Source organism: Dreissena polymorpha, chromosome 12, assembly GCF_020536995.1.
Source record: "Dreissena polymorpha isolate Duluth1 chromosome 12, UMN_Dpol_1.0, whole genome shotgun sequence".
Taxonomy (NCBI): domain Eukaryota; kingdom Metazoa; phylum Mollusca; class Bivalvia; order Myida; family Dreissenidae; genus Dreissena; species Dreissena polymorpha.
Genome location: NC_068366.1, coordinates 47,521,328 through 47,665,506, shown reverse-complemented (window position 1 = coordinate 47,665,506; position 144,179 = coordinate 47,521,328). Strand labels below are relative to the sequence as shown.

The 144,179-nt window shown below is 33.3% G+C and overlaps 2 protein-coding genes and 1 long non-coding RNA gene across 4 annotated transcripts; all 3 read left to right on the top strand.

The window, feature by feature from the left end:
• The first annotated feature begins 27,292 nt into the window (after positions 1 to 27,292).
• On the top strand, positions 27,293 to 142,716 carry LOC127854014 (uncharacterized). Of its 2 annotated transcripts, none has more exons than XM_052388921.1 (5): positions 27,293 to 27,362; positions 27,616 to 27,813; positions 29,592 to 29,804; positions 30,893 to 31,043; positions 142,342 to 142,716. In XM_052388921.1, exons 2-5 carry the CDS (start codon positions 27,673 to 27,675, stop codon positions 142,545 to 142,547), a joined length of 711 nt encoding a protein of 236 aa, XP_052244881.1. In that variant the 5' UTR covers positions 27,293 to 27,362; positions 27,616 to 27,672; the 3' UTR covers positions 142,548 to 142,716. The 2 variants fall into 2 exon arrangements, with proteins under 2 accessions (XP_052244881.1, XP_052244880.1); XM_052388920.1 differs by lacking the exon at positions 142,342 to 142,716 and adding an exon at positions 31,464 to 31,909.
• On the top strand, positions 42,506 to 43,854 carry LOC127854016 (uncharacterized). Its single transcript, XR_008036873.1, has 3 exons — positions 42,506 to 42,555; positions 43,276 to 43,373; positions 43,745 to 43,854. It is a non-coding gene; the product is annotated as an uncharacterized LOC127854016 (long non-coding RNA).
• Positions 63,506 to 65,878, top strand: LOC127854015 (uncharacterized). The gene is made up of 3 exons (XM_052388923.1): positions 63,506 to 63,880; positions 64,413 to 64,556; positions 64,811 to 65,878. The coding sequence occupies exons 1-3, from the start codon at positions 63,818 to 63,820 to the stop codon at positions 64,847 to 64,849; spliced, it is 246 nt and encodes an 81-aa protein (XP_052244883.1). The 5' UTR covers positions 63,506 to 63,817; the 3' UTR covers positions 64,850 to 65,878.
• Positions 142,717 to 144,179: the final 1,463 nt, after the last annotated feature.

Genomic DNA, 144,179 nt, shown 5'->3' with positions numbered 1-144,179 from the left:
GAATTTTTAGAACGTGTATGATATAAACCGTTTTTATAATCTTAATATTGTTAAAGGATTGATGGAGCAACATATGTTTTTGATTGTATTTACTAAACGGAAACAAATCAAGTTTTTGTCATATTTATACCATTTCTTATTCAAAACCTCTAACCAAAATAAATAATTCACAAACGATGTTCTTGATATGGATCGGATAAGTCAGACAGCATAAAGTTCCAAATCCGATGACCACGCACGTCCATGCATTGCTCGCTCCGGAAACCAAGTATTGGATTTACCATAAATCAAGCGTAATGTTGGTATACTTTCTACTAAACAATATAAAAGCCATTAATGCGAAGCATTAAAATCCTGTAACATAAAACAGTTTTAATTGCGGCGCAAGTAAGACAATGTAAGGCGTGACTATTGCCTCTCGGTATACGAAATTTCGTAGTTCTCATTTTTCAAGTATTACTCAAAATACTGAATTAATTGCAAGCTTACAGAAAGACAAAACTAGTGGAGGCAAAATAAACGTAGGTTGAAACAATGCTGAATTTAAGATTAAAATACATAAACCTTACTTGAGTGTTGGATGGATGTATCAAGAAACAAATATTCTGTTTTTGCGTCATTTACAGCGACGCAATGATAAAGAAAAAAAAACTATCAAACAATTCGAGTCCTAACTATGTTCCAAACAAAGATTAACAACAACACTGCTGAGCGATTTGAGAGACTCTGAGACGCATACACTGTGACAACATGTGCACAGAGCTCAAGACAAACATTGCATTTACTAAAGCGAGTACAAAACTTCAAATCTATACTAACAAGTATAATTGATGCGCATTTTGTGTCGGTTTCACTTTTGGAAATGGTGTAAACCGAGTCAATATGTGACCGGTTTTTACTTTCCTCCTATTAGTGTTGTTCTCAATCTTATTGATGCGACTGGAACCAACCAAATCTTTTTATAAGTGTCTGTTAAGCAAACGAAGAATTATAAAAGAAAACTCAACGGCATACGCATCACAGAATGACAATAAAAGTATTATGTTAAATATTTAGTGTTTTAAATTCAAAATCGTTAAAAATACATGAATGTAACAAAAATTACTTCTACCAAAGACACATTGAAAATCTTATATCACATACACCGCATCCCTTTTCAATACAAACATTATTATTGAAGGATGATACGCCATGCCAGCTGCTTATTGAAAATTGCTTGTAGCATAATTTTAGTTTCTCATTTCCAGGTACTCAATGCCAGATGCTTACTTTTGTAAGTATTGTCCTTCATGCACATTGCTTTTTTGTCAGTTTTCATAATACACGTTTATGTACCTTCAATAAGCACTATACAAACTTCAGCTGCATCAGCTGCAATCACATTATTAGAATAATAATATTGATGACAAATAAAGTAAAAGAGTTAAGGAATTTCGTTAATAAGTTAGCTTTTTTGCGAACCCAATTCCTGGACGGATTAAATTTATCATGGTGTGCGATAACAACGAGTTTCAAATCTTTTCTATCGCATGCTTTTGAATAAGCTATGCAAATTTAACAATAGACGTAAAGGAAAAGTAGTTAACGTGGCGTTACGTCATTGGCGTTCTTTTCAACAAAAACTATTACGCCAATGGTCATTTGAACCTTAAGCAGCAAATGAAAACGCTCAAAACCCTACATCGTTTATGATTAAAATAAAAATATTCTTAACGGCTAAAATACATAGAAAGAACTCAGATAAAATAACACTTATCATGTGAGTTGGATTAATATTCTAGAATATACATTTGTCAAAATAAATATGTGAAAATATAAAAATATAACCGGATAATAGTTTCTGTTAAATCATTATTTTAACAATTCAGTTGTTAAAAACATTTGATGTTTGTCTTCCATTTATCTTCTATTATTATTATTTTAAATACATGTATTTCATCAAATCTTTTTTTTAATAAATGAATCTTTAAAGCTGAAGGTATTGCTTATAAAGGTATAAAGTTAGTTAAAAATAACGGGACGTTTAATTGAGAATCAATGGCATTGCCACAAAATATCAAATGTTGAATGGTTTAATGCTTTTCCTTAAATGACGCCGAATACTTTTAACGCATAAATGACAGGTGAAACTTAAATTACAACAATGAAACATAAAGGAAATTTAAGACATATGTAGGCATGGCTTTTATATTGTGTTAATTTCATTCGTGTCTGTAATGTTCTTTTATGCACACGATTTCCTTAATTTCATATACCTAAGCAGAATAGAAAGCTTATTATAGCACAGGGTCCTTCATATATGGAAAAATACCTTCTGTCAAACAGTACGATACAACAACAAAAAACTAACGCAAAACAATAACACACAACAAGCATATACTCAAGTTAAAACTACAAATTAAGACAATGAGTTAAGTTCTTGTAATTAAGGTCTGTCGGAGAATGTTAACGAACTCGACATTTATGAACCGTTTATTAAGTTGAAGCATGTTTGAAATGCAGACATTTCGTTAGCGTTTGCTGTTGCTGTCATCAAAAGCATTCTTAAGTGATATGTTTGCATAAATAAGTCAATACTTATGTGATTCTTTCTCTGCAAACACATTTTATGTCACATAGTATATGATGAGTATAAACGAATTGGTAAATGATCAACTAGAGTAGATACATTATAGCGGATAATTAGACGTTCTGTACATACGGGTTTGTCTATAAATGTGCTTGTTCGAATACGGAACACATCTGCATTTACTTATGCAATAGTGGGTAAGGATTTAAAGTATATAAATCTAAAAAAATTTGTTTGAATGACTGAATCGAACTTCAAAATAGAGTTATTTATACACGTAGAAATTTTATAATATGGTGTATACTTCCACTTGAAAAAGTTCCTTCAAAGAGATGTATCGGTTTAACTGGAAGCTTCGCCAAACTAGCAGTTGTATCGTTCCTCTTTGTAATACTTAACACCTACGCAGCAAAAAATACTGATATCTGACTCATAAGGGCTTCCCGAATTGATGTTTATATCCCATCCTTTATCATTGTGGATCTATATGGTAACGCCCATATGACTGAGCACATATTTAGCCCATGAGAGACCAACATGGACAATAGCGCACAGACAAGCTGCGATAGTGCCTTCCGAAGCTTATATAACATCAAAGCTAGAAAAAAAATACGAAAATGAAATATATTACTTATTTTTTTATAATCGCATTTTGAATGCGTTTATTTGTGAGAACATGAGTTTAGAAGTTGCAATTACATCATAATACGAGTAAATAAAACTAACAGAACATTTAATGTGGGGCTCATATAGGACACATATTTGATCCATTTAAGCGTTTTATTAGTCGTTTTAAGTCGGAAACTTTAGCTGTTATCAATTTTCAATTTGCCTTTAAGTCTAAACTACTGATACAATAAAAAATATGCAAACATCGTTCCTATTGTATATATGACCGACTAAAATACAAAACATAAACATGCAAATCGGATTAATGAGGAGTATTACTCGTACTTTTTATTTTATTATATAGCGTGTTATACTTTGAGACAAAGCGATAGAGTACGAAGCGGTCGGTAAGGTGTGCGTTCATTGCCTATCAACAGCTTTCGCATGTAAATATATTTAAATGTTGTTGTTTTTTAAACGGAATATGCATGATTTAATCTTCAATATTTTCCTTCTTAGGAACTGACGCGGAATCAGCATGGCTTGTAAATGAAAGGCTAGCGGATATTAAAAGGAATTTGTTACAGGATAATTGTTGTTTTCCTTAAGTATAAAACGAAATGAAATCATGGATTGATTACCACATGGAATAATATGTTTTACTTGTTAAGTTGGTTGTGATTGAAGTAATGATTTTGATAAACCATTTATTCTCGCTGACGATGTTGGTTTAATTCATTTTACGCGATCACACAAAATCAGCTGCTATGGTTCGAAATGTGAATAATGCGTTTGTGTAGGTGGTATATTAATAACAAAACAAAAAAGGAAATGAAATATGATAACTATGTCCCGGTATATCGCATCGCAAACGACGATTATTTGACATCGCATTCTTTTCTTGGCCTGTGGACTCTTGAAACACAATTTAAAATTCCACAAACACACACACCTAACACAAAAACACACACACATACACACACATGAATATTAATTAAGTGTTTGCTGTTACCTATGTGTATATAACATACGAAATTAAAAAAAAAACATTACACACTAACATTTCGTAAACAAATTGCCACTGACAAAAAAAGGAACCGTGCAACAAATATGATACTGCACAACACTTAACAGGCAGCATATTATTTTTTAATTGCGAAAGCATATACCCCAACACTTATATGTATGGAACGTTTAAGATTGTTCATTACTTCCTTCCAACAACGCAAACTTTTGCGAATCCACTTTATTCAATAACACAAATAATATCATTTTTGTATAGTCGTTTACATTTCTTTCAAGCGTAAAACAAATATTGTTATTGGTTATTACTATTTTATCTCGAGAAGTGCGACACGATGGTTAGCTTTTTAAATTATTTTCTTGAATTGCCATTTAGTATGGAATATATTATCGGGAATCATCCAAGGCATTGTCAAAAAGTCTCGAAACTTGCCAAAACCAATAAGCATCCACAGGTGAGCATCCTGCAAATCAAAAGTTCGCACACGCCTAAGTTGTTCCGCATGGGGAAAGAGGATATTGCGCAGATTATATTTGCACTGTAAATCTCAGACCGAAAAATCTTTTCGAGCCTCCAATGCATTTAATGTTTTGTAAATGGTCGTTCGGACCAGTTTGCATACACAGCACATTATAAAGTCGAAGATTATTCACGCAGAATCATCACTACATGTCGGTAAGAAACGTAGTGAATGGTATGCATACTTATTATTTATTCTAGTACTGGCGTAATGCATGGATAAAACCATTACGTATATTTGCTTTTTGCTGATTCTAGTAGCTGAGCAGCAGGAAAAATTATAAAAAGGTCTATACAATACATGTGCCCATATATATTGATTTGCTAAGGCTGTTTTCCTTAAATCGATTAAAAAACATAAATTACACACATGTTACAATTACAATAAGGGCAGTGTTATTTATTTTAGTTTACTTTTGTAGACAAGGGCATATATTTCAGACTCCGCAAGAGGATTCCCTCGCATAATATAGAAATAGTTGGATAAGGAGGGAATTTCAGATACTTTTGTATACTCAGTATCATTAATATGTATTACTTTTGCTGTAAGCACAATTTCGACAATATCACACTTTTGTATCTTCTTATTCGTCGCGATTAATAGATGGAATCTCACGTAATACGCTTTGTTTTCATTAATTAACAGACGCCTTAAATGAATTTTACTTTCTTCTCACTAAAGAAGTCTCCACAAATGCTATAGGTTTACTTTTCAATAACGTTTTTAATTAAAACACGTCACTTCTATTGTGAAATGTCATGTATTCGCACTTGTTATTTAATGCAATACTGCTGTTGCAATTGGAGTTTCACTTCTTTATATTAAATTCAACAACAGTTCGATATGTGCTGCGTGGTTGCAGTAACTTGTATCCCCGTACACATCTTCAATATTGTTATAGTTTTAGCCTTTAGATGCTGGTAGCGGTATTGTTATTTTTATTATTTTTGGAAATATTGTTTGCGGTACTGTTTGGGCAATTGGTTACGTGTCATAAATAAAGGACCACGAACGTGTGTATACTAGGAATGCAATACCACTGGAGCAACTTGAGTTTCACTTCTTTATATAATTCCACACACAGAACCAACGAAAATTGGTTAAAGTGTCTTATTGAACAGTTGCAAATAAAACGAAAAAATAAATATTTGAAATCAAATTTCGTGTGTGTTTTTTAAACGCAGAGATGGGCATTGCAAAATCATAATCGTTTTGTAATTGTCAATTAGCATTTGATACACATTTACAAATCGGTACAGCATCGAAACATGTTGGCAATATACCTATGGCCAAGCGTTTCTTGTTTGGAGCATTTATTCTATGTGATAATAAATTCTACGAAACCGCTTTATTGGCGTCGCACTGAAGTGCGGCGACTAGTATGTAATACGGTTTGTTTTTTTCGCTTATGGGAGGAGAAGTTATTTTACGGATCAATGTATATATTTTTATTGTCACAAAATCTTGCATGGTGGTGATTTTTTGTGTAAATTAGTGTAAATAAGTTCTGCATTTGTGCCTATTGCATTTACTACAACATTTATTGCCAATAATGCAAAGCTAATTCTTTTAATAAATAACTGATCACATGGACTGGGCAATAATAAAAGATCACAGGGACTGGGCAAATACGGGAACCGGTGAAACTTTCTGGTTTTGTATCAAAACAAAACTTCTTTGTTTCACTATCCTAGCAACCACCTAGTTACTAATAAAGGCGCTATAGAGCGCGAAGCGCGACACGTATAATTAATTGTAATAATGAGTCTTGATAAAGGAAGCAGCCGCTTGTCAATGAGGAGCACCATTAAAGCACCCCAGTCTCATTACTATCAAGTCCTCCTACAGGTTTTTTTAAGAACCACATATAGAAGGCCGCAGGCCTGACCCGTATCTTGCCAGTGGTATGGACCCTTTGGTATGGACCTTTAACCCCGCTCACTCTCCAGCGTTTAAACTCCCGGGTTTACATTTAAACCAACTATTAATAGCTTATTAATATCTTAGTTAGAAGGTGATTTTTCAAGCGGTTCCGTAGTGTAATGGTTACACGCTCGCTTCACATGTGCGAGGCCCAAGGTTCGAGCCCCAGTAGAATCAAATTATTTTATTTGTGTTCTATGTTAACTTTTTGTTTTGATGTAGACATTTTAGTTTAAATAAATATGCTGTTTTATTGTAACCATTTTTAGCTCATCTATTTTTTGAAAATTGAGCTATTGTCATCAACTTGGCGTCGGCATCGGCGTCGGCGTCTGCGTCGGCGTCAGCGTCGGCGTAAGCGTCGGCGTTCGATTAAGTTTTGCGTTGAGGTCCACTTTTCTCATAAAGTATTAATGCTATTGCATTCAAACTTGGTACACTTACTTACTATCATGAAGGGACTGGGCAGGCAAAATTAGATAACTCTGGTGTGCATTTTGACAGAATTATGAGCCCTTTTTATACTTAGAAAATTGAAAATGTTGGTTAAGTTTTGTGTTTAGGTCCATTTTATTCCTTAAGTATCAAAGCTATTGCTTTCATACTTGCAACACTTACTAACAATCATAAGGGGACGGTGCATGCAAAGTTATGTAACTCTTACTGGCATTTTGACAGAATTATGTGCCCTTTTTATACTTAGAAAATCGAAAATTTTGGTTAAGTTTTGTGTTTAGGTCCATTTTATTCCTTAAGTATCAAAGCTATTGCTTTCATACTTGCAACATTTACTAACTATCATATGGGGACTGTGCAGGCAAAGTTATGTAACTCTGGCTGGCATTTTGACATAATTATGTGCCCTTTTTATACTTAGAAAATTGAAAATTTGGCTAAGTTTTGTGTTTGGTCCACTTTACCCCTAAAGTATCATAGATATTGCTTTCATACTTAGAACACTCGCAAACTATCATAATGGGACAGTAAAGGATGAGTTGCATAACTCGGGTTGTCATTTTTACGGAATTATGGCCCTTTTTGGACTTTAAATATATGGTTATTTTTTGTGTTTAGATCCACTTTACTTCTAAAGTATCAAGGCTATTGCTTTCAAACTTCAAATACTTTCATGAAATACTTTTCATGAGGGTACTGTACCTGGCAAGTTGAATTTTACCTTGAACTTTGAAAGACCTTGACTCTCAAGGTCAAATTATTAAATTTTGTTAAAATTGCCATAACTTCTTTATTTATGATTAGATTTGATTGATACTTTGACAAAACAACTCTTACCTGACATACCACAATAGGCTCCTCCCAAACCATCCCCCAAGCCCCCCCCCCCCCCAACCCCGAATTCCCCCCCCAAACAAAAGTTTGTTTTTTCTTAAAGATCATCTAATAAATGACCACCACACCCTTACACTATACCCCCCCCCCCCCAACCCAACCCCCCCCCCATTTTTTTTATATTTAAAACATGGTTAAAAAACATAAATATTGTTTGCATTATTTTATTTTTTAAATACTGTCCAACCATCCCACCTAAGAATCCCCCCCCCAAAAAAAAAAAATAATATTGCATTTTTTGCATTTATGGAAGAAAATGTAATAAATGACCACACCCCCACACTATACACCCCCCTCCAATCCACCCCTCCTTCTTTTGTGATTGAAATTGAGATAGGTCCCTTCACCTTTTAAAAGACAAATAGATGAGCGGTCTGCACCCGCAAGGCGGTGCTCTTGTTTGTTTTTATTATGCCCATGAAATATATGTGTGAGAGGGTGAGGGGGGGGGGGGGTTAGTAAACACATTAAAACTTTTACAGTTTTTTCATATTTATGAGTACTCAACCCATATCGTAAATGAGCAACGTAAGAATAATTTCAGAATCATCTCCCCTTGAAGTTGAGAAAAATATAAAATTACGCTTACACGATGAAGCAGATTTTTTAAAACCTACACAGTTCTGTTCCATTAATACTCACTGCACACGGATGCCAGTAAAAAAAGGAAACCAATGTAAATAAAATGTACTATGAAATATTTGGGGTTACAACACATAATCATAGATAATGGTTATTTGGGGGTTATAACACAACATCATAGGTAATGGTTATTTGGGAGTTATAACACAACATCATAGATAATGGTTATACCAGTATCTTTTTCTATTTTGTATAAAATAATCGGCCAATATATTAATATTTACAGTAGAAAAAAATCGTTCCATGTAACTTTATTGAGTGCCTTTCACACTGAAGTCCCCGACGCCCTTTGATGCTTTGCATCAATACTTACCTTGTATTTCTTCTCAAATACAAAAAACACAAGAGAACCGTAACATAGATTTGTATTGTTTGAGAAATAGAGGTGATATCGGTAACACGCGATTGGTGCGCCTAGTCTTGCAAACGGTTTGATTGTTTGTAGAATGTGTCAAATACCGATTCATGCTTAATAGTTGATCGTGTGTACATATGTTACGTCCTGTCCGATTGCTTTTGACAATTTGATTATATTTTGTATTTGCATGCTGCTGAACTAAAATTCGAATACAATTGTATATATTTAACAAAGATATATATTAACAGGTTATTTGTAAAATATCTTTGATTTAAATGTATCATTCGGATAACATTTGCAAAATATTTTTTACATTTTATTCAAATACAATAAACCATTTTGAATCACAATATTGTAAAATGTGATTGTTTCCATTATAATGAAGTCTAGATTTTGAGATTTATTTAACCTGAGCGCATACAGCCTTCTCTTCAGGAATGAACAAGTGTCAATCACATGTCGACATTAATGCTTGATAATGTCAGTCATTTGAGCAAATGGTATGCTCATTGTATTAAAAACACCACGCTATCTCTTTGATGTCTGCTTTGAAGAACACTGCCTGTAGCAAACCTCATCTTCAATAAATCGTCTCTATCGTTGATTCAGTTATCGTTGTTTTCCAACCAATATCGATACCGAATAGTGTTTTTTATTATGATGTCAATTGTGTACATTAAAGCGAAATTATATCATTTATATATTTTTTATATAGATTATATAAAATCCACAACCTCTTTCAAACTGCATTTACATTATATTCCGTCTTTATAAAAACAATTCAAACAATAAGTATTATTAATAGGGTCGACTATTTTGCAGTAATTTGGGCTTCTACAAATTTTCGGCCACATTTGAAAATCATTTGATGAACATGTTTACCTATACACGGAGAGCAGGAGACAAACGGCCTCAAAGACGATTAATTAGTATCTTAGTTACAATACAACTATTGCCTTATTAAGTTAAAAACAATTATACCAATGTTAGAATTGACAATGAAGTAGTTTACGCTAAATAAAATTCGTGAAAACATTTTTGATCGAATTATGTTTATATCAATGTTCACGCTTCTTATGAACATCTGCGCTAAATCAGTGTTCATTATTGATTGTCGACACTCTAATAATGTTGTTTTACTCGCCAACAGTATAATCTGTGGCGACCTAAAGTGAAGAGGTTACTTGTTTTATTTTACAATTACGCCTGGTAGGCTGCAAACACTTGATGTCACTAACACCTTATCTAATTGTACAAAAACTACCAGTTGTATTTTTTTAAAACGTTTAATTGGAACTATAAATTATTATTTCAGATACATATTCTTATGGTCAAACTAAATTCATTGCATAAAATACTTTAAAAGTTGTTCATATAGCTGCCGAAATGTTTTTTAAGAATATATGTGAGTGTATCATTTATAACATTTGTTTACATGTTGACAAACTGGCCGTTCTGAATATTTTCAGGGATTCAAAACATGATCCACTTTTATACATTACAGAGCTCAATTACACTTCATATAAGCATGTGGTATTTCACACTACATATAAGCATTTGGTATTTCACACTACATATAAGCATGTGGTATTTCACACTACATATAAACATATGGTATTTAACACTACATATAAGCATTTGGTATTCACACTACATATAAGCATATGGTATTTCACACTACATATAAGCATATGGTATTCCACACTACATATAAGCATATGGTATTTCACACTACATATAAGCATATGGTATTTAACACTACATATAAGCATTTGGTATTTCACACTACATATAAGCATTTGGTATTTCACACTACATATAAGCATTTGGTATTTCACACTACATATAAGCATTTGGTATTTCACACTACATATAAGCATATGGTATATCACACTACATATAAGCATTTGGTATTTCACACTACATATAAGCATTTGGTATTTCACACTACATATAAGCATTTGGTATTTCACACTACATATAAGCATATGGTATTTCACACTACATATAAGCATTTGGTATTTCTCTCTACATATAAGCATTTGGTTTTTTCACACTACATATAAGCATCTTGTATTTTACACTACATATAAGCATTTGGTATTTCACACTACATATAAGCATATGGTATTTCACACTACATATAAGCATATGGTATTTCACACAACATATAAGCATATGGTATTTCACACTACATATAAGCATTTGGTATTTCACACTGCATATAAGCATGTGGTATTTCACACTACATATAAGCATATGGCATTTCACACTACATATAAGCATATGGTATTTTACAGGATTAGACTAATCCTGGTTGCGTATACCTCTTTATTATGAGAGATTTATGAGTTTGTGCTACTTTTTTTCTCTATCCGGCATGATACTTTTTGTAATGTTATAGTACCTGAACAAGTAATTCTTTCTTGCTAAAATGTGCTAAGTAAGGACTCTTCATAAAAAACTTATAAACATAATCTCTTTGTACATTTCCCACAACGATTAAAACAGTAATATGTGAATAAAAATCATATGTACTACGCCTAGTATACTTCAGATATATGTACAACGCATCCAGCACTGTCATGTAACAAACAAATCATTGTTAAAAGTGTAGACTATCCTAAATATGCTGTATTGCAGACTTTCACAACTGAAATATTCTTTGACAAAATAGCATGTATACTGAACCAACGGGCCCCCATACGCACTTTGTAAACAATAAAAAGAAACAGCTGACCGTAATTGATACGAGTGTTAACGCCACTATTATTTATGATTGTAATCAGTAAACTTCCCTTGTACTGGGAAACTTTTGGAAAAATGTTTTCCAAAAGCAAAATAATAGTTGACCTTATAAGATTATGATGCATTTCGTTTTTATATGATTACAATATGAAACTTTGCCATATATTAAATATCATTACGTGCACTTTGGGTATGCATATTTTTGCGCTCTTTTATTGATGTTAACATCACACATAATGATAAAGGACAAATAACATTCCGTCGTAATTTTATTCAATTAATTAGCGGATAAGCAATTATCTTAATACATACTTTGGTAATTATGTTGTGTTAATAGTTAATACATCTAAAATGGTTGGCGTTTAAATGTTTTCCGCGGGATTTATTTCGTCTGATTGTTCGTGTGTTAATGCTACATTCCGTGGCTTCATACCATTAGATTTGATGTACTCTTTATATTGTGTAGCAGAGAAGCAGTATTCGCTCCTTATAAGTATACCAAACTGGTAATCAAGACTATTTGTTGCGTTAAAGGAGCCTTTTCACAGATGTTGGCATGTATTGAAGCTTGTCATTAAATGCGTTATGTTGATAAATTAAAACATTGGACCTAAAAAATCTCCAGTAAAAAAAACAAGAATACAATTTAAAAAATGGAAAAAAAAATTACCCGAAACTGGGCTCGAAACACTGACCCCTGGAGTCCTGGAGTGAAAGTCTCGCGCTTAGACCACTCGACCATCCGTGCTCAATTTATGAGCGGATGTATTTTTTACTTATATAAGCAATCTTCGTAGTTCCCCAAAATATAACGACAACAACAGAACTTTCCAAATTATTCAATCGTTTCGCGTTGCAACGCTTTATAATTTTCAGGTTTTCAAATCGTCAAACGATGTATATAATGGATATTTTAGAGATATCCATTGACTGACTGACTGACTGACTGACTGACTGACTGACTGACTGACTGACTGACTGACTGACTGACTGACTGACTGACTGACTGACTGACTGACTGACTGACTGACTGACTGACTGACTGACTGACTGACTGACTGACTGACGACTGACTGACTGACTGACTGACTGACTGACTGACTGACTGACTGACTGACTGACTGACTGACTGACTGACTGACTGACTTGACTGACTGACTGACTGACTGACTGACTGACTGACTGACTGACTGACTGACTGACTGACTGACTGACTGACTGACTGACTGACTGACTGACTGACTGACTGACTGACTGACTGACTGACTGACTGACTGACTGACTGACTGACTGACTGACTGACTGACTGACTGACTGACTGACTGACTGACTGACTGACTGACTGACTGACTGACTGACTGACTGACTGACTGACTGACTGACTGACTGACTGACTGACTGACTGACTGACTGACTGACTGACTGACTGACTGACTGACTGAAAGGGAGTCAGAAAGAGAAACAGAAAGAGAGACAGAAAGAGAGACCGACAGACAGACATTTTTGGTAATGATCAATCTCTGCAAATAATGCTATTTCACGATTTCAGCAGTGTCAAACGAATAAGTTTAAAACGCAAATAATCAATGTAAGCTTCTGAGAACGATCGGATATTATAATACAGTTTGTGCTAATGTTTTATAACATTAGAAAAACGTATGTAGCGTGTTTTATCGTAATTAAATACATAAATGATGATGAAAATAGCATTACACTTAGTATATTAAATAGCAAAATTCTCCCAATATAAAAATGTCGAAATACAACTTAATACGCTTATCTAAAATAAAGTCCCACTAAATATGATGAGGTCAACATTCTAAAGCTCCATGTATATGCCTTACACTACATTAATTCTGTGTTTATATAACCGGTCACGCACTGTTTTATATCAGACTATGAAATAGCCCATTCGCTTCAGTCGATAACTCTTTACGTATATTGAACAACGCGTTTGAAAAATTCAAAAAAATGTTTGTGACAACCGGGTTCTCACTGACTTCACTGATTATGTTTTCGGAAATAATTATGTCATGCATGTGGTAGTAAATCTTAATCATACTGTTTTGTATTTCAAATTGATTTTTAGAAAAAAAAATTAATATGCGTTTTTAAAATATGATATTTTTATTGATCAACAAGATAATTTTTTTTAAGAGTAACGAATGGTTATCTTTCAATTATCCCAGTGTGATCGTATGATCTCAAAACTTATGTATACATTGTTATTGTATCTAAGTAATATAATTGAAGACCAAATTTCAGAACGTTTATACATTGGTTCACGCAACACATGCTTTTATACTTCCCACGGTAGCAATAAAGGCATCAATACGCACATGCGTAAACGTACAAAAAGAGAACACGTTTCCCGCTCTCGCACCTCGAAAACGAAATCTTATTAAACAATACGAATCCAAACGATAATCATAGTACGTGACTTTAAGGCAAACTGCGGGGTTTACCAAATAAATCTGTTGTTGTTTGGAATAAACGTGTGTTGCACAAATCACATGTATTTATTTTTGGGAATCAACAGAAACATTAACCTACACATGTAAAATTTAACAAGGTGAGCTAATCCTTCTTGGTAAATATAATGTTAATTAAATAATACATATCGAGACGATAATTATGGTATGTAACTCTATGGCGAACTGCGGGCAGATTAACTAACTTTTGTTGCTGTTCATATTACATGTTTTTATATTTAGTGAAAGAGGTACTTGATGACCTGTCAGTCGAAAGATGTAGTAGATATGCAATTATAAATTTCATTGTTTTGTAATTTAATGTTTAATTATTTTTTGAATTTCGATAAGCAATACTGCTCATACATCGTTCACGTACAGTGTTATGCGTATTGTTAAAAGTAATATTAACTTAATATCACTTGGTTGTGAGTATTAAGCATACATGCACGTGCAGTACATGAATTTACAAAATGTTATGTTACGAAACACAACATACATTTGCTAACAAATAAAAAAATTGATTTAATTGAAACAGAACTACTTTTATTTAATTTCTTTGATTCAAAATGTTAATGTTTCATGTAACATCAATGGACTGTATAAACATGGTGTTCTCTATGATTGTTGTATCGAGTTGAGTACCATCGATTACATATGTGTTAATTTCGCATCAATTGACTGTATATGCATGGTGTTCTCTATGATTGTTTTACGGAGTTGAGTACCGTGCAATTACACATGTTTTGATTTCGCCACGTAAGCTAACAAATACGTTTACTTGCTTCATAACAAATGATATTTCGATACAACTCGCTATTGAGGTGGTACTGGCGTCTGTCTTTCATGATGAATAACAACGTGTTTTGATACGTTCATGCCTTAAGGTTACTGAGATATAATTAAACAACAGTTTGTAATGTCACAGTTTGTCGAAATGAAATGTCCCAAAATAGAAACAGTTGTAAACAGTTGCAAATGAAATTTTCTTATAATAGATGACAGAGTTAATATTAAAATATCTGTAATCATTATCACGTTTCCCTCAACCATGGTCATAACCTCGGGAAATTGGTGCTTGAATAACTTCTCTCGTGAACTATAATAGCGTGTTCAAACAAATATCAAGGCTATTAACGTTTTGTTTGTAATTTGGTCGGAGCAAACATAGAAGTACACGGAAAATGCGACTATGTTATCTGAAATACAATACTTAAGGAAAATATTTCTGAATAAATTTTTCATTTGAAACAGTACAGGTATCATTTTGGGCGTTTTCACACTTTTGAAACCATTTGAAAACATATGAGTGGTCTACATCAGAACATATAACTTTGTGTACAACACTTTGTTACCGAAACGTTGAACACAAGTTCTCCCACCATAGCGCGCCCATCTTTTCTTCCGCGTTGCAAATGGTATGATAATTTTCTGACAGCCACCTGAAATAAGGTCCACAACCACAAATTTAAAGTTTTATATTTGCAGTAGTTACATAGCATAAGAAAGTTAAAGCTGAAAATGTATTAATTTATATAAGAAATTTTACTATAAAAATAAATATTTTTTCATCATTGAATCAATTAACGTTGATGAATTAAATTAAGTTTCAAGCATGTATGTTACCTATACTAAAATCTGTATAGCACTGCTGTAGCAAATATATCTAGATATTTAAGTTTTCGAGTGGAAACACTTAAGATATTTTTTAGTTACAGTGACCATGGCCACTCTGGTTACAAATGCAATCCCAAACAAGATCAGCATGTCACCCACATACACATAATTTAAACCAAAACACAAAACAAAACAAAAACGAAACGAAATAGTACATGTAAATCAGTTAGAATGGAGACAAAAAACAATAGTGATTTATCGTTGGGCCGAAATCCAAGAGCGGTCAATTAAACTAAATGTCCTACAGCCTTACCTCACACGTTGCACAGAATAAATCACACGCAAAAACACGCGTAAAATAAACAGAATTGCAATTCTGAGGAATAATCCAATGGTATGAATTCAAGCTTACACGTGCCTTTGATAAATCTCTTCGGGTTGGCAATATTTAATAACCCGATATATTTCACTTCAGATAATTTTAATATAGAAGTATTGCAACTGGGCTGATGTCTTAAATGTTAGATTCCAGGATATATGATTCCGATTGGACCCAATTATAAAACATCAAAGTCCTAAAGTATTTTTCTTGCATGTCCTTTTATTTCTGGTAAAACTGATATCAAATCAGAAATAATATGAAAACGCAATATGCGGAAAATGATAATAAGTAGAATTTGATAAAATATTTATACCAATATTGCATCTGGAATCATAAAGGCTGCGACCAAACCTCTTTATCAGCAATGTTGGCTTAGTAATCTATACAGGCAGGTCGCCGGCGCCTAGATTCTATTTGTTTCACTTAATCGAAAGTATTGACGTACAACCAGTCGATAAGGGGAGAACATATATGTCTCATAATAAAATATCCCGACGGCCTCTGGTTCATGTATGTTTTGATGTGTTTGATTGTGTTTAATGTCAAGTTTGTAACAATGTTGCACCACTTGTTATTGCTTGCTGCAGACATTTGACCTTTGAACAAGGTCTCGATTGTCACATACAAAGAGGGTTATCATTTAAAAGCATTAAAAACGTTTTATGATTTTACCGAGTTGAAATTATTATTATCCGTTGATGAGCAAACATGTCAAACAGTGCCCTCAGCCAGGTACGTTATCGCTCTTTTTTTAAATGCAATGTATAAATCCGTGATCAATCTTCAACAACTATTTTGAAAATCTTCGTTTTACCAAAGTGTGAACAAGTTCCTTTAAATCAAAGACTAGCGGGCTTCATATATATATTTGCTGTTTTTTTTATACAATTTTCTGAAATTTACATATTAACGCGTGTTGTTTGTTTTCCCACACACGCAAAATTTGCTCGTTTAATCGTTTGTTTGTATGTCTGAAGTCAATCGGTTGTGCTTATTTTTTAGTATTCATATCGTATCGCAGTGTTGCGTATCGCAGATTGTGGGTAGCATCAAATGTATGTGGTCGAATGTATATCTATTGTATTCAACATTTAAATTCAATCACAACTTTTCAATTACGGTGTTGCTATTTCCTTTAAGGGATAAAATATTTACTTGTTAATGTGTAATTACATAAAAATCAAGACCTTACACTTGCTACATTGTGCTTGCTGGTTTAGTAATAGCATCTCAAAAACATGCAAGGAAGTGTCATTTTCCAAAATAAGTTATGCAATTTGACAGACTTTCATCATAAATGACCATCGACACTATTGCATAGTGCGCTAATCAACTGGTAAAATTAAATACTATTTAAGATGATTCGTTATAACTGAGACAATTCAAGTCAGCAATGCTTATAATACTAGAGCTTACAAAATCAGAACTTCTTGTACTATGTGCCAAGATATATTTAATTGTGTTTCCATTTACTGCTTTTCATCGTATTATTTTTGTAAGGATACACTTGCGTATACTTAAAATTCGTGGAAAGCGTATGGTAGTTGACATATTGTGAATACATGATAATTTATAAGGAATAAACACAGTCGTTTATGTTTACTTCAAATTTTTGTTGAAGATGCCATGCCAACATACCTGTATCTGGAAAAAAAACTTCATATAACATAAATTAATCACGAATGCGGTTCCTTAAGTACATACAAAATGTTAACAAATAATGTCATGCGAGAGTTGCACACAGCGGTAAGAGTAATGTATTAAATTAACATAAAATAAGACGTTAATTATTGGTACATCGATAAATCAATACATAGTATTACGCCGATATAGTAGAAGCCAATAATAATTATTTTTTTCAGGTCTAATGGTAGTCTTCTACTATTGTAGATCTTGAAAAGACCGACACATTCTTCTCTAAAGTTAACCTCATTTCAACCAAGGTCCATTAAATTCTTTTATTAGATTTGCATTATTTATCCGGTAATCACAGGTACAAATAACACAAAGCTTTACATTTACTTTTTACTAGGGATGCAAGAGGTTACAAAAATCATTAACCGGTTAACCTTTTCCCGTAACCGGTTATTAACCGGTTAACCGAAACGCCTTAAGTAGTGAAATGGATTTAGAGTACGTACAAAATTCCATACCGCTCGAACAGCTCTGTAGAAACAAAAGTTATTTCAAATTTGAAATCGCTTGCGTTGATAACATGCCAGTTTCGTAATAAAATGTAGTGTACAATTTATTTTAATAATTTTGTAAATGTATTCTATAAATTTTATTTAGTTTTCCTGCGTACATGCACAGGGGTAAAACATTTAAAAACTACACAATGTTCATTTTCACGTGTTATTAACTTATTTTTTGTTGGGCCGCTTATTTTACGTTCGCGTCGTATCGCTCACAAACATGATGTGTTCATTCTGTTTTAATTTTTGAAACTCAAATCTTAAATTGGCTTAATATAGAAACGTTTTTTCCCTTTCTATTTGACGTAAAGGGGGTCATGTGTGTCCAACGAATTCGCATCTCTTCTTATTCGATACTTACATATTTTGTTGTTTGCATTTTAGCGTTTGTAGCCGAAGTAGTGTCGTTTGATTTTCATTATACAATTAAAAAATGTGGGTAAAATAAAGAACACGAATGCAAATTAAATTAATTTTGCACGATATGTAAGTTGAATGTTTAATATAATCAGTACATTTATTTAATATCGAAGTAACTAAGTATAATGATCTCAAATACTGATAGTTACGTATGTTTGTTAACGTACCATAGCGAGAAAATTTTAAGCAATTAAACAAATACTAAATTCAACGGTTTTATTTTGTATCTATTTTTAATTGATGTTTAATTTTTTAATAAGTTAATAGTTTGCTTTCTTTCATAACACTTTCATCGGACGGTAATGGTGGAATCATTAGACGTAATATTATCATAATTATATTAATTTTTGATAAACAAAAGAACGTTAACTTTTCAAGATTTCAACTACGGATGCAATTCTTGATAAAAAAAATCTTATAAACACGGTATTTTTGCGAGCAATCAGTGTTGGGTATTGGTAAACAAAACATCAAAATAAGCCGTCTAATGTCCCAACTGTTTTTATCGCGAGTTCAATAAACGTGTCAATTACGTCTTCGCTAATAGCTCCCACTCACCGCAGTTCGCTAGTTAAATTTAGCGAGTCAAAAAAAACAATAGTGTCAGTAATCAAAACGTACCGCCTATTTTTTTTATCACAAAGGTATTGATTAATTGTTTTATTACTTTGATTGTTGACACGTTATTTATTACCGTCGATCGTGCGGCATGTTGTTCTAACTAGTCGCCAGCGCAATTTGGCAGTATGTCACGCGAAAACAGTAAAATCGTACGAATTATTCCATGAAAAAAAATAATCAAATATTTTTTTCCAGGTTAACCTTTGTCCGAAATTGTAACCGGTTAACTGGTCGTTTCGGTAGGTTAACCGGTTAACCGGTTAACCTCTTGCATCCCTACTTTTTACAAATAATAATCTTTTAGTTATGCGGACGGTGTCACTGCCTATTTGTCTGTGAATAATAATTATTGTTAATACATACATTCTGTGACAATTCTCAAAAGTAGGTCAATTCTTTCCAAGATATATCCTGATCTAGACTGAAAACCTGAGCCGTAGGATGCTAAAACATAAATCTTTAGTGTAAGCCAATTACAGCGAAATGTCTGTCGTTTTCAAGGGATAATTATCTTTAATACTCCGCCCGCCGATCTAAAAACAAGAGAATAATATTCTCATAGGAATAATTGTTCGAGGAATACAAAATAATCAAACATTTTGTTTGTCGCTGATGTATTGGATTCAACAGAGTATGCACCATGTAATTGTTGATTTCTAGCCTTGGCATCCCTTATAATATTCCAAGATAAGCCAACATTTCTACCAGTCGGGTACCAATTTTATAATGTGTTAACTTTACGTATAGTTGAACTATTTAGACGCTCGTGTGTGTTGGATTTTGCTACCGGACACATGCAATACTGTTTAACAGGCTATACAGTGCTTTATACATCAACATTTAAAAGGTTGAGTACAGTATAAAACTAATCGAGACAAATCAGAACAATTTTTTTAATTACATCAATTTAGTTATGAGCAAACTCCAGACAAAATCTGAAAATGTTTTATTGACTGAAATATGTCACCAGCTTGAGATCATGCACTACATATGTATAACTTTTATGTTACTTGACAAAACCGATTTTTACAATTAAAAGGTTAAACTTAATCGCAAGTATTATAGCATGTTGCAATGTGGAACCATTTAATGTGTAGAACTATATTTTTAAGAATGTTTAACTTTATACATCGTACATAGAAAAGTCATTATTTAACGAAATCTTTGGAACAACTAGTTTTTATGGGATAATATGTCCATCATTTTTCAAAAACTGACTGTATATATTTAGTTATAACCGGATGACAAATGTTGCCTGCATTTTGCTAAGCGACATTGGAGCATGTTCTGGTGTCCGTGTTGTTATGTTCTTGTTGTATTTTTTCCGTACAATTGGCTAATAATGGTATTATTTATTATCTGATATAGCTCCTTTCTCGAAACGTTAAGTGTTTTTATCACAACATAAATCATCATGCTAGTATTTACATAAAACATATGTATGGGTCAGAATTTCTTTATAAGTATTGGCAGTAAAGAGTCTGTCCCTTACACCCTAATTAGCAGCACTAGTAGCTCCTCCTGACCTCGGCGAGTGTAAACAAAAACTATTAATGTCTTCAACATGCGGTTTAAAAGCTTCTATAAACTGCTCACGCAAGTTTGTGTATGACATAGATTTGTTTTTCTTTCTTGGTATATGTCCAGTTTGTGTCTTAGATAAATTACAAAACAGAAAATCATCACCATTTTAACCAGTCCATTCAATATACTTTTGCAAATTCAAATATGGACATAATATAGTTCCGGATTTAGCAATCACTATCCCAGAACCATCTCTATATTTGTCTGCTTTACTGCATTCAATGAACACTTTCATATGTGTATTATCGAACATAATATCACACACTTTCAATTGTAACAATTCAGAACTGCGCATAAACCCCGCATAACCTAATAAACTGGCAATAATAATTCTTTGAGACATAACATCTTTTTCCTTATACAAACGATTGTACATCGATAATAATATGTCAACCGTAATAGGCTCTTTTTTAACTACTCGAGAAGATAAAATTCTATTTTCTGCTTCTAAAACGTTCATTACTATCTTAGAGTCTGTAGGACAATTTAATCCATGTAAGTCATGCATCCATTTAACTCCATAAAAAGCAGAAAAAGCAGGTGCTGGGGTTTAAGCGCTTTGCCTGATAGACACTAAATACAGCGCAACCGGAAATGCCTTCGCGGGCAGAATCTCACCACTCCCCAGCTGATTGCCCAAAGCCCAGTTCCTCCACCGCATGAATGCGTATTCATATTTTGAACATGTACTGTCTGCTCTGCTTTTTCGCAATATGTCCGGGAGTAGCTCCACTCTGTCCGCCAAGACCTCCGGTAGCGCCTGTATCTCATCCATGTGTATCTGAAAAAAACATATGTAAAAAGAAAAAAGAAAATTAAATACAAAAACTTGTTTACACAAATATAATGATCACAATTTTTTAAACATTTATACTTCACATATCAAATCTTCATCACATCAATTTTAATTGATCAAAGGTTTAGTTTCTCAAACGTTAATATTGAACAAGCGTTAATATTCAGACAAGCGTCTTATAAATGTCAATTATCTGACAAACATCTTTATGACCAAGATCGACAAGCGTCAATATTCCAGACAAGCGCCTTTACAATATCACATTTCTAACAATTATCTTTGCGACGAACATGGCCAAGCGTCAATATTCAGACAAGCGTCTAACAGTGTCAATTTTCTGGCAAACGTCGTCATAACCATGATTGACAAGCGTCAATATATACAGACATACATATGTTTTTTAATCTGCCATGTCTATGGTTATTTCTATCCAAAATCACAATTATTTGTCAAATCAAATCTTAAAATCCAAAAAACAAGCGAGCACGTCAAATTTTAAATATGCGTTACCGAACATATCCTTGCCACTTTTACATGGCGTATAAAAACGCTTTTCTCTTGGTAAACTTATTACCATCGAAATCTCAGACGTAAATTGTCCATGTGGGCATAGCAATGGCCAAAATACATGTACTGCTGACGTCCAATTTGGCAAAACCAAAACACCCCGTACAAAACCAAAACACCTCAGCTCTCATTTTATTCAGAACTCTTGGAATAATAGATATTGGCGGCACGAACAAGCCTATGTCAAATGACCAAGGGGTAGTAAAAGCATCTATACCTTCTGAACCGGGATTCTAATATCTTGAGTAGAATCTCTCCAATTTTCTGTTATGATGCGATGCGAACCAGTCAATTTTGAGCATGCCAAAATGTGCAACAATAAATGCAAACAATTCTTCAGATATACCCCAATCATCAAAATCTTCTATCCTGGACAAATAGTCAGCTCTCTCGTTATTATTCCTCGGTACCCACTCAATTTCTAACAAAATACTGTTGCTCAAACATGCATTGAAAATATCCATAGCTAAATGCTGAATTTCTTTTTCCTTGAACAGTTCTTAACAATAGCTACAACACCTTGATTATCCGTAAACCATTTTACCCTTTGATTGGCCAACAAATACTTGAGGGAACACAAAACCCTGAATACAGCAGTTAATTCCCTCCATGTTGGCGACATTTGTGCCTCTTCAACCGACCACATTCCATGTGAGATACCATTTATCGCGTCAACAACATAACCACCGTACGCTGCGTAGCTCGCATCGGAATAGACAACCTTAGTACATTTGTGAGAATCAAAAATGTCCCTCTTATTCAAATGTATCAGATTTTCATTCCAGAACATTATTTCCTCGACACTCTCATCGGAAATATTTATTTGAGAATCACAACTTTTTGCTGTGAGAATATCTAAATTCAAATATCTTGTCATAATTTGGGATATATTACCAATGACAATCGACATAGATATAATCTGATCGACAAAGCTAGCAATTTTCCTCACTGGAATGTACTTTTGTAATCTTAATTCCTCTAACAAAGAAGAGCAAGTTGCCATAGCTTTATCAGTCCTATGCGATGCTATTTGAATCACACCTTGTGACGAATCTAATATCGCACTTAAGAACTGCACAACCTGGATAGGCACCCAAATGCATTTATCTGTCTTAGGAATGAAGCCAGCACAAAGCAAATCCTGTTTAACCCGCGTACCTAATAGCAAAGTACTTTCATAAGTATCAGAACAACCAAACCCGTCGTCAAAAAACATGAGTACAGATTTACTTTCGCTACGCCACTTTTGACTAAGGGGCGACAAACCTTAGTTCAAATCCAACAAGCTGAAGATAACCCAAAGGGAAGAACCAGGAAACGGAAATATCGCTCTACGGTGTCCTTACCCTTCCATGCAAACCCTAGAAATTCACAGTGTGGATCAAAAATGTCAATAATGATAGGCACTAGTAATATCATATTTAACTATGAAAAAAACTTTTTTTCAAAAATGACAAAGCAACTTTCAAATCATCGAATCGTACACTTTGCTTATGCATATTTACAGCCCTCAAATATAAAATGAGTCTTTTTTTCCATTTCTTTTTTCTGATACGGTCAAAGGATGTATAACACGTCGTGGTACGTCACACACCTCAATCAGGTTACGGTCCAGCAAATGTGGAATAGCTTCAGAGACATTATCAGAATTAAAATAAGCAGATCTATTATTCTTCAATACCTGACTAGGGGGCATAGTATAAAATGGAATTTTATAGCCAAATCTAATAACATCAAGTATGTATTCATTAGCCCCAATGCTCTCCCAGAAATCAATGTTTTGTCTTAAACGTCCCCGTACAATAATGTCTTTTACACCTTGCTCATATTCACAATTCAAAATAATCTCTTGTAAATCTATCAAAAACATATCTATACTCATCTTTAATTGTATCTGATTTCTCGCTGTTGAAACTACTGCTTGATGCCGGAAACGGAACTGATTGTGTGGCTGGTGCCCGGATCTCTGGCGACGTAAGGAAATTCGCGCAGAGAGTGCAAAAACTCTCCGGTTGCGCTGGGAATGTAGCTCTCGCCACAATTGAAGCCCCTCGGTTAACACGAAAAAGACTTCCTCTAGAGCCCGCAAAAGTACAACGTGTAGAAGCGACAGAATAGGGCGCGAACCGCTTCTCCGATGACGTGGAATACGGATACTTCCTCTTATCCGCTGTCCTCTTTTTCTTCATGGCTTTATTGTCCGCCCTGGTTATTTTTGCATCGTCATCACTATGGATTCGTAAACATATACTGTGTCCCATCCTCCCTCTGACGTATCCGCGATACGTATCAATTTGTTCCTTTTCCTGATCTTTCCGCATGCCTCCGTAACTAATTCTCGACACTATTCGTCTTTCCCATGTTCTCTGCTCCATTCTATTTGTTTCAAAATGTCTGCAATATCTTCGTTGAATTCATGCTGTACCCTGTTGCCCTTGAACCGCCAAGTCATTTCCTTTTCCTTTTTCAAACGTTTCGCCTCCTCGTAGGCTGCCACAGCCGTGCCTTTCAGTTCATCTTTTAAGTTCTGAACCATAGACTTTTGTTCTCTCAGTTCATCGAACAACAAATTTAATTTCTGTTGCAAATCTCCGCCTTGGTTTTGCTCCGCCATGTTTATACACGCCGCTGACACTCAAAAATTAATGTGTAATAACCGGTCAGTATCGCCAAGCTGAATGACAATTCCTCGTGCGTTCACCCGCATATGCCTTTCTACAACGCCATCTGGCGGCGGCTTATCTTTTTCAAGGGAAAATAATTTTCCTCTTATTCACTTTGTTAAAACTAGGAAAATTATATATCCAAATTATGGGTTGCATAAACAAATATCAATATTTGCATATCGATTTTGAGTGATGCGATGGTAAGATATGTACAAACACATACAAAATGAAATAGCTTTAAGTTTACAAAGCACCTTGTGCATATTTGAGGATATCAATTTTAAATGGCTTAACATGTTTCTCTTATGTTTCTTAATAAATAGATTGATGTGAGAGATTGGCGTGGTTTTGTAAAGATGGCCATTTAAAATAACATATATTATATGTTTATCTTAATGTTTTTAGTTCGGTCACGTTCACAGAAAATGCTAATTGTCTTTTAGCATATGCTGATTGCAGTTAAATCACAATCTTTCTTATCTGCTTGAATAGCAATCTGTCTCGCTAAGTAGGTCTCGGATTGACGTTCTGAATATGCTTTTGAAATTTAAAATCATAAACACTATAAGAGATTGTTTTCAGTCGGAGATAGAATTTTGAACAGAATAATAATTATTCATATAATAATAATTTATGCAGCGTATTTATTTAACACATTTTCATCTCAAAATAATATGCCAGTCTACGTATTCTGATGAGAAAGAAGAAAAACCACCACAATTCAAGTACATGTACACATATTGTATTGTTATAATATTTATCAACCCATCGGTTCAAGTGTTTACAGCTATGCACTGTCACGGATTTGCAAAAAAATATATGCTGCTTATTAAACAAAATTTATTCTTCTGTGAACTATATCTTAACAAATAATCATTTCCCCTAAACTGGAATGTAGTTATGTTGTTATAAAGATTGAACAAAAGCAGGGAACTTCCACCTTTATATAATAAGGTACTTGTTGCTTTGCTTTTTTTCCTGAAATTCACCTGTTTTTAGGTTAAGACCTTTGTTTATTTGTTTGATTCTATGTTACAATGCGCATGCAAGTCAATAAATATTGCGACTGTGCAAAATTGCCAAAACTTTACCGCGATATAATATATGTTTTGAGTATATCGCAGTTTACTGATATACCAGTGTACGCATTCATACCCTAAACGCTATAAAAATTAATAACATATCGGCATTTTATTGGTTCAATATTTTCAAATTAAAGATTCATTGCCGATCAGTATTTTGTGCAGCTGTATTTTTAACATTTGCTGATATGCCTCTTTATTTCTTTTGTGTATTTACTATGATGCACAGTGACATGCAACGCATCAAAACCATATTTCAAATCACTTAAAATGAAAATAGAAGGACCTTCAGGCTAATAGGTACAACATTTTATTTCAATATTTTAGCACTTACACTTAAAAATAGGCTATATCATTAAATTACATTACATTTTCAAAAAATAGAATTGTATCGCGATTTTGTATTAAATGGTGAGTTTTTGGCGAACGAACTGTAATATTCACTTAAACGCGGCACCCCTAAAAATGGTCAACTCCAAACGCATTTTTATTTGTATTCAATGTTTTGCGTCATCCCAACTACTTATAACTTTATTTGGACACGACAACAGCGCACAATACGTATAAGAGCTAAATATTTGGTTTAAGTGGTTATGCCTTAGGCTCAAAGTCATTGTCCACACCCGCGACCACGCAAGTGTTGCTTGATGAACAAGTGGATAAAGTGTCAAACAAACAATATTCTATACTGGCGACCAACTAAATGCGAACATAATACAACTAAAATCAGTTTGTTTGCGCCAATATCTATAATAAATGTTGTAGTATTTTGAAAGGCTGTACACTCCATGGTCGCATAAGATATTGTCATTCAAATAACATCTCGGTATGCTATTACAAATTTGCCAAACCGATATCGTACGCTTCACCAAACAAAACTGTTCACGGTTGAATAGACAGACAAACGGTGGTTTAATGTATACAGTATAACCATATGATTATTTGCTTTAAATTACGTACTAAAATACGACGAGTGTGTATTAATAGTTATTGAGTTTGGATAACAAAATAAGACGATATATGTGGCGGTATAATCGCAGTAACAGCTTGTAACTATAAGATTACAATGTGTTCTCTTGCTAGCTAAGGTATAGGATCAGGCCATAAAGCTGTCGTATTTAAAAAAGGAATTGCCATTCAAATAAGATCAAACGTGAGTGTTGTATGTGTAGTTTATTGCGTTGAAAATGTACGTAGAATAACAATCGTGTTTTATAGGTAAAATTCATTCCTGTATTTACGATCATTGAATTATATTAATAAATATGGAGGATAAAATTGCAATTCTCCATTGGGCTCATATTAATTTAAATATTATAATCGGATATTAGTTTTTCGATTTCAAAAATCGGGATTGCTTGCAATAAAGCTAAAAATAATCGGATTATCATATTTTGCGTTTAAGTGTATGGAAAACGACTTGCGAGTGTTCGATTATTCACAAGTAAAAATGCGTATGTTTTATTTGTAGAAGAATTCGGACACGTTTCAACAATAAAAACAAGTGTGTTTTTACTTTCAATAAATCATGGCGACAAAGAAGAGTGATATCACCCCGGTATTTAACCACCGGAAATCGATCGCTCTAGTTGACACGGCTGAGAATCTGGTGGAAATTCTTGACAACCTGTCGGTGTGCTTAAGGCACATAGAAGAGAAATACGTGGAGGTAAGAGTGATACAATATTTGCACATATCATTGACATGTATGGTGTTTCATGGATGGATTTCCCTTGTCCATCTGTCCGCCCCCAGCGAAAATGCTCATATCGATCCGATCTAGTAGGCTGAAAGATTGCATAATGCTGAGGTTTTTGTTGATAAACGGAAGTTCTCGTTCCGCCTTCATATCGGCCGGATATAGGACCGACAGTACATTTGTTAATGTTCACTGTATCATTTACATTGAAGCGAAAGATAGACGCACGAGTTCATAGGCAAAATATTACACCACGGGGACCGGAAATGATCGTGTATTTAAAAAAGCAATACTGATAACTAATAGCCTGCGTCTGTGATAACATGTAGTTGCGTGGCGTTATGAGCATCTCCCGCAGATCTTTATTTTTGTTCTCTCGATCGTTATTAAAAACGTGTAATTTTGAGATTGATGCGACATGTTTTAAACAACATCCACAGCATGGAAACGTGTACACTATCATTATGTTTTAGTGAATATTACGAAATGATTGTTTTTAGCTGTGTGCTAATTATGTTCATATTATACGCTTTTATTACATATTATACGCTATTAAATGTTATTTTCAATAGGTTGCGTTTTTCACTGAAAGTGATAATTGTTGAATATTCCGCCCCTCTAACCCAAATATTCCGCAAACTCTACACCACAAATAAGAATCCGCGCCTCGTTGATTCTGTTGATTGTATTTGTAATCCAGTTTCAACAGGCAACGTGTAATTACCCATTACATACGTATAAACAATAATATTGAATTATCAGATCTAAAACTATGTTGGTATTGTGAGCAATACAGTTAATCATGAACGCATTGTAATCGTTAATCCTTTATGTATTTCAAATAGACCATAAAACATATATTTTTAAAATCAGATATGTGTATTTATCGAATATTACAGCAACTTGGAAAACCGTGTTTTGTGTTTAAGACATGATATGAACAGTGTAGCTTCACACGTTTTGTACTTGAAAGAAATATAACAGTTTGTTTTAAGATGAGGAATATCATGGGGAAATGTGTGGTGTGCGTGTTTGCTTCCTTGCATGCCTTTGTGTTTTGGGCATATTCCTTGTTAGAAAGTCCGAGTTGTATAGAAAGTTTTATTTAAATAACCATTTAACATCTAACAATTAAATTACGGGCAAAAAAAACATATTTTGCATTCACAAGATAAAACAAATCGGTACAAGTGAAATACATGTATGTGTTTTGTTTGATTGATTATTGGTGTAAAAGGGGAAATCGACACACTTATTTTATTAACAAAAACGCCATCCATTATACATCTGTATGAACAAATCCTCAAACAAAATTTCTCATATGCAAGTATGTAGGTTTGTTTAATTTAGGTACATGGTCATTCAGTATTAGATAAGAACAAAAAAAGGCATTTCATGTGTGTTTCCTGTACGGATATGGTCACCTTCTGAAAGTGATGGCAAGAGATGGTGTTTAGAACCCCAGTTTCAATAAATAAAGTAGACAAGGATGTTGATACATAAATTGCTGTTATTTAACTCTATTGAGGCTTTATATCAAGAACATTTAAATTGAAACACCAGTGTTGAGAATGATAGTTTCTAAAATGTTATAGAAGGATTGGACACTTTCAGCTTGGTTGGACTAGAAATACTGCCTTCAATAATTAAGATAATCAGTACATGTCAACGTTCTATTATCTGACTGGTCTGGCGGACTGTCTTACATTAAAAGCGGTTGCAATAATTGTGGTTAAAAACATTTACAGTCAGACGATGCTGGAACAAAATCATCAGGTACCACGGTATCAACTGCGAACAACGGAAGTTTGTTTGCAAAGCTGAAAGAAAATCTCGACGTTGCACGAGATCTGACCGACATCTTAAAGCGTGAAAAGTGGCGTCTTAACAGAAGACAAATTAGTGTGGAACTAAGAATGGGGGAACTTGAGGAATACAAGACGAATTTGAAAAGGGACATGGTAATCAAAAATCCTTTTCAGAAGTTATTTAGTAATTTAAATGTTGATTTTCCGAGTAGACTGTGGCAGTATCCCTTTCAAATATTTCATACATCTTATGTATCGATGTTTTAGTGTAGTACTCCTTATAAACATTGCATGTCATGATCCCAACGAATGAAATGTATTTGTCGCACCGTCCGTCCGTGGGTCGCTGGATAGGTGTTTGGGTGGATTTAGTTTGTAGATTGGATGAGTGGTTTCTTGGTGGATTCGTTCGCCCGCTTTTCACTTTTTCACTTTTTGAGTATTTCAATTTTACATAGAATTATTGTACACCATGAACATTAGACATGTTGCGTAAAGATCACATTATTTTGCGCGAAAGGTCGATGTAAAAGCGAAGTGCGAAAGGTCATGAACTTTCGTTTATGCATTTTATCCTATACATGAAAACATATTAAAACTCGTATCCTCATTGGTAAATGGAAAATTTAATGTTTCTGGTTCAGCGGTGTATTTTCGGTTTATGCGTATGTTACTTTACACGTTAAATCTATTTATTATCGTCATGATGTCCATTGATTTCGTCATGTAAATTGTGTTAGCTTCTGGGTGAAACATCATGGTGACAAGTCAATCAAAAATTGTATTTTCTTTTTTTTTTAATTTTTTATTGATTTAATATGTTCCTATTTTTTTATTTTCCGACACGTGCAATAGCAGTCTAACTTAATAAGTTGAAACACAAACATGTATTTGTCTCCGTTGTTTCATACAGTATCGGCTTCAGCTTTCAGGGACTAAATTAAGTCTTCAGGTGTGTTTAGCTTGTAGGCTATTATTTATAAATAGGCATGTTAAAATGTTTACTTTCGAAGTCGGGAAACTAGTTAAAGATTTATTGATAGTATATGCTACATGTATTTATAACAAGGAATTCGATATTGATTCAAGTGTCAACACATGTATAATTGTTTTGAGGCAAAATACAATTAAATTAATTATACAAATATTGCGTTAAAGATACATTTGATGATAACGCTGATCGTGATGCTAGTGATTATAAAAGCAATGAAAATGGGGCTGTGTTTATTAATGAATTTTAGACAGATATGAACCAAACGGTAGATGTGCTGAGCATGCGAATTGTGGAATTAGAGAACGCTCTCTGCGATGCCGAAGAAGTGCAGGAAACTTCGAATGCTGAAAATCAAGCCATCCAGAAAGAGCTCGGAGACGCACACAACGTTATTGCAGGTTTGTAAAGCAAAGAACGTTGGATAATCCTGCCATTAAAATGTTTATATTAATTGCTCAGTTTTTGTGTTCATTTGTCTATGTTATTCATTTCAATGAATATTTGCGAATGTTTATTATTAATGTATATTTAAAAATATATGTATTCGTGTATGTCATAATTTTACGTAAACAGTGTTTTATAGACACGATTAGGGATATATATTTGAAGTTTTAAAAAATTAATGCGCTGATTGATAATCTTGCATATTCTTGACCACTTTAAGATTAAGCGTGTTTTGATTTTAAAAAGAATCGTGTACAAATAATATGCATCCGTGTCATATTGCTTTGCTACGGCTGTCTTATAAACATTAATAAAACTAACCTTATTAAAGCAGTTTCCTTTTCGTTTAAACGCAATTGTCTCTTTGAACTTAGAACTACAACAGAAAGAGAGCGGGCTTCAGAAACAAGTGCATGAATTGAAAAGCCGAAGGACCGACGCCGCACTAAGACAACACTACCAAGAAATGAGTGACAAGATGGAAATTCTTCTCATTGAAAACCAGCGACTTAAGGAAATCATCCGCGAGAAGGACAGCTGTGAAATAAAGAACTCTACTTCCGATGACTGTCAGAGTAAAATGCATTCATTTAACATTAGCGACTGCGATGGTGACAAAAAGGTATCGACGTGAATGTGTTTGAATCTGACACAATCAGTGACTTTGGTAAGACGTGGGGGTAAACTAGATTTGAAGACAACAACTGTGCTCTGTATTTTGGGTGGATAAGAACTGATATATCAATCAAAGACACTGAGACCAGAATGAAATTGTTCATTTAGTTTTTTTTTTACTTATTTCTGTTTTATGCGACTGGAATTTACCTGTTTAGTTCAATTAAGAATTTAGGCAATTGGACTAGTGTGTATGTAAACGTTTATAGATATGAAACTCCATGCATTCAATTGAAGTAATTGGTTTAAACACACAATTTACGTTTACTTTTGCACAAATGATATTTTAATTGCAGTTAAAAGAACAGTCGTCAAAGAGAATATATGTGATGTGTATTTACCTTTTAAAACTTAAATTAATATATGAATATAACCGAAACAAAATTTTAAATACATTAGCTATCCTGAACTGATTCGGTTTATTGATTTTTTTTACTTCAATGAAATTGAAAACTATTAATACCAATACGTCTTTTCGTATTGGTTGTAGAGAAGTAAATGTTTATTAATGTGGTAAGAACAAATCTGTACTTCCCAAATGGGTATTACTCAAACGTGTATATGTTTTAGTAAACTTGCAAGTTTTCAACTTATCAGCAGGAAATTATCCGCAAAGGCGTAAAATATTTAATTCTGTGAGTTTCTTTTGAACTTTTAGTGAACTGATTCATTCATATTTTTTTTAAATATAATAATTTATAAGATCGTATGTACTGGCTTAAATAGTCACATGGTTTATCTTGCGTTTAAAAATAAAACACAATATTATTGAAGTTAATAGAAATCAAGCATTTCAAATTAAAACTGAAAGGACATATATCTTAACAATTCGTTAACCGCGGTTTTATAAAAAATTGATGAATCACGATACCCTTCACTATGTTAATTGCAAACATGCTACGGCATCTCCAACTTATCTTGCATGTATGTATGCTCATTTCTATCTACTTAACAAAAGTTTTGAATTCGCCACAAATTGTTCTTTCTTAAAGTTAATCTTGCTTCTTTCAGAGAACTATTGATTGGAAACGCGTAAAAGGCTTTTTTGAATCATTTGAAAAAGAAGTTCAATATCACAAAGAATGACAATTTAAGTGCATCTTGACTTTTGCTTATACATGAATATCAGTATTTTTATCATCGCATTGTCAATTATATTTTTTAATAGTATAAAGAAATGAATTTCAGATGCCTATTATCACTAACTTAAGGTTAAAATAAATCAAAAGTCAGTTTGAAGAATTTATACTTAAACTCATGATTGAGTTGTAAATGTAAACCAAGTTATTTAAACGTGTAGATTGCAATAAAGATGTGTTTTATGTTTTACGGTACATAACGTTTGGTAAGACGAACTACTTTCCTAAACAAATAAGAAACTAGAAATCACTTTAATTTAATATATTTGGAACGTTCAAGTGTTCAAACATACTTGAATTTATTATCAAGAAACAATGACTTTATTAATCAAATATTATATTGTTTGTTTTCCAAGCATATAAACTAAGAAATTATTTTGTTTTAGAACAAAACTGAAATTGTTATTATGTATATTTCAATTTTTGCATGCATCTTAAGCGTAAGATAATGTATTTTACAATTGTATAAATATCATGTATACATGCATACGTGCAGGGCTGTAGTCTATATAACAACCCGAGTAGTGATGTCTACCTACCTAAATTTTTATTTTAATTGCAATGCTATAATGTAATTTTCTGTATACAAGTTAATGTGTTGTAAATGACCCTTTCTCTTTTGTGTAATGTGATTCATACGTCGTGTGTCGTTTGTAGTATTGCGTCTCAGTGTTTTAAAATTGGTCGCTTTCCATATATAAAGGAAATAGGCTACCCTCGCGTCACTTTCTGTCTGGCCTTGCTGGAGTTATACACTGTGTATATGTGTCCATAGGGAATAGGCTACATTCAAGTCACTTTCTTTCTGGCCTTGCTGGAGTTATACACTTTGTATATGTGTCCATAGGGAATAGGCTACATTCAGGTCACTTTCTGTCTGGCCTTGCTGGAGTTATACACTGTGTATATGTGTCCATAGGGAATAGGCTACATTCAGGTCACTTTCTTTCTGGCCTTGCTGGAGTTCTACACTGTGTATATGTGTCCATATAAGAAGCCCGAAACATGACCATGTGATCATCTTCAACAACAAAAGTCATTCTAATTAAAATGCAATATTTGTTTTAGCAAAACACCAATTATGGGGCATTTATTAAGATTGATAAATGTGAAAGTTTAAAATGTTTTTCAAAAAGCATTGACAGAATTGACTCATCTGGTAGGTTCTGTGCTCAGATTTTGCTTGGCTTTACATGGGTCACCTTTAAATCTTCACTAAGCAAGCAATACAAAGTGAGAGTACAGTTAATCCATACTTGGGGTAAAAATGTATATACTAGGCTTTGGCTGTTTTATCATCACGAAATGGTATAACCCCTAGCCCTACATGTGTCATATTGCGCGTGGAATAATCATGAAATCGAATAAATAATTTGCGTAAATGAAAGAAGTGTTTAAGGACATTTCCGTCAACTTAATTGGATTTGAATCCATATGTAATTCCTATATAACCAAGTAACGCTGCGATGCGAGTCGTGAACGGTGAAGTTGTTTCGAATCATGCATATCCCTATTCATGGGTTCAAAGTACTTGATTTACGAGTACTAGATTGTTTTTTCAACAAGTTAGGTCAGACAAAGAGTGACAAAAAAATAATAAATTGCTTCGCAAAATGTATATTTGGTGAACTAACAATGAATACTATGCTCCAACTTATAACATCTCAAATATATATACACATATATTGCAGCTTTTTATGCAAAGTATAATAAATCTCGAAATAAAAATACTTCAATTGTGATTTTGTTATGCATTGTCCTTGACCATATTGAAAACCATACGTTAAAATGATCACAGATGATCAGAAGTTTGCAACATTTTAAGGTTGATCAAGTCACAAATTGTAAAATATAATTATTCACATTCATTTGTTAATATTATATATTGACATCCCTTGAAATATTGACAGAACACTTTTATAGAACATAATAAGTAATTGACATACGATGCTTTGAACTTTTTTTTGACACTTGCAGTTATTATTTTTGATTGTTTCGACACTTATAAAAGCATTCAAAACATTTCCTGAACAAGACTCATTAATAAGTTTTATTAATATGAGCCCGTTTTTTAACACAACCAACGTTCCATGCATTTTATCAAGGGTAATCGCACACCTAGGTCCGTATCCATAAAGCCACGTAGGTAAAAACCTAAAATAATTCTCTAGTATCTTATTTGTGTAGTAGTAGTAGAAATATTAGTAGTAGTAGTGGTAAAAGTTTTAGTAGCAGTAGTAGAAGTAGTAGTAGTAGTAGTAGTAGTAGTAGTTATAGAAGTAGTAGTAATAGTAGTAGTAGTAGTAGTAGTAGTAGTAGTAGTAGTAGTTGTAGTAGTAGTAGTAGTAGTAGTAGTAGTAGTAGTAGAAGTAGTAGTAGTAGTAGTAGTAGTAGTAGTAGTAGTAGTAGTAGTAGAAGTGGTAGTAGTAGTAGTAGTAGTAGTAGTAGTAGTAGTAGTAGTAGTAGTAGTAGTAGTAGTAGTAGTAGTAGTAGTAGTAGTAGTAGTAGTAGTAGTAGAATTAGTAGTAGTAATAGTAGTAGTAGTAGTAGTAGAAGTAGTAGTAGTAGTAGTAGTAGTAGTAGTAGTAGTAGTAGTAGTAGTAGTAGTAGAAGTAGTTGTAGTAGTCGCAGAAGTAGTAGTTGTTGCTGTAGTAGAAACAGGAGGAGGAGAAGTAGAAGTAGTAGTGGCAGTAGTAGTAGTAGCAGAAGTGGTGCTGGTGTTGGTGTTGGTGTTGGTGGTGGTGTTGGTGGTGGTGTTGGTGGTGGTGGTGGTGGTGGTGGTGGTGGTGGTGGTGGTGGTGGTGGTGGTGGTGGTGGTGGTGGTGGTGGTGGTGGTGGTGGTGGTGGTGGCGGTGGCGGTGGCGGTGGCGGTGGCGGTGGCGGCGGCGGTGGCGGTGGCGGAAGCGGCGGTGGCGGTGGCGGAAGCGGCGGTGGCGGAAGCGGCGGTGGCGGCGGCGGCGGTGGCATTGGCGGTGGCGGTGGTGATGGTGATGGTGGTGGTGGTGGTGGTGGTTGGAGTTTAAGTGGTTGTAGTTGTAGTCGGTAATGCTGACATTTTGTGATATTTTTTAATATCTTTGGTTCCTGTGTGTGTTAAATGTCACGCTGATTTAGTTGTGCAATACTGTGGAAAACTTGAGTAGAAATTACTGAATAAATCTGATAATATATTTTCAGCTTGCATTATTGTACATCATAAAGTAAAAATGTTATCTGTTTGTCATATCTCCGACATTAATCTTGTTGTTCATGATAATAGACCCTGTTAATAGATTTTTTAGATTTATTTTCTTTCAACATACTCACGAACACGTATCTTCGCTGGCCTTTGAACATGGATCATGTTAATTAACATCATGGTGTTCATACGTCGCGATTTTTACCATGAATGCTTTTGCATATCATAATTGAAAAACATGTATTGTTTATTACAAATTAATTCATATTTAAATTACAAATAAGAAAATAAAAAAAGTATATGTCGGAGAATGCATGTCTTGAAAAACAAACTACAATAATAATACAAGCATATTTATTTTAATGTAGTTTACATATTTTTACCTGCATTTGCAATTAACACAATACATTTAATATTTATTGTAAAATTTTAACATTTTTTGTCTCTCTTCTGTCAAGTAAGGAGTGTTGCTGACATGGGGTAAACAGCGAAACATTAACTACACTATAAAGATATGATAAATTTCAAACAGTATATAACATTAGCAGGTATGAGCATAAATAAAGGGGATGGAAAAAACACATATATAGAGGGAACCGAAAAATGAAGATATCAAACGTAGTAAGAAACAAATCCAAGCGCAATAGTTTGGAATAAGGACAGTTGCGAGACGGGACATCGTTAGCAAAACATGGTCTGTTCATGAAATGGAGTAACTTTATGGCTATATCGGATGAAAGACTGAGCATGCTTGAATAGCTTTTATTTTGTTCCATATGATCCATATTGAGCACCGAAGAGGAGTAGATGCAAAGTTATGGGATGGAAACTGGAAAGATTTTTGAATAGGATAACTTTTTATTAGTATAAAAAGCGCAAGTGGAAAAACAGTAATATTTGTCTTCAATCTCTCCACATTTACGGTGTGGCCTTTGTACGATGTTTTTCACGTAAATATATTCATTAAAGCTGCAACAATGCATTCACAACTTTGCATGTACATAATTAGACATCCACTCACCATCATACAGCAGCGGAGTTAATTTTCTATCTTTGTTTAGATTTGCTTTGAAAGCAGAGAGTGGAATAGCGGATCGTACAGATTCCGGTAGAGCGTTCCATAGGTTTACGTTGATGATAGGAAGGATCATGAAAAGAGTTGTGATTTAGAATGAATGCTGCGGATGTTGTCTGAATTACGAAACGAATAAGCTGTTAAGCTGTTGAGCTGTTCTTTCACCAACGCTAGAGAGGATCAGTGCAAACAAATATGGTGGCGATAGTGAATTATACATCTTGTAAAATAGGGTCAGTTTATGTTTTGTTTTCCTAATTTGTCATTGTTCGAGAGCCGCTTCATTATAAAGATTCTGCAATGATGTTCAACGTGTTCCTGCGCAAGTTATCATTGCTGCTTCCTGTTGGATCACGTTCTTTTTCATCACGACAATATGTATTATCACAGACAACATCGGGGTATTCAAGAAGTGGTCTAATAAATGACGTATATAAAGATAAAAGAGACTTACCATGTTAACTAAAAAGATCTTTATCGTTGAGAACTGCATATTTTGTACACATAAAAACAATTACTTATTTTCTTTATCGCGATTGAAAAGCATTTAAAATATTTTAAATATTGCATGTTGATTACGAACAGTCAACATATTGCCCTTAAGTAGAGTGGGCAATCATTTGAAATATTACCACGAGATAGGGGGATTGGCTATAATTTTAGAGTTGTTGACACATGGCTGCTAAAAATTTAACGTTGGAAGTTCCAAGACTTCACAAATAGAAATTCCATCATAAAAGGACGAACAAACGGTCAATTAGTTGTCGAAGTATTTGCCTGTTTCTGCGAATGAATTTAAATTCAACACTTATTTAAGAGTCACTGACCATATAAAATATCTGTCAGTTATGTTGTATTGCAAATGTATATTGTGATTCAATCTGGAATGTTGCTGTGTACTGAGCATAATTCCCAATATTATGAAAAATACTTACACCGTTTTGTCAACACAAAACATGTGTCTGACATTATTCTCGTATCTGTAAATGCCTATAACCGAATATAACACTTTAACCTGTCATAACTTTGTATGTACATATCTTTTTATGTACATTCATGTACCTAACTAAGTATGACTCTGGTCACAATTATACGCATTATGTGCATGAAAATCGCTTATTGTGCTTAGTCAGATAACCTTTCGGTTGATAACATTTACTTCAAGGTCTTATCTTTTAAACGTGTATTCGTGCAAGAAATAACCATTATAACGCATGTTTATTTACATAATGCCTTCCGTAATTATCCAATAATTGACTTGTATCGATATAAGATAAGCTATTTGCTATTAGAAAAAAAATACTGCAATGCTTTTTTTTGTTTCTACATAGGTGGGTTCGGGCGTTCTGTTATAACAAGCTATTGTGTATAGATTGGAAGTTTGAGACCAACTAACATCTTTAAAATAAAAGCTCATTATATAACAGGCCTTTGTAAAGCAATAATTGGGAATTATCAGAAATAATCTTCTAATGAGTGAATGCGTGATTTATACGGCCGTATGCCTCCTAGTGCTTGGATAATTTGTGTTAAGGTGTTAAACTAATTAATCAACTTATACAACTGATGTATGTTATTCTTCATGAGTAAACATAAAAACATATAGGAATCAAAGTGCAATATTTCTTTATGAAATTATTACGATTATTCTAAACTGTCCGGCTTTTTTTTTTGCAATATCGTGATGATATTGACTTTTGTTTTGATGTTTTATGAAAAAATAACGGCTTGTTTAAAATTTAAAGTACTATTGATATCATCGTTTGAATAGACAGTTGTTAAAGCTTGAAAATTGGATATTTTTTTTTCAAATTGTACAATGGTAACTGTTTCGTGATGCTAAAACGGTTCTTGATAGATCTCTATTTTATTTTTGACAAACATACGTTATATGTAAAAAGCTTTATACCCTGCACAAATTGCTTTCTGATCCAAAATAACTAGTGAGCGCATTCTTGGTTTTAATTGCTTAATACAGCGTCTGGTATTATATATGCCACATTTTCAATTCAATCCACTTGGAAGTTTTATGTTATTTTCCTACTAAAATCCTGGTCTCTAAACTGGACCGCTACCAAAATAAATTCGTGAAAACGATAGTTCAACTATTACCATTAACTTAGTTTTTAGGAGAAATCGATACGTCAGATAATTACATCTAGGAAGACGGGTTGTATCACTTACAACATTTCACTGTACATACAGAAATTTAAGGCATGTATGCATTAAATTTAGCCGAATGTGTTGTAACCGAATGTGTATTAATGACCATATCAGTTCGTGCACATGGTATAATGAAATTTTAAACGTAGGTAGTAAATCAATCTCTAAAACGGCACGAATGCGTTTCCAGTTACTATTTAAGTTTATGTACTTTAATTCCGCATTTGTCGATGTGAACAATATGCTCTTGATTGAGTATAATTCCGCCTTAAACAAGTTCTCTTTATTGTGTGAGCTGACACCTTACTTACTTCTTATACTTTAAACTTAGTTAAAACTCTATACAACATATTAACATAAAGCAACTCTGGAATAATCTTAAAATGAACCATCACATTTTTCGCAGTATTACATGTATATATGTATATATAAGAAAACAAAGCAGACAGGTGAGTGTATTCATGTTCTACACGTTATATACCTTTGCCAACATTTCATAATGGATTCACTCCTTCGGGTATACGTTTTCGTATAATTACACATAAACTGTAATGATTGACATTCATTAGTTTGCGCCAGGTGAATTCAGTTGGAACATTTTAAATGTGGTCGAACATTAGGTTTGTTTATTTCGAGTATCATGATTGTATTATTTATTTATTCAACGATCTACCATATTGAAAATGTTTTACACTTTCTTATAATATTGCGTATTTTGTGTCCGGATAAAAACATGTTAACTTCTGCGCCGAGACAGTAGTATATTAAAATAACAATTAAAATTCTCGCATATTGTTCGCAAATACTCAATGTCCTCACATGGAAATCTTGTACTTGCACAGCCTTACTAGTACAGACAGAGTGTGGTAATTATTCGTTTCCATTTCTGTTTAAGGCGTCTGTGACCTTGAGGCAATGGCTAATGAAGTTTTATTACAGCACATTTAATGCATATTTGTTTCAAAAAAGGCATTTACACAATAACCATGTACTAAATCGTACAAGTCTGCCTCCGAAATAAGATATTTGACCAGTTTTATATATTCTACAATCTGATATATATCGATGGATAAATCGACCGTTTTATCTTTATTTGTACGTTAAACGCGAAATAGCGTCAGCTATTGTAATGTAGAGTACCCTTTGAATGCATGCATTTCACGGAAAAAACAAAATGTAAAAAAACAAAAATTGCGTCAACAATTCCATTTAAAAAGTCATTTTTAATAAATCACAAGCGTACACCATGACTTTGATTTACTAAGCTACATCGGCTATTCCTAAAATTTTGAACATATTTTTAATATATGTAATTATAATAAAATTATGATAAATTAAACATTTTCAATGGACCTGTTAACGGTTTGATAAATTGTCAAATTGAGAAAAAGTATAAGATTTGCAAATTTTCATTGTACTAATGTTATCTGCGAGGAAAAAAATAATACTGAACATTCCCCATATTCAATGTTTTCAATCATATGCATCGTTTTACGATTAAAAAAGTTATATTTTGTGACCACAACCTGGATTGCTTTTAAAAAGTATAAAATCCACAAGAGCCTGTATCAGCAGGGATAGCCTAGTGGTTCGAGTCCAGGTGTAAATAAATTTGTTTTTCTTTCTTTCATATTATTTTTAAGCTATTTAGCTCCGATGTTTATATTTATTATTTAAATGCATATAATGCCAAATATCCCAACAAAGTCCCTTTATTAGTTAATTTGTTATTTGTTTAATTAATTAGTACACCGTATTGATTCCTTTCAAAACATTTTAATAAATTGGAAAACCTAATATATTTGTTTAAGAAATTTAGTAAAAAGGAGGCCATGTTGACTGCCCTGTCATAATTTAAAAAAAAATCCCATTTTAATGTACAAAAGAAAACGCATAAAAAGTTCATAATTTTGAACGATGTATTATGATGTAGCAATCGCCAAAGATTTATTACAAAGTACGTTAAGTTGAACGTTGTGCGTTTGTGCTCTTGTATATATCCAAGTTCGAGTTGACAAAACAACAATAATGAAAGATAGTCTTTACGATAATAAACATCCTATAGTGATGGAACGTTTTGCATTCATGTCATATTACCAAGTTGCAAACAAAATTCCAAAAGTATACCTGAAAATTGATAAATAAAGTGAAAAGTCTGTATATTATAAGTATAACGTGTTCACGAACGTTTAGTTAATTTTCACAAAAGCATAATATCAGATAGTTTATCATATTAAAATATATAATATATTCACTCTATATCGGCGGGGAACATGATAAAAAGGAGTTCAAGGTTATAATGATGTCTAATAATAACGACATATGCGCCTGTGCATAACATTGTCATACCTTGGATTGTAGTGATATTTTCAACTCAACAAATCACATACAAATCGGTCATTAGAACAAGTCGCTGCAAAATATATTCGTTCTTATTTGTCCCACGTAAAGTCAGACTAACAACCTTTTTCCCAATCATACTTTCCGGTGTAGAGTAACCATAGCATTAACATCGGACATCTACAGCTAATATTGCAAACCTCGTGCTCGGTCATTAACATCGGATATCCCCAGCTAATTTTGCAAACCTCGCGCTCGGTCATTAACATCGGACATCTACAGCTAATATTGCAAACCTCGTGCTCGGTCACTAACATCGGACATCTCCAGCTTATATTGCAAACCTCGCGCTCGGTCATTAACATCGGACATCTCCAGCTAATATTGCAAACCTCGTGTTTGGTTTACTTTAATGGAATATTGCGGCTATGAGCATTATCGAACACTTTAAAATACCATCATGGCTAAATGCGGCTTTATTGTCCGACAAACAAGGCATGGTTTCTTTGCAATGGTTATAATATAGGTTGCAATTCTGTACAGTCGGAAAACAGTTTTTCACAATCTTCAGGCGTAAGCTATTCTTTAAAAAAAAGTTATTTTGGACATTTTTACGGTGGCATAGAGGTGACATTCACTTTTCTTTTTTTAAATTGCTCTCCTCTTTTTTCTAGAAAAAGAGGAGTGCAAAACTAAATAAAAGCGGCGTGCAATTAAAAAAAGAGCGGTGCCTCTCTTGTTTTAAATTGCTCTCCTCTTTTTCTATCTCGTGGCCACGACTTAGCTATGTCGTGGCCACGAGATAGAAAAAAGAGAAGTGCAATCTGGATTACCTGCCCTTTGTATACAAAGAGTCAGCAGGTACAGACGAAGTTATAGCGGAGGCGATGGCAATAGTAAGTTAACTAGCAAATTTTAAAAGGTGGTTCGTTGTGCAAATTATTTATCTCTTGATCAGTATTATAATTAAGTAGTTCAATGGTATGACTCATTTTCACGGAACGATTGATTTTGTATGAGATTTTTCATTCTTCATAAGTTGAATAGTTTTCGGATAAATAAATGGAAAATGTTATTTCGGATAACATTAATTATATGGGTTCATAGTAACGTCAACGTCCTTATTTTTACCAATGATATATACATTTTTGGCTTACATAATACAATTTATTCTGTTTAAAAATCGATAATGTATTTGTACATCCATTTAATTTGATTCTTTAATCAAGGCTTATTTATAACAAACAACTATATAATAAATTTGACAAGCCACTGCTCATTCTAATAGAACTATTTACATTGTCCTATTGTATTTGCAATATTTGCTATGATAGCTGAGAGAGCTGAGTTAAAATAATTATTATTGTAAATAATCGGTATTTTTTTTTTAATCTTCAATTCAACTGCTAAGCAATTTACATAGTCAAAGTACACAAGAGAAAGAGATTATGACACATGTAGGACTATACCTTGTGATGACCATTATTCTAGCATGCCTACCAAGCGAGCTTAAATCCAGATGCTTGTAATTTTCCTTGGTGGGATGATAATCCTGTGTAACCAAGGTCTAATTATTTAAACTAGCCCTGACACTACACTGCTTTCTTCTTTTTCAGGTTATTAACAGCCAGTCAGTTACAGATGCATTGCGACAGAGACGTTGTTATCTACGTCTCTGATTGCGAACACAGAATTAAACAACATTGGTCATAATGTAAGCATAATTAAGCTCCAATATTAGATATAAAAATCAACAAAACTATTTGCAGTTTGAGCAATGAGCACAGAATTGAGCATTGAGCACAAACAAGATAATAGACAATGAAGTTTTGATCAGCTGATGCAAACAAACTGACTTGAGCTTATACAATTTTATTTTGTGCATTAAGTTCTAATCTGTGCTCTCAGCTCAAACATGACACAAATAATCCTATTTTTTCTGGAGCTGTTTATTACCTATTTACAAAGTTTTCCTAAAACTAGAAACAATTTTCCTAATATTTTTAGCAAAATGTACAATTGTAAACCAATGAATATCTTGAACATCTTCATATATATATATATATATATACATTATATTTGCAGCTTACATACAAGAGATCGGCAGAGCAGGAAGAAGCCATGTTGATGCCCTGGTCATTCTCTTCTTTTACAAATCATTCATTGCATCTGCACATATGACCAGAGAAATGAAGGACTATTGCGGAAACTCAACTGCCAAAGAACTTTAGTTACCAGTATTTTGGTTTTGAAACTAAGGAAGTCTAACAGTTTTCAATTTGTTGTGATTTGTGTACAAATGAACCTGTGATAGAATATGATTTTAGTAAACTGTCACCTAACTAAAAGCATACATATTATTATTACAAGATTCCTTGATTTATTGAATTTTCACATCTTTTTAGGAAAGTCTATCCTCGAATATTTCAAATATCTTAAACATATTTGATTGGATTGATTTATTTATCATTTATGTTTGATAAAAATGTATATTCTATGTTGAATAAATGCATATGTTAGTGTGAGTGTGCGTGTATGTTTGTGTGTTTCTGAGGATAGTGCGTATGGGTGAAAATGTGTGAGAATGGTACGGGAGTTGCGTGATTTATGTTTATAAATTAACATTTGTTTGTAACGATATACCATGTAGTATAAGTTACCTAATAAAGTTCTTTTTTGTTCTGTTCTTAATTATGCTGCTATGCTTATTTTGGTTGAAAAATGATCAAAAAGAACTTACTTATAAATAATTGACTTTTGACATATTTACAGAAAGTGTCAATAAATAATGGTATGTTTTTACTGTATGTGTTTTTAGATATTGTGAAATAATTAAAACATATAAAGATACATTTAAAATACATACATTGAATATTTTATAAAACAAACATTCATTCACAGCTGAGTTTGGCAACTCTTTAATGAAATTTTATCTTGAGTTACTCATAAAATGATTAAATATAAATTGCACACTTTACAATATTCCATTCTATACACAAGGTATTAAGTTCATATTTTGTGCATTTGGGTTTTAACATAACATTTGAAGAAAAAAAGAAACACAGTTTAAACAAAATGTAATTTTTGGCATGTTTGTTCATTAGCTAAAGTCATTGTGATTATCTTTTGAACTAACTAGTTGTAACGACAACTCCTGGTATCCTGTATTCATCAACATTCCAAACACAGTAGATATGACCAGTATTAGTCTCTGAACAGATTTTGTATTCCCTATCTTAGAGGTCGGTAGAGACACAGCCAAGAGAACATCAGCTAGCAGTGGCTGTTGCTCTAAAATTCATCAATGAGTTCATGCCATTTAAATTCAGCCAGAAATCCTTTTGGGCTAAAACACTGTCCTTGTAGCATTCTTTTGCTGCATATTCAATTTCATTTAAAAGTTCTACAACGATACCTCCTCTCAATGGAGAAGACAATATATGCCCTGCTACTTCTCTTGGAGAGCTGGAACCTGATTAAAGCAAAAAAGTAAAATATAAAAAAAAACAGAAATAATAATATATGATAATATTGCTTGATAAATCTTTTTTTTTTCTTTTAAAGAAATGACAATATAATGTTATTTTAGCAAACATTAATAATCTATGTTTCTATATCAAAGACTTCTTAAAAAGTGTTTTATACATTATTAGTAGTCATTTCAAAAAATTTATTTGTTTAAATTGACTAATAATTAGTTATATATTTTACAAAAACAAAATATCTGATTGATAGCCGTTTAAGATTTTTTATTTGATAAAATCACCCACCCCTGTATTACATTTATCATCTCCCACTGTTTCTGTTGTGTACATATGTACAGCTTATGACATATGGTAATGACTGTTTTCTAAATTCAATTTAATAAGCATGGTTCATATGACATTGTATCATACCTGAATATAAAATTGAGTGCTCTGCCAGCAAAATAAGGAAAATATACTAATGTTATCACTGTTTAAGAATCATTATGTACCTGTTCTGTTTTTTTCCACCAAACATGTTGTTCATTGCAATTGCACAGTTGTTCCAGAAACTGTTTTCTGACTCGCCATCTTTTCGAAATTTCTGACTGTATTCTTACAGAAAGGATTTCTCTTCGATGGACCATTTGTTGTGTCTGTTTTTTTTTCATCCTAGATCAGTGCTGAAACATGAAAATTTGAGTGTTTAATGGCAAAGCTTGAAAAAGGATTGATATATGAATTTCATTTTATATGAATGAAGAGTGGTTTATTTGATCTTTGAATTAAAATTTTAGCCTATATCCTAATGCAAAGAACTTAATATTAATGGCAAAAATATAATATACACACAACAAGACAGTGCTCTTTTAAGCAAGCCTATGTTTAACAAATATTAAATCCATAGTATATATACCAAATGTTGGTACTTAATAAGTGATATATACCAAATGTTGGTACTTAATAAGTGAGATATTGTGTTTTCAACAAATTTTACAATTGGTTGAAGAGATTTCACAATTATAAAATACAATTGAATTATTATAGAAAAGAAAGTAGTACTAGAAAGAGAAAAATAATCACCAGTTTAATCCTGTTATGTTCATGTTTAGGTGTTTTTCTTGTGGGAGTTGATATTGCCCTCTTGCTTCCTCGTTTATGAGAGGTACTTGAGTTTTTTGGGCATAGGCACTGTATGTGTGACCTGGGCCAGACTTACTCTCAATAACTTGGAACCAAGTATGATCCATCTGAAATATGATTTATGATTTGAATTATGAATTATGAATAACTTTGTCTTGAAAACCACGAACCATTTTTAATGGAGTTTAGAAAAGATATTTAGAAGCATTTTGCTAATCTAGGAAAAGCAGGTCTGAAATTCTGACTGTGGTGAACCTGGAAAAAGGCCTGAATACATAAAAATGCATTACTACTGTTAATCAAAGATAACCACACCGCAATGCTTTCATATTTGTCACACTACTCAAAAATACATCACAAATACAGTATGTTACAAATTTACTCAAACATCCGAAATTACACTATCTGTGTACTTGTCCGAAACATACTCAGGTTATGGAACATTAATTAGCTCTAATATGCGGAAGAACTCGAAAAAAAGAAAGAACGTTTACAGAATGAAATATATGCATTTCGATTGAAAAATGAATGATACCCCGACGAGCCACATTTGTAAATATTTGGTTAACTCACCATTATCATCGCGTCGACCATGATTCCGCCAATGCCAGGCATCTATTTGTTTACAGTGGAAGCTGGGAACCAGGCATACACATGTACAGAATGTTTACACATGTTAAGCACAATTTGATTGGCTGACTAACTCGTGGCCACGAGTTAGATATGTCGGGATCTTGAGATGACGAAAATGCTCTCCTCTTTTATTTAATGCACTCTGAATGTCACCTCTATGCCACCGTACATTTTAACCTTTGTTGCTGTTTTTTTTATATTTTATAGAATATACATTAATGTTTAAGATTATATTGTTACATTCAGTTCTAAAGATTATAAAGAATTCTATTTTCGTTTATTTCGATTAAGACCGGTTATAAATTTCCTTTAAGAATGGCAATCCAACGTCAGATGCTGGATTAAGTTGATGATAATATTGATCGAGTTAGAAAGTATAAAATGTTCGGTATATGGCGTTGTGTTTCTTTATCAAGTTTCAATACCTATACTGAAGGTGGTTAAACAGAATTTAGTTATTTAGACAAAAGAATAATTGTATATTTTAATTAAACTTGGCACAGCATCAAGTAACAAGGAAATTGATTTTTATATATCTAAAAATGCAATTCTCTTAAAGTTACAATTAAAAAATCAATCACATGTCATTTATTAAAATGATGTCTTCTGGCATTAAACACAAACTATTTGAAATTTGGCGGTTAGGTAATGTGATTACACCAATTGATTTTAGCTTGCGAAAGCTCGTTGAAGAGATCACGGATAACACTTTTAGGAAATTCGTAAACTTGTGTATGAGCGTAGTAATTATAGCGTGTATTTGCTATGTCACTTCTTCCATTTCGAAGCATGCACATAGCATTTGAGCGGTAACTAAAAGTATAAGCAAATGTAGTATGGAGTGCATTTTTGGAAAATATAGACGTTTTGAGTGTGGGGTTTGTGTTGTTTCTTTGCTGAAAGTTCGCTAATAATTTTAAACTGATAAATTTGATGTTCATTTTTAATAGATGATTTCTACACAATTCTGCCTTGCAATATATTTTAAGTCTGTATCGACTTAAGTCCAGCTTCATTTCAAATAACGGTTTTGATGGTAAATTATACATGGGATGTTATATTGAAAATCGGGAACGAATGCGTGTATACGAAATATAATTACAATCATTACGCATGATATTCTGCCAAATTGAAATTAAATAATAGTTATGAATATTATAGTACATGCACACGTGGATATACGCTTCGGATATGTGCTTTAATATTGCATTGCGTATGTGTCATTTTGGACAGTTATGTATTAATATTGTTTTTCTCAAGCATCATTGACTTGACAGATGGATATTATTGTCAGGCAAATGTAAGTTAATGGATACTTGAATCGCCACCCAATATACGTTCTTGACACATTAAATAAATTTATGTTTGTATAAAATAAATGTGTTTGACCAAATGCTTGACGCTAAGCGTTCTTCTGTACTTAAGTCGGACGTCAAACGAAAGTGCAAGCTTTGATTAGTTTTACTTGCTTGAAGTATTACAAAATGCGGAAATTTATTGTTCTGTAACAAATCAATTACATAAGATTCTTCGAATGTTTTTACAAAAACATATAAGTCACTAATGAAGAAGCAGTGGTGGAAGTAGTACTAGGTACTGTCAAGGTTGTTGAAATTTTGATAGATACTTGGGGGTTTTATTCCAGGTCCATTATCATTTTCAGTTCACGGAGTTTATAGCTACTTGCAAATATGGCACATACATGTATATATATTTTAGCACTCAACCAACGAATAACATAGATAACTGTTGTATAATTGACACAGTAAATGTGACAGCAAATGTGTTCTGCTGCAGTTATTGTTCATAAAAACGGTACAAAAATGTAATATGTATTGCCATATCTCCGACTTTCATCTTAATTGGCATAATACAATAACCTGTTACGGACACTATCTATATAAAAATCCAATAATGTGCGCGTAAAATAACTCCTGTTGAGGCCGATGCACGACACCACAAACACATATCTCTTACAATTTCAAAAAGCGTGCATATTTATTTACACCATTACTTTAAATATCATATTAATTGCGCACTTAAAATGCCCTTATATTATTGAATCCAAATTAAATAGAGCATCGTTTATTCTATACAATGAGCTATTTAAAAATATGATTTTATTTGATGGAAACAATTATTTTGACGTATACCGCTTAATTATAAATGTAAAGTCAACATTCGTTTGCATTCAGAGTGATTTTGTAAAATATTTTCGCAGTAAAGTACAAAAATAAACATGTTCACAAGCGCTTGCGCGAGTTAAAATCTGTTCAGTTTTTCACTCAACTGAGAGAATATTGAACTTGAAAACAATATTGTCAGGTAAACACATGTGCATGTTTGGCGTCGCTGTCTAACGCAGGTTTCAATATCCAATAGAATGTTAATGAAATTTCCGCTGCTAGACAGTTTAAATAAGTCCCTAGGTTAGGGTTGCTTTTTTAAAAGAAATTCCCCAAACCATTGGCCATATATCGTTTTTGAAATGAGTAGCGCGTAGTTGATTGGCATTCTTCTCTTTTTTGATTTTTATACTGTTAACTCTTAATTTCCATTCTACGCAATCTTTTTGAAAAAAACCCACATACCTAAATATTTTTTTGAAATATTGTATCGGTCGACAATAAAGAGTGTAACAAACGGACAATCGAACAGCATATTATACAAACCAATACTAACCGAAATAGCGTTACCTGTTTGTCGTTATATACATTAAGCGATGTATTATTGCGTGAATTTTTGTTTTCCTGGAACGTCGCATTTGTATTAAAGTAATACTTCCTTTTCTCAAAAGCTATTGTGTTCTTCTTGATTCGGATATCTTTAAACAATATGCCACTGTTATGCACTTAGAACCAGTCAGCTTACGTCGATTTAACGCCATGGTAAACCTTTTAATAAGGACTATATAACTGTCGATTTAAATAACGATTATTAATACATGAGTGCATTCAAACAATAACACGTTAACATCTTCGGTTCGTTGTTATGAGAATAAAGATATTACAGGAAAAAAATTGGCAAAGCACCTGCTTAAGAAAGTAAGCACGCCAAGTAATGTCAGAAATTTTGTCGATGGATACACTTGACTTTAGCATGTCTCTTAGAAATATAGTATTAAGTATTCGCAACATGACACATTTGCATTAAGTACATTTTGATACATTTAAGAGCCATCTTTATCAACTTTTGATAATTTTTCGTTTTTTGAAGATCTTTATAACCAGCTATAAGTACGCAGTCCGGGAGGAATGTGAAAGTTAAAATTAAAGGTCTTTGTCACAGAGGTTAAATATACAACTACTCAACTTATTTGTCAAAAACGTTCCCCTGTGTCTAAGCGATATGATTATATGTTATTCTCTGTCAGATACACTTTTTGTAAGATATGATTGTCAACATGAAAACAAGAAAACCTTATGACGTGTTGTTCAGTGGATGCAATATAATATTATCCCGTAAATATCTTCAATGTTGTCATATTTCGGTCTTTAGAGGCAGTAAGCAGTAGAGCTTGTTACTGCTATGAGGATGAAACGTATCTGCGATCTTTCCTTTACCTCGTTATTAGAAAAACTTTCTGGAGATTCATCGCTTACTTGCTTTGCATTGACCGTCTCAAGGCGGTGATCCGATATTTTTTTATCATTTTATGTTATGTTAATGATGGTGTTCTGTTGTTAACATGATGGATAATAAAAGGAATTTTGCACCTGATATAGTTTCTGAACGTAGATTGTTTGCTATATTGAGTAAGAGATTCAATTAAAATTAACGTATCTGCAACTCAAGATACATTTTGAACAACATATATAGTCATAACATACTTAGCGCAGCATGTAATAATAGTAATGTAAAAACAAATCAAGACAAAATATGTACAACATAATTCATCAGTTGTTTGATGCATGTTGAAGGATAAAATATGGTTATTTTACCTTTATATTTACGCAATTTTATGAAGACACAATAATTTAAAAAATGGTGTTCTAAACTTTTAACAATATAAAAGCATGCCAACAAAAAAGTCTATAGTATGTTTTATGAAGAATTTGTTAAAATTATTCCGATCAATAACAAATCAACTTTATGACAATAATTGTATCATTTGTTATTCCAAATGTCAAACACAAATAACAAATCACAATGCCTTTCATGATATTTCTGTCCGATAAGACAGAAAGCATCAATTTCCCTTTCATATGATCATGCGTGTCTCCCAAAAGCTCTCTCCGGAAGACACGTATTGGATTAACCATACATCATGCGGCTTAAGGGTTACCTGTCTGGTAAAGAGCATAAAGGAATACATATGACGTGAACAGCAATAGCCATTATGAGTCAATTATTTAAAGTGCAGATACTACGTTGATTTAAAGCATTGTGCTTCTACAGTCTAGTGTACACAAGTGTAGGATAAGATACCTCTGAGCATATCAATGGAAATCAGATTGTGTCCTCACTGTCATCCTTTCCAATCAGTATATTTTAATCATGTTCTTGTCACGAACATGCGTAATGCCATGCTATAAAATGGGTCGAGATTTGCAATAACAAATCTATAGGTTTTACAAGGATTGAAAATAAAATCTTTACCGATCATTTTAATTCGTTTGTGATAAAAAAACACAATTATAATCATACGAAAGTCAGTAATTTTGTACATAATTGTTCTAATGTTTCCTTGTATATTTTCAAACTCGTAACCACGCATGCGTTTTTATTAAATTGATTCTTTCATTAGAATTGTTAACACTTCAAAATAGGTGTTATATCGTATCAACTGATTACGCACATTTGAGTCAATAGTTACTCAATTGCGACCATTTGATTGGCGGTCATTTGGACGCCATCTTGTATTTCTGTGTTGCGTTATAGACTAACCTAATTTGTATTATCTTACTGTGATGTTTGCCACCCGAAACCTACGTATAGACACCCACATTATCTAATTAGAATGGAAAGTTACATAGTTATCCATGGTACTAGATTTGGGCTGCAATCTTGGACCCCATGTTGAAAAAAACAACTTGCCGGAAGTTTGATTGTGGTAAAAGTTTTATATGGTATAAAGTACAATTTACCCTACCAGTATCAGTTAAAATAGCTTTTAACAATTCTTTGGTGGTGTATATGGTATTTCTCAAATATATACCCGTCAAAGCAGACAAGGATACTTCTACTTCTACTTCGTACTTCCTACAGTCAATTGCTGACTATTACAGGAAGGCCTATTATAAGCAGATGTGGCCACTTTCAAATCCGTAGTATTAGATATCACAGACGTATTAAATAAATAAAAAGGACCTTTTACCATGCAACGGATTTAGCGAATGATTAAAGTACTACTTGTAACAACTGATGTTATTCGTTGACTAATACTTGAAAATATTTATTTGTAACTTTTGTTGCATTTCATTTATATTTTCGACTTGCGGGGCCTGAGAACTACACGCTTCCCCAAAGCATAGCATGCACATTCAATTTCAATGCTTACCAGATTCATTATAAAATATATGTTATGGATTTGCTTTTTCCTAGCAATAGCATTCCAAGTTTAGCCCGAACGAAGCACCAATATCCTACCCGTACTGAGCGTAATTATTTTCTCAGAAGAAAAGTAGTTTATTGTGACATACACATTTCTACGACAAGGTCGAATTAATGAAATAACACTGAAAATAGTTCTTCTCCATTTTAACGATATCAGAACGTTAATCGTGTCATTTTAATTATTGTTTACAGTCGGAGGGCGTAACTTAACTGTATTTCCGGGTGAACTTGTTGTACCGGTCAAAGGTAAAGGCTTACGGTACATTCAGCATAATTATATACTTTAATAAGAATTACATACGCATTGCAATATACCATGACATGCACCACCATTACTCAACTACTAATCATTTATAAAATATGCATAGATTATGTTTATTAAAATAAGTTCCATTGTGTTCTGTGTTAATTTAATTATTTTATTCAGTGCTATATGTATCATTTTTACAATTGGTGGAAAAACTGAGTCAAAAGCCTATTAACACTCAAAATCAACGAATATTTTGTTTAATATTTCGCAAAATAAAGTTAACTTATAAAAAATTAACAGTCCTTATCGCAATAGCAAAAATGTGAACGCTAGATTTGGTCTGGTAACATAGATTTAACAAGATACACAATGCTCTTTTTTATTGTTGTGGAACAATATTTTCAACACATGTTCATGTACCATGTTAGTGATCGTGTGTCGTATAAATAGAAATCGTTGCAGTAAATTAAAATGGAATAAAATGTGCCACACGAAATTAAAGCAAGCATTTTGCACATCCCGTTAAATCTATGTTAACATACTGCAGCTAGGAATGACATTTTGCCTATTGCTATAAGGAAAACTGATTTTTTTTAATGGTTAACCTATTATACGAAATATTTTGCGAACTATTCGTTGATTTTTAGCTCGGCTGTTTTCGGAGAAAACCCGAGGTATTGTCATAGCCAGCTCGTCGTGACGTGTCCCAAACTTTAACATTTTGTTTACCTTTTGAACATTGGCTCTCAAATCAAAGTGCTTCCACCTACAGCTTTGAAACTTCATATGTAGATGCACCTTGATTAGTTTTTCACATTACACCCATATTTGGGTCACTAGGTCAAAGGTCATGGTCACTGTGACTTGTAATAAAACTTTAATATAGGCTCTAATATCAAATTGCTTCCACCTACAACTTTGAAACTTCATATGAAGATGCACCTTGATGAGTTATACACGCAACACCCATTTTTGAGTCAGTAGGTCAAAGGTCAAGGTAACTGTTACCTTTAATGTAAAACTTTAACATAGGCTCTAAACTCAACGTGCTTCCACCTACAACTTTGAGACTTCATAATTATGTAGATGCACCTTGCTGAGTTCTACACGCCACACCCATTTTTGGGTCACTAGGTCAAAGGTGAAGGTCACTGTGACCTTAAAAAAATCTGACAAACTTTTATTTATTCAAAACTGCACCCGCAGCCGAGCGTTGGTACCCGTTATACGGTGCTCTTGCGAGTTTAAATGTTACTTAAAGAAATTATTTTAGTGTAATTAAACTGTCATTATGAAGGAAGGATTTACTGGTATTGACTTAACACGTGTATATGTGAAGTGTAGCAATTAAAGTTTTATTCTGTTGTAGACATTAATTTCAATTTCTGTACATTAAAATTTCAGTCGTGCATGCTTATATGCAATCCAAACCTTTTCGAAATTTGTTGTTTGTCAGTCTCTACCATTAACTTGTTTTCTTCGAGGAATTTAATGGCCAATCAGACAAGGGCTGTTTGTAAAACATGTATGGCCCCCTATATGGGCTATAAGTTGTAGTAGCAGCCATTGTGTGAATACGTTTTTTGTCACTGTTAACAGCGGTGGTGGTGGTGGTGGTGGTGGTGGTGGTGGTGGTGGTGGTGGTGGTGGTGGTGGTGGTGGTGGTGGTGGTGGTGGTGGTGGTGGTGGTGGTGGTGGTGGTGGTGGTGGTGGTGGTGGTGGTGGTGGTGGTGGTGGTGGTGGTGGTGGTGGTGGTGGTGGTGGTGGTGGTGGTGGTGGTGGTGGTGGTGGTGGTGGTGGTGGTGGTGGTGGTGGTGGTGGTGGTAGTGGTGGTGGTTATTGATGCAATGCATTACAAAAATGCAGTTAGCCTTACATTTGGTAAAATTTAAATATATTACAAGGGAGGCCTATGCTGTAACAAAAAGAACATGCATAAACGGTAGTTGTTTCCCTTGTTTGAACCATGCTAAATCCTTAAAATGCCTATTTCCAGTAACTGTGACCTTCACCTGTGACCTTGACCTTTGACCTAGTGACCTCAAAATCAATAGGAGTCATCTGCGAGTCATGATCAATGTACCTATGAAGTTTCATGATCCTAGGCCCAAGTTTGAACCATGCTAAATCCTTAAAATGCCTATTTCCAGTAACTGTGACATTCACCTGTGACCTTGACCTTTGACCTAGTGACCTCAAAATCAATAGGGGTCATCTGCGAGTCATGATCAATGTACCTATGACGTTTCATGATCCTAGGCCCAAGCGTTCTTTAGTTATCATCTGACAACCACCTGGTGGACGGACCGACAGACCGACCGACTGAAAGACCGACCGACATGAGCAAAGCAATATACCCCCTCTTCTTCGAAGGGGGACATAAACATTAAAATATAGCAAATCAAGGTTACTGAAATGTCTTCACACTTGAACTGCGAAGAACTCTACGTATGTAGGAATGTTAACCAATTTTCCGATTGTTCGGTCAAGCTTAACGACGCTTAAAGTGAATATTACAATAGCTCATATCACAATAAATATAATGTTCCCTTCTACAAATTACAGTTACATTTAAATAAGTCTGCGATCGAACTTGGACGCCACGTGTTGAGCGGTCTAAATCGTTTATGGTTTTGTTCATCATATTTAAAATCGCACGCGCTCAAGTTTGTGATTTTTGATGAATTGAAAATAACAAATATTTGAAGAGGAGTTTAATCTTTTATGGCGAAAGTTGAATTCGTCTTTATCAATAACATGTCACGATGCGGTTTAAATGTGTCTTGATTTTAACACCTACATCCATACTCGTCGATTTGAAAATAATAGTTATGTTCTTCATCATGATTCCGAATTACCTACAATCATATTAGATATTTTAGTATTTTATATGGCATTTTATATATTATATACAACTGCCAACCTTTAGAGTTTCTAATTAATACATATTAAACATATTAACAGACATCAATTCGTTTACGCCAGGTGTATTCAATTGCAAAATCGGATATATGGTCTAACGAGTGATTTCGTGTAGTTCTGTATTCTTGAAGTCATTATGTTCTGTAAGAAAAGTGTGACTTCACTCTGTGTGTGTTTTTTAATTAAGAAGGTCCTTCTGCGCCTGAGGCTGCATTATATATGTGTTGATTCGGCAGCATTCCTAGCTTATTCACTTACTAGACTCACGAAAGTTTCGACGATTTTTGTAGTATAGCTGCCATTTCCAGCTATTAAGTTGTTACTGAAAGATTTTCCATGTTTGGTTCGGTCTTGTGTTTTGCTGGGAAGCCGTAGTACCCGGAGGAAACAACAGCTGTCCGGTATGGTAACCACCAACTCAACTCAAATGCTTACGGGAACAGGGATCGAGACCAGGTCGCCTTGGGGAGAAAGTCCATTTACCAACCACTGCGCTAACCGGACAGTCTGTGTTTACTTTGATTGGCAATATTTTTTAAATTGTTAGCGTTTTAGCGATAGTAAATGCATTTAATATTAGAATACCTATATAATTCAACCCTTTTTGGTTACTTTCCCCATGATTTGAAGAAGTGCTCTTATTCAATTAGCGTCCTGCCATGATGCTTCCTATTATCAGCTGTCTAAAACGCTGCTGCGCTTACGTTTTGAATTGGATTTCCTATGTTAGAGACCTACTCCGAAATGAGCTAGATTTCGGAAACTTCCACTAGTATTTACAAATAAGGCTGACAAAAATTATCCTTTACAATTAAAATACCGCATCTACCGTGCCGTAATTACTCTAAGTTTTCAAACACTTAAAAATAAGTATTTTCCGTGTCCGAAAAATTAGAAACAAAAGTATTCACAAAAAACAAATTTCCGAAAATAAAGAGTAAAATGACAGGCATTAAAAAATTTAGGGACACTCTAAAATATTGCATTGATGATCGGACACGGGTATGCAATGTGTATAGCGTCAAATGTTACAACGAATAGCAAGTCTTTTTAAAATAACACGCCCTGTTGAAGAAATTACTTTGACCATATGTTACACTTTTAGCTGTTTGGTGAAACCATTGTCTATTACCGGTATACATAGATATTTACCCAAAATTAATTGTAATGGTCGGTTGCCGTATGGCATTTGTCTGCAAGGTTTTGTTACCTCAATCCGGTAGTAAAAACTGTTGGTCACTCGCTTATAAAGAAGACTTAAGGGTTACCATCTTTGGAAGTGGATACATTATGTACATTTAAAGAACTGGAAATTAAAACTCGTTTTCATGAATATTGGGTAGCCAACCAATAAAATGACACTTCGAATGTAGTCTGTGAAGCACTAATAATGAGATAGCATGTACGACGTTTGTATAGCCTTACATCCAACGGGAACATAAGTAATGTAGAACTTTCGAGTGAACGTGGTTGTTGTGTACGAGTATGTTAATTATTTTGAAATAAAATATTTATTTTAAATAAACATGACAGTATGACGTTCCAAAACTTAAGAAATCATCTGTTGATTCATTCATTTATTTGAAAATATATCTTAACATTATCGTGCACTAAAATATATCATATGTATTTGCACTTAATCATATACAAGTACGTGTCTACTTTAACATTGGGCCCACAGCAGTATGGTGCTTAAAGGATCTAATTCAGTATGAAAATAATTAAAACAACATACATCAGTAGCTTCAAAGTTGATGTATATAATGCAACGGCGGGTCAAAATTCAATGCAATGCTTATGTAAGTATATAAGAGATTAGGTATATTCACTCAGTAAGCATCATAAGTATGTACTATTTATTTTGACTTTTTGAGATGAGCGATAAAGGCATTTTACTTTATTTCCTTTCACGTATGGTGCCTTAATGTAAATCCTTAAGTAATTGCATTTTGTAATACATTTTCAAAACAAAAAGATAATCTCTTCAGCGGGTCAAAAGTATCCTTAAATCACCGAAGTAAGTACAAAGCCTTCATAATTCTGGTTATTACAAGTTCACATTTCTGTTAAAGGCTTATTTGTCATTTAAAAAAATGCTTAACACAGATATTGTGCCACCAATCAATGCAACTTAAGCGCCAAATTGTATTTCCGAATGTTATTTATCGTATCAGATTGCAAATGTGACCTGATATAAATTTCCTTTTTACTGTCATGATGGACATAACACTTGAAATATCAACAGTGTTACCCAACCCTTTCTCTTATACTTAAAACGAATACAATTTTGCCTGTAACAAAACATAATATTAGCTTTTTCCATAATAGTTTGCCGCAGTTTCTATAGTTATTGTTTACATTCGACTTCGTATCAAGCATGATAACGAAGTGTGTAAATGATATTCCTAGTATCATTTATTCCTTTGATTCATGATTCATATTCTAGTTATAATTATTCGAAAAGATTTTTAACGAGCAGTTTTATATTATGCTAAAGTAAACGACGAGTCGAACATAAGTACTTTATTTCAAATGCCGATGTAAGTCGAATTCGCATTGATGCGAAAAGAAATTGTTCGTTCAATGGCATGAATCTCCCCACAAATGGCCGAGAATGAGAAGCTCTGTCATGTAGGTAACTCATACATGAAGTAAAGTAGCCCTCTTTTGTTCGATCATAATTTCCGAAACAATGTGCTCATCACATCAATAAAGGACATCTCCAACTAAGTTTACAAAGCCTGTGGAAGACTGATTATAATGATTGGTCAGGGTCTTCCTCGGCAAATTGCACTTCTACAACAGTTTAGAATTACTGTAATTTCCATAATAAGACTTCGTTGTTAATCAAACACAGCAAGGGTCGTTTAGTTTAATTGTATTACACTTGGAAACCGGAATCATACAATTATCAAGTGTCAATTCTATCAATCATCGTAAGTGTATATGGACACCTCAATAAAATCGGAGCGAAAGAGGCATCTCAGCAAACGACAAATAAGTGGGGAACTTAATATATATGATTGATTCAGATATATAACAAATGTATAGGAACGTGGCTAATGTAGCACTTAGCACTGGATAATTTTTTCTATTCGTGTACAATAACTTCAGTTAAGACGGCCGTGAACGAATACAATGTATGTTTTCATTTGAACTAATGATGTTACATCGTACTCCCACCAAGGATTGTTGTTATTGATCATGATTCTGTTACCGATGTCCCTCAATGCGGATTACTCAAAAGCTCAATTTTTGTTTGGTTAAAATACAGCTCCAACTTACACATTCATACAGAGTATATTCACACTGAGGTCTGAAAGGAAATTATCGCTTCAAACGGTGAATTATCACATTTGGCTCGTCCGAGTCTCATTTCAGTGTTCTTTATGTCACATGTATCGCTATGTGTATGTGCTTGTGCATACTGAGTTGCGTGTCAACGATTTTAAGTATACGAATGCAAAAAGGCTTTTCGATGACACTTTGTTATATGACACCCCTTATATGAAACTTTTATATGCGACCAGCGAAGCTCCTGACGAGCCTGTGCATGACGCAGTTCATATGGGTATGCATATACAACATACTTCAACAATGCTTAGAGTCGCATTCATGGCATACCTAAATTGTAAATCACCGTCTCTTAATCAATAAACAACATAGTGTCATGCTTCTGCATACGAATATCTGTACAATGCCATTTATCCAACTATTCAGCGTAACCGATTGGAAAGCAGTAGATAATGTTAACTTTAAAAGACAAAGACAAAGTATGATTTGAAATTGTTACGATTCAATAAGCAGGTTTTATCCAATTATATGTAGAAACGAGATTATTTTTCATGAACTTCATTGTACACTATATTTTGAATGTGTTTTCTGTTTGGTTGAAAGAAGAAGCAATTTAAATTTGTAACAATAAATCATATATTCATATATTGAACACTAATAAATGTTATTTTTACTAAAATGCCATACAAAGTTAACTGTTGTAATCTTGGTCTTAACTAGTTTTCGTCACCTTATATACTATATATAGCTATTCGAAAGCCTATGTACTCGCCACAAGAAAGATCTGGTATTAAATAGTAGATGATGCTTGCAAATAATGGCCGAATGTTAAACATTCAGAACGTACATGTGAATGTGTATTATAGATAATTAAAAACTCCGACTTTCGTCTTCACAAATGCATAAAAAACATCACTGGTCTGAAATTAAAATAAGTTTATTTCTTCAGTGTTAATAAGTCACGGTGCCTAACCAATACGGATAATACTGAAAACATTTGTGCGTTTTCAGCTAATACCTGAAACAGCACCGGATCATATCAGTAAATATTGACTGTTTTACAGTAAGTGTGTTTTTTTATTTTCAATATTCTCTTTTTTAAGTTAACATTTTTCACCAAACCAATAGTCTAAGGAACAACTAAGACATTCATTCAGTAAATTGTATACTCGTGCTCAGTAAAAAAAAACGTCAATTTGCAGTGGGAACCTACATTGCCCAAAATTTAGGCACAAAACCTGTGGAAACGAAAGTAAAATGCAGATATTGGTTCATATCAACAATGAATTGTACACTTCTGAGCTAGTTTCCTGATAAAAAGGCCGCATAATTCTTGTGAATCATTGCCATGATGCGTGACGGTTTTGTTTGTAGAAAAACAAGTATTTTATATGTCGATTGCTGGCACCGGATAATGAATGAAGTAGACAACGGATAATAGCCAAGACTAATGAATTTAAGTACATTTATAGCACGTTTAAAGAATGTATTGGATTCTGCTGATATGGTAATCATTTAAAGAATTTCTTGATTTTATATTGTTAAATGAAATGGGTCTTAACGAATGAAAAATGTCTTGACCCTACACTGAAAAAGGTTATTAAAACTAGGCATTTAAGATTACACATGATACAGGTTCTTAAAAATTTTCATGTAGAATGCGTGCTATTGTTGAACAACCGATTCAGCGATAATATTTATAAGATATAAGAACCCGTTAATTGGTTAAATATAACATTTATATACACGATACAGTATAAGTTTGAAAAAGAAAGTTTTAAGACCAGTTCAGCAGTGTAAATTGTGAACTATGATTGTTGTCGTATTATTAGTCTTTTTCAACCATTTGTGTTACTTTTGTGTGATTATAATTAAAATTGATTATTATATTTAATATCAGGTGAAATAAGTTGTGTGTAACCTATGGTTTAGATTAAGAGATACTTGCCCAATCGTGATACTTCCCTTGTTTACAATTGCGCTCTTCAAATGCAAACATAGTAAGGTATTTGTCGTTTTTGGATTAATACATTATCAACATTTAGAGCTAGTATCTCTTTTATTTGTACACGATGTATGTTTAACATACAAACGTTTTAATTTCATAATTCACTCATTACTGTATTCTTTTTGTTTCAGACTTCATTGCCCTAACATCTGACTTTGAAGTTGGTGTTAGAATATGGTAAGTATAGTCTCAGTTGATAATTTAATTGACTTAGGGCTACTGTTTGATATTTCTTGGATTGAATATAGCAGTGGACTGAGTAATTGTACAATGTCTGAGTATCATTAACTTTAAAATTTATTCGAACAATTTATCCTGCTTTGGTTAACTGCTATGCCCATGGCATGTGTAAAGTCACCACGGAGGAAAAGTGTGCCAGTTGATAGGCTCAAACCCGCGACGTCGGAACACTAGCACATGTCAATTGCTATAACTATGATAATTTATTTCAGAATGTCACGACCGACCGATGTTTTTTCGGGTTTGGAACTGCAGAGACTGAAGAGAAGCAGGAGAGTTGTGTGTTTTTATCTGTAACTGTTCCCCCTAGTAATGCAGACAGATACAATGTTGAGTCTGGATTGGATAATTTATTGTTTTACGTGGACTGCAACAATCATGAAGATGAAAAAGCCACCGAGCAACCATTAGATAGCTGTTTACATTTAGAATGTTCAGTTGAAATTGTTGTCAACAATAATTATTATATGAGTGCAAAATATGTGACAACAAATATAGGACAAGAACTGGCTACAAACGATATTCACTAAGCCACATTAATATTTTTTAAGCTTGTAAAAACATTTTTTTGCATCAAAATTTAAGGTTTGTTGTAGATACCAAAAAATAATCATAAGCTTAGCGTGCTTTATGTTAATAAATATATTTTAGTTTGAAATTATACATGTAAATAATTATATGTTTATATTCATAGAATATAATTATAAGAAATTTAAAAACATATCGATTTAATTTTAAAGTGAACTTTTTAAACAAATTGTTAGAATCCTTTTAAGTATATACTTACACCCCAATAAGCTTTCTCGAAACACTGAACAAGCAGTAGTACATGTTGATGACATTTTGGTTTGCAGTTTTGAGTTAAACGTTTAATCTAAAATATTAGAGTTAATCAAATTCCCCAAGAAAGGCCAGTCAAACACATAACCTTATTTGGTTTTATTTTAATCGTTATTTGCATGCCAAGTCTGCCAAACACGTGTGACTCTTATTCGTGCATATTACAATATATTGTTTTATAATTTGTCTTTTCTCTTATAGTTATGTCACATAAATCACAGTTTGACCGTTCAGTTTAATATCAGTTTGTATCAAAATGCTTAAAAATGCACCATTAATTTGGACTGTACAACAGCTTTCCAATGTAGAGAAATATTTTTTGTTGTTGTTGTTGTTAGGTGTTGTTGTAAATTAGGTTTTTATAAATTGCTCAATTCAATTATACGTTTAACGTTTAAATTCGCACTGAACGTTTATAAAACTACTACTTAAACAAATAAAATAAAAATAGGCGTTAGTGGAAAAGTCAAAACTGTAGCCCCAGGTGGACGCGATGGCACTTAAACGGTTGTCTAACAGCGATTGAAGAAGGCAACACTTAAAAACGTTACCAACGACACCAATCCAAATATTGAACGTAATTACTATAATATGTATATGATTTAATAGTAACTTTTATTTATGAATATGTTTTATGTACACTGTCCGCTGAAATTACCTTGAATTTAACTTTATCATAATCAGTCCTTATTCACAGAAATCCCATATACATTAAACTACCGCGCTATAAAACCATAAAGTCATTTCAGCTATCAGTTGTTTATACATTGCTAAATTAACCAGCGAATACGCAACAGCCAAAGGGGCAAATAACACAAGTTTATCTTCTCACAATCAATCATATATTAATGACATTAAGTAGGACGGATTGTACTTCGTGTTCACAACATGCCACCAAGTGTATATATACTGCTCGTTGTTCAAATCATATTATTCTCATAAAGCATAAACTTTGACATTAAGCAGATGTTTAGTTTTAATTTAAACATTAAATAAGACAAAATAAATATGAACTATGTTACTGTTATTAAGATTTTTATATCATGTCAAAACAAGGCAATAGATCATTATTTGCCTACGTATTTTTTTTAATTATTTTTGAAACAATATACTCCTCTGTTCGTCATGATCGAAAGACCACTTTCGTCGACACGACTGTTTGAAAGGCTCTTTCGCTAGGTTTAAACATCTTGATATTACATTTGGGATTATTAAACCAGATGTGCATTCCCGTGTAAATGTGGTCTGTTGCTAGGAAATGAGATTATTGACATGAAACGTGTTTGTGAAAGCAGTCTTTGTAATGTGTGTCATAAGATATCAAAGTGTCTCATTTTACTTTAATTTTTGTACGGGTTTTCTTTTCAATTACGTCGACTGGAACGTGTGTAAGATAAAGTCAACTAGAGTTTCCTACAATGTTAATTTGTTTGATAACACACACATAAAAGCACATTTTATCAAAATATAAGACCGTGTGTTTGTTATTTGTTTTTTCAAGAATGGAATTGACACGTTCTATTACACCATTATAACATAGCATTCAGACGATGTAGTTAGTTCGTTCGGTCAATAAATATACAAGTACTATGGTATATATAACAGTTAAGATTGAAATTTGATATAATGTAAAATTTGTTATCGGACGTATTTCAAAAATCATAGTGCAACTGTTTCAGTCTTCATGTGTTGACTCTTCGTTCGAGAAAGTCGGAAGCTTGTATGAGAAATTAAAAGAAAATCTCGAGGTGGCGCGAAATCTCACCGATGTCTTAAAGCGGGAAAAGTGGCGTCTTAGCAGACGAGAAATGAGTATGGAACTCAGGATGGACGAACTCGAGGTTTACAAGTCCCACTTGAAAAGGGATATGGTAAACTTACATGTATAACGCCAATCACACGGTGTGGGTGTCTTTCAAAACAAGTCAACACGTTTAATATGTCTAGTTTTGATAAAAAACGCGTTTCATAAATTGACAGTTATGCTGATATTTATTTGCATTTTACAACGCCTTGATATATATATTGATATCTTATAGAAAACGTTTTGAAAACAAATAAACTATATAAAAAGTACGTATATTCGAAATATCATTAATCTCAATCCGGCCCACACGTAAAATAATGTTATTTAATTTGGAAAAAGAATATTGACATTTTATACAGAAAATTATAGTGTCAGTGAAAAAGAAAACAAATAAATTATATACTAAATATCATTGGTTCAGGGTTCCCGGGTTCAATCCCTTTCCTGGGAGTATTCTCAAGATCGGCTCCAAATACACCAACTTCCGGTTTAAACCAGAAAACGGACTTAAAGGGTTCAATAAGGTTTTTGATATTATCGAGCTAAAATTGTTGGTTTTGACATAATTATATGAGAACGTTAATTCTTATTTGCAGACGGACATGAACCAGACGGTTGATATTTTGAGCATGCGTATTGTGCAGTTAGAGAACGCGCTTTGCGAGGCAGAAGAAATGCAGGACACCAGGGATGCTGAGAAACAAGAAGTCGAAAACAAATTCATCGAAGCGAACGCTTTGGTATCAGGTTTATTCTAAACAATTTAAGTTTTGATAGTCTATGAGTGGCGATAATTTTATATTACAAGTAATTAACACAAAAGCGTTCGGATGAATATGCATATATTCACATTTTCAGTTTGGTATGGTACAACAATTTAATGCATGATATAACCTTAAGCTTCTTGTAATCTTTCTAGAACAATTTCATTCCCAAAATGTAAAGTGCTGTATGTTAGGATTACAATAACATAATGCATGAGGTCTTGTTGTAGAGTTACAGAAGAAAGAGGGGTGCCTTCAAAAACAAGTAGACGAAATGAAACAACAAAGGAAAGACGATGTTCTAAGACAACAACAACGCGAAATGAGTGACAAGATGGAAATTCTTCTGATTAAAATCCAACGACTGAAAGAAATCATCCGCGAGAAGGAAGACAGTGAAGCTAGCTTGCCTTCAAAAGGCTTTCACCCTAATGTGGATTCATTGAAAATAAGTGATTGTGATAACACGGAAAGAGAGAGAACGAGGTCTGCAAAATCGCATCAGACGCAATTGCTGCAACCCGCCGGAGACATAATCGATAGGCAAGACAGTGGCTGTTCGGGGGAGAACAACCCGACACCTCCAGTCGCTTATTTTATGGAAAAAACCGACGTTGAGTATGTTTAGCTCGGCGGTCGACAACAGTTATTATATGTGTGTATGGTACCCGTTTTCTACTAAGATAGCAAACATCCAAACAATATCGGACTATGTCGGACGGGATGGATTGCTTATATTAGTGCATTTTGACGAAAATGAGTGTATCTACAAATCATGAGAACTGTTTTTAACGCAAAATGACAAATATCGTAATATTTTACTTATATTGTAAATGAAATGAGCGAACTGATTGACTTAACTCCAAAAACATTTGCATGTGGAGTGAAATTTCGCACAATACATTAGTGTTTGGATTTCGGATATGTTACTTTTCCGTGATGTATGGTTTATGGAAATTCATTATGGTCACATACCGTAGAAGTAGCAAACAATGACATCCATTTAAAATTAAAAAGAATATGTATAATTAAATAACACCTATTTTTATAAGTGTGTATATACTTATGCTTATGGAATGAACCGATGACACAGCTGTATAAACGTATACCTGAATTAGCTTTAACCATTAGATTTATTATACAGCCACTAATATTATGCATACACAAATTTATAAACACATTAAACAAAGAACTGTATAAAGTATAGTTCAAGGAAAACAGTTGAATGCTAATGCGAGTGTAATTAATATGTGTGTTAACACATCAATAAATATAGTAAAGATATGTCGGTAATACTTTACATAGTTATTCTCACTCAGCAGCTATGTATCAATTATCAGTCGCACACCAACACAAGTTGTTAGTGTCTAGTCATCCTAGTTGCCATTTTTAGATTGTTAAAAATATTATAAATATTGTTTATAGCTCACTTTTGAACCCCATAAGTAATTTAAATTGTACTGATTGGGGTGATTCGTTCAACTAACATGGGGCAAGTTGTTATTGTACATGGAGTGAGCCATTGATGTGACGAAACCATGCATTACATTTAACAGTCCATAAAATCATTATACATTATATGTGGAGCGTACATTGTTCTGGAAAAACATTAATCAGGATTTGTGTCAAATGTCATCCATGTACTTGATTTTCAGCCATTTTTAGTGTAACAAAATTATTGAGCACGGCCCCTGCCATTTGTGAACCATATTTACACTTGTTTCCATATAGGAGAAGACGTTTTGATTGGGGGAATATGGCTGCCAAATTTTGGCTGCCAAATTTTAAGCTTATATCTCATAATTGCAAAATTTCTCGCTAAATAACTTTTTACTGCATGGGAAAAAGCGAGATATTTTTCTATCGATATCACGTGCGAGAAGTGTGTTTAAAAAGAAAATCGTTCACAATGTCCAAGTGTTCCTATCTATTATCAATCTGGTTGTATACAATGTGCCAAGCCCAAAACAAGTTAGAATATGAAAATAAAAAAGAACCTCTATCTTCTCAAATTATACCCAGTATACTTTTGTATACCTGATAAATGGGCTCTGAAGAAGTTTTCTTTAAAAAAACGATTTATCGGATCGGTTCAGCTGACAAATTGCATTGTTTTCCTATTGTTCGCCAGAATAATGATATGAATATATGAACTTCAAAAAGCCAGTTGTTGTACAAGGGTGCCTTTAAATTTCTCCAACAGTGTTTGTCCTGAATCTAAGTCAATAGATTGGATTATGTAAAACAATATAAGTTCACATGAAAAACCGTTGACATATATTTCATAATGAGCATTGACTCGTACGAGATGGTTTTCGATAACAGCGAATCTGATTGTGGTCAATATATGTTTATAGTTATTTTTTGTTTTGAAACTATATTTGTTCTTGAAATCAGTTTTTATCTTCCGGAAACACGAAAAGCATAGTTATGGACAATTTTGAACCAAAATAGGTAAACAGAAATCGAGAAATAGATAAGAATATACATAATTATTATCGAAGACAAAGGTAAATGGAAAAAAAAACACAAATGATGAATATAATAGGGCTTGCGCAAGCGGAACTAGGCGTCATGTGCATGTTTTTTTAATGCATTAACAACATTCTGTAAAGAATTGTTTACATGATAAATTCACAAGCCTGTTAGATACATAAAAACGTGAAATGTCACCATAATAAGATCTGCGGCAATGGAATAAATATGTTCGTTGACTACATATATTTGTTAAAACAAATACAGTCAAAATTGTTCTATTTGTAAGCGTGACGTCAACCAAACAGTTAAAACAAATATATTATTTGCTTTTTTGTAGAATACTGAATTGTATTGCTTAAAGCACTTTCGCAGCGAAAATACAAGGTTTTATATTTTCTCTTCATACAGAAAACCCGCATTAGTGTTAAATCCGTTACATCGTTCTACTGTTGTAATTAAATTTCCTGACAAATGAAAATGAGTGTAAAATATTAACGAACTTTTTTCCTATACATGTATTAAAATTTCAAGAAAACATCATTTAAGAATATAAAGACACATAGATTTAAAATGTGTCATAACATGAAAGTGAATGTTTGACCCATTAATGACGTAATTCAACCCCCATTCAGATGACTTCATAACAAACACAGGTCTGTCGTTTCAGCCCCCTGCGTATGAGTGTTAAGCTAATGGTACTTTAAATAAGGGAATATTCATTGCACTCAAATTATATAAAAAGTGTATTTTTACACGCGGCTACGCAATTTTTGACAATAATGTATTTCTTTTTAATTAATATCAAAAGAAAATAGATCACACACCGAAAAAAAAATCTGCTCTGAATATTTTCAAATACATACCGTAACAAAATCAAATTCATTGGATGTAATCGATTGATGATTGTCTCGTAAAGATGTTATTTTTAATTGTTTTGACACGTTATTTAGTTTGTGTGCTTAAATACAGTGAATACATTATATTTGAATGTATGATGCGGTTATTAATTGCCATGTTTTCAATATTAGTAGTTACACGCGTGGTGCACACTATAGCCATGTCCACCGGTTGAAGGGTAACGTCACAATTTAAGATCAATCGTAACATAAGAGAAATAAGTTGAGACCTAATCCAATTTTACCTAAGATTGTTAATTATTTCGGGTGAATCAATGTGACAGTGGTGCTCTCCTTTCAAAACTAAAACAAATTTCATTGAACTCTATTTTACAACTTTAATGTCAGAATATATTGAATGCTCAGTGCAGGTGGCTTGCCATTTACACACATGAGCACAATTTAATTTCATCTGAAATGCCTATTTTTGTGTGAAGCTATACTACAGAATGTCTTAAAGCATAAGAACTGTTTATTACATAATGTCAAGTATGCAAGAAAGAGTAGATTTGGTGGAATCATTTTCTTAATGAATAAGCAGTCGATAAAGGAACAATTGAAATGCATAATTTAAAACTGAAAAAATGTTATGTTAATTAAATATTTTTTACTATCACAGTATTCATGTAATCTGGTTTACACCTTCCAATAGCCATGGCGTAGTTGCCATGGTGTAGTTGCCATGGTGTCTGCTAAGCGATTTAAAGATCACGGGTTCCATTCACCGTGGGAGTTCTCCCCCATAGGCACCAAGTACTGGTTCTTAGTCCCAAGAAACAGAATCTAGAGCGTTTCAAGAAGCCTTAGGCTTTTGATGTAATCGAGCTAAAATAAATAGGTTTAAACTTAAGTCAGTGGGCATTGAACAAGGTAATGGCATACACAAGGCTTCATTTTTTTTATATTTTAGTTAGAACTCTACACATAATGAATTTAAGCATTAGGCCATTATTCAAAATCAAATTTCTATAAATACTCAATACATCCTTAGATTTAATGATTCAATTCTGTAATCTTTATCAGAGTATCTTAATACAAAATATCAATATATATGAATGCTTTTGAAAAATTAAATACTTATCATTATGACTAGCACACATATAAGACCTCGAAATAAAATTTTAATAAAGAAAAAATATTACCACGATTACAAAGACAATATTCGGGCTCATAAAGCAAATCCCTTTGGGACATACGTTGATACTTTTGAATGAGCCAATGATTTGGTCGAGGCGAGGAGTCAACAACCAAAACGTAAACGCCCAGTATCAAGATCAACTGTTTCCTTTATTTTCAGTCGTTTCATTATACACATCGTTAGTACTTTTACTCATTTCAACTTTTGATGTAGTGGAACTTTTATTTTAAATTTATTTATCATCATTTTGTCGAAAGTATTGTTTTGATACTATGAACTTCGATTTGGGATATTATACGTATGGTAATTATTTTGAAAATCAAGCAGCTGCTCGACACGAAACACAGAGATGAATCATAGAAACCTGTCATTATGGAAATATGGGAAGAGGAAAGAAGCAACGCATCATTTTAATAATATATCGCCATGCATTTCCGCCCAGTGCTGGCTCCGGAAATCGGGTGTTGTTTTCGACACAACTCCTTTGTTTTATGCGGTTATCAGTTTGTTTGCATGGAGAGAATTGCAAATTTCAAACATCCGCCAATATCATATGGACTATACCATCACGTCGTCCATCAATCTAAAGTGAACATTATTGGTCTCGTCATGCACGCATTTTATAGAGATTGAAAGGCTCTCATATCGGTGTCATCTTTATAATTCAAGTTCAATGTGCGTGCAAATCCAATACATACTGATGTCAACCACGTTTATTTGCAGAAAAATAATATTGCCTAATGTGGACGATATATGTACATATTTAAAGAAACTTTAAACTTTAAACCTTTTACGTAATAAACAAAGTTGGTAACTAGTGCATTAAAAAAGTGTTAAAGAGCAGATTTGTATTAAGCAAAACGTCTTTAATAACTATGTAGTGAAATTTTCATGATTTTTTTTATTATATACGAACTTAAATGAAAACATGACATCGATTATGTATACCACTGAAATGCCTGAATCACAACTGCATCAATGTTTTGTATTTGCTCAGGGAGTCTCAATGATGAACATTCAAGTAAAAGAGTTTACGGAAACATTACTTTAATGATTAAACACATTCTTTTCGTTAGCGAAAAAACATAATGTAACTTCTTTGTTCATTTCAGAACACAATTAAATAGTAAAAGTATCAGAATCATAGGTTTAGGTTAAGCAGGAGGTACGTTTTTGATGGCAAGTTTATGTCCATGTATTTCATACTCCATTATTTAAATATTAAACCCCGAGAAATAATTCAACATGAGACATGTTGAAAATGTCGAGTGTGAAACATTCAAATGGAACACGATTTAGTAATCAGCTCTCAGCGTCCGCAGAGCGAGCGAATGAGCCGCCGGAGAGAGAGAGCGAGAGAGCGCGTAGAGGAGAGCAGAGAGCGGAGAGAGAGAGCGCGAGAGAGAGAGAGAGAGCGCGAGAGCGAGGGAGAGAGAGAGAGAGAGAGAGAGCGATGAGAGGAGCGAGAGAGTCGAGAGAGAGAGAGATAGCGAGAGAGCGCGAGAGAGAGAGAGAGAGAGCGAGTGAGAGAGAGAGCGAGAGAGGAAGAGAGAGAGAGAGCGAGAGGGCGCTAGAGAGAGAGAGAGATTAGAGATTTAGAGAGAGAGAGATCGTAGAGAGAGAGAGAGATAGAGCGAGAGAGAGAGAGTAGAGATAGAGAGAGAGAGAGGAGAGAGAGAGAGAGAGAGAGAGAGAGAGAGAGAGGAGAGAGAAGAGAGCGGAGAGGAGAGGGAGAGAGAGCGAGAGAGAGAGAGAGAGAGAGAGAGAGTAGAGAGCGATGATAGAGCGAGCGCGAGAGAGAGGAAGAGAGCGAGATAGAGAGAGAGAGAGCTAGAGAGATCGAGAGAGCGGCTATATCTCTCTCTCTCTCTCTCTCTCTCCTCTCTCTCTTCTCTCGTCTTCTCTCTCTCTTCTCTCTCTCTCTCCTCTCTCTCTCTCTCTCGCTCTCTCTCTCTCTCTCTCTCTCTCTCTCTCTTCTAACAGAAAACACATGTTCTCTCTTCTCCACCAATATTATAATGTCTACTTTTCTCTATCATTAGGCTATGAGACGAACTCCTTAACATGGCTAGAGCTTTTCTAAACTTAGCAACGTCTACAACATCAATGTATAATTCCCTAGAAAATACTTGTTTCAATCCATATAATAGGTTAGTTCGGCGTTGTTAGCAACATTGCCCCTCCAAGTTTGAGTATACTGGTCTTTTAATCTATTTAAAAACTTACACAAAAAGTGTTTAAAAAATGTCAAAATGTCTTTGCAGGTAAGTATGGAAATTCACCAAAAGAATTAAATAAATGAGCCAAAACCCTTTGAGCTTTAGCACACATATTTTCTGCCATTTTATATAGCGAGAGTCGATTTTTGAAAAAGACATACCAGAATCCATGGATAACTTCTAGATTATTGCCATTATAAAACCACTTTTCCCTTCTTGAAAGCGGACCACCCTTTTTAAAAACTATAACTTTTGTCTTTATTGTGTTAACAGCTAATTTATTGTTTTGGCAAAAAGTATGTAGCACATTCAGTTGCTTCTGTTAACCTGCTACTGTATCTGCGATACAAGCAATATCATCAGCAAACATCAACATACATATTTCTATAATTTCTGGAAATAACTGGATTCCTCTTATTTCATTTGCAACCTTGACATCATGCAGTTCATTTATAAACATCGCAAATAAAATGGGACTTAAACTACAACCTTGTCTTAGTCCTATCGGGCATTCGAAAGACTCTGTATACGTGGACTGTGATCGAACGACTGCTTTGACAGAAGAATATATAGCTTGTATAGCCTTTAATAAGTTGCCTCGTATATTGTTCTTTCTTAAGACTTCAATCAATATACCCATATTTACTGAGTCAAGTACCTTTTTGAAGTCAATAAAAGCCACGTATACTGGTCTGCGTTTTCTACTTAAATATTTAGTCACGATAGAGTATAAAACAAAAGCATTATCTGTTGTCGAATATCCAGCACGAAAGCCAGACTGTGCTTCAGATAGTTTAAACAAAGCATCGGAATAAAATGTAAGCCTTTTTGTCAGTATTGAGATATATATCTTGCTAAAAATGTCTAGCAGAGCAATACCCCTATAATTATCTGGTGAATTAATGCTTCCTTTTTATGAATTGGAATTAGTATCGATTTTGACCAGGCCTCGGGAAACTCATTACTTGTAAACAAGCGATTGAATAACTTGCGTATAGGTATGGTAAAGTGCTGACATTGCATTTTAGTACTTGTTAGAGTTTTAGGGTGGGTGGGTGGGTGGGTGGTTGGGTGGGTGGGTGGGTGGGTGGGTGGGTGGGTGGGTGGGTGGGTGGGTGGGTGGATGGATGGATGGATGGATGGATGGATGGATGGATGGATGGATGGATGGATGGATGGATGGATGGATGGATGGATGGATGGATGGATGGATGGATGGATGGATGGATGGATGGATGGATGGATGGATTTGTAGAACAATGTCTAACAAAGTCAAAACTAGAATAACACAACCAATAACTATATATATTGTTTGCGCATGAACATGTCGGACTAAGGTACTTGTCCCGCATATCGTGAATTGTGCTAATGTAGCGAATTGTGCTTATACAGCAGTAAACTTACAGCTTAGTATAATTTTTTAAATGTCATAATGCAACATTTTTATACAGTAGAATACCCTAATTCCTGAACTTTGGTCATTGAAACTCTCCAGAATAGTCGTAAAGTATATATGTGAATGCTTCAAACAAACGTATAAAGTAAACATGTGTCATAAACATACTAATTCACCCACCGGTTAAGGTTTAATGGTAAAAACGTCACCTAACTACCCCGGCTGAGCGAGAGGGACTTGCCTGTCGAGCTTGATCAAAATATTGCTGTGAGAATATTTGTCGTGTCGATTTACGAACGTCACCGGTTTTAAGAACATTTGGTTGATACAACACCTTCATTGAAAGTAAAATTCGGGTACCATAAAAAACTTTTCGTATGTGTTATTATCAAATTGTGTCTCATAATAAACGCTTGAAAAATGTGTATTCATTTTTTAATGATGAGTTTATACTAGAGATTTTTGGCAATTGTGTAAATTTCGATCTTTTTGTTATGTTAGTTGCTTTATTACATTTACAATACATGTGAATCTGTACTTAAACTGAAGCGGCATTCTCGACACCGAGTTTACAATTTAAGCAAAAAATCATGTCATGAAGAAATGCAAAGGAAAGTGAAAATACATAACTTTAACAAACATATTACAACGCATGTCCTCATAGTACCAGCTCTTATAAACGGATGTTGGGTTTAAGTGATTTAAATTCGAAGATGGATACTCTTGTATAAAACTAATTAAGGTATGCAAATGCTCAAGAAAATGTCTTTAAAACAGTATATTAAAAAGTCACACGCGCGAATTTAATTTACAACTAACTTTTATCTTACTGAGCCAAACAGAGTATGGTTGTTTTCACAAATATCTAAATCCTCAAATTCACATGGTGCATTTCTGTTTTGTATAAAGACAATAAACTTCTTTTCATTATTACATTTTACTGCCATTTAGTCATGACGACGTTAAAAATAGTGGGGATTTATTGCATTGGCCCTATAAAGTAAACGAAATCTATTTTTTTATTTTATTTTTAGTCAGCATAATGTAATGCAAATTTATTTGTAATTGCTAGATACGACAATAAACATACTGGTTTATTTTATACTTTAACCATTTCAACAGATTCTTGACATCTAATTCAAATATTCGCCAATATGCTAGTTTTATCTCAAATAAACCTCACTTCATAAAAAAATACACCGACAAGGACTGCCATTTAGAGAACACTTTAAGTAACTACATGCATTGTGATGGCATGACTGATTTTCGTTAATAGTTAATATATTCTACATTATTTTAATGGACACACCATTAGCTCAAAGTTCGTTACAATGTGCTGATTTACGAATGGACACATGCAAACATACTGAGAAAAAGTTTCTGGCAATTAATAAAACCTTTTAAAGTTTGTTTAAGTACTGGAATTTTATTGCCAAGGGTGACGTTTAAGTAAACATTGATCATCGGCAATTCAGCGCATCTAAGTGTATCAATCATGTTGATTTTCCTATTTGCCTATTTTAACCGACTGGCTTCAGTTACCACAAAGTAGAATCAGGTAGATTTCCTATACCCCGTGACAAGTTTCACAAGGAAACATCTCAACTGTCAAAACTCAAAAATCTAACTTGAAATGATTGTAATTTACTTAGGTCAACAAATAAAAAAACATAAACCAATTTTATTATATTGAACATATTTAAGGACATAACTTATATAAGTAATAATTCATAGGGCCAGTGTTGTTTTGTATCTGGTCGTGTTCAGGGCTACATTGTCGTATTGATTGGCGCATGTAAATTTGAAACATCACACGCGACTAGATATGGCATCAAACGCCGGAATTAAGAAGATGACCATAAAACTGCCAGTATCCGTCAAGCAAACAACGAGAGCCAAGAACGCGATACATGTGTATGTGTATATATGAACTATCGACGGGCTTTCAAACTTTGTTTACGTCTAGGGTATATTTTATTGATATTAATCATCTATGTATACTGGCCAATCCCTGTTTTCGAGACAAATGCCGTTGTATTCTTGGTAGGAATAAAATCCGAGTGGTTAACGGTAAGTTGTAAACGTCTCACAGCAGACGTGATAATTCGTTATTAAATCTGTATAAACCAACACATGATTTTCAATGAAATTGTTGCACAATATGTCAGATACATGTTTGATTATTCAGATATAAGGAAATAATAATTTGGAAACGAAGATTTTGCTTGCTTTTAGATGCATCTCTTGATTGAAGTCGCTCTTTAAAAAAAAATGTCCTCGCTATTTTGCAAAAAGCGCTTGAAGACTGTGTACAAATGCCTCGTATTCAAAATTTAAATATTACGGTGTTATGAAAAATGACCGTTTAGAATAACAAAAACACGTATTGCTTTCCATGTACAGCTACTAACATGGTAACCGCATTACAGATTGCCTATTTTGATATCAGTGAATCAAGCTTTTGAAAAAAATACGGCCTGTTGTAATGTGGCCTTTGGAGGAGTATTCACACTTTCCTTGCATCACAAATCAAGAGGAATAAAAATTTCATAATATTTAAATCGGTTACATAAAGCTAAAACACTTTTGAACGTGTTTCTAAACATTTCGAAATAACTGACAAATGTCCTTTAAAAAAATGTATGACGCCATTTGTGCATTTCACACAAACCATTTGGCGCGCATTCTCTGTATTACTTTTATTCGTTTCAGGAGCTATCTAATGACGCATGTACAAAATGTTCCAACACAGAGACATGTTCGATAATGAAAAATTAGTGAATTGCAAAGTGCTTGGCAATGTATGCTCTGATATATAAAACCCTTATAGTTGGTGTATATATAAAGTTTTCAGTTAAAATGAACATAGTCGGTCACAACTTGCTAATTTCATTGCTAGATTTACATTAAAAAAAAAATAACTGAGAAAAAAATACAGAGTAATTACGGAAATATCAAAATTTCAGGTTCCATTTAAAAGAACAGGAAAATTGATACGTGTATGAGGTGCACAATCCCTTTGATATCTATACAAGACGAACAAACGCAGATTGTAACTACCATATAAGTTGTATTCAGATTTAAATACTCATATCGGTATTAAATATATAGAAGAATACATTTCGATTTTTTTTAAATAATCGACATAACTACCGCGTAATATAAAATATATAACTCGTTTTCGGCATCTATTCTCAACATAACAATGGAAGGCCAAAATAGATTATTTGCACGCCGTTTATAACGAAATTAGGTCAACAGTGTTCCCTGAGAATTGCCGTGTAACATTATTCCAGCATAACGTGTAACAACATACATATCATCAATAGCTGCAGTAAATGGGGTCGAGAGTATGTCATTTGCGTTTACAATAGAAGAGTTAAATCGTACCTAATATAATAGTCGATGTTTGAAACTTATTGAATAAGACGAAATTACTTTCCCTTCAGTATCTATTCGCCACTAGGAGGCACTGTAGAAGCACGAGGATACTCATGCATGTTTGAACAATGGTCAATTTTTGTCATTCAGCCTTGGTAACGTGCATGGTGGTGTACATGTTATTTTTGTAGTAATTTGTTAATATATAATATTTTTGAAATTATATATGCAATTGAATAGGTGATATATGTATTGAACTTTATTGACATAGACTGATACTAAATGCTGACGAGGAAAGATTGTATTATCATAAGTGCTATTTTTGATCTATGTTTAACGGTTTGATGGTAATGGTTATGATGTTCAGTTAAATAATCAACGGACAGTCGGTATGTGCGTCCCAGCGGCTAGTAGAAAAAAAACTGAGTTTTGTTTCTTTGTTATATAGGCTAAAAAGGGATGTAAGGGAAAACTAATCCCCAGTTAAACACAGCTAATATGCGTTATATACACTTACATGAAATTAATATCGGAATACTCCTACAAACAAAACGTGGAACATTAAACGTAATGTAATGGAGAATAAGCGTTTTCACTTAAATCCGATAATCACTCTTCAAACTCAGTATAAGTGATTGAATTCAGTTGCACTCTAGTAAAAACTGTTCAACGCGACCGGTGTTCGCATGTTAAATATGATTACTATTCACGTGTTTAATCCCTCATTACCCAGTACAATTTATTTATTATAGATGCATTTAAGTAAAAGTTGCCTAACGCGGCCACGACCTACACATGGTTAATAAAGTAATTAAAATCGCGTGTACATGTATACTGACATTAAGACAGTGTGAAAGCATATGCTTAATCTTATCTACATGTCTTATACATTGACTACATGTCCACACTGTGATATCATATTTATAATTAATAGCCGTTAATAGGGTGGTTAGAAACATAATGCTTAAATATACATACTTGATGTTTAATGAAGATCTACGTTTGGGTTTGAGGGAGTGTAACGAAAGTACATTGCACACACGAATATATTAATAAACAGACAAACATACGAACAACAAAAACAATTACACATGCGAAAGGGCAGATGATTATATCAGATGATGTTTATATGAAAAACAGCACTGCCTTAGTATATCCAACAACAAATACTATCGATGGCTAGAAAAATGTTTGATTCTATAGCTTAAGATATAAAGTAGTTAAGTGTCTAGTAACTTCATTTCTTTAAAAAGTGCTAGTAACTAAGTATCTTGACTACTGATTAAGTTATAATATAAAAAATATTAACTTATAACTATGAACTTTAACAGAATTAAATCGATTGCTCTCAAAACTAATGTTAGTTTAAATCTGTGTTAAAACGACGTCGTTGTCTCTCATCGAATTCCAGCAGAAACAGATTCGCGGCTAATCAAGTTATATGTGCTAAATATTGCCGCCCTTAACCTCTGCTTTGTGTGAAGATAGTGTTATACACTCCAACCAATTCGAAAACTGGTCAACCATCATCAAACAATGTTCATTTCCGCATGCGGTCTTCGATCACGTACCCAGAAAATCAACATGCACACTCTCCATTGGTGCACCTGCTTGATATTCTGTCAGGAGCACTTTTCTATAGAGTTTGTTCTTCTTGTTACCAACACGAGTAAGAACATAGATGTGCACATCCTTCGCAAGATGATACCAAAATAACTTTTGTTTGAACTTCGCCTTTGTCCTGGTAACACCTTTGTAACCCGCAATATAATGATGTACTTCAATATATAACCGTCGTTTTAAACCTCATAGGTATAACCATTCCAAATCGCCTAAATCATTCTTCGACTTGAACACCATCCATCAATGACGGAGTTCAATAACCGTCGCTTTAAGACTCCACGGAATATCGAATTCCTAATCACCTGAGCCCTCCTTTGACTCCAACACCGCTCCATTAACCAATTTAAACAATTATTTATTTGTTGATCCAGAAAATCTGTATCTCTGGACTTTACATAAAAAACTGCCCTTCATCTGTCTACAAACCGTCTTTAAGCCAATCCAAGAGCGACTGTGAGAAAATTTAGTCATATTTCATTATAAAGCACAACACACCGCTGCACTTCAATAAAATGAATGCCACAGTCACTTTTCCGTCTGTCTTTACCTAGTAAAGATTCCTTCAGCCGAGCAATCCCATTATTAAACTCACTTTAATTAATCAGAAATAATATTAAATAATATTATAGTCATATTTCATTATACAGCACAACACACCGTTGCACTGCAATAAAATGAATGCCACAGTCACTTTTCCGTCTGTCTTTACCTAGTAAAGATTCCTTCAGCCGGGAAATCCCATTATTAAACTCACTTTAATTAATCAGAAATAAAATTAACCACACAATACTAGTTTTCCGTCTGTCTATAACAAGTAAAGTTTCCTTTAGACGAGCAATCCCATTATTGGGGTCATTTTTTTAATAAATCAGAAAAAATATTAACCACACATGACAAGTTAGAGAATTCAACTGCAAACCCACTGGAAATATTCGCATAAGGTCACTTTTTCTCCCCATTCGATGTGTTAAGGTCTTTGCACGCCCAAAAAATTGAAATCACACTGACCCGTGACCAGTGCAAATGCCGCACCCTCAATCATCAGCTAACAGTGACCCCGATTGTGTTCTACCCAAGAGCCTCAATCCTCTCTGAATGGGTCAATCTATACTTTACAGTGAAACCCAAAAAAACGTTGCAAACCGTTCTGTTGAGATGGTATTGTCTTAGGCCTTACCAGGGGCTGATTGCGTCCACCGTATGAAGTCAAGTTATCAGACAAACAAGCCCTCAATAAGGAGACCGCAAATGTCGAGTAAAGAAGACCTAAACACAGTTGTCGATCAAGGAAGCCCCAACCAACAGCACTTTCAAAGGTCAAAAACTTTGTTTACCAGCTGAAAAACCAAAGCCAAGTGTTTCGAAATTCGACACAAAAATGTCCTATATTTTTTTAATTAAACGAATTTGTTCTTTGGAATTTGAATTTGTTGTTTTTGTTTATCATCGTCGCCAATAAAGCGTCTCTTTACTTGTATTCCTTAAAAATTGCAAGTATCTAAGTCAGTTATAACCGTAAACTATATAACTGATAACTATGAATTGGAACAAAATAAAGTCGAGTGCTCGCGCAGTTTAGAACTGTGTAAAAAAAGACGTCTTGTCTCATCGAATTTCAGAAGAAAGTGAGAGATCACGGTAAATAACGTTTTATGTGCTACAATATTTTATACCCGTAACAATCGTTCTAGATTTATATCTACTAAATTCTTAAATCAAAACAGTAGCATCTTCAGATAAGTTAATTATTATATCGTGACATCAGTTTGACATCATTTTATAAATAAAAAAGTGTTTTTTTTTGGACGAACTTAAGGAGTAATAACATCAATAATCATGGTGATGACGTAATGTGATAGCATATTAAAATTGTATTTTAGTAAAAAATATACCATGATCCCCGTAAAAATAACATCGTATTCGCTTAAGAACAAATATGAGATCTTCGATACCTTGGGCTTTGTTCTTATACATTCTGATCAATGAAAGTTCAACGTTGCTAGCCGTCAGATCTGTATGCCTTTTAGTTGGCAATATAGTTGAACCTACGGATTTTTTACATCGAGTCTTAGAATGTTACCGTCGGATGACCATGCACCAAAAAGGCGACCGGGTATCACTAAAACCCTCTCACTAAAACACAGCAAGATTCTGTTTGAACAAAGGTCCTCATGGACGAATGCGTTCTTATAGTAATTGTTTTTCAGTTTGATCGGCTTAGGTATAGTTTTTATCTGGCTCTAATGTCCCGGGGTTTGTTTGAATTTGGTATCCCGACTCCGTGGGATCGGTCTATCTTTGACAAGGACATAGGAGAGCCTATTACATTATATTCATAATCAGACCATCCGTGTTTTCAGATCTTGTTTTGCTGTTTGCCAGAGACACGGACTAAAATGCATATTGAGTATTGTTTTTGATCGTCAAGTTTCGATTCTAATATTCCTATTTTCGTTTTCGTTTATCAGCTGCGCATTTTTGGTGTTCTAGCGATTCCAGTTTGGATGCGAATTTAGAAATAACACTCGACACAAGGTTTTCGTCGATGATTCAATACGTGTTCGAAATGTAAACTAAAGTTTCAGATATCTTCTGAATGGCTTCTTTAGATAGAGATGGTGTCGATTCGCAAAGCGATGCTGTAACGGGAGACTCCGTGATAGTCTGCTGATTTTAGGTGAAGATACTATCCGATTAGTCACTGCAATGTTTTCGACGACCAAAATCTAAGACCTCAGTGCTATAAATAGAACTATCAATAGATCGAACACTTGCAATACACAAGCATAACACATGCCTGACCACTTTAAAAAGTTCACCATTCGAAATCTCTCGTAATAACTTGCAATCAATTATTTTAATGGCATATCACAGATCACTTTAGACTCGAACAATCGCAATCACATTATTAACAACTATAAAATTATAATTTCAACTTGAACTTTAGCTTTAACGTATTTTCAAGCACAACCCATTATTTAATATTGTATCGATAATTAACATGTAGTTACATGCATAAACCATATACAATCCAATCGAAATTGACCTTTACATCTCTAACAAAAAATCAAAAGCCATGAGCTGTGGAAAAAAAACACGTCTTGTCACCATGAAAGCTAAACCACTTGAAACTTGTTAATACAAGACTATTGGCTACTAAGGAAATTATACGGCGGGTAAAATAATAAACATAGCATATGTGTTATTATCCAGTCGTGTCACAATGACAAATGCTTGATATATGTTCGAGTGATAAGATTTTTATAGTATTGTTTCCCTAGTTTTATTTTTATTTGGAATACATATCTAATTTTACTTAAACTAGACACAAAATTTACAAATAAATCACACAAACCTGTCATTTAAGAGATACAGAGGAAAGTTAAAACACATTTAGTTAAAAATTATATTTCCACGCATTTCCTCTCAGTGTAGGCTTTGGAAAACGCTTATTGGGTTTAACTGATTTTGATTCGAAGATGTAAACCCTTATATAAAGAAGCAGACTAATTAAGGTATTCACACGCTTATAATTTTAAGCCAAAAAGAGTCTTCACAAACACCGAATTCCACAATTGCTTATGTTTCATTTCAGTTTGGTATATAAAATCAAAGCGCTGAAGGTACTGAAGTTTTTCGCTATTGCTTAATCTTAGACTCAACTCATTTTTCAAAATTATGTTATAGCTTGTTTAATCACAAGTTTGAAATGCAGACAACCCATTCAAATTGATAAAGAGTGTGTCTTAACGCACATGTCGAGATGTGTGTGCACTGATTATCCTCATATTTATGTTATAGAGATAACTTAGACAAAATAACAACGTGTCTCTTCTTGACGTTCTGAAAGCATTAAACATATTATGAAAATGGTATTATGAGAACCAGTTTATATAAAATAAAATTTGCAATCACCATCATATTAAATTATTATTGTTCGAATATCGAATAACTATCACACTAAGAATATAATTTCATGATGGAAATTCCCTTTACAAAACTTTTTTTTACACCATTTACAATTCAAAATATACAATAAGATTTTTGATGAAAAAAAAAATCTGCAAGCAGTGGTTTTTACTCACGAATTAGGTAGTCATAAAGACAGCGCTGTTTATACTTACTTTGCTGTTGATGCATTACTTGTTACCCTAGTAGTTCACACGGTGTAAACTAGTCCCTTACCTTAACATTGGTATAGAACACGCATGCGCGTTTCGGCATAGCTGTTTTACCCAGCTTTTCACGTTAAATGACCACTACATAACGCCAGCAGGCACGAATGAATACATTTGAATATTTTAAAGGCTGATTCGAGAGAAATCCCCTGAAATTTGGCTGCATCACTGTGTCTTTGCGCAGCGTCAAGGATGTAACACTGTTCAATGTACGGAATTCCGGACTACTCTCTGCATGTTCAAACGATACATATACACAAATTATGACCTAGTTACAATTACGCGTTAAAATCCATCTTGCAGAACTTCAGGGTCTGAACTCGGTCACTAAATCGTCAGGGGAAGACATAATTGACTATCACGTTAAGTGAAACTCGTTTAATTATCTAACCACAAATGTTTTCCGTACTCGGTCAGCACGTCTGGAAATCGTTCCTGACCGCATGCATAGGCTACCACTATTTGCTTGTTTGCTGTATTTGCTTTTTTAAAGTTGACTTTTATATCGAATTGAATTGTGCTAAAATTTGCCATTTACAACTTGCAATGTGATTTAAAAAGATTCGCGTCATGCGAAAATGGGTCTTATGATTTATGCGCCCATCATAGCTATAGCCCCAAACCCAGCCTGCGCATCTCTCAGTCTCGTAAGGAGATATATTATGAGACCATAAAACCTGATGTAAATTTATAGCGAACAGCATCGCCTTTGACCAGAGTACGAAAATCCCAAGCTGAGCTTGAGCTACGCTGGCCGAAGCTCCATAAGACCCATTTAAGCATGACGCGGCTATGAATGTGTGACTTGAATGTTTCGAAATAAAACTCCGTGTAAAATATTCACATATGATCTATTTCGATGGTGGAGAAATAAACTCATAATAAGCCATGTGAGGACACATATGATGTGACCTCCCGTAGTATAATTTGTATCTACTAACACTAATGTGTGGTGTGACTATAATAACACACATTTCATGCAGTGAATATGCGACTAACAAGTGAAAACACACACACAATAGCTTAACTTGTGATTTAAATTTAATTATTTAAAAACGTAAATTTCAAACTTTATTTCAAAGTCAGCATGTTCTAAACTCATGTTCAACGTTTTATAAATTGAGAACTGTGAATATATACAAGCATAACCTTATACTATTGCGTTGTTATCATCCGTGCAATTGAGACTACATGAGATATCGCCGCTAACTGTTGAGAACAAAAGAACGTTTCCCAGACATATCAAATTTAATCCTGCTGTAGTTGCAAGCACTATCAACGAGGTAACGCAACAGACGCGTGCTTATGTATTGGACTCTCGATATAACACTATACTTGTTGATCAACAGTAGTGTTGTTTTCCAGATTCTATTAAAAGCGTCAGATTATGAATGACCTTTGCTGAGCAAAAATACCACGTGATAAAGACGCAGCAGATAGTGGACTATTTTAATCATTCATAAACTTTCTCTTCCGCGACACGTATATTTATAACATTGTTTATTGACTCTTTTCTATATACGCACCGTTTAAAATATTCCATTAAGATTATGTTTCTATTTGTGACAGAATATAGTTGAAGAACTCAAACCTCTGGCATAAATTATACATCTCTTTGTCGGCGCGGATACGGCAGATGCGACAGTTATCAGGTTTATCGTAGTTAAGAAAACTGGCTTGAAACGCGAGGTTTTAACCTTAGTTGTTCGCAAGCTTTTCAAAAGATTCTTGACATCTTATTTACATTTTTAACGTACGCCAATATCATAGTTTCATCTAAAATGAAAATCAACTAACTGATGGAAACACGCTTGCACGAACTGTAATTTATGTACTACTGTACTTTCTGTAACATTCATTTTGATGGCAGTATTGACGTATTTGAATTGTAAATATATTGACCATTGTGGTAATGGGCACACCATTAGTTGAACAAACTTGTTTACAAACGGGCACATGCAAAACTACAGAGAAAACATTTTAGGCAATGAACAGAAAGGATAGTTGTGGAAGTAGCGGAATATGATTTTAAATAGTTACAACTTAATAAGCATCGATAATTGGCACCTTCCTCACATTGAAATATATCACACATTGTGATTTGCAATTCTTATTTTAACAGATTGGTTACAGTAACCACAATGTAGAATAAGAGGATTAAACAGCGTAGGTATTTTCAACATGGAAACATATTAACTCTCAACATTAAAAAAATCTAAATTCTAAAAAGGTTATTCAATTAAATTAACAAAACAAAGCAGTGATATAATATTTGTGCATGTCAATCTAAACCATCATACGCGACTTTATCCGGCATCTAACGCCGGCATTCAGCAGATCACCACCAAACTGGAGGTATCCGTCAAACAATGCGTCAACGAGTGCCAAGCACGCGCTTCATGTATGTATGTGAACTATCGACGGGCTTGCAAACTTTGTCAACTTTTAGGGTACTTTGATACTAACGATGTATCCTGGCCAACCCCTGTTTTCGATACAAATGCCGTTGGATTCGTGGTTGGAATAAAATCCGAGTGGTTAACGGTAAGTTGTAAATGTCTCATTGCAGATAATGTTGACAGTTGGCTATTATGTTGTTATAACCCTACACATATTTTTCCAATGCTATGGTTTTACTTTATGTCAGAAACATAATGATTCACATATTCCGAACAAAAGAGTTGCATGCTTTCAAAATGCGTCCCTTTATTAAAGACACTCTTAAGAAACACAAAATGACCTGGTGATTCAGACAAACGCGCGTGAATACAAGAACGTGTACAACTACTTCACAGTCTAATTAAAAGTATTCGTTTTTTTTCAAGGTACAGCTTTAAACAAAGTATCAGCTGTACAAAATACCTCTGTCGACAGCAGTATACCGAAATATTGAAAATACGGCCTGTTTTGAAGAAGTCGTTGGAGGATTCTTAACCGTTTTCTTAATACATCAAACCTGAAGATGAATACAAGTTTCCTAATACATAAATCGGTAGAAAAAGATGCTTAAAACTTGTGAAATCATTTATCTTAACATTTTGACATACGTGAAAATGATCAACATTTTAACAGATGTACGAAGCTTTTTGTGCATGTTAACCAAAGCCATCAACACAATCTTTTCGATGCGCATTCACTGTATTACGTGTATTCGTATTAGGAGCCTAATGACACATGTTCTCAGTGTTCCAGCAAAGAGACTTGTTCAATTGTGAATGGCAGTGTGCTACGCGTAATGTATGCCCCGATATATATTAAACCCTAACAGTTGAGTTATATATTTAGACTTACGTTACGAGAGCAGCACATGTTTATTAGTAAAAATATTTGTAAATATATGTCGGCTTGTCGCGCTTGCAAATGCAGATGTGTTAGTTATTGCTTGATATCAAAGACATTAGTTGCCATCGGTTTGTGTAATTTCAAATGTGGGGCTGTATTGAAAAGTGCATTGTATTTATTTATTGACATAATTTATTATTTCTATGAAAAACTTAAACGCAAACGGTTTTCGTTTTCATTCAAAGAAAATGCATTAAATACGACGAGACTTTGATCTGTGTTACTTTCCAGAATGCGGCGAACCCTGGCCTTTTACTGATACCATCATCCATGGCAACGTTTATGACGTTGGCAGAATTTTAAAGGTCACGTGTTTGCCTGGCGACTTCATCGGAGAGTTAAACGTCACATTCTTTCAAATCACCTGTGATTCCTCCGGGCAATGGACGAATGGAAACTACTATTGCGAGCCTGATGAAACATCGCCCAATAATGGTATATTCTGCTTTGTATTTAACCAGTTAAATGGTTTAACGGATAAAGTGTCCATAAATGTACTAAAACTTTTGTAAAAAAGAAAATGTCATATTATAATCTGTTTTATGTTTTGTGTATTTTCTATTACCGAATATCTATCAAATGTTAACGAAGGCAAACGCGTTTGATTGCTGATGTATTTTCGATGCTACAAATTATGGCACTCGTGTTTATTATGATGGTCTGTTATAGTTAACTTTGGTATCAAGTCAATGATGTGCATGCTAACCCTATTACAAATTTTAACTCTTTTAACGGGTTTTCAAAAACGCTATATAATGTGGTTCTTATACTTTTGAATATGTAACATTCCCTTTAATTTGATACACATGCACTCTAAACCATATCGAAACACACGTTTAGCGATTTGAGAAAATTTAGATTTGGTTTGTGTTTTGTTTTTGTTTTTTTTTTGTTGTTAATGTTCGATTTACCTTACGATTGATGTCGCTTCATGTTTTGTTAAATTCGTTTTTTTATCAAAAATATTTTTATTTTACAGTTGCAAGTGTGTTAGGTGACTGGTGTAGCTATATTCCGCTGTCTGACTCAACCAAAACACTGACTGTAAATAACTTGTAAGTATATGTCATTTCATTCCTGATCATCATCAATAACGTTACATACAGTTTTATACACTATTACAATCAATCAGCCAAATTGTTATGCGTTGTATTGTAACGAAATTGATAATTATATTTGTCAAAAAACGATAGCTTCTAAAAGTGCGTTAACAGTGTATAAAGCATATTAGTTTCTAACTAAAATTGTAACGGATATATCAAAATATATCTAAGAATGTGATATTTTAAAATATTAAAGGTAGCTTCCCCAAATAATTTGTTATTGCTTAAAAAAATGAATACACTTTGTAAAGAAACATTTTTGTAAACTATTTTGCAGGATTGAGAACAAACGCTTAAATCAAAGTGAGGCAGAAAAAGAATGCAGCAAACGTTGTAATGGTACCTTGATGGAAATAACAGAAAATGCAAGGCTGAATTTGATTCTACCAATATTAAAAAGTACGTAATAGTTTTATACTTTTATTTACTTGTAAATACCAATGCATAATTACCGAAAATACACATTTACTAATGTCGGCCTGTTGGCGCATCTGATTTACGATCTGGCGTTTTGGCCAACGTAGGTGACCATGAACGGCAACACGCTGGAGCGGCATGTATTTTTTTTAATCAACCACTTCTAAATTAGCTTACGTAGAAAATTGAAATCCCTTGGGCGTGATGTTGCCACTCTAAAAAAATAAAACTTTGCGGTTTTTAAATATATATACATAGGATTTGTAATATATTAAAATTCGAAACGGTAATGCGACGATAATAATTTTGACAAAAAAAGTTTTAAAGATTACAATGACAATAACAATGATGATATTGATGAGTATCATGAAGAGGAAGCTGTAGATGAAGACGAATGCTGTTGCTGATGATGATAATGTTGAGGAGGAGGAGGTGGAGGTGTGATTCTTCTGCTGATATTGATGCTGATTGTGATGCTGATGCTGCTGCGGCTGATGATGATGATGATTTTGATGATAGTGATGATAAAGATCATAATGTTGATGGTGATGATGAGGAAAAGAAGGATAATGAGGATGGTGATGATCACGATGATGTTGATTGTGACGAAGATGAAGATTATATGGATGGTGACATTTTTTCAGGCCATAACTAGAAGAGGGATTACTGGGTGAGTGCCAGGCTTATCAACACTACTTGGACGACGACCTCTGGTCCGATGATTCCTCAGACAGCCTCGCTATGGTCGTCCCATCTCCCAGGGCTGTCTACCACAGACCAGACGTGTGCTAGGCTAAAACAACCAAAACTGTTGATGAACCCTGATTATTGTTATGAGGATCATGGCTTTATTTGTGAGCGATAGTGGTACACACGAGTAAAATCACGTCATAATTATCGCGTATAATTATCACGTCATAATTATCACGTCAGACTTCAGTCTGTTCTGCCAAAACTGATGTACATAATCGTCATCAATTTGATTCCATGAACACTATGAAACTTGTTAAGTTCGCGCAATATTGTGTGACCTCAAAATTTATCCGAAAACGTCCGTTGCATAGCAGTCGAATGTTCGTACTTATACATACCTGGGTCATGCTGTGATGAAACTTCATCATTTAATCTACCGCTTTACATTTCTTCATCGTTTTCATTTTCGAGAGTTTTTTGTGTATATTTTCGCGTCAACAACTCCCCTAACCCTAACATTGTATAACAGGCTGTTTATCAGTTTTGCCTTAAATGCGTTGATAAGATCGAGATCACACAGTTTTTGAGTATGTGTGTTTAGCAAGAGAACTAAGCTTTCTTGCCCTCCCTCAAAAATAAACAATAACTTAATATACGCAATATACTCTTCCTTCACAAATATTTAAATTGATATGCGAAAGCGTAGTGGTCTTTGTAAGTGTTGCAAATTGTAATCAAATGCCGTAAATAAATAAATAATAAAACGCCAGTAACATTATCAGAAGAGAAATGTGTGTTACCCTCCACTACTCGTATGAACGACAAGTTACAGTACAGCTCACGCAAAACAAACATATTCCGCGATCCACGGAGTCAGACGCCATCTTGTGTTCACGGAGTCGACTCGGAATCGACTATCTGGTCGCCGAGTAGCCGCGTCTGTCCGCCGAGGCACTCCGCATCTTGTCTCCGCGACTCGCCTCGGCATGATGCCGAGTAATTTATTGATGATGTCGAGTCATTCGGCGGACAATCGTATTAATTATAATTTACAATGTACATGTACCTCGGATAGAAATGGACTCCGAGTTTCGCTTCATAAAATTTATTACATGGACCGTTACTACGTTGCGAAACAATTCACTACATAATACATTGACAATAAGGTTTTGCATTATATGTCCAAATTATCTGTATTAACTGTTTCTTAACCCTTTCCCTGATAGATGCGTATAATCCCGAGTCTATCGTTTCCCCGATACATGCGTTTATGACTGTCAATATCGATTACCACATACATGTGAATTTTCCCGTCTCTATCCATTACACGCTAATCCCGTGTATTCCATTTTCAAATGCAAATTCTGATTAATACTGACGAGAAAAGTGTTCAATAAAACTCATTAACACAGACATCCAACATTTTTCTAAAATATCAAATGAATTTTGGCATATGTTTCTAATAAAGATTTGATGAAATAGGTGTCCAATCGGGACAAGGGTAACACAAATAAATACATGTATATGCCCATGATATTTTCATGTCCAGTGTTTGTCTAAAACAAAAAGCGCACGAAAATAAGCGTGGGTGAATTTATTGATACACAAAACTACGTTGCGCAGACAACATTGTAAAACTTCGTAGTGAATTTCCATTTGAGTACAGGGGTATCTCGCAAATGATTTTGACATTTTCCTGAATAAAATAAAAGTCAAAAACGCTGTATCATTTTCATATTTTAGTTCGTTCAATATTGCAACAATTACTGTATTGTATCTGATTGCACACAAAGTGCCGTGTAAAGTTAATATTCTTTTACAACACCAATAAACAGCGTCATCTATATTTAGGTTTTATGCAACATGTATAAGTCATTTTCTGAAAATTGGGAGAAAGGAAAAGCGATTTTTCGAAAATAAACCAACGTTTTTTTCCATTTAATTTGTCATAATTATTTAAATTTTGTTTTGTCTGTGTATGTTTGATTGGTTCTCATTTGTTTTAAGCAAATCTTATGAAAAAAAATATCGTAATGGTAAATGTCCCGTTTCCGAGATCATATACGAGAATTACTTCGATATGTTTACTGATAAATTAAAGTTTTGACGGACGACACGTGCTTATCTTAAGTGTGTGTTTTTGTAATACACGGGATATTGGATTATCGGTGCTAGATTGAGCAATAAAACAAAGACGCAGTCGGCGGTTTTCAGAAGGCCTTCTGTACTGACCAACATAATAATAAATAGTGCACGTGCTTATCTAACATTTAGGGATAAAACACACGGGAGACTAGACACTTTGTGCTTGTTTGGGCCGTAACCGGTGGTTATTTTCAGTAGCGCATGTGTCCAGAAACTAACGAGTTCGGATAATAAAGCACTGAGATTATGATCTGAAAACTGCATGGAGTCTGAAATGAAACAAAATGCCGACAAATCAAAAGATTAACCGCCTAATGTTTCAGTATTAAAAAAAACGCCGACAAATCAAAAGATTAACCGCCTAATGTTTCAGTATAAAATTCCATATTTTAAGGCGGGGTTCTCACTGCATTTCCTTTTGCATTCGCATACGCTTGTATTACTTGTTATATCCTCGTAATATATGCAAAGATTTATTAAAATTACAATGAAAAAGCTCACGCTTTCCAGGCAGATAACGTGATATTACACGAGTCATCTTTATTTTCGCGCAATTTCTAAGAGAACAGCAGATTTACAAGTGTATTTAATTGTCGCAATAATGATACTGTTTTGCGTCGCAATATTATTTTGGTAGTCACATTTATGCCGAGTTTAATGTTTCAATATATTGCCCGATAATTTCGTTTATTAAATTGATATTTAGATGCAACATGTACATGGCCATTTCTGAAAATCGGGACGAAGTGAAAGTAATCATTTTTAAATATAAACGAATATAAGTTTTTATTAAAATTGTCAACATTATTTATATTTGTTTTCTAAGTGTATAGTTGTTTGGTTCTCATATGTATTTTCGCAAATCTTATGATACTCAATATGTTATTTTCGATGTTTAAAGCAAATCTTGTTTCCGAGATCATGTTCGGGATTAAACTGTGTAAGGTTGAATGATATGGTTATAATGACCTACAAAATCATCATATATGAAGTTCCGTATGCAGAGAAGCTGACCAAAGGTTTACACAATCACGCAGAAGTAAACATATCAACGTATTATTTGTATCTGTTTCTAATAATCGTTTATGTACAAAATATTTAACATGTGTTATAGTAAATAATAAATATTTGTATTTTTTTCGGCGAACCGCCGCGTGTAAAGACGCGGCGTGATGCCGCGGATCGATGCCGAGGCAGGAACAGACGCGGCGTAACTCCGCGAATGATCGCGGAGTGCCTCGGCATGATGCCGAGGGAATACTCGTTGTGGATGCGGAGTAATTTCGAAAACAAAAGAGTGTGTCCGCGGCGTAGCCGCGGATTTTGTTGGTTTTGCGTGAGCTGTACTGTAATAACATTGCCTTTATAATAAACGATAATATTCATAACATATCACTAAACCTACAACTAGAGTACGGTACATAGGTTTTGTGTATGATAGGGATATTCCACTACGACCCGATTCCCCACGATTTGTCCCGATTTCCAATATTTTGAGGTCGGGGACATTCGTAGCTCAATCGGCGAAGGTCCTAACTCATTCGTAGCTAGTCGTGGGCTGGTCGTAAGTGATTCCTGCAACTCGTGAGCTCCCGAAAAATCGTGGCCAGATTTTAAACGTGTTTAAAATTTGGCCAGGACCTCCAAGACTGAATTAAATCGCAGTTGACTCGTAACATCGTCGTAGTTCGTTTTTGGGCGTTGTAATGGAATCGTAGGCAATTCGTGACTCAATCGGAAAATCGGTGATCACGTGATCTGTCTACGAATCAGCTACGACTTTTTCAAGACTCTCACGAGTTCACCCCGAGTGAGTTGCGAGCCCGCTAAGATTCTCGCGATTTAGATCAAGACTCTCACGAGTGCACCCCGAATGAGTTGCGAGCCCGCTAAGATTCTCGCGATTTAGATCAATATCAATAGATATTAGCGCCTAATTCATGGGTGCGTTCGGTGAGGACTTAGCTTAGTCGTGACCGATCTGCATCATTTTTAGTGCAGTCTCAGTAGATTCTTACACATCGTAGTAAAGTGGCGACCCCATTCGCGAGACTTCAACCGAACGCCACGATTAGTCGAAACTCAATCGTACCAGTGTCGTAACTATATCGTAGGCTGTCACGAGTCTTCCCGATTCAATAAATGTGATAAATCGTAGCGAATCATGGGCTTGTTTTCGTAATGGAATAGGGCCATGATACAGATCTTGCACAATTATTTTTGCATATACATGTTAAATTCCTTTTCTAATTACCTTATTGCAGTTTTTGTTTTGGGTAATAGTTTCGATATTATTAAGTTTTTATATTTTTTTCAATAAAATCAAAAGGCGCTTATGTAACCTGAAATTTGACCCTTTTTAGTTTCTTTTACTCAAGAATTTCTTACAATATTGCAATCTGGAGTTAAACGTCGTTCATTCCCCACATACTGAAGTGCATACGAACACTTTGTACAAACCTTCCTTGAACTGATCAAGAATGGAGGTTGCCTTGCTGGGTCCATACATAAAGGGGATCAACTTTTATCACTGGATTATAAACACATTATTGTTTGTGTCATTCATGGACTGACAATTACCGATTTGGCACTTGAGTTACGTTCTGTTTAGTATGTTCCGTATATTCCTGTTTGAAAACGACAATATTAATGTCGTCAATTTTAGATACAGACACCACCATGTGCGTCTGTATGCTATGCCTTTACAAATATTTCAATGGATATGCTTAAGCGTATATTTACATTTAAACAATTGGCTTTTGTAAATGTTGCAAATTGTCATTAAATGCAGTAAACAAATAAATAATAAACTCCGATAACATTATCAGAAGAGAAATGTGTGTTACCGTCCGCTACTCGTATGAACAACGAGTTAATAAAATTACCTATATAATAAACGATTATATTCATAACATATCACTAAACCTACAATGATTTAAGTAACTGTCATTGCCAATTACCGTATTGCAGTTATTGGTTTGGATAATAGTTGTGATATTTTTATCTATAAAATCGAAAGACGCTTGTTTAACTTGAAATTTGAATCTTTGTATTTTTTTTCCTTAAGACATGAAACTACTTACAATGTTGCAAGCTTGAGTAAAAAGTCCTTCATTCCCCACAGAAGTGCATGCAAAAACTTTGTGCAAACCTTCCTTGAACTGATCAAGAATGGAGGTTGCCTTGCTGGGTCCATTCATAAAGGGAATCAACTTTTATTACTGGATTATAAACACATTATTGATTTCTCATTCATGGGCTGACAGTAACCGACTGGGCTATTGAGTTACGTTCTGTGTTAGTGTGTTCCGTATGTTCATGTTTGAAACGACAATATTAACCTCGTGTATTTAAGATACAGACACAAACATGTGCTGTTATAACGGTTAATAATTAAATATACGCAGTATACTATGCCTTCACACATATTTAAAGGGATGCTATTTTGTTGTCAAAAATTTATGCATTTATAACGTTCAGTTATTTTTAAATAGTTGCCGCGTAATATACCGCAACTATTATAATGATAATCCATGTATTATGAAGTAACATAATATGAATTGTTACGACTTGATGAAATCTGATGAACTAATTCGTCAATTTCTTTCGTACAGCAAGATTGTGTAAAAAGGGGGCAGATCCTACATTTGTGAGATTATTAAATAACAAAACAAATCCGTGTGATTTATCTGGGCATTGTGTACATTAATGAACTGGTCATACGGTTTATGTGGGTGCGTATATATACGAGAGTGAAGTTTAAAGTTCAGGTGCGTATAACTTATAGTTTTTTAAAACCAGCGTTTTGTGCATTTGATCGGTTAATGGACTGTCCGAAATTCAGCGTATTCTTTATATATTTATCGATAATTAACTTTGTGTGCAATCTATAAAAATGGTTTTCCTCTTTTAACTTCAAAACAGCTAAATTCTTCTTGGTTTAAAAGCACAGACAAGTTTATGCAAATAAAAACAATCTGAAAGAGTTAAATTGTTTCAAACACTTAAAATAAAACATTATGATATTACAACATTTGTGTACTTTTCTTTAACGTTATAGTACATGGTAAGTATTATGCAAGTTAATTGTTTACATTTAAATATACTTGTTTTATAATATAATATCGGAAATGGAAATGATTGAAAATTTTGTCATATAATCAAGAATGTTAATTTCTATGCCGAGAGTAGTCTGATAAGTTAAAAGTAAGTATCAACAGAATAACATTTTTACTTTGCAAATTATATTGTCAGTTTTTGAGACACTTTACTCATGTGTTTTAACACGTGTTTGGTTGTTTATTCTATTGTACATTTGAAATGGACGACCCTGAACATGCAACTTCAAGTTTAGTGCAATCAATATAACTGTTCGAATTAAATGAAACGTGTATAATTCTCCGCTCTGGGATAGCATAGTCCTACATCCGGTTCCCTTCATTGATTATCATATTTCGACAACCAACATTTATAAACATGTCTCTTAGATAATCAATGGTTTTATTTTTAAACAATGTCTAAGCAATATTCCGCTTATTGTAAACGTTTTCCTAATGTCAAATCAAAAGACCGCCTAAAAGCAATTTAATTCATTTACGTCAAGTATGATAATACAAATAACAGATTTGATGGCATCATTTTCTAAATGAATAAGCAGTCCGAAAAGAAAAAATAAGGCATCATAAAAACGCAAAACATTTTATTGTAATTAATATTGTAATTCAATATTTGTACTACCACAGCTACCTGGTAGATCTAGATTGTACATATGCATCTTAGTTTAAACCTATTTATTTTATACATATGCATCTTCGAAGTCAGTGGGCATTTACCTATATGTATGGTTATGTAGTACACGATTACATAAGCTGTTTGGTTTGTAAATTTAGTATTTAGTAAGACCTCTACAAGACAATACATTTAAATAAAGTGCATATTTCAAAATCAAATTAGTATAATTATACAATTGACGGAGTCCACTGCAAACAGTTAAATGAAATCATTCTTGAAATTCGATCAGAAGTGAATGCTTTTTAAAAAGTAGAAAATATACACCTATGACCAAAATAAGGGTTTAATAGTTAATTTAGAAATATCAGTACGAAACGACGAGAAAGACATTAAGTTTTTCGAGCCCGTACAGCATATTCATTTGGAATACAAATATTGAATAAACCGATGTTAACTTTAATGTGGACGATACAGAGAAATAACAACTAAAAATTTAATGTCGAGTATCAAAATCAGCTGTTTTCTTATTCAGTCGTTTCCCATGACAAACGCTTGATAATTATATTCATTTAAAGTGATGTTTATTTAATGGAACTTTTGTTTGAAATTTACTTCATATTTTTTCTGTCTACATTGAACTATGGTTTGGAATATTATACGTGCGCTAATTATACTGAGAATCAAGCTGCACGTTCGACACAAAACAGACAAATGAATCTTAAAAATCTGTCATTCTGGTGATATAGATGAATGGAAACGCATCCATTTTAATAACATATCGTCACGCATTTCCGCCCAGTGCTGGCTCCGGAATTCAGGTATTGGATTCGACACACATCATTTGTTTAATGTGGTTATCAGTATTCATGTCGATTTTTGAATTGAGAGATTTGTGAAATGCAACATCCGCAAATATCATATTAACTCTGCCATAAAGTCGTTTATAAATATAAAGTTAATATTATTCGTTTCGTTATGCAAGCATTTTCTTGATATTAAATGGATCACATATCTGTGTCATGCTAAAATTCAAGGTCAATAAACGTGCAAAACCAAAACATAACTAGAAGTGGCGCGGCAGAAGCCGACGCGTATCCCAACTCCGCATAGATGTTACATTAAAAGGCAATTTTGGGTGGGCAAGGCCTATGTTGGCGAGGCCCTGGGGTGGATAGTGGACATGGATGGTCGAGATAGACCGTGTTGTCATAAAAGATGTTCAGTATTAATTTGAAGTAAAATTGGTAAATAAATGAAGAAGTAATGTTAAAACAAAAGTTTGGGTACGAAAAAAAATTGTGTACGAAAATTTTGGGTACGAACAAATTATGGCAAAAAAAAAATGGGAACGAAAAAAAATTTGGGTCAGAAAAAAAATTTGGGTACGATACAAAATTTGAGCACGAACAAAATTGGGTGTGAAAAAAATGTGGGTACCAAAAAAAAATTCGGTACGAAACAAAATTTTGGTACGAAAACGAAATTGGGTATGAAAAAAATAGGGAAAGGAAAAAAATTGTGGGTACGATAAAATGTGGGTACGAAAATAAATTTGGGTACGAAAAAACAGTTTCGGTACGAAAAAAAATTTGGGTAAGTAAAGAAATTTGGGTACGAATAAAAAATTCGGGTAACAAAATTTGGGGGTAATTGGAAGTAGACCTCTCGATCAATTTAAAAGAGGACAGGAACCAAGCTGCCTTTACCTTTCTCAATGGCCCTGGGGTGGGTTTTGTGGATTGAAGTCAATTTGGTTAATAAATGAAGAAGTTATGTTTAAACAAAATTTTGTGTGGGCGTGGTCGGCCACTATCTACTCCTACACTATTAGCACTAGAACCTTGAAACTTACACACATGGTAGCTATGAGCATATGTTCGACGGTGCACTATTTAAAATTTTGATCTGACACCTGAGTCAAAAGTTATTATCATGTGCGTCGCATGCTGTTAGTAAAATGAGGGGTTTTTACCCATTTTACCCATTTATTTACCCATAACTTTTGACCCAGGGGTTACATAAAAATTCCGTCGCCGTCACCGTCGCACATATGCTCATAGCTACCATATGTGTAAGTTTCAAGGTTCTAGTGCTAATAGTGTAGGAAGAGATAGTGGCCGAACGGACGGACATAAAGATGGAGACCAATACAATATCCCCACGCTTTTTAAAGGCGTGGGGATAATAACTTGTGGAATTTATATACAGATTGGTTTATGTACAATTTGTGGCTTATAAAACATTTCCTTAAAACAGTGTAACATCGGCATATACATATAAAATGGTATTCATCTTCTAAATCCATGTCATTACATCATAAACAATAACGTTCATTTCGTGGTATGATGTTTTGGGTGTATCTTCCAATTTAGATTCTCAAAGGATGTGCAGAGACTCTTGGAAGTAAATCTATATATGTTTCATATTCCAAACAGCTTTTAAAAAGTGTAAACATGTCTGATACATAACTATTATTCATTTAACGCACCACTCTTGTTTAAAATTGTCAACAAGTCTACATTTGAACTCGCTAATAAAACTATTAACTATCACATTTCGCATTCTATGTTTGGAAAAAAGGTTGGGTTTATTGAGGTAATTAAGGATATCTGTCCATCTGTCTTTCCTTCTGTCCACAAACGTGTCAGGATGCATTCTTTAACAAATTATGACATGAAGATAAGTTTTTCATTTGCGATTTGCATCATTCTACGTTACAGATTAATATAGTTGTGTCTCAATTTTAATTAAGGAAATTTGTACATAGTTTTTATTCATATAAACTCTATATGTTTTAATAAACATATTATATAATTGCATTGGTGTACTCTCTTAATAAACTTTGCATACATATAATGCAGCGAACATTTTTAGCGCTATATCTAATTATAAAGGTTTGGGCACATTCTCTGAACATTGTGTTTTGTTTTGTCTTTTTTGTAATAACATGTCCCAAAATAGAGAATCGTAATTGAAATTTTCTAATAACAGTGAAGTAACTATGTAATGATCCGTTTCCATTTAAGTATTTACGCAACATCGTAGTAACACCCTCGGGTAATGAACGCGCTAATAGCTTCCAAAGTGAACCAGCATTACAAGTTTGACCACAATTGAGGATGCTAAAACATGTTTATGGCGATCTGTTATGGTGGGAGGGTGTCCAATATCTTGCGTTATGTGTATTAACTAATTCGCTTGAAATTACATTTCCCCTTAAAAGGCACGCCAAGTTTGTTAAAACTAAGTAGGCAGATGCTTTTCACGAAGCGCGTCCAACGCTATTCAAAGAATATCCCTCCTTACAATCAAACGAAAACAAGTCACTCCAAAGACAAAAGTTCTATACTTCCACAAAAGATTAAGATTAATTCAGTTGCACGAAGCATTGTCTGTGGACATCGACCCAGAATGTTGAAACTATGATCATTGTTAATATGGATTTCCGATATTTATATTTAGATATGAAATTAATAACAATGTGTTTTTATCTTTAACCGCAAAGCCATTGGATCTCCAATTATCTTAGTAAATGGTCGAATAACCAACTGTTTAAGATACTTTTTATTTGGGAGAAAAATTTAAGTCAGGTCACGCTAAAAGTAGGTCGCCGTCGAGGCCATCAAAAAAGAAACTGGATTGACAATGTTTCATTTCCCATGGATGAGCTCCTCAAAGCAGCCAACAACAGACCTGATCGGCTGATGACGTCTGAGTATTTTGCCCCAAACTGCCAGACCGGTCAAGGGAATGATGATGATAAATTAACCTGCAATTTCTGTACAATTTACGAATCGTCCATTTTGAATGTAACATAATGATTGAGAGCAGTAGACAAATTAAGGGTTAGAACTTAATTTTTGAGAGAAAACAGTTTACTGCAGCTAAGAGTAAATAGAGGGGCGCAGCACCTGCCGCCCCTTTGATAAAAAAGCATCATGTCTTGTTCAAATTCTAGCCGGTAATTATGCAGTTTTCATATAGATCTATTAAATAAAAGTTTAATTATATATCTAATCTCTTAAACGAATTTAAAAAAGAAAACACTTTGGGTCCAATATTTGATCATGACATGATGAAGCCATGATCGCCGCGTGACCAAGATTGTTCTCATTAATCAAATAAGAATGTGATGGAAATTATTTAAACTCCGATTTAACTTATAAACACATATGCCAAGAGATCGGAGCCTGTTTATGCAAATAAGTAAGATTTACTACTAATGTTAAGTTGAGTAAACTTCTTGTTTCGAAACGACCTTCAAAGCACCAGCCAACTAGTAACAATATAAAGAAGTGAAACTCCAGCTGGTGAAGCAGTATTGCATTCTTATTATATAAAATTGTATGGTCCTTTATTAATGGCAAGTGACCAATTGCCAAAACAGTACGAAACAGAACAATACGAAACAACATACACACATAGAAGAATAAAGCTGGGGTCACCGCCTTGAAACGGACAATGCAAAAGCAATGGTGGTTAAACCGGTTTTAGAGCGCAAATCACGTTTTTTACTGAATACTCTTCGAATTAACTAACTCTGTAAAGCTTATGCTTTAAAGTAATTCTTATTATCACAATGGTACACCCAAGCTATTTGCAGAATGATTATTCCAAATGAGTTAATGTATGTTTACCTTTCTTATGACGGTACTCAATAATCATTATACGATAGACGTTCTATTTGGAACAGTAAATCCATAGTATTGTATGTTAAACCTGATTTCACTCATCTGCCACAACCATATATAAATATTTAACAAAAACACACACGAATCAATAACTTGAGGAAAACATACTATATAATATATGAACTTACCAAATGGGAACAACTTCATGGAACGGTCAATCCAAACACTGATGTCTAGGTTTCAATACACTTCATTCGAGCTGTATTGTCGTACCTTGGCGTTTTTGCAGAATTAAAGGAAAAACGAACAAGGGTAAATATTACATAGTCTGAAGCATATATATATAACAAAGTCATATTAGTCGTTTATAAAAAAATACAACGCTTGTATTTAATTTGCCGTCGCTTTCGACCTCTCGGTCTTCTTCAGCGGTATTTATTTGTGACGCATATCATGTTTAGCGGAAGTGGCGTTATATTGTTTAACGTTACGCCAATTTTATCAGTCTTTTGTGTTTAGTCCATTTGGTTTGAAAGTCCTCAGTTTGCGCTTCCAAAGTTGTTCAATGGTCTTCCGGTACTCATCGGATCCATTTAATTTACAAAACGTCTATAATGTATATAATATATATATGTATGTATAATGTATATAACGTATATAATAAATGTATAATGGAAGACATATTGGTACATAAAAAAACACAACCGAATGTTCTTCCGGGTTCTAAACAGGAGCGGACCTTGTGGGACACAGAGATGCGCAATCTGTCCATACATGATGGAGGCTGAAAAGTTCAGCGATACCACCGGCAAAACCTACTATATGCGGAACGTGGTCCCCTGTAAATCCACCAATGTAGTCTACGCTGTGAACTGCGAACGCTGCAATACTTTCGTTTACGCAGGGGAAACGGGAGATACCCTGTACCAACGACATCTCCTTAATCAGTCCCGGATACGGACTCGACACAATGATCTGGTTGCCGAGCACTTTTACACAAACGGCCACAGCGTCGCGGACTTCCGGGTTATGAGACTAAAAAAGTTAAATGGATACGATGAGTGCCGGAAGACCATTGAACAACTCTGGAAGCACAAACTGATTACTTTCAAACCATGTGGACTAAACACAAAAGACTGATAAAATTGGAGCGCAATGAAACGTTCAAAAATATAACGTCACTTCCGTTTAACATGATATGCGTCATAAATAAATGCCGCTGAAGAAGACCGAGAGGTCGAAAGCTACGGCAAATTTTTAAAAAAGCGTTTTATTTGTTTTAAAAATTGTGTTTAATGTTATCTTTACAACATTGTGTAAATCATTATAAATGCTGTAATCCAATTGACTTAGACCTTTTCAGGTACTGATTCTTTATTTAACAACTTATGAAATTCAGCCTTGCGTGGCAACTACTTTAATCACCGCGATACGCTGTGCAGCACCGTGGAACGCAGTGATGTCGCCGTGGGAAATCGCGGTGACAGGTTCGATCAAATATATTGATAAGAACTGGAGCGCGGACGTTATATGGCATATCACGGTGGACCACCGTGATCACGGTGGTCCACCGCGGCGTCTGTTATTTGCGATGAATCGCAGGTTAATGTGACTACATACGTACATTTATATGTTTTGTTTATTCTGTTTATTTAACACTACATATTAAAAAATCATCTGCTCCACTCTTTTATATTATATTTACCCTCTTTACGGAATCATTTGGCATGTCTTACATCGAGTGTTAGTATATATTGCGGTTCATGCTTCATGTTTTGTTAACATTGTTTCTGCATGAAATTTCACTTGTTGTTTTTATTAACAGATTTGTTTTTGGTAGCATTTCGAAAATGCTTGCTCCTTCGTGTACATATACAGTCTAAATAAAAGTTGATGCGTGTAATTTGATATCGGACAATATTAGTGATTTCCTGTTTCTATTGTGACATGTTTTGTTTAGAATGCATGTGTATATTCGAGACATCGGCTGTAAGTATTCAATTCAGTGATATTTTAATATCAATCGTCATTCGAAAAGATCATTTGGCATGCTGGCGAGTGACTATTTGTATACCTGTGCCTTGTTTATAAGAAGTTAATTTCGATACTAATGTAAACAACGTTTACAACGGAAAACGACTTAAATTTGCTGCGAAAAACAGCAATCACCTGATAAAAGCAATAGAAACGGAGACAAGTTGGTTTTATTTTGCTTAATACGCAAAGTGATATATATACTTTTGTTCAAAAAAATGTTTTACCTTATAAACTATGTATTAATATTCGCGCTCTCCAGATGTACGCTGTTAGTTTATGACATTTTTGCAATTACACCGATTGGTATTAGGCAAAATGACCTCTCACCTGCAAAATACTATTCATAAGACACAATCCATATAAATGCTCAAACAATTGAGGTTTAAAGTTTGAAAACAAAGTTCCTTTGAAATTCCTAAGTAAATGCTCCCGTCATAAAATTGCACTTACAGGGTCATTAAAAATATATTAGTACATTCAATATGCATTATAGCATACATTATTAATAAACTACACATTTAACCATGTATTATTCATTAGAAACAATTCCGCCTACGAAATACGACCCATTTGGGGGAAAAACGAGTGACCATATCAATGAACTTGTAACGATTCCTAGAAATAATGGAACTATTGTCTTTCTAAGCATGCTCGATACTGAAACAAAGAGAATTAGTATATGATCTGCATATACATTTCAACGTATAGAAAACACCATTCATATCAAATTTATGTTGCCTTTTATATGATCGCGTTAGCAATAAATTTGAAAATTATCGATTAAAACAGTTACGAAAGTTAATACACGTGTGCATTATCATGCCCTTAAGGACAAAAGTAACTATAAGATTTAACGCGGAAAACAAATAAGGCACAACCACTAAAACAAATCAAACTAACACGTATCTTGTGCGATTTAAGAAATAGGCAATGTGACAAATATAGGATCTGGCACGAGTTGTCAAATCAGACCATAATTATTAAACGAGTTCAGGAATTTTGTTAGTAAGCGAGCCTTTGGCGAGCTTTACTTACGAATTTCCTTGACGAGTTTAATAAAATATTGTATGATATGACAACCAGTGTCAGATGTTTTTTACCACATGCTTTTAAATGAGCAAATTAAATAAATATTTACTCAAACATAATGATAAATCCCGAATGTTGTTTACATTTCGTTACGACGTTGCAACGTCATTTCAGAAAAATAACAAAATGCGATCGGGCAAAAAACGAAAACTAAGCCAATGAAAACGCTTAGAAATGTTGTATTACACATGTGTAATATAAAAAAATATGTAATGGTTATATTACATGGGAAAAAGGGTATGGCATGCGATTAAACAAATTATATGACATCAAATATTATATTCAAATTGATGTTGATCGTTGATGGATACAAGTGTTCGATTGTATTTATTAAGTAATCCACACTAAATGTTTCTAAAAAATGAGACTAACAGAAGACCCAGTAATTAATAAAACTTAAGTATAATATATATAGAATCTGGCACGAGTTGTCATATCATACCATATTTTATTAAACGATTTCAGGAATTTTGTTAGTAAGCGAGCCTTCGGCGAGCTTACTAACGAATTTCCTGGACGAGTTTAATAAAATATGGTATGATATGACAACGAGTGTCAGATCTTTTTTATCACATGGTTTTAAATGAGCAAATTAAATAAATATTTACGCAAACATAATGATAAATCACGGATGTTGTTTACATTTCGTGACGTCATTTGACGTTGCATTGTCATTTCAGCAAAATAACAAAATGCGATTGGTCAATAAACGAAAACTAAGTCAATTAAAACGCTTAAAAATGTTGTATTACAAATGTGTAATAAAAATAAATATGTAATGGTTGTATTACATGGGAAACAGGGTATAACATGTGATAAATAAACATCTTACACGATAAGATGGTGTTGATGATAAATATAAACAAATGTTTAAACATCAGTGAATCACATAACAGTGAGCTGATGGGCGGTGAATGCAGATGATTGTCGAATAATGTACACAATATAAAGCCATCGTGAAATGTTAACACAATTTGCTGTAAACAAAGCAGATCTGTGAAATACCCGGATGTCAAAGGTCACAACGCACTAGGATTTGTTCTTACACAACCCTTTACACTAAAATAAGAATAAAACGGAAGGTCATTCCTCTAATGAAGACGTGTTCTTCATTATCATCATTACATACATACATTTATATTTTATCTTAACATGTTTAATACCATTGTGCAGCAAATGCTTTCCAATTAAGATAGGAGCAGCATTCCAATTTTATAAATATGGTTGAAATAAATAATATGTCAAGCAACAAAACAACCATACAGGTGTAGGGACATTAAATGTACCCGTATATTACATACTACTCGGCAAGTGTAAATCAGAATAAAAACATATTTTTTTAACATTTCAAATTATTTGAACATAAGAAGAACATTTTCCATCTGACAAGTTTTCGTGAAAATGTTATAAGTTTAAAATCATAGAACTGCTTGATTGATCAATTACGCATAAAGATTACCAAAAAGTCGTCATAAACATGTCTTACATTTTCATGGTTTCATTATTCGGGGGATAAAGGAAGCCTGTCAAATAAACGGAATATAGTTGTTGTCGATTTATACACATGCCATATTATAAGTGCAATAATGCATCAAAATAAAATTACAGTTATTAAGTTTTGTTTTCATTTTTTAATCAATTGAATTTATATTCGAAGGGAAATACCCATGTGGATGTGTTTTTGCATGTTTTTACATGTATTAATTTTTATGGTACAGTGCGTTTTAACATATCAAATCCGAAGCTTAAGGAAAAAAATTATCGATATACTGTCTTAGCTGATTGTGAAGTGTGTAAATAAACCGACCAAATGTGTCATCTGTTTCATGGAATTAATTAAAACCTGACGTTTTAGGAATGTCAAATATTCACGTCATATACCGAATATGCGATAAGAAAGGCTTGAATATATTCCCTACAATTAAACGTATTTATACCAAACTAAGTCAGGAAGTGTATTGCATTTCCGTTTGAACCACTACATCGGTAAATACCTATTTGTTATTCTTTTCAAAAAGTAAAGATAATGACCCCGTCCGGGCAATTTCAGGATCTACACTGAATTGGATTGACGTCAAAAATATAAAACTACATACAAGTCACAAACCGGATACTAGAAACTAGTGCTATACACAATTTTTCAAAACCAAAGCTTTGTGGCTGAATTTTAACATTGTCAGATATGCTCCTTTTACTCTCACTAATGACAGAACTTCTCACGTTTACGGCATTTTCAGAACCAAACACACGATACTTATCATGTACATTCTGATAGTTCACATATTTAATCAAAAATATAAGTATTTTATAACACAATGCGGAACATACAATAATGTACATCATACTGCCGATGTTTTATTACATTTACTATATATGAATTGCCATGTCATGTTTTATTTGTTTACTATATATGCCGTATCTTGATGTTAAATGTAAGCCAATGCAATTATTGAGTTAACGGTGCTATAAATATGCTCTCTAATGTCTGTTAGAACTGACTACAAGGAAAAGGACTACACTATAAATGCCAACAGCATCGCACATTCGGTAGGATATTTAAGAACTGAGACACAATTTGGCTTACACGCATGGATATATGCACTGGAGACTTATCAGTCATGACAGTTTCACGACACTATATTTTAGACAATTCCTGTAGGAATAATTGCGAGAGAAAGTAACGAGAATCTAACCGTGGTGTCTGGTGGTGCTTCATTTTATTAAAAACGCAGGTTGCAACACGTCGATGAAAAACACGTAGCGGTTAGTGTAGCAATGATAACATGCATGTTTGGTTGTAACATATCAATGAAAATAATGTGCCAGTGTAGTTGCAATTAATCAACAAAAAACACATAGTAATTAGTGTTTTTAAACAATGATAACGCGTCTAAAAATATGACGCGGTCACTGGTGTGTAGTTAGTTTAACATGTCAGTGTGGATGAAACACATTGACGGTTAACACCTTGGGGTTAGTGTATTGTAGAAATGATAACATTTCAGTGTTTTTTAAACACATCGATGAGACAAACGTGGCGGTAAGTGAAGTGTAGCAATGATAACATATATCTGTGTTGTAAACAATCGGATGAGAAACACTTTGCGGTTAATGATGTATAGCACTAATTACATGGCATTGTGGTTGAAACACATGGATGAGACAAACGTGCCGGTTAGTGTTGTGTAGAAATGCCAACGTGTCAGTGTAGTTCCAGCAAAATACGTGGCGTTTAGAGTAGCATGGATACCGTTTCGGTGTGATTTGGACAATCCCATGACATAGATTTCGCAGCATGTTTAGTATAGCATTTAGTATAGACACATTTAGGTGTTCTTGAAAGAAAACCCAAATGCCTTAAAGGCGGCAATTATATAAGTCCAGCCTTTACAATTTGCAAATGTGCTAAAGAATTCACTTAACGAGACGTTTGGTGAAGGTTAATCATGACAACCTGGACTGTGCTTGAAACCATTGGTTATTAATACCTTATTGACCTACATGAAAAGCATACTTTCGTTGTCCTAAAAACACTTATACTATAAATAAATTGCATGAAGTGTATATACATATAGATATGATGACATTTGACATTTAACAAATCAAGAAAAATGTCTCGGTGTTGAGTGCATTATAGCCTTGACAACTGGTCGGTGTGCTTTCAAAGCATCTAGGACAAATATGTGGCGGTTAAGTGTAACCTTTGAAATTGGTGTCGTTTTTTAAACAAGAAGAAACACTTGGCGTTAAGTGTAGTGCAATTTACAAAACATGTCCATGAGCTTGCAGCACATTGGCAATTTATAGTATACTTGGGATTAAGTAAAGTGTATCCTTGCAGACATTTAATCCTGTCACATCGATATGATAATAACGTTAAGCAAACAACGCACTTGTACTTGCACAATTCTCTATCATAACTCCAGCATATTCCAGCATAACATGTTACTAAGGATATAGAACAAAGTTATATTACAGCGGTGCATATTTTACTTTTTCATTCCACAATGTTAATGATTGGTACGGTTTGTAAAACCAAGTGTTTAGTAATGCAATTTTGAAAGTGAACTTCTTCATACAATTGCCATTCGTGGTTTAGTTTGCAATCTTTTCTAATTGGGCTATTTAAAATAATGTTGTTGTATCAATTAAATAAGTAAGCGTACTTAATTTACCGTATGCAAGTTTTGCACGAATTTGTTTTACTCTTATTTACTGGATTCACCATATGTATGCTTTCAAAAACAAAACATGGTTAGAAATTTACTAAACCTTTGCTCCGTGGTTTTGGTTTGCCATTGTGCGATTGTAAGAAAAAAATAGTCCGTTTAAGAACCCTTGGTTACAAAATAAATCCATTAGCACTCGAATTCAAAAATAAACGATGACATAATTTAATTTCGTTTATTGTTCTGTTATTTTAGAAGTACATGGTAGCCTCTTAGAGAACTTTATGTAGTAGACTGAGTTAATTCTTACGCCTGCGTCGTGTGAAACAATTCTTTTTTATCAATAACGTATTGGTGTTAAAAAGTAAGAATATAGTCAGTGTCAAACGTAATCGCACTGCACTCAAAAACATGATTTATGTTCCAACATAGTTTAAGACTAATTAAAAAGCAGCAGTTGATTTATCATAACCTGAGAGTATACATTTTACGTTTTCGAAACACGCGCATTAAAAGTAATACAAAGTATTTAAAGTGGTTGCTGTGTAGCGCTGCAGTATAATGTTTTATGCATTTGAAAACATGGTATAACAGAAAGGGGGCTTAATAGTTATAAAAGCAATACGAGCTCGTATGATTTTGGCCTTTGTTACATCACGTGTCGTAATCAATAGGCACCTGTCTTATTCACACTAGAGAAAATGTATGCACTTGTGACTCTAAGAACATCGCAAGTGCAGACAATAGACTATCGTGCTTTGTTAAGCTTTAAATAGCTTTTACAAGACTAGGTCAACTAAGTATGCCAAGTAATTTATTTTCAGAGAATAATATACCACTATTTCGTCGTGATATTAAGCTGTTTACGTCGACTTAACAACATTTTAATGCTATTTAACAACATAAACATCTTACAAGTACATAATAAATAATTAAATCATGTTCTTTCCAAGAAAACTAAAAACAATTCATTTTAACTCAGATGATGATAAATGACATGCAAAGAAGTGCACACTTGTCATTGTGAAATGTAAATTTAGTTTAGTTTATTGCTTTTAAATATGTTGATGTGTTTCGTTCGCCATCTTGTACATCCAGTACATAACAAATTATCATAATGTAATCCGAAGTTTGGTTAAACAACCAAATCAAGTGTGCATTGTTGTTTAAGATTAATATTCTGTATGAACGTAAACCAAATCGTAGGTTTACACTTATGTGGAAAATGATTTACGTAGTAAACACTTTGCATTGAATAATGGCATAAATGCTGAGTGCTGAGGATCACCGAATTAAATGAGCCACATCGTGTGAAAATGCTTCAAATGACATATCCGAACAGTGTTCCTCTGAATCCGTATACTGATCAGGTATCAGATAATCTGACCAGGACTCAGTATGTCCATTTATTAGACCAGTGAACTGTGCTTGACTTGATATCGGATACGGTCGCTCCTGACTACACCGCGCAAAGGTTCAGACTGGTCGCGAGCTGCTCTGGCTTGATATTGTACACTACCTTATTTTCGCTCGATGCGGCTAAATGAATGATATATAACGGATAATTTTCCAATATGCAATAATTATACACAGTTCGTGTAATATATATGCCAACATGTATAGTGTTATAGGCTTAACATAAATGTAAATTTTGCAGGTCGCAGCTCATATAACTTATTTTGATAAATACTATAGAGCCGCCGATTTCGTGTGTGAGTAAGGCGTAATGCCATCTAATTACATATTGGATGTAATAAAGGACGCAGCGTAATAAAATAATAGTAAAACCAGTCTGACGAACAATCATAATTGTCTTTTCCTCTGCCATAACAGTAGAATTGGAAATATACAAAAAAGACAAACACTCAGTGAAACTGTAATTACTGTCGTAAATAATTTCTGTAATTACTTTGCACTGTCATCTATTTAGGATCTTGTGATCAGGAAAACACATCTTCCGAATTAAACAGTGTTTAATTTACAGGCGGTAAAAAACAAAACTCACCAGGTAGTAAGACTTCATCTTCGCCTAACGGAAGTTAAAATGAAAATCTCGACGTGGCCCGAAATTACACAGATGTTTTAAAGCGGGATGAGTGGCGTCTCAACAGACGGGAGATCAGTTTGAAGCTCAGGTGTTCGCTGCGTTTTCTTAAAAATCATTTGAACTTTAATAGGACAAAAAGAAACAAAAAAAAGGTTGATCTCTTGATTTCATGAGCTATCTGCATCTGTTCTCGGGCAATTCATGCAGCTTATAATTGAATGAATATATATAGAGAGAGAATGATAAAAGTGGTATATTTCGGTAACTGTTTCAATATGGAAAAAATAAAACAATATGTTATTGATAATCCATATAATTTTTTTGATGGTTTCTGCTAAAATCGGTATGACTTCTCGGCTAGTCGACAAAAAGTGTGCCATAAATGTCGAATTGGCGGACTTGTATGCCGATCTTGCGGGTGCTTTTGTCGTTCTTTCTTGTTTATATGTTTCTTTGGATTTGAAATTAACAAATTGCATTTTTGGCGCATTTTTTTTCGCAGGTATATTGAAACGATATGACAAAATTCGGCCACTCTAAATTTATCAATTTTACAATGCAATAACATACACTGTTCAGACACTGTTCAGACAGCGACCATGCCTCGACGATATAATAAAACATTTATACAGTGGCAAGTGAGCCATATAATAAGATATTATATTAAACAGCAGAAATATAATATTGTATGTATATCATTATATAAATTATCGGTAAATTATCAAACCATGCCATCTATTAATCATACACTCTTACTCAATTGGTGAACAATATAACTTAGTCATAATAACAGTTCTGATCACTAGTTTGTGATGACGATGCTGATGGACTAAATAATGCTAATTACGAATCTGAAACTGTTGGTGATGAATCAAATTTAGACAGATGTGAACCAGACGGAAGACGTCCCGTGAATGTACAGTGTGCACTTGGAGATTGTACTTTGCGGTCATTGAAGGAGAAGTGAAGGATAATACGAACGCTCAGGAACAATAAATCCAGAACCAGCTCGGAGAGAGACATATCTTTATTGTATATGAAATCGCACATCGCGAAAATGGGTTACATATTGATATACACACTATAAATAACGCAAGTAGATTAATCATTTTATATATAAAATATATACAATTCACTACGCATGCGCAATTTGCATTCCTGGGTTTACCACGTGACGATGATGTTCAATCTACTTGCGTTATTTACAGTTAACTGGTAGTTACCTGGTAGACATACTCAGTAAAATTGTATTACCGAATACACTGAAAATATGAAAACTTAACAACATTTTAAGTAATGTAATATACCATTCGTGATATTTTAATCAATATAAACAATAATTGTTTAAAAAAATACGGTATTTTAGAACTTTTCTTTTTTCATCAATCTGGTTGACCATCCAATTCAGCTTAGGAAAACGATTTCATTTACATTGTTTTTCATTCGAGTTTTGTTTTTGATAATAGTTAAAATACCTTATTGTTTGCTTTTACTGCCACAATGATTTTGAATGATTGGAAAATATGTTAAGTACATGTCCACTTATTTAAAGGCACTCAAATCCTTATAACCACCATATATCAATGAAGAAACACGGTGATACAAGTTGTTGCCATTGTAGTTGTTGAAATTCTTGATAATTCAATAGTTTGGAGAACGACGAATAAGGTTTCTTTGTATCAGTTTTATTTTTCACTACAATCCCAAGGCGGAAAAATCCTCTTAGAGGTCAACGTAAAAATCAATATTTATTTATATTGATAAGCATTAACATGTATACAGACAATTAAAAGACAATGTACGATTGTTAATTACATTTGGAAGATACATTAAATGTACTTGCCAAACAAAAACGCAATCGAAATATTTTAAAATGGATATTGTTACGAATTACTATGCATAAGTTCATGTAGCTTAATATTCCCGACATATTGCAAGCTTAATGTCATGGTTTGATTTTTATGCTGTAAAAAGTGACGTTAAGAATTGTAAAAATACCTTTCTAGAGTTGCTCTTCTTTAATTAAAAAACAACAATCTGCAACTGTCTCATGGTGATCAGCAAAATATTCAAATCGACTTAACGCCAGTGTAAGCCTCTTTCTTTGGTGTATCTTAATTACATTGCAGGTAATAAAACATACGTGCATTCCATTGACAGCACAAACGACATGGAAATGAGGAAAAGATTAAAAGCTTATGGTCTTAAATACATTTTAACACGCGTAATTGTTGCGTGCGTATGCGAAACGCCTGTAGACATATTTAACCATTGAATAATGAAATGGGTAATTAAATGAATAATTATTATCATAAGATGTTTTTAATTTGAATTATGACACGAGGCAAATGTAAATTTGCAATTTATAGTCATTTTTTTTTACACTTGTACCTTTTTGCTCAGCCTGAGGTCTGGCTCACCAACCGGTTCAAACCCCGAATGCTTTTCATTAATCGTTTCAATGCGATGGCCCCGGCTTTTATCATTACGTTATTTGAAATGTCGTATTTTACGCATAATCATGTATTGTGTAGGCAGTTGATAACGTGCCCTATATAAATGAGTAGCTGACAAGAAATTATACCCCGATTATGATTATGGAATGAATGTGTTTAACTACTTATTCGATATAAGTTGTATTGAATTTAAGGTCCCGTTCACAAATGTTACAGCATCTATACATGGCATAATGAAAAGTTTCATCTCTATTGACATTCACCTCCATCGGTATTGAAATTATTGCGTGTTAATATGACGTAAAATTCCTTGAGGGATGGTAATCCGTGTTAATTGGGGCTACCTGTCAGAACAAGCATAACAATACATATATTCATGTTCAACAATGTAATGATTTCTTAAGGCGCTTGTATCAACGCTTTATTTTTAGAACTATACTGTCGTCATATAAGCTTAAAAGACATACATTTCAACTTGAAAAACAATTAAGCCACTAGCTGCTTTAATCAAGAGCAATTAACTATTGGAAAATAGGCATTTATTAACAAAATTTGTCTTTAGAATAATTGTCGGTTTTTGTTATCACTGTTATCATCATTATCAATTCAATTTTTATGTAACAGAAGAAAGTTCACAGTACGTTGTGTTGACCTCAGAAGATGTTTACGTATCGCATTGTAATTTAAGTCTAACAGTTAATGCACGTTTAGGAGGTAACATTTTTTAATGACTTCAATACAAATTCCAACTGTTTTCTTAAGTCAATCCAATGCGCTCATTTGTAGGCAATAATTAACTTGCTTTGAGTTTAAGAAGTTTAAGATAAAAAATTGTTTACATTTTACATCATTGATTACGTGTCTTTTGGGAGGAACTATGGAGTGAAACATATTTACTGATATTTGCACTCGTTTATTTCACAGTACATATTTTTTTAAGAATATTTCATTTGAAGAATATTATTAAAAAACGACATGTATTTGACTGATGTCGTCGATGCCTATGTTGTCTTCAAAAATAATATTAAATGATCTGAACTCAACGATATCACAGTTGTCATAACGACAAATAAAATCCACAGACATATTATAATATAACGTTACCATTAAATACACGTTGCATTGTGTTAATATTTATGCAAAACTACTCGAGAAACAATCCAACTGTTTAGTGGTAGTTTTCTTTTTACGGATGATATTAATGAAAGCACACTGATAATACTATAAAGAAGGTAACTTGATTTATTGCGTAAAAACTGTTTCGCCGTTTAATTAATAAACATCTTTGATATCTGTATTTCTTATAAGTAGTGCAATCGGCGGACAGAAGACAGCAATACATACTACACCAAAATATTTGATATATATATACCCATATCTAAAATAATCAAACGGTCAAAAGCTTATTTCTGAACACACACAATTAAATATTTTATATTCATTTATTCGTTTTTATTTTTTTTTGGCTTAAATGAGATGTTAACATCGAAACAATAAATTTGACCTGATGACGGGTTTGATCCAGTTATTGTTCAAGTATATGACACGGTAATGACACAAATAAGACAAATCACGATATCCTACGAAAGGTCACTAATTAATAAATGCATATTATGACAGAAAATATTTATAGTGTAATAGAAATCGTTAAAGCAACTAATGCAAAAACAGTTGCAAATAGTAAAATGTCTATATGTGTATAGTAAAATTGTAAAATGTCCGGTGTACGTTTCTACTCGGTGCTTATTTCCTTACTCCATGGTGTAAGATATTTAAACGCGCGTATTAATAAAGCGTTCACGTACAGCTACGTAGGTGGTATGCTAATACAATAATAACAATAACAAATAACAAATAACGATACTATGTTCTTTACATGTTTCATCCGATTTGGACTGGACACACAAAATGTACGCAGTACCTTAAATAGAGCACAGTTTCCAATGCTTGCGAAGTCGCGACGCGAAAACAATGTCAAATGTAAAAGAAGTTTAATGTATTGATTAGTTTGAAATTAATTATGACCATGCTTTGTTGGATTAGATATGCACTTTGTAAATACAGAAGATTGGATTTTAACTGAAGCAAATCTTATATGAAAGGTTCATCAGATATATGGCAAACATTAATTGATGAAGCAAACAGGAATACATGGATGAATAATACTGAGAAGACATAGGCATGTTTATTTTATCATACAAATCTGAATTACAGATTGTAACATAATCAAGGAGTTTCCTGACAGGAATTTATCTTTTTGGAAGGGTATCTTTGTACTGCCTAGACTTGTTTTAGAAGTACAAAACAAGTTCTCGGTAAATTTTATTCAGGTGTTGCATCTCTAGATAAAACATCTGTATATAAAAACTCAATATGTTTTACCAGACAGATATTTATATTGATGTGCCAAATATAAAAAGCAACAACATATGTTGACCAATGAATTCATTTCCCAGGGGAAACTTAACATTTTTATTTTCTGTGATTTACATTTTTCAATGAAAATGCCTTTGATACAAAACAGTTGGCATGTGCAACTATCAAATAGTATTCTACTATTTATGTTGTTCCCTTTAAAAAAAATGCATGCATTGGTAAAATATATGTCATGGTATGTAGCGGTTGTGATTGGTTCTTATGACATAATTAGAGAAAGTGGAATAAAACCTGGGTCAGTGGAATTACAGGCGGATACTTTAAGTTAACCTTATTCACTATACATGCTATACCAACATCTTGACTGAAATATTTTTGGAATGTGTCAGTCACTCATAATAAACGTATACAAAATGCCGTCCACCAAATGGAAACAAGCTTTAGTACACTTCAAATTAAATTTAAAATATAATATTGAAAGAAAATCAGTAAAAATTGTGTGTATGTTCATGTGTTGATATGATTTAAAGTTACATATGAGAACATGGTTAAACTAAGTATTTACGTTCCAATCTTCAATAGTTTTCATGAATTGATGTTTAAATTAATGTTTAACTAATTCAATGCTTCCATTAAATTCGTACAAAAAGCTTTTTTTAGCGCAAAACAAAAACATTCTTTTGAACTAAAATTTTCTTACAATTTATTTACTATAAAAATAAATTAACGTGATATTATGAGTTAATATGGTATTCAAAATATAAGAAACAAAACAATAACATTATGTTATAATTTGTTTTCCATGGTTGCTAATATTTCTACACAAATACACACATCGTCTATTGCATATGCTTTTATTTATGTGTACAAGAAAATGCACTCAAAACAGAAAAACCAAAGTTTGCTGAAAATAATGAAGGTATAATGTCTTATTACAATATTTCCAGACAAAAAAGGAACACATAACTGTATGTTGAAAAAAAGACACAAATCACATGGTTGCTTTACACAATTTAAGATACAATAAAATGGAGTTTGCAAGTGGTATGGCCTTATTGCTTTACGCGTACATGAAATGGTAACATTCCTATAGGTAAATAGCACAGAAGTAAGTTTAATGGGACGTGTTCACGGCTTATTGAAGTATAAAATCGATTCCGCTACTTTTTGTCAAGGATTCAAAATTTAAAAGCATTGTATGATTGTTTGCTTTTTATTGTACAACCTGTGGCTCACGAAATGGAAAAATATTCAGATTAACAATGACATATTGAAAAATAAAACATTATATATATTTTATATATATAGGATATGGAACGAGTTGTCATACCATACCATATTTTATTAAACGAGTTCAGGAATTTTGTTAGTAAGCGAGCCTTTGGTGAGCTTACTAACGAATTTCCTGGACGGGTTTAATAAAATATGGTATGAAATGACAACGAGTGTCAGATCTTTTTTATCACATGCTTTTAAATGAGCAAATAAAATAAATTTAAACGCAAACATTATGATAAATCCCGAATATTGTTTACATTTTGTGACGTCATTTGACGTTGCAACATCATTTCAGCAAAATAACAAAATGCGATTGGTCAATCGAACGAAAACACGCATACGCTTAAAAAGTATATTAAACATGTGTAAGATAAAAATATTCGTAATGATTATATTACATGGGAAACAGGGTATGGTATTTGATAAAACAATATTCTAAATGTTAAACTGCATTTTAATGGATATTAATTTGCATCCATGTTCAACTTGCAATAATCTATTAATGAACAGATAAACATTAAACCAATGCCTTTTTTAATAATAATTCTTCTACATATGTTGGCAACATTTGTTGTTAGTTTTCTATCAAACCCTGGGACCAACTGAAAAAAAAGGATTTTTCTTTTTATGACATTACAATAGTTTGTTATTTGAACATTTCATTTAATCTGCATTGTATGCTGTCAATATGGTTTTAAGGTTACGTAATATAATTCTAAATTATTAATTAAATATTTCAGAAAATAAAGATTATCAATTACCTTAATCGAAATGTAATATTATTGCAATAGTTCAAACTTGTCTATCCTACTTTATAATTAGCCACTATGAATTTTAAGTGTAACTTGAGTTTTACTCAGTAGTTTTCAACAAAAATAATCAATTGTATTGAGAAATGATTTAAATAATTAAAAGTAATATTAAATGCTTTTGGATTTACATTTGACAATAAGCCTAGTGTGTGGGACTTGGGCCTGGACCGCCTAATCAATTGAGCTAGCCTGGCGGCTGGTTGTAACCCACACACACTTAATTACAGTAAACTGTACTCAGTGTTGATAAAATAATGTAATCATGACATTCTTTCCGAAGAAATAGAACTTGACACTGAGCGTCTGCATGTACTGTGCAAAGCTCAAACTTTGCGGTTAACTATGCTGTAACTTAACACTTTTGACTGGGTCTTTCAATGTCACTAACACCAGAAACATTAATAATACACAATTGAAAATTGTGTGCTAAGTAAGCAATCAAGTTACATTCTAATAACATTAATAACATGTTGTTGGCATATAAATCAATATAAATATATATTACTGTATAATTGTCATAGTAATATTAATACAACTGTTTACACACACGTACAGTATACAATGCTAATAAATAATTATTATGAATACAAGTAGACTTTTGTCCATGTTTACAATGAATCGATAAAGATTTTAATTATTTTAAAAGATGTAGCGTTCGTATATATATATTTATATATATATATATATATATATATATATATATATATATATATATATATATATATATATATATATATATATATATATATATATATATATATATATATATATATATATATATATATCATCAGTTTTCTATTTTACAGGTTATTTTATGCGAAAATATAGAACAGGTATGATATACAACGTATTTATAATCTTATTATACTTATTATAGCCCATGGTCCTTCATTTTTTGGCAAAATACATTGCCAAACAGTACGAAAAAAAAGTCCTTAACGCAAAACAATAACACGCTTCAAACACACAACGTGACGCAAATTTATACTGCAGATAAAGACAAGAGTTAAGTTCTTGTAATAAAGGTCTATCGAAGATGTAAACAAACTCGACATCAATAAACCGTTTATGTTCACGCACAAATGCCGTTTGTGTGGTATACACACTTTTCGTTAGCGCTTTCTGATTCTGACATCAAATGCATTTTATATCGATAGGTTTGCATTAATAAGAACTCACTTATGGGATTCAATCTCTGCAAGCTGTTTTTCTGTCACATATTGTGTGATGAGCATAAACGGCTTGGCAAATGATCAACTTGAGAAGAAATATGTTTGCGAATAATTAAATTTTCTGCACATAAATTATACTTGTTTGCATATAAATGTGCTTGTTCGAATACGGAATGCATCTGCATTAACACATATAGTAAATAACAATAGAGGGTGGGGATTTTAAATATTTAAATCAAAAATATGTGTTTTAATGAATACTTCAAACTTCCAAAAAGAGGTATTCATACATTTAGTTATGTTATAAATGGTTTCATACTGCCAGTTAAAATAGCTCCATAAAAGAGATGTATCGATTTAACTGGTAGCTTTGCCAAACGAGCAGTTGTATCGTTTCTATTTGTAATACTTAACACATACGCAGCAAAAAATGCGGATATTGGTCTAATACTGGCTTCTCCGTATGATATATATCCCATCCTTAATCCATATGGGATTTACATGGTAACGACCATATGAGCTAGCTCATATAATGCCCATGTGAGGCCAAAATGGACAATCCCATACAGACTCGCTGCAATACTGCTCTTCTCAAGCTCAAATCACATCAAAGCTAGAAAAAAAGAAATACGAAAATGAAATATATTTGTTATGCATAATCTTATTTTGTTTGCGTTGATTTGTGGAAACAGGAGTTTATAAGTTGATATTGTATCTCAATACGTGTAAATAACACTATAACCGTATAATGTATGGCCCATAGGGGGCCCATATTTGATCCTTTTTAGCGTTGTATTGGTCGTTTCAAGTCGGAAATTTCAGCTTTAATCAATTTTCTATTTGGCTTTTAGTCCAAACCACTTACACAATAGAAAATCTAATTATGCAAACATCGTTTCAAAAGTATATCTGACCGACCAAAAGACAAAAACATAAACATTCAAATGGGACTTATGGGGATTATTGCTCGTACTTTACAACTTTCAACGCGATATAATGCGTGTTATATATTAGCACATATCGATAAAGAACCAAGCGGTCGGTAAGGTATGTGTTTTATTCGTATAAACATATTTCGAATTTAAACATATTTAAATGAATTTTTAAACGGAATATACTTTGATTAAATCTACATTAATTTCCTTCTTACTAACTGACGCGGTATAGCGTGGCTTGAATTATTTTCGGTGGATATAGCCTGCAGCGGATATTAACAGGAAGTTGTGACATGATAATTATTGTTTTCCTATATTAAAAAACGGAATTGAATCACTTATTGGTGACCACATGGAATGTATACAAGTTTATGTACTGGTAAAATAAATAACATATAATATGTTGTATTAGTTAAGTCGCTTGTGATTGAAGTAATTACTTCGATAAACTATTCATTCTCACTGACGATGTCGGGTAAATTCATATAACGCGATCACACACGTTCAACAGCTATGGTTAAAAAAATAATAAGATGCACGGTGCATTTCCATAGGTGGAATAATCATAGCAAAACAATAAAATAAATGAACTATCACATAACTATGTTCCAGTATATCGTATTGCAAACGAATATTATGTGACATCTCATTCTTTTCTTGACCTGTGGACTCGTGAAACACAATTTAAAATTCCACACACACACCCACACACAAACACACACACATTTATATTAATATAGTGTATGTTGTTACCTGTGCGTATATGGCATACGCAATTTCAAAAACATTACACAATTCCAGTTCGTTCAAATTTGCAACTTACTAAAACGAACTCGCTTAATAAAAACGATACTACACAACACTAAACAGGCAGCATTTAATTATAATTAAATGCAAAAGCATATACCACAACACTAACATTTATAAACCATTTAAGATTTTTAATTTCTACCTTCCAGCAAGGCAAACTTTTGCGAAACCACTTGATTCAAGAACGCAAATAATCGTTATGTTCGCAAAACTATGTTGTTTACACGTATGTAAACTTATGAGTAACAGCAAGGTCTTACACTTTTACCACTTACGACTTTATAACTTCTTGATCGAATAATAATAATAATAATTATTATTATTATCAAAAGAAGACGCTTAATACCTATATAAAATAAAAACAACCTTGTAATAGCGTCTCTTTTTGCTTTTACCACTTTACCTTATAACTTCTAGATTTAATAATAATAATAATAATAATAATAATAATAATAATAATAATAATAATAATAATAATAATAATAATAATAATAATTATAATTATAATTATAATAATAATAATAGTAAGTTTCGCATCAAATGGCTTCAGTAAGACGTTCGTACGTACTGCCAATATTTATCACTGTCGTCGTGATCCTTTTTTTACAACGGATTTGTCATAAGAATATTTTTCAAATTGTTTTTTACATTTTTTTCAAGCGTTAAAACAAATATTGTAGTAATTGGTTATTACTATTTTATCTCAAGTAGTGCTACGCGATGGTTAACTTTTTGAATTGTTTTTCTTGAATTGGTATTGCCATTAAATATGGTATATAATCTCGGGAATCAATTAAGAAATTGACAAAAAATCTCGAAACTTGCCAAAACCAATAAACATCCACAGGTGGATATACTGCAAATCAAAAGTTCGCACACGCCAAAGTTGTTCCGCATGGTGAAAGAGAATATTGCACAGATTATATGTGTACTGTTATTGTCAGCCCGAAAAATCATTTCGAGCCCCAAACGTGTTTAATGTGTTGCAAATGGTCGTGCCGACCAAGTTGCATACACAGCACATTATAAATTCGAACATTTATTCACGCAGAATCATTACGCAGGCCAATAAGACACGTAGTGAATGGTATGCATAAGACAAACTTATTATAACTCTTAGTACTGGCGTAATGCATAGATAAAATCAGTAAGCTTGTTTGAATGTCGCTAATTTTAGTAGCTGAGAAGCAGTCAATATTATATGTAATAAAGTTTACACAATGCATGTGTTCGTATATATTGATTTTCACAGGCTTTTTCCTTTAATCGATAAATAAACATAAATTAAACACATGTTACAATTTAAAGAAGGGCAGTTTTATTTATTTCCGTTTAATATTGCATATTTATTTGACATTTTGATTAGTTAGTTTTTATTCGCAACAGACCTAATCAATAACAGTGTTTATGTATTTCAATGCTTTCGAATGAAAACAAACCGATTTGACTCCAAACACCAAAGAGGCAAATTATAAGCAGAAACCTGGTACCGGTTACCAGTGCGTATCTTCCGTGTTCATCAATCAAGTTTATAACGTAACATGGAACTTTTAGACGATATTTTAGTTTAAGTTATATTGAAAAAGCCTGAGTTGTAGTATTGATTTCTAGACACCAGTCACGTTGTTTTGTTGAGGCAAAATTTCGTTTTCTAGTATTTTATTGCATGGACAACTCGATAAGAGCATTTAATTACGTAAATGATCAAACACATATGCAGTAAAGGATAAGGTTCTCTATACGTGATTACTTGTGCAAATGGAATACTCTTTCTCGGAAGGTGCTTCTGTAATTATTGCGATGCTTTTTTGTAATAAATACGATTTAATCTTAGTGTATTTTGATTTTTCGTTATGTCTTTTGACAACTCGCACACTCATCATTAACTCAGTGTGCAAAATGTTATATGCTATTAGTCACCTAACTCCTCTCAAAGTACGTTGAGGCCATGAAAGCCGTAGAATCGAAAATTTTGGTGTTCTTGTATTTAATTTAGAACTCAACATCATGTAAACGCCGAATTTAATTATATTTGTTGTTTGTATTTTTCAAATGTCCACAAACATAGCTGATATTATTAGAATGTTGTACAGGTCATTAAACTATTTGTTATAATAAAATTTAGTCTACAGCGTGTCTGTGCCTGTATTATTGCATAAACTCTATCTACATGTATAATGCCCTCTGGCGGGGTGCAGAAACTTGGCAAAAGGAGGGCTTGAACGGGAGAAATAGTGTATTAACAAGGCGATTCACGTGCCGTTCAAACCCTGTTATGTGTTTTTCATATCCATAATCTGGTCCACGCGCAGTTACTTCCCTTCTCCAGCCTTCGACGACTTTCCAAGCATAAATGGGGAACTGAATAAGCACCAGTTTCCTCATGCATGCAGGGATAATGACTATTTCAATCCACTTTTCAAATTATACCATCTGCACTCTCTTGACAACAGCTTTATTTTATTGGCAACGTCAATGAAATTAAGGATATTTACTCTACACTTTCAAAAGACTATGCTGTAAATGCAAGCGTTTATGTACCTTCAACGTTCCTGCTGTAAATTCCAAAATAATTCCTCCTTTCTTACTTTGCGCGGCTGCATTTCAACTATGCATAAAGCCACTGTTTAAACACATTTTAAATCAAAAACTGACTATCCGAAGGTAAAGCCTCGTCATTTCGGATGATGACCGAGTGAGGCATATGTAAAACACAACCTTGAACTGTATTGAAATAATCGAATTATTTTGTCGATGTCGAATGAACAAGACATATTGTTTTCAATGTTATTTTAATTTATTTTGGTATGTGTGATTTGTTTATGCAATTATAGCGAAAATACACATTTTCTCGGACATGATCATCTGCGGGCGCTCTCAAAATAGTGACTGCGCACTCGGGCAGGAACGGATTTTTCGAGCGCCCGCAGATGATCATGCCCTCGAAAACGTGTATTATCCCTATATTAAAACAGTCCGTGCATTTTGAGTTGGATATAACAAGTGCATATTTTTCAGACTCCGCAAGAGGGTTTCCTCGCATAATATGGAATAGTTGGATAAGGAGGGAATTTCAGATACTTTTTCTAATACTCAGTATCATTAATATGCATTGCTTTTGCTGTAAGCACAATTTCGACAATATCATTCTTTTGTATCTTTTTATTCGTCGTGATTAATAGGTGGAATCTCTCGTAATACGCTTTGTTCTCATTAAATAACTGACGCATCAAATGAATTTTACTTTCTTCTCACTAAAGAAGTCTCCACAACTGCTATAGGTTTACTTTTCAATTACGTTTTTAATTTAGTTATTACACGTGACTTCTATTGTGAAATGTCATGTATTCGCATGTGTTATTTAATGCAATACTGCTGTGTTTCACTTCTTTATATTGAATACAACAACAGTTCAATATGTGCTGCGTGGATGCAGTAACTTGTATCCCAGAACACATCTTCAATATTGTTATATTTTTAGCCTTCAAGATGCTGGTAGCGGTATTGTTATTTTTATTATTTTTGGAAATATTGTTTGCGGAACTGTTTGGGCTTACTTTGGGCTTGCGGTACTGGTTACTTGTCATAAATAAAGGACCACGAACGTGTGTATAAAAGGAATGCAATACCGCTGGAGCAACTTGAGTTTCACTTCTTTATATTATTCCACACACAGAACCAACGAAAATTGGTTAAAGTGTCTTATTGAACAGTTGCAATTAAAACAAAAAACATTGAATATTTTTAATTCAAATTTCGTGTGTTTTATTTAAAACGCAGAGATGTCCATTACAAAATCAGAATCGTTTTGTAATTGTCAATTAGCATTTGATACACATTTACAAATCGGTACTTCAACGAGACATGTGGACAATGTACCTGTGGCCAAGCGTTTAACATTTGGAGCATTTATTCTAGGTGATAATAAATTCTACGAAACCGCTTTATATTTCTTCTCAAATACAAAAAAAAACACAAGAGAACCGTAAAATAGTGGGGTTTTTTTATTGTAGCTATTTTTTTGGCGTTGTGAGAAATAGAGGTGATATCGGCAACACGCGATTGGTGCGTCTAGTCTTGCGAACGGTTTGTTTGTTTGTAGAATGTGTCAAAACCCGATTCATGCTTCATAGGTGATCGTATGTACATGTGTTACGTTCTGTCCAATTGCATTTGACAAATGGCTTCATTGAATTTTTTAAAAGTAACAATTTGATTATATTTTGTATTTGCATGCTGCGGAACTATAATTCAAGTACAATTGTATATATTTAACAAAGGAATATATTAACACGTTATTTGTATAATATCTTTGATTTAATTGTATTGTTCTGATGACATTTGCAAAATATTTTTTACATTTTATTCAATTACAATAAACCATTTTGAATAACATTATTGTAAACATGTTATTGTTTCCATTCTAATGAAGTCTAATTTTGGAGATTGATTTAACCTGAGCGCGTACAGACTTCTCTTCAGGAATGAACCAGTGGCAATCACATGTCGACAATAACGCCTGATAATGTCAGTCATTTGAGCAAAGGGTATGCTCGTTGTATTAAATACACCACGCTATCTCTTTGATGTCTGCTTTGAAGAACACTGCCTGTAGCAAACCTCATCTTCCATAAATCGTCTCTATCGTTGATTCAGTTATCGTTGCTTTCCATCCAATGTCGATACCGAAGAGTGTTTTTATAATGATATTGCCAATTGTATACATAAAAGCGAAATTATATATATATATATATATTTTATATATAGATTATATAAAATCCATAACCTCTTTCAAACTGCATTTACATTTTATTCCGTCTTTATAAAAAACAATTTAAACGATAACAATTTAAAAGAATTAAAACATTCAAAATTTAAAAAAATATAAGTTTTATTTATAGGGTCAACTATTTTGCAGTAAATTGGGCTTCTACAAATGTTCGGCTAAATTTGAAAACCATTTGATGAACACGTTTACATATACACGGTTAGCAGGAGACAAACGGCCTCAAATGCGTTTATTTAGTATCTTAGTTACAATGCAACTATTGCCTTATTAAGTTAAGAACAAGTATACCAATGTTAGAATTGACAATGAAGAAGTCAAAATAAAATAAATACAATTTGTTAAAACATTTTTTATCGAATTATGTTTTGATCAATTTTCACGCTTCTTATGAACATGTGCGCTAAATCAGTATTAATATTTGACTGTCGACACTCTAATTGTGTTGTACTCGCCAAAAATATAATCTGTGGCAACCAGAAGTGAAGTGATTACTTGTTTTATGTTACAATTACGCCTGGTGGGCTGAACAAACTTGATGTCACTAACACCTTATCTAATTTTACAAAAAATACCAGTTGTAATTGTTCAAAACGTTTAATTGGAACTATAAATTATTAGTTCAGTTACATATTCTTGTGGTCAAACTAAATTCATTGCATGAAATACTTTGATACTTGTTCATATCGCTGCCGAAACGTTTTTTAGAATATATGTGACTGTATCATTTAAAACATACATTTGTTAACATGTTGACAAACTGGCCGTTCTGAATATTTTCAGGGATTCAAAACATGACCCACTTTTATACATAACAGAGCTCAATTACACTACATATTAGCATGTTGTATTTCACACTACATATAAGCATGTGGTTTTTCACACTACATATAAGCATGTGGTATTTCACAATACATATTAGCGTGTGGTATTTCACACTACATATAAGCATGTGGCATTTCACACTACATATAAGCATGTGGTATTTCACACTACATATAAGCATGTGGTATTTCACACTACATATAAGCATGTGGTATTGTACAGGATTAGACGAATCCTGGTTGCGCATACCTACCTCTTTATTATGAGAAACTAAGTTCGATTGTGTGCTAATTTTGTCTCTATCAGGCATGATACTTTTTGTTATAGTACCTGAACAAGTAATACTTTCTTGTAAAAATGTGCTAAGTAAAAACTATTCATAAAAATATCTTTAAAAAATAAACTCTTTGTACAAGTCACACAACGATAAAGAGTAGATGCTCATAACATTAATATATGAATGAAAATAATAAATACTACGCCTAGTATACTTCAGATATATGTAAAACGCACCCATCACTGTCATGTAACAAACACATCATTGTAAATTGTATCAGACTATCCTAAATATGCTGTATTGCAGACTTTCACAACTGGAATATTCGTTGACAAAATAGCATGTATACTGACCCAACTGACCCCCATACGCACTTTATAAACAATAAAAAGAAACAACTGGCCGTAATTGATACGAGTGTTAACGCCACTATTATTTATGAGTGTAATCAGTGAAATCCCCTAATACAGGGACTACTTTTGGAAAAATATTTCCCAAAAGCAAAACAATAGTTGACCTTATAAGATTATGATGCATTTCGTAATTATATGATTCCAATATGAATATTTGCCATGTATCATCCGATCATTACGTGTACTTTGCGTATGCATATTTGTGTGGTCTTTTATTGACGTTAACATCACACATAATGATAAAGGACAATAACATTCCGTCGTAATTTTGTTCAACTAATTATTGGATAAGCAATTATCGTAATACATAATTTGGTAATTATGTTGTGTTAATAGTAATACATGATAACTCTCTAAAATGGTTGACATTTAAATGTTTTCCGCGGGATTAATTTCGTCTGATTTTTCTTGTGTTAATGCTACATTCCGTGGCTTCATACCATTAAATTTGACGTACTCTTTATATTGAGTAGCAGAAAAGCAATATTCGCGCCTTATATGTATACCAAACTGGTAATCAATACTATTTGATGCGTAAATAGGTATGCAATTTATGCTTTTTCAAAAACGGAACAATTGTGTCAAAGATTATGCTGTGAAGTGTTTCGGGACCAGCGCAAGTATGTATTGTTATCAACAATTAACGATCTCTTAACGTAAGCAAGTGCAAACGTCATGTATATTATTATATATTAGACAGACGGACGGACGGAAAAACAAACTGACGGGCGGTCGGGTGGTCGGACGGACAGACAGACAGACAGGCAGACAGTTTTATAACAGTAGAAAAACGTATATAGCGTGTTTTATCGTAATAAAAGACATAAATGATAATGCATAGAACAATTACATTAAGGATATTAAAAAGCAAAATCTTCCCAATATAAAAAAAAAATCCGATGTCGAAATACAACTTAATACGCTTATCTCAAATAAAGTCACACTAAATATGATGAGGTCAACATTCTAAAGCTCCATGTATATGCCTTACACTACATTAATTTTGTGTTTATATAACCGGTCACGCACTGTTTTATATCAGACGATGAAATAGCCCATTCGCCTCAATCGATAACTCTTACGCATATTGAAAAAAAGCGTTTAAAAAAAGTGTTTGTAACAACCGGGTTCTCACTGACTTCACTGATAATATTTTTCGGAAATAAGTATGTCATGTATTTGGTAGTAAATCTTAATCATACTGTTTTGTATTCCAAATTGATTTTTATATATTTTTTTAGGTATGCGTTTTTAAAATATGATATTGTTTTTACTTTAATGTATAACCTATAAGATCGAAATTGATCAACAAGATACATTTTTGAAGAGTAACGAATTGTTATCTTTCAATTCTTCCAGTGTGATCGTATGATCTCAAAACTGATATATACATTGTTATTTTATCTAAGTAATAAAATTAAAGACCAAATAAATTTCAGAAAGGTTAAATATTGATTCACGAAACACATGCTTTTATACTTCCCACGCCAGCAATAAGGGCATCAATACACACATGCGTTAACGTACAAAAAGGGAACACGTTTCCCGCTCTCGAACCTCGACAATATAATCTTATTAAACAATACGAATCCAAACAATAATTATAGTACGTGACTTAAAGGCAAACTGCAGGTTTTACCAAATAAATATGTTTTAGTTTGGAATAAACATGTGTTGTACAAATCACATGTATTTATTTTTTTTAATCAACACAAATATTTACATACGCATGCAAAATATAACACGGTGAGCTAATCCTTCTTGTTAAATATCTTAATAAGACAGTACAAATCGAGACAATAATTATGGTACGTAAATCTAAGCCTAACTGCGGACAAATTAATGAACTATTGTTGATGTTCATATTACATTTTTTTAATCTAGGCAAAACGTACTTGATGACCTGTCAGTCGAAAGATGTAGTAGATATGCAATCATAAATTCCATTGTTTTGAAATTTAATGTGTAATTATTTTTATGAATTTCTATAATCAATACTGCTCATACATCGTACACGTTCAGTGTTATGCGTATTGTTAAAAGTAATATTACCTTAATACCACTTGGTTGTGAGTATGTTGCATACATGCACGTGTAGTACATACGGAATATTACGCTAGTCAATTGTTCCAAGAGTTTGTATCACTCGAGTGGCTTGTGTGATGACGTATCACACGAGAGGCGGAGCCTCGAGTATGATGCGAAATAGCACAAGCCATGAGAGTGATACAAACTCTTGGAACAATTGACTAGCGTAATATTCCTTTTATTATATACAACAACTAACGAAAACAGTTAACAAATGTATTTTTTACTTTAACAAAACTGACAAAACAATGACTAAAACGGTACGCCATACTTTATTTAAGACGCGTATGAATACCTACAGTTTATGTAAATTAACGTGTAAACATTTCAACCGGGAAAACACAGGTTTCCGACACGCTAACCTTAATGCCATCGTTAATCCAATTTTTATAACAATTAAGTTGACAACTTTAATCCGATGTTTATAACAAAAATGTTTAAACGATATGCACTTCCACTTCTATCTTCCATGTCTTTATCGAAACTTAGTTTAAACCACACTATTTTATAGTATTCCTATCGAAATATACATTTATGCATGATAAACACACACTCCAAAAATACTTTTTTAACACATAGTTTACTGTTAAAACACACCACGTCCGACATGTACTTACAGAGGTTAGATAAAACTATTCCGTTTTGGGACGTAATATATTTCGCAATATAAAATATTTCAATTTTTCGGTGCGTGTAATGTGACGTCATTAAATGGGTCGAAGTAGTCCGGCTAGTATGGTAATACGGAATTTGAAACAGCGAGTAGCGTAATACGGGATTTTTTATTTCAACGATTGATACAACCTGTATTTTGTTAAAAGCATTAAACAGGTATATAATAAATGTTTTTACAAGATGTTATGTTACAAAATACAACACACATTTGCCGACAAATAAAAATTGATTAAATTGAAAACAGAACTAATTTACTTTAATTTCTTTATTTCAAAATGTTCATGTTTTATGTTACATCAATGGACTGTACAAACATGGTGTTCTCTATGATTGTTTTACCGAGTAGAGTACCGTGCGATTATTCATGTGTTGATTTCGCCACGTAAGCTAACAAATACCATAACTTTCTTTAACCCATGTATGCCTAGTGGACCCTCCAATCATTCTAAATTAAATCAATTTATTTCCAAAAAAGGCATGTCGAATATACTTATTTCTATATTTATAATATTTCTTACAGAAATTCCTTTAAGCAAACAGCGCAGACTCAGATGAGACGCCACATCATGCGGCGTCACATCTGGGTCTACGCTGTTTATCAAGGCCTCTTTTCTGGACGCTAGGCATAAATGGGTTATAAAAAATGATATTTCGATACAACTCGCTATTGGGGTGGTAACTGGCGTCTGCCTTTCATCGATGAATAACAACGTGTTTTGATACGTTCATGCCTTAAGGTTACTGAGATATAATTAACGAACAGTTTGTAATGTCACAGTTTGTCGAAATGAAATGTCCCAAAATAGAAACAGTTGTAAACAGTTGAAAATGAAATTTTCTTATAATAGATGGCGGAGTTCATATTAAAAGATCTGTCATCATTATCATGTTTCCCTCAATCATGGTCATAACCTTGGGAAATTGGTGCTTGAATAAGTTCTCTCGTGAACTATTATAACGTGTTCAAACAAATATCAATGCTATTAACGTTTCGTTTGTAATTTGGTCGGAGCAAACATAGCATTAAACGGAAAATGAAATACAATACTAAAGGATAATATTTGTGAATATATTTTTATTTGAAACAATACAGATACCAATTTGGGCGTATTCACACTTGAAACCATTTGACAACATATGAGTCGTCTACATCAGAACCTATAACTTTGTGTACAACACTTTGTTACCGAAACGGTGGACAAGGGTTGTCCCACAACAGCGCGCCCGACTTCTCTTCCGTGTTGCAAATGTAATGTTAGTTAACTGACAGCCACCTGAAATATGGACCACAGCAACACAGTTCAAGTCTTATATTTGTAGTAGTTACAAAGCATAAGAAACTTAAAGCTGAAAATGCAGTAATTTAAACAAGAAATTTTATTGTAAAAATAAATATATTTTCATCATCGAATCAATTAATTTTGATGAATTAAATTAAGTTTCATGCATTTCAGTTACCTATTCACAACGTACAGCACAATATCTCTAAACTTAAGTTTTCGAATGGAAACATTTTAGGTATTTTTAAGTAACAGTGACCATGGCCATTCTGGTTACAAATGCAATCCCAAACTAGATCAGCATTAACCTACGTACAAACACAATTTAAACCGAAACACAAAACAAAACAAAAACTTGACGAAACAGTACTTCTAAAAAATTGTCGTTGGGTCGACTGCCCTGGAGAGGTCAATTTAATCAAATGTCCTACAGCCTTTCCTTACCTCACATAATAAATCACATGCAGAAACACGCGCAGAATAACCCGATGGAATGAATCAAAGCTAACTCATTCCTTAGATAAATATCTTTGGGTTGAAAATATTTAACAACCCGATACATTTCGTTTCAGATGATTTTAATTTAATATATAATTCCAATTGGGCCCAATTATAAAACACTTAAATCATAAAGTACTTTCTTGCATGTTTTTTATTTCTGATAAAACTAACTTGGTATCAGTAATAATATGAAAACGCAATATGCCGAAAATGATATTAAGTAGAATTGGATAAAATACTTATACCAATACTGCATCTGGAATCATAAAGGCTGCGACCAAACCTCTTTATCAGCGATGTTGGTTAAATAATCTATACAGACAGGTCGCCGGCGCCTAGATTCTATTTGTTTAACTTAATCGAAAGTATTGACGTACCACACGTCGGTAAGGGGAGAACCTACATGTCTCATATTAAAATATCCCGCCGGCCTCGGATTCATTTATGTTTTGATGTGTTTGATTGTGTTTAATGTCAAGTTTGTAACACTGTTGCACCACTTGTTATTTCTTGCTACAGACCTTTAAACAAGGTCTCGTTTGTCCCATATAAAGAGGGGTATCATTTAAAAGCGTTACAGACGTTTTATTATTTAACCGAGTTGGAATGCGTATTATCCGTTGATGAACAAACATGTCAAACAATGTCCTCAGCAAGGTACTTTATTGCTCTTTTATAAAGGCAAAGTATAAATCCTTGTTCAATCTACGTCAAATATTTTGAAAATCTTCGTTTTACCAAAGTGTGGACAAGTTCCTTTAAATAAAAGACTAGTGGACTTCATATATATATTTGCTGATTGTATCTCAATATTCTGAAATTAACATATTAACGTGAGTTTTGTTGTTGTTTTTTCACACACACAAATTAACTCGTATAATCGTTTGTTTGTATGTCTGAAGTCAATCGGTTCTATTTATTTTTTACTATTCATATCGTATCGCAGTGTGTGGGTAGCATACATATATATGTGGTCGAATGTATGTCGATTGTATTCAACATTTGAATTCAATCACAACGTTTCAATTACGGTGTTGCTGTTTCCTTGAAGAGATAAAATATTTAACTTGTTAATGTTTAATTACATTAAAATCAAGACCTTACACTTGCTACATTGTGCTTGTTGGTTTAGTAATAGCATCTCATAAACATACAAGAACGTGTCATTTTCCAAAATAAGTTATGCAATTTGACAAACTTTCATCATAAATGACCATCGACACTATTGCATAGTGCGTTAATCAGCTGGCAAAATTAAAGACTATTTAAGATGATTCGTTATTACTGAGGCAGGTCAAGCAAGCAATGCTTATAATACCTAGTCTTACAAGATCAAAACTTCTTTTACCATGTGCCAATATATATTTAATTGTGTTTCCATTTACTGCTTTTCATCGTATTATTTTTTAAGGATACAATTACGCGTACTTAATATTCGTGGAAAGCTTATAGCAGTTTGCATATTGTAAATGCATGCTAATTTATAAGGAATCAACAAGGTCGTTTATGTTTGCTTCAAATTTTTGTTAAATATACCATGCCAATTAACCCTATATCTGGAAAAAAAAACTTCATAATTATAACATAAACTTATTCACGAATGCGGTTCCTAAAGTACTTGCAAAATGTTAACAAATACTGTCACGCAAGAGTCGCACACAGCACTAAGAGTCATTTATGAAATTAAAATAAAATAACATGTTTATTATTGGCACATCGATAAATCAATACATAGTATTACGCCGATTGGGTAGAAGCCAATGACAAGGTTTTTTCGGGTCTTAAGGTAGTCTTCAACTATTGGAAACCTTGACCAGACTGACACATTCTTGTCAACAGTTAACCTCATTTTAACCAAAGCCGATTGAAAACTTTCATTAGATTTAAATTATTTATCCGGTAATCACAGGTACAAATAACATGAAACTTTACATGTACTTATTTTCAAATAATAATCTTTTAGTTATGTGGACTGTGTCACTGCACCTCTGTCTATGAATAATAATTAGTGTAAATACATAAATCCTGTGACAATTCACAAAAGTAGGTCAATTCTTTCCAGGATATATCAAGAACTAGTGTTAACCACTGTGCCATAGGATGCTAAGGCATAAATCTTTAGTGTAAGCCAATTACAGCGAAATGTCCGTCGTTTTCAAGGGATAATTATCTTTAATAACACGATCTAAAAACAAGAGAATAATATTCTCATAGGAATAATTGTCCGAGGATAAAAAACTAATCAAACATTTTGTTTGTCACTGATGTATTGGATTCAAATAAGAATGGGTCATTTTATGTATGTTATCCTTGATTTCTAACCATAGCATCCTTTATAATATTCAAAGAAAAACCAACATTTCAAGAAGTCGGGTACCAATTGTATTATTGTGTTTTATTTACGTAAACTTGAACTATTTATATTTAGACGCTCTTGTGTGTTGGATTTTGCTACCGGACACATGAAATCATGTATAACAGGCTATAAAGTGCTTTATACATCAACATTTTTAAAAGGTTGAGTACAATATAAAACTAATCGAGACAAATCTGAACATTTTTTAATTACATAAATTCAGTTATCTAGTAGCAATCTCCAGACAAAAGCTGAAAATGTTTTAATGACATGTCACCAGCTTGAGATCATTCGATATATATATAACTTATTTGTTACTTGACATAGAAGTTTGATGTTCTTCCAAAAACAATTATAACACGAAATCAGTTGAACTATTGTATAAACAAAATCGCAAGTATTATAGCATGTTGCAATGTCCAACAATTTAAAATGTATAACTATATTTTAAAGAATGTTGAACTAAGTATATAGTTCGTACATAGAAATGTCATTATGTAAACGAAATCTACGGAACAACTAGTTTTTATGGCATAATCTGTCCATCATTTTTCAAAAACTGACTGTACACATTTAGTTATAATCGGATGACAAATGTTGCCTGCATTTTGCTTAGCGACATTGGAACATGTTCTGGTGTTCATGGTGTTATGGTCTTGCTGTATTTTTTTGCGTACAATTGGCTAATAATGGTATGATTTATGATCTGATATCGCACTTTTCTTAAAACGTGAAGTGTAATTTTGACAACATAAAACCCCATGCTAGTATTTATGTAAGACACACGTCATATAAGCCAAAAATATGTGCGGTGCAGAATTTCTTTATTAGTATTGACACTTTGTGTTGAATTTCATTATAAGTAATGGCACTTTGTGTTGAATTTCTTTATAAGTAATGACACGTTTCGTTGAATTTCTTTATATGTAATGGCACGTTGTGTTGAATTTCTTTATAAGTAATGGCACGTTGTGTTGAATTTCTTTATTAAGTAATGACACGTTGTGTTGAATTTCTTTATAAGTAATGATACGTTGTGTTGAATTTCTTTATACGTAATGGCACGTTGTGTTGAATATTTTTATTGGTAATGACATGTTGTGTTAAATTTCTTTAAAAGTAATCATGACACTTTGTGTTGCATTTCTTTATTAGTAATGACACGTTTACATGATACAAGCTCCTCGTTTTTAATAGTACTTACTTGTTCTTGTGTCAATTTCAAAAATACAAACGCATTCATACGAGTAATGATAGCTCAAACATTTCATAAGGTATATTAAGGGATTATCTATTAATTTTAGCATCAACGAAATATTTAATAGTTTGTACATAGTCAATAAACATAAGTAAATACAAGTTTTCCACATTTATCACGTTACGTCATTTTATATGACAATTAAAGGTTATACATGTAACATTTTCTATTATTTTGATAACTCAACCTTTCTCGACATGGTTCAATTGCATTGTGTCGTGCGTATCGTGCGTATAATAAAGGTTATGTTTATGTTTTTGTATTATCATCTCAAATAAGTCTAACAATTCTTTATCATAAGACATAGTGTCCGCCGCAGTTTCACAGACGCATTCATAAATTAGCGTGTGAACAGTCGAAAAAGTAGTTTTGGTACTATAAAGGTGAGCAATAAAAACAGAGTAAATAGAAAATTATTTTAACAAAGTATAAAAAGAAGTTATAATCTGTGTGCTTTCAACTTCATAAAAACCAGTATTTAAGCAACATCAATCAAAATTATATGTTGCACACACAAATATCAACATTTGCATAGCAATTTTGAGTGATGCTATGGTATGATATGTATAAACACATACACAATGAAATAACTTTAGCATTACATAACACCTGTACATATTTGAGATGTCCATTTTGCTCTTATGTTTTATATGAATAGATTTATGTGATTGACGAGGTGATGGCCATGTTAAATAATATCTATTATATATTTTACTTAATTTTCCTAGTTCGGTCACGTTCACGGAGAATGCTATTTGTCTTTTAGCATATGCTGATTTCAGTTAAATCACAATCTTTCTTATCTGCTTGAATAGCGATCTGTCTCGCTAATTAGGTCTCGGATTGACGTTATAAAGCCAGAATATGCTTTTCTCACTTAAAATCATTAATACTATAAGAGATTGTTTTCAGTAGAAGATAGAACTTTGAATAAAATAAGAATAATTATTAATATAGTAAAAATTTATGCAACGTTGCTATTTAGCACACATTTTCATCTCAAAATAATATGCCAATCTACGTATTCTGATAAGAAAGTAGAAAAACCACCACAAATCAAGTACACATTTTGTATTGTTATAATATTTATCAACCCATCGATGCAAGTGTTTACAGCTATGCAATGTCACGGATTTGCAAACACATATGCTTGTTATTAAACAAACTGTATTTTTCTGCGAACTATATCTTAACAAATTCTCATTTCGCCCAAACTGGCGCGCAGTTATGTTGTTATAACGATTAATAAAAGCAGTGAACTTCCACTTATATATAATAAGGTGCTTTCTGCTTTGCTTCATTTCCTGAAAATCACCTGTTTTTTAGGTTAAGACCTTTATTTCTTTGTTTGCTGCTTACGAAAGTAGACAATTTGCATGCAAGTCAATTAATATTGCGACTGTGCAAAATTATCACAACTTAACCGCGATAAAATATATGTTTTGAGTGTATCGCAGTTTACAAATATACCGGTGTATGCACTCCTACCCTAACAGCTATAAGGAATAACATATCGGCATTTTATTTCATCAATATTTTCAAATTAAAGATTCATTGCCGATCAGTATATTGTGCAGCTGTATTTTTAGCATTTGCTGATATGTATCTTTACTTATTTTGTGCATTTCCTATGATGCACATGCAACGCATCCAAATCACTTAAAAACAAGATAAGTATTGATGCAAAGCATCAAAGGGCGTCGGAAAAATCAGTGTAAAAGGCACTCAATGAAGTGACATGGAACGATTTTTTTCTACTGTTAATATTAATATATTGGCCGATTATTTTAATCAAAATAGAAAAAGATACTGGTATAACCATTATCTATGATTTTGTGTTATAACCCCCAAATAACCATTATCTATGATGTTGTGTTATAACCCCCTAATAACCATTATCTATGATTTTGTGTTGTAACCCCCAAATATTCCATAATTATTTTTTTTAACATCGGTTTCCTTTTTTTACTGGCATCCGTGTGCAATTTTCATTAATGGAACAGAACTGTGTAGGTTTTAAAAAATCTGCTTCATCTCACAGAATACGCATTGATAGTGTCACCTTAAAAAGTCCATACCAAAGGGTCCATACCACCTGAAAAGTAATACGTGTCGCGCTTCGCGCTCTATATGTGGTTCTTAAAAAAAAACTCCGAGGAGTGCTAGACTTTAGGGAAACGGGTTGCTGGGACACAGCTCCTCCTTGATAAGCGGCTGCTTCCTTTATCACAACTCATTGTTACAATCAATGATACGTGTCGCGCTTCGCGCTCTATATGTGGTAGGGATAGTACTTAGGGCCTATAATAGATAACCATAAACAACAACAAAAATACATGCAAAATAGATGTGTTGTTTGCATTTATTTGTTATTATAAAAACACGTGTATTTTTTTATAAGATATTTAAGAGATGTAAGAAATTTTAATTAACGTTGTCACCACGCGGCATCCATTAATTTTAATAAAAATGTGCAACGTTGTATTTAGGTCGCATTAAAACGCAGTATTTTTTAATTCTATTTAAAATAATTAAAAATATATATATATATATAGAATCGAACCAACCAACTCCCGATCGCTAGTCGGACACCTCATCCACTACACCACGGCGACTGTTGAAAGTTTCAGACAAAAATGTTGAATATTCATTTAAAGTTTCACCGGTTCGCGTATTTGCAGAGTCCCTGTGATCTTTTATTAGTGCCCTATCCCTGTGTTTAGCTATTAATTAAAAGAATTAACTTTGCATTATTGGCAATAAATGTTGTAATAAATATAATAGGCACAAATGCAGTACTTATTTACACTTATTTACACAAAAAATCACCACTATGCAAGATATTCTTAAAACAAAAATATATACATTGATCCGTACAATAACTGCTCCTCCCATAAGCGAAAGAAAAAAGCATTACATACTAGTCGCCGCTCTCAAGAGCGACGCCAATGAAAAAAAGAAGGACCTTCAGGCTAATATGTACACAATTGTATTTCAATATTTTAGTACTTAGACTTAAAAATAGGCTTTATCAATAAATTACATTGCATTTTCAATCGTAGAATTGTATCGCGATCGTGTATTAAATGGTGAGGTTTAGGTGAACGAACGGCAACGAACATACACCATGAATAATTTCTGTAATTTTCACTAAAGCGCGGCACACCTAAAAATTGTCAACTCCAAACGCAGTTGTATTTTAATTCAATGTTTTGCGTCATCCCAACTACGTATAACTTTATTTTGACACGACAACAACGCACAATACGAATAAGAGCTTAATATTTGGTTTTAGTGGTTATGCCTTAGGCTCAACGTCATTGTCCAAACCCGCGACCTTGCAAGTGTTGCTTGATGAACAATTGGATAAAGTGTCAAACAAACAATATTCTATACTGGCGACCTACTAAATGCGAACATACTGAAACTGAAATCAGTGTCTTTGCGCCAATATCTATAATAAATGTTGTAGTATTTTGAAAGGCACTCCATAAGACGGTTGAATAAGATATTGTCATTCAAATAACAGCTCGGTATGTTATTACAAATTTGCCAAACCGATATCGCACGCTTCACCTAACAAAACTGTGCACGGTTGAATAGACAGAAAAACGGTGGTTAAATACATACAGTATTGTAACCATATGTTTATTTGCTTTATATTACGTACTAAATAACGAGGAGTGTGTATTAATAGTTATTGAGTTATTGAGTTTGCATAACAAAATAAGACGATATGTGTGGCGGTATAATCGCAGTAACAGCTTGTATAAGATTACAATGTGTTCTCTTGCTAGATAAGGTATAGGATCAGGCCATAAAGCTGTCAAATTTTAAAAAAGGAGTAGTCATTCCAATATAATCACAAGTGAGTGTTGTATCTTTCTTTTATTGCGTTAAAAATGTAAGTAGAATAACAACCGTTTTTATCGGTAAAATTCATTTCTGTATTTAATATCATTAAAGTGTAATAATAAATATGGAGGATCAAAATGCAATTCTCGATTGTGCTCATATAAACTTTAAATATCATACTCGGATATTATTTTTTCGATTTGAAAAATATAACTTAACGGATTATTATCTGTTTCGTTTAACTGTAAGGAAAACGACTTGCGAGTGTTAAAACATTCTCAGGTAAAAGTGCGTATGTTTTTATTTCTAGAAGACTTCGGACACTTTTCAACAATAAAACAAGTGTGTCTTTACTTTCAATAAGTCATGGCGACAAAGAAGAGTGATATCACCCCGGTATTTAACGACCGGAGATCGATCGCTCTAGTTGACACGGCTGAGAATCTGGTGGACAGCCTTGACAATTTGTCGGTGTGCTTAAGGCACATAGAAGGTAAGAGTAATACAACATTATCATTATTTTATTGTGATTTGCACAAATCATTGACAAGAATTGCGCGGTATTTGTATCGGCGTCTCAATCACATCAATCTTCTTAAACACACTGAAGCAAGACCGCGTGTGTTGTTGAGTTGAATTGACAATCTGTCCATAAGATTTACGAACCCTCCAAACGGTGTTTTCGAACACAATACAAAAAACTATATGTAAGGTGAAGAGCAGTTATTACAACCTTTCATTGATGTTTGAGCATATTGAGTATAAATACATTTTGGTAAATGAGACAAAAATCAGTCGATTTTCTTAGAAATGCATGTGCTATAAATACGCTGCTTTCAGTGTTGCTAGGGTGTTAAAACAGAGCTGAAAAAGCGATGATTATTGTATTGTAGAACTAACAATGTGTTAAAACTAATGTTCTTGAAATACACTGTGTCAAAATAAGTGTTGGGTAGTTAAGCTATGCCTCGCAAGTTATTCGGTGAGTTAAGAATGCAACAATAAGAATCACTTTCAACGCTTATCAAATTATATCCACTTACACATTTATTATTTTCATTGTGTACTCTATTACGGGCAGTATATATAATACCATAGAGTTGTTTACTTATATTACGGCGCTTTAATGTTATGATAAAAAAGTTAATATTTGTTTAATTAAAAAAAAAAGAAGTTGGAATCAAGTTTGAAAATCAAAGTACTGACAGTACTGGTGTGACGATACTTTTGAAGAGGATGGATATAAAAGCATGCATTTAAGTTTATCTACATCATCACAATTGTGTATGTGGGTACGAAAATTTTGGGTACGACAAAAACTTCCCCCAGATTTGCAATATCAATGTAAAATGTAACAAATTCTTTGATGAAAAAGACAATTTAATAGAGTTTCTGTATTTAAGGTTACACTGTATATGTGAAGAACAAAAAATTAAGGAGACATTCATTGTAAATATTTGTAACGTAGTTGGTATTTATAAATTAATAATTGTAGAAAATTATTAATAAATCTGTTATCACAACAACCATAATTTCATAAATAGGATTATTGAATTTTGGAAATTATTTATAGATGTTTGCTTATAAAGAATAAAATGTCATAGATGTTTAATTATAGAGAAAATAATGGTTTAAATAAAATTATAGAATCTTAATTTAAATATTTAAGAGAACGTTAAGTTTACATTAACATGTACCACAGTTATCACGATGCAAATCAAAACGTGACTGCTTATAGGTATATACCTAAAGATGACAAACACGATTAGTTTTGAAACACAGTCCGAATATACTTATCTTGAAAAGCCATCAAAAATATTCGTTGACATGGTCAAATAAGATAATTCTGTCTAGCACCTGCCGACCGCTTCATTGAATCGGAACAATGTCGGTCAACCGACATATTTAAAATGGCCTAGCAGAAAATGTATAAAGCCTGTTTAGTCAGTTTTGATTTTTCATTTTTCTAAAAAGATAGTCTAAGTTTGACAATCGAGAAGAGCAGTCACGTTTTCTTGTCGTGGCGGCTGTATTGGCCGCCGTGCTGTAAAATTGTATTTCACGAACATTAGCAAGCGTTGTATTAGAAAATATTCAATAGAAATAAATCGCGATGAAAAGAGAAATGAAGTGTGTTTGTTACCGTGTTATCTCCACGAACAATGTGTAATTACGTCACATATTCATAAAAAAATAATGCAAGCAATTTAATTTCAAATCATTAACAGTTAAATGCCTTAATATTAACCAACTGGAAATGAAATCAGAATCTTAAAGCAAGCAGACGAAAAAGGCACTTTCTCAATAAATCAACTCTCTTTTTTGGGGCACACAATCTTTGATCTATAGGAGTATTGTATCCGAAGAAGAACCCGGTCAAGTAATTCTGTCAGTGGACAGTGAAAAAAAAACACATCACTGAACTATGACCAATCACAACACTCTCACACAGTATTGTAAAGAAAATATTGAAACCAAAAACAGTTCAAAAACATCATAATTTATTAACCGTAGAATCAAGAATTTTACTCTAATTGCTGTTAAAACAAATGTTTCCAGAAACTGATAGTCCAGTGTGACAGTGACAGAAGAATATCAATCAATATTTAAAATAAAACCACATAAAAGAGGTGTATGAATCAATTGAATACCTTACAGAAACGTAATTAATGTTGGGTATCAATTGCATAATGCTATAGGCACAGTTTTAAAAGCAAAAAGCTATTATCAGTGTTTCTGATATTTTACTGATGAAAAGAACTGGGTCGCGAAATTATATGGCAATACAGCATTAAAAAAGTAATGTACACAAACTGGAACTATAAGTATATCAATCAATGAAGAAATAACTGTATACGTGAATTTTAATTGTAATGAACAGTAAATATTACGATTTCAGAGATCTGAGATGCAGATCGTGTTTTCGTTTGGTTTGTTTACTTTTTACCCGATACCTACTCAAATGGGAAACATCTCTTGTTCGCCATTAGTTTCGAAAAGATCGAATGATAATCAGCGTGGTATGCCGATTGAGAAAATTTCGCTAACTCAATCGGACTGGCTCGGACTTTTACATAGGTCGCAATTGTGAGGAATTTTTTCATGGTATGATAACGTAGACGAGCTGCTTCTCTGAAGCAGCATCGTCAAAAACATACATAAATTGATGCGGCAATGTATTTGTTTTTTAAAAAAAACAAACATATTTTATGGATGGATTTGCCCTTGTCCGTCTGTCCACCCCCCAGCGAAAATGCTCATATCGATCCGACGTGGCTGAACGTTGGCATTATGCTGAGGTTTTTGCTGATGAAAGGCAGTTCTCGTTCCGCCTTTCATATCGGCCGGATATAGGACCGACATTACATTTGTTAATGTTCACTTAATCTTTTACATTGAAGTGAAAGATTGATACATCAGACTGTCAGGCTCTTACACGAGTTCATTAGCATAATATTACACCAAGGGGACCGAACTGATCATGTATTTAAAAAGTCAAGACTATAACTAATAGCTTGCGTCTGTGAAAACATGTTTTGTGGAAGCAGTTAAAGCCGATTTCGTATCGGTCAAATGTAGTTGCAATGAAGGCATTATAATCAACGTGTAGTTTTTAGAGTGATGCGACATTTTTTATCAAATTCCACAGCATGTAAACTTGTTCACTTTCATATTTTACTGAAGATTTCAAATTGATTGTTTCAAGCTTTGCGCTCATGTATGTTCCTTCTATACGCTATGAAATGTCAGTAGGTAACGTTCTCTGAATAAAGGATACCTGTTAAATTGATTGTTTCCATCTTTGCGCTCATGTATGTTCCTTCTATACGCTATTAAATGTAAGTAGGTAGCGTTCTCTGAATAAAGGATAATTGTTGAATATTCTGCCCCCTCTAGCCCAAATATTCCGAAAACCCTTCACCACAAATTAGAAACCGCGCCTCGTTGATCCTGTTGATTTTATTTGTAATCCAGTTCAACAGGCAACGTGTAATGACCAATAACATACGTATAAACAATAATATGGAACTATCAGATCGTAAACTGTTGGTTTTGTGAAAATACATATAATAATGAACGAATTGGCATCGTGAATCCTTTCATGTATTTCAAATATACCATAAAATATTTATTTTAAAAATCAGATATGTGTTTATGTGGAATATTACACCAACTTGGAAAACCGTGTTTTGGGTTAAAGACATTATATGAACATGCGAAGGTCGATGATCAGTATTAGATAAGAACATAAAAAGGCATTTCATGTATGTAACCAGTACGGATAAATTAACTTTCTAAAAGTGATGGCAATTGATGGTGTTTAGAATCACAGTTTCAATAAATAATCTAGACATGTGTGTTGAAACATATTATGAATGGTATTCAACTCTATTGGGGCTTTATATAAAGAACATTAAAATTGAAACACCAGTGTTGAGAATGATATTTTCTAAAATGTAATAGAGGGATTGGACACTTTCAGCTTAGTTGGACTAGAAACGCTGTCTTCAATAATAAAGATAATCAGTAAATGTCAACGTTCTATTACCTGACTGGTCTCGCGGGATGTCTTACATTAATAGCGGTTGTAATAATTGTGGTTAAATATGTTTACAGCCAGACGATGCTGCAACAAAATCATCAGGGAGTACGGTATCAACTGCGAACAAAGGAAGTTTGCATGCGAAGCTGAAAGAAAATCTCGACGTTGCACGAGATCTCACTGACATCTTAAAGCGGGAAAAGTGGCGTCTCAACTGAAGACAAATGAGTGTAGAACTTAGAGTGGGGGAACTTGAGGAATACAAGACGAATTTGAAAAGGGACATGGTTATCGAAAATCCTTTTAAGAAGTTATTTTGTTATTTAAATGTTGATTTTCCGAGTAGACTGTGACAGTATCCCTTTCAAATATTTAATTCATCTTATGTAGCAATGTTTTAGTGTAGTACTCCTTATAGTAATTGCATTTCATGATTCAACGGATGAAATGTATTTGTCGCACCGTCCGTCCGTGGGTCGCTGGATAGGTGTTTGGGTGAAAAAAAATTGTAGATTGGAGTGGTGTCTGGGTGGATTCGTGCGCCCGCTTTTCACTTTTTCATTTTGTGGGTATTTTAATTTAACATTGAATTTTACACCATGAACATTAGACATGTTGCGTATAGATCACATTATTTTGCGCAAAAGGTCGATTTAAAGTCGAAGTGCAAAAGGTCATGAACTTTCGTTTAATATGCATTTTATCCTATACATGTCTGATAGCATATGAAAACTCGTATGCTCATTGGTAAATGGACAATTTAATGTTTTTAGGTCAGCGGTTTATTTTCGTTAACTATAGGTTTATGCATATGTTGATTTACACGTTATATCTATGTGTTATCCTCATGATGTCCATTGATTTCGCCATGTGTTAGCTTCTAGGTGAAACATCATGGTGACAATTCAATCAAAAATTGTATTTCCTTTTTTTAAACCTTTATTTATTTTATATGTTCCTATTTTTTATTTCCCGACACGTGCAATATCAATGTAACTTAATAAATTGAAACAAGAACATGTATTTGTCTCCGTTAATTCATACAGTATCGGCTTTTGCATTCAGGGACTAAATTAAGTCTTTAAGTGTGTTTAGCTTGGTGGCTATTATTAATAAATAGGCATATTAAAATGTTTACTTTCGAAGTCGGGAAACTAGTTAATGCTTTATTAATAGTATAGGCTACAGGTATTTATAACACGAAATTCGATATTGATTTTGTTTAATCGTGTACAAATAATATGCATCTGGGTCATATTGCTTTGCTACCGCTGTGTAATAAACACTTACAAAACTAACATTATTAAACCCGTTTCCTATTTGTTTAAATGCAATTGTCTTTTTGAACTTAGAACTACAACAGAAAGAGAGCGGGCTACAGAAACAAGTGCATGAATTGATAAGCCAAAGGACCGACGCCGCACTACGACAACACTATCAAGAAATGAGTGACATGATGGAAATTCTTCTCATTGAAAACCAGCGACTAAAAGAAATGATCCGCGAGAAGGACAGCTGCGAAATAAAGAATTCTACTTCCGAAGGGCTGTCAGTTTAATATGCATTATTTTAACATTAGGGACCGAGATGGTGACGAAAGGAATCGACATGAATGTTTTTAAATCTGACTGTTACCATTAGTGACATTTGGAAGACGTGGTTGGGGTAAACTAGATTTGAAGTCAACAACTGTGCTCTGTATTAAGAGTTGACAAAATATTATATATCATATACATCCATTGATGCTATATTGAAACTGTTAATTAAGTTTGTTTTTTCTGTTTTTGACAACTGACATTAACCTGTCTATTTCAATTACGAATCAAACTATAATGCATGTGAAACCGCATGAATTCATGTGAAGTCATTAGTTTAAACACACAATTTTCATTTATATTTGGCACAAATGATGTTGTAGATTTGTTATCCGCGGTTTTGGCACAAATGGACGAATCACGGTACCCTTTTATTATATTAATTGCAAACACGTTACGGCATTAATGAATACGTTTACGGCATTGATGAATGCCCAATTCTATCTACTTAAAACAAGTATTGACATCGACATAACTTGTACTTTCTTAGAGTAAATCTTGCTTTTTTCAGAGAACCATTGATTGCAAACGCATGAAACGCTTTTTTCTGATTCATTTGAAAAACAAGTACAATATTACAAAGATTGACAATTTAACCGCATCGTGCTTTTTGCTTATACGTATATGAATATAAATATATATGTATGAATATGAATATATTTATCATCGCTTATCGTGTCATTGTCAATTATATGTTGTTATTTTTTTTAGAATGAATTCCATAAGCATATTATCACTAAGGATAGTTCAAATAAATCGAAAGTCAGTTTAAAGAATTTATACTTAAACTCATGTTCAAACATACTTTAATTTATTATCAATAAACACTGACTTTATCAATCACATGTTATATTGTTTATTTTCCAAGCATTTAAATTAAGAAAAAATTGTGTTTTAGAACAAAACTGAAAATGTTCAATTTATTATGTGTATTTCAATTTTGTATCTTAAGCGTAAGATAATGTATTTTACCATTGTGTAAAAATCATGCACAAATGCATACGTGGAGTTCTGTAGTCTATATTACAACCCAAGGAGTGATTTCTACCTACCGAGATTTGTATTTTAAATGCCATGCTTTTAATGTAACTTTCTGCGTACAAGTTAATGTATTGTGAATGACCCTGGGTCAAAGGTTTGGAACTGACATTTACTTTGATTTGACTGTTCCAATTCAGTGATATCGGTGTTTTCGCTTTTGTGTATTCTTATTCATAAGTCTGTCGTTTCTAGTATGTTTGTTTGCATCCCATTGTTTCAACATTGGTCGCTTTCCATTCATACAGGAAATAGATTATACTCAGGTCACTTTCTGTCTGGCCTGGCTGGAGTTCTACACTGTGTATATGTGTCTATATAAGAAGCGCGAAACATTACCATGTGATCATCTTCAACAACGAAAGTCATTCTAATTTAAGTGCAATATCTTTTTTAGCAACACATCAATAAGGGGGCTTTTATTATGATTTATAAATGTGCAAGTTTAAAATGTTATACAAAAAAGCATTCACAGACAATACTCATATGATAGGATCTGTGCTCAGCTTTTGCTTGGCTTTACATGGGTCACCTTTAAACCTTCACTCAGCATGCAA

Coding starts and splice junctions, on each gene's coding strand:
- LOC127854015 (XM_052388923.1), top strand. CDS start 63,818: ATGAGTATGGAACTCAGGATGGACGAACTCGAGGTTTACAAGTCCCAC. Junction 63,881..64,412: donor CCCACTTGAAAAGGGATATG/GTAAACTTACAT, acceptor TCTTATTTGCAG/ACGGACATGAACCAGACGGT. Junction 64,557..64,810: donor TCATCGAAGCGAACGCTTTG/GTATCAGGTTTA, acceptor GTCTTGTTGTAG/AGTTACAGAAGAAAGAGGGG.
- LOC127854014 (XM_052388920.1), top strand. CDS start 27,673: ATGGCGACAAAGAAGAGTGATATCACCCCGGTATTTAACCACCGGAAA. Junction 27,814..29,591: donor TAGAAGAGAAATACGTGGAG/GTAAGAGTGATA, acceptor AAACATTTACAG/TCAGACGATGCTGGAACAAA. Junction 29,805..30,892: donor CGAATTTGAAAAGGGACATG/GTAATCAAAAAT, acceptor AATGAATTTTAG/ACAGATATGAACCAAACGGT.